The sequence below is a fragment of the Rhineura floridana genome, chromosome 10, assembly GCF_030035675.1.
Source record: "Rhineura floridana isolate rRhiFlo1 chromosome 10, rRhiFlo1.hap2, whole genome shotgun sequence".
NCBI lineage: Eukaryota > Metazoa > Chordata > Lepidosauria > Squamata > Rhineuridae > Rhineura > Rhineura floridana.
In genome coordinates, this window is record NC_084489.1 from 24069562 (window position 1) to 24196605 (window position 127044).

The 127044-nt window shown below is 42.0% G+C and overlaps 2 protein-coding genes across 5 annotated transcripts; one reads left to right on the plus strand and one right to left on the minus strand.

Moving 5' to 3' along the window:
* The first annotated feature begins 212 nt into the window (after nt 1-212).
* Nucleotides 213-38810, plus strand: CAPN7 (calpain 7). Of its 4 annotated transcripts, none has more exons than XM_061586399.1 (21): nt 213-289; nt 8669-8777; nt 10774-10925; nt 13178-13245; nt 14335-14529; nt 16308-16394; nt 19291-19417; nt 21047-21132; nt 24157-24250; nt 24652-24798; nt 25539-25645; nt 26696-26816; nt 27057-27201; nt 28559-28658; nt 30610-30745; nt 32096-32171; nt 32737-32882; nt 36064-36126; nt 37012-37142; nt 38068-38160; nt 38260-38810. In XM_061586399.1, exons 2-21 carry the CDS (start codon nt 8699-8701, stop codon nt 38402-38404), a joined length of 2298 nt encoding a protein of 765 aa, XP_061442383.1. In that variant the 5' UTR covers nt 213-289; nt 8669-8698; the 3' UTR covers nt 38405-38810. The 4 variants fall into 4 exon arrangements, with proteins under 4 accessions (XP_061442383.1, XP_061442381.1, XP_061442382.1 ...); XM_061586397.1 differs by lacking the exon at nt 213-289 and adding an exon at nt 327-633; XM_061586398.1 differs by lacking the exon at nt 213-289 and adding an exon at nt 7601-7684.
* Nucleotides 38811-42744: 3934 nt separating this feature from the next.
* SH3BP5 (SH3 domain binding protein 5) lies at nt 42745-112516 on the minus strand. The gene is made up of 10 exons (XM_061586401.1): nt 112479-112516; nt 103111-103530; nt 99363-99425; nt 78136-78264; nt 55612-55773; nt 54386-54516; nt 53019-53061; nt 48619-48838; nt 45843-46100; nt 42745-44414 (listed from the first exon to the last, which is right to left on the minus strand). Exons 2-10 carry the CDS (start codon nt 103201-103203, stop codon nt 44236-44238), a joined length of 1278 nt encoding a protein of 425 aa, XP_061442385.1. The 5' UTR covers nt 103204-103530; nt 112479-112516; the 3' UTR covers nt 42745-44235.
* Nucleotides 112517-127044: the final 14528 nt, after the last annotated feature.

Genomic DNA, 127044 nt, shown 5'->3' on the forward strand with positions numbered 1-127044 from the left:
ACGGTCACCATAGAGATAGAAAAGGTATAGAGCCAACACTGCACCCATAGTTTACCATTATTTGCAGTTCCGTTTTTTAAAAAAATCTGTCTTCTTCGTACCACCCTTTTGATTTTTTCACAACGCTCTTGGGGGCACGCCCCCAGGTTGGGAATCACTGCTCTACCCTAAGGTCATGGCCTTCAGGATTTTTTTCTCTCCCGCTGTCCCCATGGGCAACTTTCACTTCCCTTTCCAGATAACTCAATCTATCGCTCGATATGGAACATGTCTATGTCCCAGCCTGTAGGTAAGTGGTCCTCTAACGCGCAGGCGCAATACGTTGTAAACATTTCCAAGAGAAAACAGAGCAGGTGGTTCCAGGAAGTCCTTTTTCGAGGAGGAGGCGAGGCTATAGGGGGAGAGTCAGGGGTTGCCGTGACGTCAGGGAAAAGGAAGAGAATACCGAAAGTAATTGGCTTTTGGCGCTGCTGCAGAAGCGAGGTGTTATCTGGGCCCGGGGAGAGCGAAGTTGGGCGACTGTCTCTGGCCATGGACGCCGCAACGCTGGAGCAGGACGCGGTGAAGTTCGCACAGCTGGCGGTCCAGCGGGACCAGGGGGGTAGATATCGTGAAGCAGCATTCTATTACAAGGTATGGGACGGGGAGCTGCCCCAGCCATCGCGGGGCTGGGTAGCGGGAGAGCGATCTTTTCCGCCTTTTAGTATTCTTTCCCTCCCAGAGGGCTGCTCGTTCGAGTACGAATCAACTTTAAAGCGTGAACGTTAAAATTGGCAAAGACTTTGTGGACCCTTGAAAGACTGGGCAGTTTTCTTAGGGCAAACGCTTTCTTGGAATGCTGTCCACTTCATTAGATGCAAGTTGTCTAGTCCATGGAAGTTAATGCCATAATATAATTTGTTAGTCTCTATAGTGCCGCAAGACTCCGTTGATTTTGCTACCCCACTGGAAAATGTGTGATTTAGTGACAGAGGCATACTGACAGCAAGTGAGGGGAGGAGGGAGAAATGAATGGGCAACTTGTGTTTTTTATTATTTTATTTATTTATTGCACCTGTATACCGCCCCATAGCCGAAGCTCTCTGGGCGGTTTACAGCAATCAAAAACATTAAAACAAATATACAATTTAAAACACGTATTTTAAAAACAATTTAAAACACAATTTTAAAATTTAAAACAATATAAAAACAATTTAAAACACATGCTAAAATGCCTGGGCGAAGAGAAAAGTCTTGACCTGGAACCGAAAAGATAACAGTGTTGGCGCCAGGTGCACCTCATCAGGGAGATCATCCCATAATTTGGGGGCCACCACTGAGAAGGCCCTCTCCCTTGTTGCCACCCTCCGAGCTTCCCTTGGAGTAGGCACCCGGAGGAGGGCCTTTGATCTTGAACGTAGTGTACAGGTGGGTTCGTATTGGGAGAGGCGTTCCATCAGGTATTGTGGTCCCAAGCCGTGTAAGGCAAAACCAGCACCTTGAATTGAGCTCGGAAACATACAGGCAGCCAATGCAAGTGGGCCAGAATTGGTTTTATATGTTCAGACCGTCTGGTCCCTGTTACCAATCCGGCTGCTGCATTTTGCACAAGCTGCAGTTTCCGAACCGTCTTCAAAGGCAGCCCCAGGTTGAGTGCAAGAGACTCGCCAGAGTTGGAGCCTGTGACTCTTGACTGGAGCTGGCTTTTCGTGGCAAAGGATATTATAGCATCATTAACAGGATTTTTTTGTGTGGATATTGCAGTTTTAAGTGGATTTGATGCATCCCATGTGTTCATATCTTTTGTGTCGTCCACATCACATCCCAGTGACAGCCTGTACTTTCCTAGCCCACCCCCATTTAGTTTGGATTTTCCTGGTTGCGGATAATGAAGTAAGGAGGAAAAATCCAACATATAATTGCACGTTCCACAATTGTGGACGTACTGAAATTCATTGTTTGAGCAGAGTTTTTTTTAACATGTGATGTTTTGCTGGGTGCCATCTATCTCTGCACTCCCAGCTTACATTGCCGAGGCACTCCTCAGGCTGCTGGTGGGTTTGGGCATGAAATGTATTTTTTTTACTTACTGTTTTGGAGCACCAGTGGAATGATCAATAACTTGTTTTCTGTCTTCTCCCTCTCTCATATATATATACACACCCTACACTTATATCTTATGTCTCAAAATCTTATGTCTCAAAAAAAAAAAACCACCCAGACACATAGGTTATTAAACAAATGCCTCCATGCATGCCCACAACAGACTGCAGGTTTTAGAACTCAGGAAAGGTAGGGAAATACTAATTGAGGGAGAGGGACAGCAACAAACAGTGGGAATACATCCCATCAAGCACTGTGTGGATGGGAAACATTAAAGAGTTCAGTTGAAACTGCTTGTGTGTGGACAAATGTGCACAAAAGCTTATATGGGAAAATTGGATCTGTGCAGCCCACATGTGCATTAGCACTCTGGTGTCCACACAGCCGGTATCTTGCATTTTTTCAGCCTGTTCTCGGCATCAATGCCTGTTTACAACTCACCACTTTTTCTGGCATTTTCAAACTCTCTTCCTCATCTGCCTTTTCCGTCCCCTTTCCTTCCACGTATTTTCTTCTTAGCTTGACAGCCTGTGTGTAGGGGTTGTCTTTCTGTCTCTGTCTTTAAGATGCAATCTGCTTTGTGAAACATGTTTTGTCTGAAAAGAGAGATGCAATTATAATAAGTAATGTACAGTTTCTGTGCATAAGGTCTGATCAACATGTGGTATTGGGAGGGTTATTGCCACGATATGGATTCTCCTCTCGGCATGTTCATTATACCCATTTTAAAGATGTATGCCTAGAATGTGTGTGTGCATATATGAGAGAGGGAGAAGACAGAAAAACAAACTATTGATCACATTCCACAGGTGCTCCAAAATCTTTCCTGCCATACCTCAGGATGATGGTTTTGATCTTGAAGGCCCTGAATAGCCTTAGAGTAGAGAACACATCCTTCCTTACGTATGCCACTGATACCAAAGTCCAACCAAGAATGAATCCTAAAAAGTGCCATCTGTGTATTATGTGTGAATGGCAGGGGCATGGGTCTTTACTGACTGCTTCTTACTAAAGTGGGGGTGGGAATCTCAGGTCTGGGGGCCAAATGTAGCTCTCCAGGCCTCTCTACTAGCTCTTGAGACTCTCTTTAAGCCACATAACCTCCCCAGGGCACACCCTTCATTGGTTCTGCTCCACACCATCGTCATGTGCCTTTGCCTGGCGAGAATGTGCCCTTAAACTATAATAATGCTTCTTGCTTGGCTGGATGGAGGGATATGTGTGGTGGAAACCTATTTAGCCAGAATGTAGTCAACTGTACAAAGGTAAGAGGTACACCCACTGCAGTGTCCACTTTTGCCCCAGATCCACCCAGCACTACTATGTGGCTCCCTAAGAGCTTCTCGGCGTGTGAAGAAGATTCCCCACCTCTGAACTAAAGATATACTTTCCCATTGGAGCTCAGCATTGTAAAACCTACTTGCGTTGGATTACCCAAAGTTACATAGGCAGGGTCAGCACTACATGTCAGTCTATCCAACCGCACGTCTTTGTAGATGGTGGCCGTTTATTATCTACTTGCAAAAGAACACGGCTGCAATCCTTTGCATGTTTACCTGGAGTAAGCCTCATTGAAAGAGGAAGGAACTGAACTTGAGTGAACATGCATAGGTTGTGCTATAAATCAGATTAGCATATACACAGAAGTTGGAATTTATCATGAAATGCCCTGGAGAGCAGTTAGAACAACCATAAATTTGGGGAAATGAAAAGACTAAATGAAGTCTGTGTAATGAAAGAAGAGAGGAGAAGGAATGGGAGACAGCTTAGAATGTTTTATTTTCAAATAATGTGGTTAATCCAGAGTATAATAAAGAGAACCTCTGCTTACGTATAATGCTTTACAAAGGGTGTATTGTTTCTTTAAAAACACATGTAGTTTTCAAAATAAACTTTAGTCCTCCTGTCCATGCGTAACTATGTCACGGTGCAATCCTCTCTGCTTACTGTGAAGTAATTCCCACTCTCCTTATTGGGAATTATTCCCAGGAGAATTTGCATAAGATAGCAGGCTGTTGCCTAAATGGAAGTGTAGATCACTGGTTAGTGCCAGTATAGAGTGTCGGACTATTACGGAGAAGATCCAGGTTCAGATCTCCAGTCAGCCAAGTTGTTTATTGGCCTTGAAACCAAGAAATCTTGGTCAAAGATAAAAAGAACCAACATTTTTTAAACACCCTTGCTCTGTCATGTTTAACTTGCCATTAGCACATATCTATTTACAGGCCTGCAATAAAGATAAAACTATTGTAAACATTTTAGTATTTTTCCCTGTTACCTAGTTGATGTAGTAGTACACAAGCTGAGTTTAGAAAAGTGGACACATTTACATTCAGAGAGCTATTATGTTTCCCGTATAATATCTGGGGGATCTGCCTGAGTTTTGCTGAGAGACAGGCCAGAGCAACATCCTTAGACAATTTTGTCAAAAGTATGCTTTTTTAATCATGAGTTTAAAAATATAATTTGCTTTGATTATATTTAGGCTGCAGATATCAAATGCCGTGAGTATTTTGAAAATGTGGTTTGACTTACCATCAAGAAGATACAAATGGTGTGGTTGTAATTCTAAAAACTAACTTCAGGTCTGCATGACTGTACCTTTCTGGTAGTGTACAGTCATTTCATAACCAATGAACTTCCACCTTTTCCCATGTGCCTAGAACTTTCCTGATTCACTTCGATTATAAGTTAATTGCTTCCAGTCAATAAAAAAGACAGAAAAGCTTACCATTGTTTGCAAAGTGTGGATACTCTGGCTGGGTAGGAAGTGACGGTCTGTCTATTTTGGCTGCTCTCCAAGGTTTCAGATAGAGGGATTTCCCAGTCCTTCTGCTTGAGATGCTGGGGATTGAATCTGGGACCTTTGCTTCACCACTGAACTGTAGGCCCTTCTCCAGCTTCAAAAGATATATTCATTAACATTGGATCAGTGGTTCTCAAAAAAAATTCCCACGGACCAATTGAAAATTCATTAGGGTCTTGGACTACTTAATTATTTCTCTGCCTCTGTTAGCAGTTGTAATGTGTTGCGCTAGATGTTGTCCGATTTTTAATTGCATTTTTATTACTTCATTTATTTCTTATGTATTGTATTACAAATTTGAATTCCAAGGAATTCAAATTGTAATACAATATAAGAAAAAAGCAATAAAACAAATTAAAAATCAATATGAATATTTAATATGATGGATGGGCTGTCTCCTGTCTTCAACCACAAATTCACCAACTTACTGCGGACCATGTGAACGAAGCTTGTGACTGCTGGTGGTCCACAGACCACAGTTTGGGAACTCCTGCATTAAATGGTACTGGTCAAGATATTAGCATGAGTAACCCTGGTGACAAGGCCACAATATCATCTAGTGAAAGGGTCTCTTGTGTTAACTGAATGAAACTTGCATTGCTGTTAAATATACGTAGAAATGTTGTTTGTGTCCAGTGATTTCCATTTTTGGAGGGAATCTTGTAGGAAAGAACACTTATAGCAAGTCTGTGTGTATGTTTGGTAGCCTGTAAGTATGGAGTGATTCCATCACTTCTATGAAGTCACATATTGTGCTGGGGAAAACTTTGGAGGATCCTATGGTCATAAAGCGCCTGAAAGAATGCCTTCTCCTGTATATACTTGTCCCAGATTTACTGTGGAGGCACTCTTGACTGTACCATTTTTAGCTGAGGCCTAGTCCATGGCAACACGCAGCAGAGCCTTCTCAGTGGTGACATCCCAGTTTCAGAAACTCCCTTCCCTCTGTGACATAGCTGGTGCATGATCTTTTATAGTTTTAGATGCCCACAGAAGGCCTGTTTATTCACTCAGGCTTTTAGTGGGGTCTGATGCCAGTACTGATCATTTTTATTTGGTTGGTTGTGCCTTACCTGCCCTGTTCATAGTAATTATACAGCCACAAGAATGGCTGTATACTATAGCCAGTGTTGATTTTTCACATTCCACAATGTTAAATTGAAAATACCCCATACCATTCTGAAGCTTTCCATAAGCTCATTTTGAAACAAAAGCATACAAAACTTATAGTCCTGAACTCAGAAATGCTTGCATAACAACCCTCTAAATGTTCATGGTGACACACAAAATAGTCAGAGAGAATCAAGAGTTTAAAGTGTAAAAAGAGAGAAAAAACCCAGACCCCTTTTGGACATTTTTCTGTCAGAGTTCTCATAATTTGTTGAAATTAATAAAAAATCAGCTGTGTACACAGACTACCTGTAATCCTATTACTGACCTTGCCCCATATTCCGACCTTCATCTTCTGCAGTATAAACGTTTAAAAAATCTCTGGCTGGTTTTTAATTAATTTAAGACATTTTACATTGAACTCAATGATAACGTCCGGCATGCTCAGTAAGAACCAACTGTCAGAGTTCTAAAAGCCAGACTCACAGCTGCTGGACTTGCGTAATCAGGGGGCCACACCCACACCAGACCTTTATTTCACTTGAGACAGTTATGGCTTCCCCTAAAGAATCATGGGAAGTGTAGATTGTGAAGGGTGCTGAGAGGAGACTGCTATTCCCCTGACAGAGCTCCAGTGACCAGACTGGTTTAACAGTCAGCCGCTCTGATTGAAGCTCTGTGAGGGGAACAGGGCATCTCCTAGCAACTCTCAGCACCCTTCACTAACTACACTTCCCAGGATTCTTTGGAAGAAGCCATGATTGTCTAAAGTAAAATAAAGGTCTGGTGTGGATGCGGCCAGGGACAGCTTTGGTTTCAATTTGGTTGGGAGGCTACATGTGCCTGCTGGAGAATAAAAAGGTGGGGGAAACACTGAAAAGCAATGATACTGTTCACAATATTTTTCTTTTGGAAAGGAAAGGTTCTTCCCCTCTGCCCTGTACCCACCCAATCTCCTCCCTCTCCTCCTTCCTTCCCTGCCCCTCCCCCAGGTCAGTTTCATCTATCCTAAACATGATTGCGCAGAAATAAATCCCATTGAACTCAAAAACTATGCAAATTATCAAACCCACTCTCCTCTTTCCTATCCCATCCCTCTTACCCCTTCCCTCCCACTTCCTTTGCCCCTCCCTCCCCATCCCCTTCCAATCCCATCCTTCCCCCTCCCGCTTCTCCTCCTCCTCCCCATGGTCAGTTTTACCTATCTTAAGCATGATTGCACGGGAGTAAATCCCACTGAACTCAATAAACATGCAAGTTATCAAACCTGCCCTCCCCTCCTCCTTCCTCCAATCCCCTCCCTTTTGCCCCTTCCCTCTCCTTCCTAGAGATGTGAAGGCCTGGAAAAAACCCAGTTTTTCCCCATTTTTTTTGAAGCCTTTTTGTTTTTTTCCTGAAAATTGGAAAAATTGAAAAAAATGAAGAAAAAATGGATTATGGAATGTTTTATTTTAGCATGATGAATAAAATGTTTCATTGAACCTTGGTCCTCCCCTTTTTCTCAGTTCATTTTATGGGAACAGATGCTTTATGTCTTCTTGACATTGTGGAGGACTAGCAGAGACATAAATAATTTTCTTTGTTATTAATGTTGTTGGCGAGACGTTGGCTGTAGAAGTGCCTAGAAAGGTTCCTGCCTTTCTGCTGCTTAGTGAGGAAATGGCTTTTGCGATTTGGTAACTTAAGGTAAGTTTCTATTTGCCTGTCCTTGGTGATGTCGAAATGTGCATTATTGAAGAAATTGGTCAAAACTGCTAGATGCCATTTAAGTCTAAGCCAAAGGGTGGATATCGGCCATTATTGTTTCTATGTCACAGCAGCCCTTGGTACAAAATTAAATTTGGTTTTTGTTTAGCAAGGTCGGGTCTAATTAAAACTGCTTGATACCTTTAGCACTTCGTCATAAAACTGTTACAAACTCCAGGGTTTGGGTTGTCAACATGATGTCCAGCTATTTTTGCTCTCCCCACATCTTCAACCTTTAAAAAAAGAGAGAGAGAGAGAACATGGAAGTTTGCTCACTGTTTTGTGACATTTAGTTTGAACCATCTGCACCTATTCCCCAGAACTACACTTATTCTCCAGAGCAACAATTCCCAGAGTTCCCTGGGAAGAGGGATTGATTGTTAAACCATTCTGAGAACTGTAGCTCAGTGAGGGGAATAGGGGTCTCCAGACAACTCTTAACACCCTTAAACTACAGTTCCCAGGATTCTTTGGGGGAACCCATGACTGTTTAAAGTAGTATCTTGCTTTAAATGTATAGAGCAGATAATAAAGATGTTATCTTACTGCAGCTAATGGATATTGCGTTCTTCATAAGGATTGTACGTTGCTGTTTTTAGGAGCTAGCATTAGATTCACAAATGTGGATTTTTTTCTACAGGTTTTTGAGGTGAATGGACAGGAAAGCATCTCTGCAAATGAGGTTATGCTCGACCCTGGCATTTGAAACCTGAGAGAGAGATTTTTAGGATCCATCCTGTTCTCTTGATTGTAATTTGTTTTAACTGAAATTTAATATTGTATTTTTAAGTTGTTGTAACCTGCCCTGAGACCTTATGGTGAGGGGCAGCTAAGGAATCTAATAAATAATAATATATTCAAGGAAGATAAAAAAATTAAAGCAACCAGAAGGCTTAACACTTAGGTTACATTTTCCCTTCCCAGGAAGCTGCACAAGCTTTGATTTATGCTGCAATGGCAGGATCAACCTTGGAAAGTATTCCAGAGAAAATAAGTGAATATTTGGAAAGAGTTCAAGCCCTATACTCAGCAGGTTAGTAAGAAAAACAACACCCCCCACACTTTTCTATCTTCATTAGGGAATCAACCAGGTGCATTGTATAACACAGGTTATAGCTAATGTGATGTTGTGGTTAGGGTTTTGGACTATAACCTGAGGGGGTAGGGTTCAGATTCCCACTCGGCCATGAAGCTCACCTTGTGCCAGTCACCACATCTTATCCCAACCTACCTCATAGGCTTGTTGTGAGGATGATATGGAGACTGGGGGAGAGCCATGTATGCCTCCTGAGCTCCTTGGAGGAAAGGTGGGATATAAATGCAATAGTAAATAAACTGTGGTCCTCAAGAGATAGTCTGTGGAAAGGTTGTAGAATACTTAAGAATATCTGCCTTTGACCCTGCACTTGATTTCTTTTTTTTACTTTGGACAGCTTTGCTCACAAAAGCAGACCCCTTCCTCATTAGAAATGGTTATTAAAATACGAATTGTGTACATGTGTAGATTTGTAAAAACTAAGTGGTCTGCTGAGAGCCATTGCAATTTTCAGGTTTTATAGCATCTCTCCCACAGTCCCAAACTCATTTTCTTCATCAAAGGAATTAAAATGCTGCATGAAGCCTGCATACTGTGAAAAGCCCATGCACTCAATTGCCATCCTTGAAATCTACAATATTACATGTTGTCTGGAGGTATAGGACTTTTGTAATGTGTGAAGTGCCCTTTAAAGTAAAAATAAGCTGCTGGGGGGTGTTTTTTAAGAGGCAAAATTGTATTAGACACCCTTAAGCTAAACAGGTTACTCCTTTACAAGTTTCTTGCCTTGCATTTTCAATGGATGATTCTTGAACCAATCCCAGCTTCTCAGAGCCACTTACAACTTCCATTGAATTCGGTGCAAGTTGTTCGTCTTTGTACAGGGTTTTATTTTATTTTTATTTTATTTATTGTATGTATTAGCCACCCAATAACTAACATTCTCCAGGCAATGTACAGTATATAACAAGCACGATAAAACTACAAAGTCCAAGGGTAGAGACACACTTACTGCTGGGCTGGTTCCAGTGCATCTCCACCTCTGTCTTCTTAAAAGGGGCAGACAGCGCTAATCAAACTCTGCCTCTTTTTACTCTGAAACCTAGTCAGATCAGCTCCAGTGCATTTTTTAAAATTCTGCTTCAGACAGATTTCACAGCTGATTGGTAGATCAACCCATTGCCCCTCCAGGTGTGACTAATGGAAGCGCTTTGCTGCAGGCTCAGGCAAAGACAGTGATTGGCCCTACGTTTTGCTGTGGGCAGTCCTGAAGGATCTGAAGTAAGCAATGGGGAAGGGAGGTGTGTCCACCTGGGGACAGAGTCGCTTCAAAACACAGCCAAAAAACCCCATTCTTGCTGCTTTTGAAGCGACTAGTGTGCCCACAGCCTAAAATGCAGCATTAAAATAATCAATATAAAACAGAGAAAAGTTAACGCCATGCCAACAGCATGTAGCCACTGCCTAAAACGGGGATGGAGAACATGTGATTTTCCTGATGTTGTTGGATTTCTGTCCGCTCCAGCCAGCATGGTCAATGGTCAGGACATATAGAGGACCACAGGTTCTCCATCCCTGGCCTAAAAGCATTCCAAGGATAAAACAGGGCTAATCATTGTTTACATAAAAGTAATAGCAACTCATTTTCAGATCTAAGGCTAGGATTGTTGATCACTATCATTATTTTCAGAGTGGAGAATAGGGCTGCAGTTCACTGGTAGAGCCTCTGCTTTGCATGTAAAAAGCCCCAGGTTCAATCCCTGCAACTCCAGGTAGGACTGGGAACGTCCCCTGACTGAAATCCTGGAGAGCTGCTGCCAGTCGTTGTGGATAGCACTGAGCTAGGTGGACCAATCGTCTGACACAGGATAGGCAGCTTCCTATATTCAGATGGAAGTAACATGGTGCATGGCTATCTGCACATTAATAGCAATAATCAAGAGTCATGTCAGTAGCTCAACAGGGGAAGCTCATGATTTTCTTCCTAATCCAGTGCAAAAAGTTGACCCCTTGAAGTCAAAGCAGCAGTTGGACTTGGAGCGTGCCCGCTTCCTGGTTACCCAGGCTTTTGATGAAGATGAGAAAGGCAACAGGGAGGAAGCCATAGAGCTGTACACAGAAGCCGTGGAACTCTGTTTGAAAACAGTATGTTAAGCTACCAACTTAACTTGGTGGAATTATGTCATGGTAAGAAATTCTTCCATTTCTGCAAATGACTGGCATGCAAAGGGTGTGCGCACATCAGTTTTTAAGAATTATTGTTTTGGATCCTTGACGATGCCATTTTTGGTTAGATGTAACATGAAAAGAAGCCTGTGAAAGGGAATGTAAGAAAGCACTGGTCTTCTTTCTGAGTAACTATTTTGCATTTTGCTTCCAACCAGTGTGTTTCAGGTTGGTTTACGTTAAGGGTTGGAAACCGTTCCCCCACTGCTTTCAGTGGCAAATGTGATGTGGATGCACACCCTTTGACACTGACTTAAAAAGTGGTACCTGTATTTCTTTGGAGGGTTTTGGGATTTTTTTTTGCTTGCCTTTCTTTTGGAAAGCTGCATTGAATGGGCATATGCTATGTCCCTCCCTCAGGTTTGTTTGTATATGTATCGTACTGAATACTTTCTGGAGCATTTTCAATTACTGCATGAATTTTCACATGTGAACATATTTCTTGCAGTAAATCCTTCTGAAATAGAAACAGGTGGCAGAGGATTGTGGGGAATCTCTGCCAATGCTATTCCTGATTTATGGAAATAAGTACTACCGGTTGGATCAAAGTTACATTACTTGCACTTAAGTCCCATTGAAATCAGTGGGTTTTAAGCCATGATTAGCTTATTCCATTGATTTCAGTGGGACCCAAGCTCAACTAAGTTACAGTGCAATTCTGTACATGTCTATTCAAAAGTAAGCCCTATTGAATTCAGTGAGGCTTACTCCCGGGTATACAGGATTGCAGCCTCAGTCTGGATCCATCCCTCATTGATGAGCGTTGCTGGTACCACTTTTTTACACAAATAAGGCCAGTAGACAAAACTCATTTTAGGAAGATCTCACCATTATGATGTAACTCCACCAAGTATGATTACCACTTCTCTTTTCTAGAAATAAGAGTACAGGCATACCCCGCTTTAACATACGCAATGGGACCGGAGCGTGTATGTAAAGTGAAAATGTACTTAAAGTGAAGCAATTATCTATGCATGTACTGTACTGCAATCGCCACTAGATGGCACCGGCGTCATGCCATTAAGTGTCTGTTATTGCGAAGCACGCATACGTTAAGCGGGGTATGGTGGAGTATGGAGCATATATGTTATAGCGAGGCGACTTTAAGTGAAGTGACTATAAGCGGGGTATGCCTGTATTTTGGAAGGGTAACTTGGGAAATACCTTGATACACAAGAGTTGCATCTTTCATAAAGCTTTAGTTTATGTATTTCCTTGAATTGGCTGAAACTCTTCTCTCTTTGTAAGTCTGCTTTGTTTACTGGCTTGAAAAACTGTGATATATGTAGATTTGAACATTTTAGATTCCCCTGCATATGTGCAACAATATTATGATACATGGGGGGAAAAAATACACACACGCACCCCCTAATATGTACTAGGGATGGGTGAGAATTTCTATTCAGTTTGCATTTCAAGCAGAATTTATCAAATTTGCAGTTTCCGAAATAATATGAGAACTGAAACACAGCCATCCTTCAAAATTCGCATTTATCATAATTTTGGGATGCAGTTCACCAACTAAACAATATTTGTACAAATGCATATATTAAGGGAAAGTGTGCATAAAAATGAATATATGAGTGAAAAGACCACGCAAAAAGGCATGATGTGATGAGAAATGGCTTGCAAAAATGTGTACTTTTGTGAAAACTGCCTACAAAAATGTGTTTATTTGGAGAAATTTACACTAAAATGGTGGAGAACTTTCATGAGGATTTTTTAAGAAAAGATTTGCAGATTGCTGCAGAAATGTGATCTGAATTTAACATTAGAAAAGTGAGAAACTGAGAGGACTGAAATTGACAGATCTTTCCATCCCTAATATATACCAATCTGTGGTTTAGCCTTGATCTGCATAGGGCAGAGCTGGGGAAACTTTGGCCCTCCAGATGTTGCTGGACTCCAGTTCCCATTAGACCCAGCCAGCACGGCCAATGGTCAGGGATGGTGGGAGTTGTAGTCCAACAACATCTGGAGGGCCAAAGGCTCCCCAGCCCAGGTATAGGGGCTTTAAAACAGTTTTCTGCATGCTTATCTTAACCTGCATGAGGAATCACGCATGAAAATGGGCCCTGTAATTATCCTTTCCGTCCCAGTAGCTGTACACACACACACACACACACACACACACACACACACACACATTTGAACTTTTTTTAATATTCAAGGCCAATGAAACTTCGGACACAGCTCTCCAAGAAAAACTGAAGCAGCTGGCTCGGCAGGCACTGGACAGGTAAGTTTCTCAGTGTTTTGTACAAGCACATTGTAAAAAGGTTCCAATCTGTAATTATTTCCCTGTTGCATTTTTTAAAAAATGTTTTGTTGCCTGTCTGGCAGCTTTTGAAATAATGGGAAGCCCTGCCAGAGAAAAAGCTTGTAACTTTATCCAGACTGCCACTGCATTCTACCCCCTGAAATGCTCATTGCCCACAGATCCAGTTCCAAAGGGTGGGTGGTGCCACACTAAAGGCTCAGCTGTGACATCATGCAGAATGGTCCTCTGGATAGAATGGTATCCTCAGGATGCCTTCTCCTGCATAATGCAGTGATCGGTTGGGTACGTAGGGGATGAGGCTTGTAAATAGTTACTCACCTTGGTCGCCTGTGGTGAATCGGAACTGCTTCCAGGCAACTATGCAGTAAAATTTTACAAAAATTGATTCTTTTTTTTAGTTTAGACTGTACATGCCTTGCATAGATCATTGTGAATGTGGACTTACTTGCAAAGGTGACACAAGTCTGGAGGCATTGCACTAGCTGTGGTATAAGAGCTTGCGTATTTGAATAGCAAGGGTGACTGATTAAATGGGGGAAAGCCTGAAGCATATTCTAATTATCTCTGTATTTAGAATCTTGGAATAGCAGTTTGCAGTGGAATTTCTGGCTGCACAGGAATCTTTAGCAAGGCAATGCAACAAGAAGCTCGCTAAAGAAATTGTCATGTAACAGCTGCTAGTATCCACACAATCTTTAGATTTCATTCTTGCTGAAGAAACAGTCTCACACAGTTTATATACAAGATAACATGTACAGTTCTTGCTGTACAGAGAACTTTAGACCATATTCTGTTCTTGCAGAGGAAACTAAGGTTTTATGGACACTTCACATGTATGTTATACAGAGTAGCATAAGAGAGCAGCCACTCCTGCTGTGTTTTTTTATTAATAATATGTTTTGTATACACACAATGACATTTGCATTTTTATATAATAACCAATGACAAAAATAATGATATGTAATGCATGGTCAATATATAATTATGGCATACTGTATATCAATAGAACTAAAACTGGTTGCATGTAAAATGTAAACTCTGTTTCAGAGCTGAGGCACTGAAAGACTCAAAGCCATCTCAGAAAGACAAGCCTGTTCCAGTGAAACCAAATCAGCCTGTGAGGACTTTCTTTCCACTGGGACCGGATTTTTCCTTGAATGATAAGCCACAGACTGTCAGAGCTGTGCATGCCAGTGAACCTCAAGGCCAGCGATACACCGTAGAGGAGATTCAGGTCCTCAGGTAAGGAAATGCAATTCCAAGTGTCAGTACATGCTAGTTGAAAATGGCTTGCCTCTTTTTGGCTGTAGTCCAATAAGAGTATATTGTTAAGAGCTTGGAAAAGTTACTTTTTTGAACTACAACTCCCACCAACCCAATCCAGTGGCCATGCTGCCTGGGGCTGATGGGAGTTGTAGTTCAAAAAAGTAACTTTTCCAAGCTCTGCATCTTAACCCGGGAGTAAGCTCCATTGTTAACACAGTGGGGATTTCTTCTGAGTTAGCGTGCGTAGGATGATTAAAAGTACTGAATGATAGACTCGTGATTATTTGCCAGCCCCAGACCACAACAAATGTCACATGGCTCTTAAAAGCCAGCATGTGCTCTTAATGTTAATCGAGCATTTATCCCAACCATCAGGCAACACGTATCCTAATCGAATTTTCCCCTCATAATGCAAATGTAGAAAATAAGTAAATAAATAAATAAAAACTGCTAATAGTGTGATACGCAGTTGATAAATACAGCCATATCTGGAGACGGGAAAACGCTGGTGCTACAGGGGAAATAGTTTTACCACCCTTGGTTACCACCACCACCTGCCGCCTTTTTCAAACAAGCAAATGAAAGTTGGACTTGGTACAGCTTTGGCAGAAGATTGGGAAGACGCCAGTAGCAACTGCCTGCCTGGAAGGCTGGTTCCAAAGAGATGAAGCCACTGAGTGGTCTGGGGAAGCAGTGTCTGTTTAAAAATTCTGTATCACCAGACCAGGGGTGGGTCACATCTCTAGGCTTTTCTGTCTCATCCCTGCTACTCCCCTCAGGCTACAGCCTCAGCAGTCCTACTTCTTCTCCCCCTGGAATGTGTATAATTGAACTCTGATAATGCCTCTGGATTGCCTGGATGGAGGATAGAAAGTGGGGGGGGTTGTAGAAACTAGCCTAATGTACAAAGTTAAAATTTGCATTCATTGCTCCACCCACTTTTCCCTCTGGCTCTGACTGCCTCTGGAATGTGGCCCCCAGGAGGTTGCCTAGGGGCAATGCAGCCCTCAGTCTGAAAAAGTTTTCCCACTTTCGTGCTAGCCAATTCCACATTCAAATAAAAGCAACACGTAATTTCAAAATCTGATGGGAGTTTTGTTGCCTAATCATTAGATGCCATGGCAGCAATATATTGTGATAGGACATATAATACCGCAGCAGTGTTATCATGAGCCAAGTGATTCCCTCCAACGTAGGAGAGATGCACTTTGACTTTAGACAAGCAATGAGCAGTGCATTCTTAACTGTTCTGTCTTATTTCTCATTTTTTTCTGCACCAGAAAGAGTTTGCTAGGTACAGCAGAGCCGGGAGAGGGAGGGGGAGCAACATGGAGGTTGGCATGATGCCAGTGCACTGGTAGGAGTGCCAGATTGGCTCTCCCGGTCTGTTTGCACCGCACCAACCTTCCTGCTGCTCCCCCCCAATACACAACAGCAGCCCACTTGCCAGGAAGCTAGCATAGCAGTTCCCGCCTGCCTGCAGACTGCTTCTGTTGTGAACCCTTGATGGCTACGATGTTTAGGAAAAAGGTCCCGGGTTATGGTCTGAAGGCACATAAGGCCAGCTCCCTGCTGAAGCTAAGCAGGGTCAGGTCTGGATGGGAGACCGCGTGGGAACCATATGTAAGCCGCCTTGGGTTTCAGTCATGTCAAGCTGGTTTACTTCAACTGTACGTCTAGAAACTGACATGGTAGGAAACAAATGGATTTTGAATAGTGTTGTGCGTCTGACATCTTGGATCATGTTTTCACAGGAAGACATCAAAGATAAATGGCGTTGAATATGTCCCTTTCATGAGTGTTGACCTGAGAGAACGTTTTGCTTTTCCGGTACCTTTCTCGTAAGTGAATATAAGCTATCTAGCGATGTACTTTCTGAAATGCTTTCTCATTTCTTACTGTTCTTAAGAATTTTCTGTCAAGCAAATAATGATCATATGGTCCCTTTAATGCTAGAACGCTATGAAAGGTAAAATCCATTGATACCTGCTTATGGTAGTTGAATTCATTCAGATTTTAGAAGCACTGTAAAAATAGTCTGAAATCTGAAGTACCAACATTAAACTTGTGATCACTGCTACTATTGTAAAAAATGCTTACAGTGCCATGTATCAATGGCACCACTTCAGATGAAGCCAATCTGTAATGTTTGTGCCGGCAAATGTTGGAGGGGACCACAACATAGTGGACACCTATTTGTAAACTTTAGAAAATGGAAATCTTTAATAGTTTAAATAGACTAAATACAATGAATGAATGGGCCTCTTGATCCCTGGCTGATCAATGCAATGAAAGCTGGAAGGAAATTTCCTTTTTAACTTGTCATTCATTCATTGGCGATCACTCGTGGCCGAGTAAGATTGTCTTCCAAGATAAGGTATTTAACAGTGGGTCCATAAGTGACTGTGGAGGCCAGTTCTGGATCCACACAGCCTCCCACAGTGAGGACATACGTTTCCAGATGGAAGATGGTCGCGATGAGGATTTGTTTGACGTGCCTTCCGTTTAGCTTGTTTGTCCCATTCGCCCTGTATTCGTGCTTCTTCAAAGTCCACAGCACCTTTGATAATAGCCGACCTCCATTTGGGACGTTCATGGGCCAAGACTTCCCAGTTGTCAATGTTCAAGTTACATTTTTTTAGATTTGCTTTAAGAACATATTTAAACCTCTTTTGCTGTCTACCGATGTTCCATTTTCCATCCTTAAGTTGGGAGAAGTAGCTGCTTTGGAAGACGGTGATTAGGCACTCGAACAACATGGCCGGTCCAGTGAAGTTGATGTTGAAGGATCATTGTTTCAACACTGGTAGTCTTTGCTTCTTCCAAAACGCTAACATTAGTCCGTCTGTCTTCCCAAGTAATTTGCACAATTTTCCAGAGGCAGCGTTGGTGGAATTTTTCAAGAAGTTGGGAGTGACGTTTATAATGGTCCATGTTTCACAGGCATACAGTAAGGTCGGTAGTACAATGGCTTTGTAAATAAGCATTTTGGTCTCCCTGCGAATGTCCCAATCCTCGAACACTCTACACTTCATTTGGGAGAATGCGGCACTCGCAGAGCTCAGACAATGTTGAATTTCAGCATCGATGTCAGCTTTTAAAGAGAGATGGCTGCCAAGATAGGAGAAGTGATCAACGTTCTCCAGTGTTGCACCATTAAGCTGGATTGATGGTGCTACAGAGGGACTAGTTTGCACCTGTTGATGAAGCACTTTGGTTTTTTTAATATTAAGTGAGTGCCCAAGCTGTCCATATGCTTCTGCGAAGACATTTAGGATAGTTTGAAGTTCTTTCTCTGAATGTGCAGAGACTACATTGTCATCGGCATATTGAAGTTCCACGACAGAGGTTGACATTACCTTACTTTTTGCTTTCAGCCCACTGAGATTAAAAAGCTTTCCATCTGTTTGATATATGATTTCCACACCAGTAGGAAGTTTCCCCTCAATAAGGTGTAGAATCATAGCAATGAAGATAGCAAATAAGGTAGGAGCAATGACACATCCCTGTTTTACGCCTGATCCCACTCTGAATGGATCGCTCTGAAAGCCATTATTGTCCAAAATTGTTGCTGTCATGTTGTCATGAAGGAGTCGCAAAATATTCACTTCAGGGTTCTGCTCATTCCTACTATAAGTATCTCCCAAAGTGCCCTCTGTTTCACACTTGTTTTAGGACCATGGAATCATGAGCAAGTTAATTGGGCAACTTTTCCAGAGCCTTTTTTTCAAAGTGAATATAAGTTGTCTGACTTATGTGGTCTCTGAAATGCTTTCTGCATCTCTTGAGATTCCCTTATGCTGCTTGAAGTCACTCATGGGCCCTACTTCTAAGGGGGCCTGAGAGATGTTCAGATTTAAATAATGGGTGGGAAGGGAAATACATGCACATTTCAGTTTATAAGTCAACCTCAAAAAGTAATTGCTGAATAATATTTATTTCATTAATTATAGGGCCACCTTACAGAATTAACCCTCCCAAGGGAGCTCACAACATATTAAAAGATAAAATTTCATGATCACATAATATAACCCATACAACAGCAGTTAAATAATACTGGCAGGATACTTAAAGAAAAACAGCAAAGAATAAAAAAATTAAAAGCAGATAGTAAAGCCACTCTTGCCCTTAGGAGAGAGAGCTCCTTTGTATTGTGGCTTTCTGGACCCCAAGAAGGATAGATATAGAATGTGTGAGGAACCCAGGAGATAAACCCAAGTTATAGATCTATAGCCAGGATCTTTTTATCGTATGGACAATTGGTTTGGTTGTTGGTAAGGAGGTGTAAGTAGCCTGCAAGGGTCGATATTGGAGCAGTCAGGGTATAGTTTAGTGTAGGAGTTCAGACATGGCTGATCAAGAACTGGAGGCTGCAGTGCCAGGAACAAGGAAGCAAGATAAGATACCATCTTACCAGGAGGTCCATTTGGCACAACACAGAAAACAGACTTTTAGTGTGGCGGCACCTACCCTGTGGAACCCTTAAATATTAGACAGGCGCCATCTCTGTTCTCTTTTCGGTGCCTATTGAAGACCTTCCTCTTTCAACAAGTCTTTTAAGTTGAGACTTTATCCCAGTCTGCGTCTGTGTTGGAATTGCTTGTTAAGATGTTAAGATGTTTTTAAACCTTCTGCTTGCCCTGATTAAATGATGTGTGACAAAAAGATTTTACCAGTCCATGGATACTTTACAAAGAGTTCTTGTGTCTGCATGGGGGGACCTTGTTTTGATTTCAGAGATAAATGTGGCAAGCTGCCGTTGTCTCCCAAGCAAACGGCAATGTTTTCTCGATGGGTGCGGCCAGATGAGATAACTAACAATCCCACCATGATCTACACAGTGTCAAGCTTCAGCATAAAACAGGTAAGGAGGATCTTTCCAATCTGACCCTCCACCTTTCTTCTGTAGTAGAAAGTAGAAAGACACTAAATTAACATTCTCCTCAAAATCCATGAGTGCTGCTGCTTCCTTTGTGTGTATTGCCACCCTGGGCTCCTGTTGGGAGGAAGGGCGGGATATAAATAAATAAAAAGATTGTTTTCATTATTTTGAGGGCCTACAGTTTGGTTTGAAACCTCTTTGTTCAGAAGTAAGTCCTAGGGTGTTGCTTCCTGGTGCTTACAGTTTTGCATTAATACTAAATATTAACTGTGACCCAGTAGCTGTCCTCGGAAAAATGAAGGAAGGTAGCAGGTGCTGACATTTTCACTATCTGAAAAGAAGGCCGCTCTCACCTTTTCCTGCCCTTTCTTGCCCCTTCCCCATCCTTCTTTTAGGAGCAATAACAAGCTGATCCTGTTCTGAATCTGTCGCACCCAGAATATATTAATTATGTTTAAGAACATAAGAAGAGCCTGCTGGATCAGGCCAGTGGCCCATCTAGTCCAGCATCCTGTTCTCACAGTGGCCAACCAGGTGCCTGGGGGAAGCCCGCAAGCAGGACCCGAGTGCAAGAACACTCTCCCCTCCTGAGGCTTCCAGCAACTGGTTTTCAGAAGCATGCTGCCTCTGACTAGGGTGGCAGAGCACAGCCATCACGGCTAGTAGCCATTGATAGCCCTGTCCTCCATGAATTTGTCTAATCTTCTTTTAAAGCCATCCAAGCTGGTGGCCATTACTGCATCTTGTGGGAGCAAATTCCATAGTTTAACTATGCGCTGAGTAAAGAAGTACTTCCTTTTGTCTGTCCTGAATCTTCCAACATTCAGCTTCTTTGAATGTCCACGAGTTCTAGTATTATGAGAGAGGGAGAAGAACTTTTCTCTATCCACTTTCTCAATGCCATGCATAATTTTGTACACTTCTATCATGTCTCCTCTGACCCGCCTTTAAGAGCCCTAATTGAGGAATCAAAATTGCTATTTCATTTGCAGCCTCTAATGCAGGTTTATGAGACCTGTGGCCCTCCTAGTGTTATTGGACTGTAACTCCCATCAGCTTCAGCCAGCATAGCCAGTGGTCAGGAATGATGGGAACTGGAGTTCCAACAACATTTGGCAGCAAGTTATATTTAACAATACATGGGAATGATGGATGATTTAGAGGAAGATAAAATCTGTCTCATCCATTTAAGTGAATGGAGAATATTTTCATTAATGACTTTGGATCTAGCAGAGAATCTAGAAGTTTGCATACTTTGTGGCTAAGAACTGACATATCAGAGATGGCAAACCTGTGGCCCTACATTTGTTGCTGGTCCTCCAGTTCCCATCATCCCTGCCCATTGGCCATGTTGATAGGAGTTGGAGTCCACAACGTCTAGAGGGCCACAGCATCCCCATCCCTAGGTACCCTAGGGTACTTTTCAGATGTGGTTATCTGACTTTTGAGGAAACATTTACAATTTCAAGCATATTTGCCTTGAATTGGATCACAGTCCTTTTCACGTATTTCCTGTCAGTTGAGGGAACTAAGTTATTGTTTGCTTTTTCTGAATCCTCTCTACATTGACCTGCTTGTCAGTGATACTCCTTAGCTCTTTTTGTTCCCCAGACAATTGTGTCCGATTGCTCCTTCGTAGCTTCGCTAGCTATCAGTGCGGCATATGAAAGGCGATACAACAAGAAGCTGATTACTAGGTATGCTCTATTCTGTCAAATGATCTGCAAGTTTGTTTCCAATTTTTAAAAATTGTGTTGGAAAGAACTCACAGCTGCGGTGTTCTGTGATGGTTTTAACTTGCTCTAAAAACCTACAGCCAAAGTTCTGGCTAGGAACTTCAAATCAGTATGTGACATTCAACACCACATTTCCGGCCCGTGATCTCCAGCTTCCAAGCAGTCTTATCCATTCACTCACTTCCTGCCCTTCATGGAAGGCCTCTTCTCTCTCTATGGTGTATTTGAATTAATATGACTGATTTTGTCTGTTTCTCTATTACTGCATCCTCTGCCCCTGTTTTGCTCAGGCCTCTGTCATCTTTAATCAATAAACTTACAGAGTCACTCTGAATCACAAATCCTCATTTATCACATCACGAGATGCATCTCTATATATTTCCCCATTGTGTTCTTTCTCAAGGCTATTTATAACATGTAGTTCACGATTCTTTTTCTCCTAATGGGGACAGAGTTCCCAGTCCTTCTGGAATTAACAAATATCTGCCGGACAACCATTCCTCAGAGGTTTCTTTTTTAAAAAAGTTTCATCTGGAAATGGTATTTGTAAAATTATATGGGAGATGGGACCAGCACTTAGATGACTAAGAGGGACAGTTAATAGAGATTTACTGTAAGAACATAAGAACATAAGAAGAGCCTGCTGGATCAGGCCAGTGGCCCATCTAGTCCAGCATCCTGTTCTCACAGTGGCCAACCAGGTGCCTGGGGGAAGCCCGCAAGCAGGACCCGAGTGCAAGAACACTCTCCCCTCCTGAGGCTTCCGGCAACTGGTTTTCAGAAGCATGATGCCTCTGACTAGGGTGGCAGAGCACAGCCATCATGGCTAGTAGCCATTGATAGCCCTGTCCTCCATGAATTTGTCTAATCTTCTTTTAAAGCCATCCAAGCTGGTGGCCATTACTGCATCTTGTGGGAGCAAATTCCATAGTTTAACTATGCGCTGAGTAAAGAAGTACTTCCTTTTGTCTGTCCTGAATCTTCCAACATTCAGCTTCTTTGAATGTCCACGAGTTCTAGTATTATGAGAGAGGGAGAAGAACTTTTCTCTATCCACTTTCTCAATGCCATGCATCATTTTATACACTTCTATCATGTCTCCTCTGACCCGCCTTTTCTCTAAACTAAAAAGCCCCAAATGCTGCAACCTTTCCTCGTAAGGGAGTCACTCCATCCCCTTGATCATTCTGGTTGCCCTCTTCTGAACCTTTTCCAACTCTATAATATCCTTTTTGAGATGAGGCGACCAGAACTGTACACAGTATTCCAAATGCAGCCGCACCATAGATTTATACAACAGCATTATGATATCGGCTGTTTTATTTTCAATACCTTTCCTAATTATTGCTAGCATGGAATTTGCCTTTTTCATCGCACACTGGGTCGACATTTTCATCGTGCTGTCCACTATAACCCCGAGGTTTCTCTCCTGGTCGGTCACCGCCAGTTCAGACCCCATGAGCGTATATGTGAAATTAAGATTTTTTGCTCCAATATGCATAATTTTACACTTGTTTATATTGAATTGCATTTGCCATTTTTCCGCCCATTCACTCAGTTTGGAGAGGTCTTTTTGGAGCTCTTCGCAATCCCTTTTTGTTTTAACAACCCTGAACAATTTAGTGTCGTCAGCAAACTTGGCCACTTCACTGTATAGAAGAAAGTAGGCTATTTCATTAAGGATACCTGAATATGGAACTTTTACCTGTTGAACTGAGTCCACTACTCAGTCTTTGTCAGCTTGGTGCCCTTTGGTTATTCAGAACCACAACTCCCATCAGCTGTGCTGGCTAGAACTGACGGGAGTCATAGCCCAAAATATCTGAAGGGCACCAGATTGACGAAGGCTCTCCTACATCCTTGCCATCTTTTGTCATTGTTCTCTGGGGCTCCTGCTTTGCCATTAGAAAGTTTATGATTATTCAGTAACATACGAGCTGTTGACAAAATGGCTAGTGATAGCTCTCAGACAAGTGACAATTGGGTCTCTTTTCTATGTAATACATCTCATCTAAAAATGAGTCCTCATTGTAAAGCACTTAACTCGTATAAGCTGTAATCCTGTGTGCTCTTACCTGGGCTTAAGTATTATTGAACATATTGGGACTTAGTTCCAAGTAAACATGCATTGGAATGCACTTTTACATATGCAAGAGAGTGTATGTGTCAAAATGTACTGGGATGGATCTGACAGTGCACTAGCAGAAGATATTCTAGTAGTGATGCTCTTCTGTGGACTACTGTGTAAGACCTAGTGACAGACGTTGTGTGACCTTATGCAACAGACAGTGCAATGCCTTTTATTAAACAGAATCACATTTTTCAATTTCAGCTGTCTACTCACATAAGAGTTTTGCACTAACTTAGAAAAAAAAGCCTTTTGCTCATGGAAGGCCACCCTTGGATTCAACCCATTGTTTGGAGCTAGACTTTTCTCAAGCTCTAGTTGTATTCTTAAATCTGAATTGAGGTGTAAAGAAGTGCTCTGAGGACCTTTGTTTCCTCTCTTCTTTGATGGAATGGGAGGTATAAGGCTGTAATTTGAATTCTTTGCATTTCCATTATTTATTTAACCATATAAATTTCAGAATCTTGGTTATATTACCACAATAAGCTGTTGTCATTTTTAGTTCATGAGTTGTTTGGTGCTGCCATCATATAGCATGGAAAATGAAAATGAAATTGTCCCACAAAAAATTGAACTACAACAATAATTTGTGTTTGCCCTAGTTTTGTTGGCTTTTAAAATACTCATCTCCAATGTGGCTGCTGGTGTTCTTCACCCTCTGGCACTTTCAGTTCTCTGTGTAATCAGGAACGTTCCCCATCGCATGAGTTTATCCCCAAATAGCTACAATACCATTCTTTCCTATGCTCTGAGTTGACAACACTAGATTGAAATAGACTTGGTGTTGTCCACAACAGGCATGCAGAATATATTCTGATCTTTTTGTCCCTATCTCTTTTTTTTTCCTTTCGAAACAGCATCATTTATCCACAGAATAAGAAAGGACAGCCAGAATATAATCCATGTGGAAAATACATGGTTAAGTTGCACATCAATGGCGTCCCTCGGAAGGTAAGGTATTGATCGCTTATCAGCTGTGCTGAAAGGTGCGCCATCACATTGCATAGCTGTGTTAAATGTTACAATTTTGTGTAATCATCTTCTTACACTGGTGTTCACTAAACACACAAGGGGACCCCACAAGGGTGAGCATACTATCTCACTGACATTTTCTAAAACATGTGCAGCCTCCACAAATACAAAAATATTGAGAGGGGCTCCCACGCTTCTCACCCATGTGTTTAGTCAATACAGTGTAGGAACTCTTGAACAGAGCTGATGTGTTGTCTTGATTCCATGAGCCTGACTCTTCTTCATGGCCTACAGAGGGCCTTGATCCCATATGAAGCTGCTGTAGCTGTCTTGCTTGTACTCATGGTTTGATCTCTCTCTGTGTCCCTCTCTTTGTCCAGGTGATAATTGATGACCTGTTACCAGTAGATCACAGTGGAGAACTTCTCTGCTCTTACTCAAACAACAAAAATGAACTCTGGGTATCGTTGATAGAAAAAGCATACATGAAAGTTATGGGAGGTTATGATTTTCCAGGATCAAATTCTGTGAGTACCAATTTATTTCTTGGCAATGAGTAAATGTCTGTGCAAGCAGAGCTTCCATAAAACAGAACCCTTCAAACTACTAGAGTAGTCTGGAGTAATCTAAAATAGACATGCCATTGCAAACAAAATATGATCACTACTCTTTGTACCTTATGGAGCATGTGCTTTTTCCAGCATGGCAAATCTCTGGAGGAATACGTGTTTTTTTAATTGGCTTTGTTGTGAGAATGTTCTTGGCAAATACAAGATACCATGACAGTGGTCTAATATAAAGCTTTTAGGATGAAACTCTAGAAACATCATTCATTTCAGAACCCTAACTTGTTTTCTAGTTTCTGAGTCTTTTGCCCTTATTACTATCACATTTTCAACTTTAATCTCTGCAACAATGAAGGGAAGAAACCATTATATTGGTGAACAACGGTAAGAAGAAAAGAAACTGAGTCATACACTGCAGTTCTATCTCCTCTGAATATGAAAATTTCTAATAGCTGCTCCAAAATCCATGGCGCTTTCAACAAATCAGCTTGCAGGCCACTTTTTGGTGAATTAACCTTGTGTACCTCTAGAAAGTTTTTCATGTATGCCAGCACTGAGAAAAAATGACATCTGGAAGTTTCAGAACTGGAGCCATTATCATTCAACTTCTGGCTTGTCAAAAATAGGATTTTTTGTGTAGATGGCTTTAATACAAATCTGGATTATATTTTTGTTGCTGAGGAAATCTTCCTGTGTTTCAGAATATTGATCTCCATGCATTGACTGGCTGGATACCCGAAAGGATTGCTATGCACTCGGGCAATCAAGCATTTGACAAAGATAGCTCATTCAGAATGCTTCACCAGAGGTAACTTTTCGCTGATTTTTTCCAAAGAGGCTCCAGTGTTGTAAACAGAATAACTTGGTTATACTTTCTTGTTGGTGCCATTTTTAAATAGAGATTGATGAGTGGTTGATAAAGTTTTAGGCTATGTCGATATCTCTACTGAGAGAGACAGGTTTAGAAAATGGTGGTTTTGAATTACTTTGGCAGTAGCGGGTTTCAGTTCTGTCTCTGTTAAAGTTTAAAAAGAAATAATTCATTTGCCAAAAATATTAACAAAGCTTTTGCTGTGTACTACCTGTCTTTGGACTAAGGCAGAAGTACAAATATATTTCAAAAATACCAGGGTAGGTAGTTAAAACAATGGGGTTGTATTCAGTGTAGCACTAGGGTGAATATTCCATCAGCACAAAGATATCTTCTTGCACAATGGAACACTCTTCCCCTGTGTGGCCCCTATATCTGTTCTCAGGATTCCTGCAACACTCCAGAGCAGATTTGGGGATGGTGTGGGGCATGCGGGGGGGGGGAAATCCAATTGCTCTGGCACAAGTAAGTCATTGAATACCGCCCAGGGTATGTTTGACGTTCAAGCTGTTGGTGTTTCAGATGTCGTAGCTAAGCGTGGATGACTTCAAGAAAGGTTTAGAATCTGGCTTAATTGGAAATACTAGTAAATAAAGCCCTTATGTAGTTTTGTGGTACTAGCTCAGAGGTAGCCAATATGGTGCCCTCCAGATGTTGTTGGACTCCAACTTCAGCTCCAGCCATGGTGACAGATGATGGGAGTTGTTGCCCACCAACATCTGGAGGGCAGCAGGTTGGCTACCCCTGTTCTAGCCACAGCCCCAAGGCAGTTTTTGAGATTTCTGGTCTCTCTTCCACCCCTATCCTGCAACCTCTGAGAGGCACCAATTTATGCCACTGCTTTGCTAAGATTTCCAGAATGCCATCTGCCTTTATTTTTTCCATCAGAGCAGTAAATGGGTAAGTATAGATTAAGAAGCATCAATGGCTAGTTCCTCTGTCTGTAACCAAACTCTAAAGGTAAACTTCCTTGTTCTTGGTGGCCAGATTTCGCAAAGGGGATGTGCTTATTACAACAGCAACAGGAGTGATGACTGAAGAGGAAGGAGAAAGATGGGGTTTAGTACCAACCCATGCCTATGCTGTTTTGGATATTAGAGAATACAAGGTACCTGTGAAAATATATACTTGGGAGCTTTTTGAAATACTGTCTTTAAATTGACATTAAAAAAATAAAAAAGTTAAGTCCTTTTGGGTGCTGCTCAAAAGCCGGGGGAGAAGGACCTTTTTTTTCAAATCAGTTTTATCCAAATGTTAATGTCGTTTGGTTATGTTTATTCATTGTGGAGGGGAGGGAGAGAGACTATAATGGAAAAATCCAGATATTCTTTCTTTCCTGTTTCTTTAGGGGCTTCGATTCCTCCAGCTGAAAAATCCCTGGAGCCATCTACGTTGGAAAGGAAGATATAGTGAAAACGATGTGAAGAACTGGACCCCTGACCTTCAGAAATACTTAAATTTTGATCCCAAAACAGCCCAGAAAATAGACAACGGTAAAGAAGTAGTATAAATGAAGATTTGAACAAACAAAATTCCATGTGGCTCACTTACCCCTGAATCTCCTTTGTGGAATGGGACAGGAGCTTTGGTAATAGTGGGGAAATCCCATCTTCACAGTTCCGAAGCAGAATCAGATCCAAGCATCCTGGTCCTTCTGTCCATGATGGAGAATTAAAAAAGGAGTCACAGTCCCTGGCAGGCTCTTGTGCACTGGTGGTTATTTGCATGCTTTAAGTCCCAGCCCAAATATGGATAGGCCTTGGAATGTATAGATAGCTATCAATGAAATATGATTGGTTGATGTTGCAATCCTATACTGCTTTCCTGGGAATCAGCCCCACTGAACGCTGTGGAACATATGTCTGACTAAACACACACAGGATGGCATTACGGTGCTTTGCCTTAACCAAGTTGTGGATTAGGTGGGTAAGCTTAGTCCCTTCCGCTGATTCTATTCCACGTTAAGTTTCTGCAGAGCAGCAAGAGAGAACCTCTTTTTAAAATTAAGCTGAAACTTAGTCCCTAACTATGGGAACAAAGCTGCAAAAGCAGGTATAATGAAATTGTAAACATGGCTAGATGAAATTGTAAAGGAAGCCGCACTAATTTCTCTGTCAAACATTTTAAACACTCCGCAACAGGTAATAAGGTCACTTATTAGCAAGCAAAATGTTGTAGGCAAATTTCATTACATGTGAAGTCTGGCCAAAAATGAAAGTGTGGCTCAGGCTGCAATCTCATGCATGCTTTCCTGGAACTAAACTCTATTTAACTCAGTGGGGATTTATTTTTTGAGTAAATGTCAACATGGTCACAGTGACTTGGTTTGCACATAACACTAAGCTGTAGTTAAGGTTTGTTCTGTTGCTTGCCAGTTGTGGTTTGTCTGGAGGAGACAAGTAAGAAGCCTGGGTTTGGATGATACGCAAAGCCAAACCATAGCTTAGCTCACAGCGGCACAGCACCAGGAGGACCACAGGAGAAGCAAGCAGCTGTGATAGCTTCTCCAGGAGCTTGCATGTTCATGCTAACCCATGGTTTGGCTGAGCATTACATGCAAACTGGGTCCTCTGTCTTGATTCTCTTCTTCCTAATGTTAATTCATTATATTTGTGTGAAAACATTATTTTTTTTTTATGGAGGGTGTTTTTTCCACCTCTTCTCAATTAATCTTCCTAGTATATAATTTCACTGTACTGCTCACATACAAAAATGTCCAGGGGAATAAGATTTGGGACGTTTAGCTTTTATTATCATCGGCTCTGATCATTATAACATGCAAAAGAATGTTAAATAGCTTTTGAGCAAAAAATAACACATTTTTGACCTATATATTTTCTCCTCTTGTAGGGATTTTCTGGATTGCCTGGGAAGATCTGTGCAAATATTATGATGTTATTTATTTGAGCTGGAATCCGAGTCTTTTTAAAGAATCGACATGTATTCACAGGTTTGCCCCAACAGAAAAGAATGCCAAATGTTTATGCTCCCAACGTATCTAAACCGATGTTTCAGTAGTAACTCTTAAGACAGTTCCAGGGTTACTTTACACTTGTCTAGATCTTTTTCCCCCACTTATGGGAGTCTGTATGCATAAGCAATGCATTATCTGAAAAGAAAAGGTGCAGAAAAGAGCAACCAAAATGATCAAGTGGATGGAGCAACTCCCCTATGAGAAAAGCTTACAGCATTGGGGCTTCTTAGTTTTAAGAAAAGGCCAGCAGTGGCCAACCAAATGCCTATGGGAAGCCCACAAGCAGGATCTGAGCACAACAGTAGTCTCTCCACTTGCAGATCCCAGCAACTTGTGTTCAGTGGTATACTGCCTCTGACAATGGAGGCAGCACATAGCCATCATGGCTAGTGAGCCATTTATAGCCTATCCTCCAGGAAAAGGGCAATATTTATACTTTTCAAAAGTATGTTATTTCCATTTGAACACAGGAAGCTCTTTTATACAGAATAAGGCCATTGGTCTGTTTAGCCCAGTAGTCTAACCAGTCTGCGTCTGTGCTGGAATTGTATTTAATTGCTTTTAAAAGATGTTTTTAGTGTTTTTGTTTGCAGCCCTTAGCTTCTTCTGGGAGGAGGGGAATAAATAATAACAACAATAACAATAACAATAATAACAATAATAATATAAATAAATAAAACAACTGGCAGCTGCACTCTAGGGATCTATCCCACTGCAACTCCAGACGACCTTTTTGTTGAGCTTTCATCCTAATTTGCTTGCACAAAGCTTATATGGAAGTTAGATCATATCCAGTCTTTATTGAGTATTCCTTTTGATTTTTTTATGGGGCACTTAAACCACAAGGAGAATTTGTTTTGATTTCCTTGCATGGTGTTTATATGCCTTCCCGTTAATCATCTGTTCTTCCTACACATTTAAGCGCACATCCCTGTTACTTTTCAAATGGCAAAAAGTGCATTGCGGGTGTGCTGTTGGGCATTTTGTGCCAATGTTTCCTCAAAGATTTCACCATGTGAAATGGGAATGTTTTTGTCTCTGTAGTCTGTGCTTAACCTCTGAGGTCTGTAAGATCTAATCTGAATTTATGGTTGCTTTTTAACCCTCTGAAATGACGTGCATTTATGACATTCCATTCAAATCATTGGAGAGGGAACTGTCGCTCAGTGGCGGAGGGCTTGCTTGGCCTGCAGAACATCCCAAGTTCCATCCCTGGCATCTTCAGTTTAAAGGTTCTGGTAGAAGGATATGTAAAAGTCCCCTGCTGGAAACCCTGGAGAGCCCCTGCAAGTCAAACAATACTAGGCTAGGCAGACAAATTGTCCTGTTATGAAGCTTCCCTTCTACCTGAATGGCATACTTCCAAGGAAATGTCTGTGGAGTTAGAGAATACATTGGATTAATCTAATATGATGCATGATTTAAATTTTTTTAAAAGCACAAAGTTATTAGCGGAATTTGCGTAAATACAAAGTTGTCATTTCTCTCATCTGGCATTTAATATCTCCTTGCATCTTCTCCTTGTCCTTTGCCCCTTCATGCCACCCATGGCTTCTGCTCACATATCATCTAGCCCCACTGTGTAGGGCGCTTTTTCTGTAGAGGTACAAGAACTTGGGAATTATAGCTGAAATGTTTGGGAGCATTTCAGCATGTAGAATTTGATTACTGTGGCATGCTACACTGCACTTTTTCTTGAGCATTCACAAGTTTCAGGCTTGCATTTTTGCAGCCGTTTGCTTTGTTCCTTGGAAAGGGTAGCAGTTCTCCCCAAATAGTATTTCATCCTTACTGGTGAGATCACTGTCACTTAAAGGAGTGGTACCCTCAGTGGGAAAATTAGGTACTCTTAAAGCATAGTCATGTTTTGTATGCAGGACTTGCAATTTCTGTAATTAAAACAGTGGCATGTGTTTCTCTCTTTTAGTACCTGGGATGCAAAACAGGGTCCTGTGAAAGATGCTTACAGCCTAGCTAATAATCCGCAGTACAAACTGGAGGTTCAGTGCCCACAAGGTGGTGCTGCAGTGTGGGTTCTGCTTAGCAGACACATTACGGACAAGGTATTCTTGGAATGGATGTTTGACTGCACCCTGTAATGAATGAATGATCAGGCCCTGCAATACCATTTTTTTAATTGTTTGAGCTACCAAAAGGAGGGTAAAAATAATTCACATTATATGCAAGTCCAGATCTGTATATGGTTAATACCTTTATTAGGCCAACGAAAATGTTACAATGTGCAGGCTTTTGAGTTCCTCAGAATTATTTCATCAGACTGGATGTTAAAAATACAGGGGGGATGGAGGGACTCGAAAGCTTGCATGGTATTTTGTAAAATTTTGGTTGGCCTAATAAAAGTATTGCCCTAATACAGATTTGGATTTTTTTTTCCTTGCAGGTCCTTTTAAACCTTTGTTAAATGTATTTCATAGAACTACTTCCACTCCAAATAGAGCAGCTGATCTCTACACCTGCTCTTGCAACCAAACTGCTAGCACACTTCTGCTGCGTACAGGCACATCAGCAATTCCAGAACTGTGTACTGGAGTATATTGATGTGCTGTTGTAGAACTCCTAGCATGCTGCCCTATACAGCTTGGGACCAGGATACTTGAAAGACTGTCTTATCCCTTGTATATCCAGTCGATCACTGCGCTCAGCAGGTGAGGGCCTCCTGCAGATACCATCTTATCAGGAGGTCTGTTCCACACAACATAGGAAGCGGACCTTTAGTTTAGTGGTACCTACCCTTTGGAATTCCCTCCCTTTAAATATTAGACAAGTGCCATCTCTGTTATCTTTTTGGCGCCTACTGAAGACCTTCCTCTTTCAACAAGCCTTTTAAGTAGAGACCTTATCCCAGTCTCTTGTGTTGGAATTGCTTTTTAATATGTTTTTAAAACCTTTTTGTAAAAATAGATGTTTTTAACGTTTTTTAAAAATGTTTTTAAAGATGTTTTGATTTAATATGTTTTTAATGGTTGTTTTAATATATTCTAAAGTCTGTTTTATGATGTGTTAAAAGTGTTCTTAGTGCTTTTGTTTGCCTTCCTAGGCTCCTACTAGGAGAAAGGGTGGGATATAAATCTAATAAATAAATAACGATGCAGGAAGTCTCCAACCTGGAGACACCTCCATATTCAGGAGCAGGTTTCTTTTGAGAGTCAGTAATTCTTGCCTTTACATGCTTATAGAATCAAGCCTGTTATGTGCATGTATGAATTGTGCTTGTCAGAAATTTGGGGTATGCTGAGTCTTGTCAAAATGTAGGGTGTTTTGAATAACCAAGACTAACCAAATCAAATGCCCTGATGAATAATAATTAAAAAAATAGTGACCAACGGTCAATGTTGTTTTGGGAAATATTTATTATTCTTAGGGAAAACTTATTTTTGTGATTGCTTTTACAGGATGACTTTGCTCACAACCGGGAGTTCATCACAATGGTGGTATACAAGACAGACGGGAAAAAGGTTTACTATCCTGGTACGTGTGTTGACATCTCTCCTCTACACCCCCCAAAAAACAACCCCTCATAAATAAAAAGCTTCCAAAACTTTCTTATGAGCTTTCCTTTGTCATGAGGGACATATGATTGGAAAGCTCACTGCTGAAGAAGGTGGGCGGCTTGGATGTAACCCTTTTTTGTGATGCATATATTTACTGGCTGAATTCTATGGGTTTCTCATTTGGCAGCTTGAGAAAGCATACGGTGGTGGCCACAGATTCTCAGTCTGACCATTGAATAAGTACCATGGCCTACAGTTGTGTCTGCAATGCATTCAGTGTGGGATTACCAACAGGGGTTGCATCTGCTTTGGCGTTAGTGTCCTCTAGAAATATTAAATTCTAGCTAAAGAACTTCATCGGCTCCAAAAATGGGGAATCTGTGGTCTTCCACATGGACTACAACTCTCATCATAACTGCTCATTGACCATGTTGACTGAGAATGGTGGGAGTCTAGCAACATCTGGAGGGCCACAAGTTCCCCATCCATGACCTGCTTTTTTTAAAAGAAAAAATCCATCTATAAATCTCTTTCCTTTTCAGCTGATCCTCCACCATATATTGATGGGATTCGAATCAACAGTCCACACTATTTAACCAAGATAAAGCTGACTTCTCCAGGGACCCATACATTTACACTGGTGGTTTCTCAGTATGAAAAGCAGAATACAATCCACTATACACTCAGGGTATGTGCTTATAGACAGCCTTGCAAACTGAAAATTTAAGATGGTGATAATCAACACCGTCAGTTTTTTTTTTCAATTTAGGCAGAACAATGGGAGTTGGCTTTGAGGCAATTCTTTCTCCAGGTGGGCAGGCAAGTGTTACTTGCATTGCAGAGCTTTTTTAATTTCTTTTTTTTTTTTTGCAATTAATTTTTATTCCAATTTTCAAAACCAAAACAATACAAAAAGAAAACAACACAAATCAATAACTAGTACAATACAAAAAGAAATATATATATATATATATATATATATATATAAAAGAAAAGAAGAAATATTGACTTCCGATTTGTCATAGTTCAGCTATAAATCTATAATATATATCAAACCTATCTCTTAATAGATTATAAAATCACCTTCCTCCAGCGGTTATCTTAGTTGGTTTCAAATCTCATTAACATCATATCATTTTAATCTTCCACAAAAAGTCAAAGAGAAGTTTCCAATCCTTGAGATATATGTCAATCAATTTTTTTTTCTAAATAAACATGCCAGTTAATCCAACTCATCAAATCTACTAAGTCCAGTAATTTCAAATCGCTATAATTCAGCTATAAATCTATAATGTATAACAAACCTATCTCTTAATAGATTATAAAATCACCTTCCTCCAGCAGTTATCTTAGTTAGTTTCAAATCTCATTAACATCCTATCATTTTAATCTTCCACAAAAAGTCAAAGAGAAGTTTCCAATCCTTGAGATATATATCAATCAATTTTTTTTTACTAAATAAACATATCAATTAATCCAACTCATCAAATCTACTAAGTCCAGTAATTTTAAATCGCTCTTCTGTCATTATCCATATTGGGTCCATCTTCCATCTTTACGCACCCAAAAATCTTGCTGTCATAGTCATATAATAAAAGTCTGATAGGAATTTCCTCCATCACAGATATTTTCTTGCCATCAAATCCAAATGTATCACTGAAGTATTGTTGCAAAGCCGCATCTCTGTTCCTCTTTTCCACATGATACACTAGTACATCTCTTGAAGATTTTTCCATTGACACAAAACAGGGATTAATTCTGTTAACTTTCTCCATTTCAAGTTCCATCAAATCCTTCCAGTCCAGGAATTTTTTTGAATCGATAATATCTTTATCTCCAATCTCTTCAATTCCTTCAGGGACAGCGCTGAATTCCAAACTGTAATATTTGTCTCCAGGATCCATCACAGCCAGGAAATCCAAATCTTTTTTCATGTCCATAATTAAGCCAATCTCCATAGTTTGAACCTTGCCTTTAATTTCTCTTTCATCCTTTTTTTGTTTTCCAGATCTATCTTTATTCTCCTTTCTCATAGAATCCTGAGTTTCTTTCAGCTCCTGTCTCATTTCGTGAAATTCAATTCTCCACGCTTGTCTATTATTTCTCAGTTCTTGTTTTATTGAGTTAATCCCATTCATTATTTTCTGAAACATGTCTAGAGATAAAGTCCCTTCTTGTACATCCATGATCTTCTTAATTGTCATTCTTAAAGCCAAAGGAACAAAACTCCTTCAATTTTCAATGTCCCAAACAAAGAGCAGCTTATTTCTTTAACCAGTTACTAAGGAGTTAATCTTTCCAACCAACTAACGTCACACGCTAGACAGCCCTTATCTCTTATCTGCCCGGAAGTGTAAGAACGGCTTTAGTTCACAGCGTCCAAATAACTAGTAGCAGAGAGAATGAGCAGATTCGTCAAAAAAAAAAAAGTAGATCAGGAAAAATAGTCCCAGCCATATATTACACAAAAGTCTTATAAATCAAAAAGATTTCTTATCTCTTCCAATCAGAAATCTCCCGTCCGTTGTAATCTTTAAAATGCTATTTTCCATGTCAGCTTTTTGCAATAAAAAAAAAAGATAAGCTATTTATATTTTCTTCCCCCTTAGTTCCGTGAATAAAAAAAGGAAAGTCTTACCTCACCTAGGTTATCTCAATTGCTGTTACTTTGACAAATCTCTTTAGCTGTATAGATAAGAAAATGATGAATGTAGACAGGAGGATGTTTGCCTGTTAATCCGTAAAAAAAAAACGGGTCACTTATCCAGCTGAGCTAGCATAAAAATCCTCGCTCTGTCTGAGCTGCTGGAAGACAGACAATTCTGACGAATTCCAGACTCCAACAATCAAAACAAAGCTGTGTGGGAAATCTCACGTTTCTTCCTTATCCGGAAGAAATTATTCCCAGTCAGAAAAGAGCCTTCTGACTGAATTTAAACTGGATAAGTTTCATCCAAGACGGAGCTCGTCTCAGAGGCTGCACAGGCGTAGGGATCCTCCTGGAAGTCCAGAGCTTTTTTAATTTCATATATAGCTGTAGAACTGTGGGAAACCTGGTACAGAGATTGCCAATAGAAGCTTTTAATGAAAAGGTGTTGCATGCATTGTCTCATTCCTTTAATGATGAGCTGGGAGTGGCTGATCACTTGAAGAGGTATGGAGAACATCACGTCACGCTGACAGCCACCAGATATAGTCACTGTATGTCACCTTCATATGTGTGCTAGCCATCAGTTTGCCTTGGATCAGATTAGAGTTACCAGTGGAATTTCACCTTAACCAAAATCCAGAGTGAATTTACTGGTTCTCTCTTGGGTGCAACAACTAAAGCATTTGAGAGATGTCAAAAGTTTCACACTAGGGATAATATTCCAAGCAGTTATCTTACATCTGTAGACCAGACGCTTGAACACATTATGCGTTGCCCAGGGGAACTTGTGGCACACCGTTGAGGGCCCTGGACGTGGGTACTTCCTGTAACTTGAGACGCTGAACAGGGTTGTGGGCCAGACTATTGTTCTAACTGCTATTGATCAAACATAGCCTATGCTGTTCTGGAATATTCTTTCTCTGTGTTCTGGATCAACTGATTCCTCTTCTCGGAGAGGGGCCAAACCTTTCTTTTCTTTCCTTCCCCCCCCCCCCGACCCGGTCCTCCCTGAAACAACAACAAAGGTACATTCAGGTCTTCACATATTGTACAAGTTATATAGTTATATTTGTCTACAAAGGTTCGTATCTTCAGTAAGAGAAAACAAAACCACGTAGATTTGTTCTGTTTCAGCACTGAGTGTTTCTCTAGCAGTCTTTTTTTTTTGCACCATATGAATCATTCTGTGTTAAGTTTTAACATTTCTTTGTTACCTTAGGTTTATTCAGTGTGCAAGTTTAACTTCTGTAAGATCCCAACACCGTATACCATATCCAAACGGGTAAGAAATAATTGCTTCCTGTGGTCATGAGGATGTTGCCAGGGAGGGGGAGGCAGGCTCACAAAATAATACACAAGCTCCTCATTGTATTCTTTTATGGTTTTTCCTTATATAGCACTGAGGTTCACTCATAGCTGGGTTAACTGCCCGTCGCAGTGAATGGAAATGAAATTCTATCCTTAATCTACAGGTGAATTGGGATGATTCAGGATAGTCATTTGTAGCTGCAGAAGATTTGCATGATGCATGCAGGTTCTAACAGCACACCTCCTTGCAAAAGGCCACTCCAGTGTGTACCCTTATGGAAATGCTACTGCAGTCAGACTAGAACAAATGGCTCTAAGACAGCTTTCCCCAACCTGGTGCCCTTCAGCCACCTGAGGCTCTGCTGTCTGGAGCTGATGGGAGTTGTAATCCAAAACATCTGTAAAGCACTAGGTTAGGGGAAAGTGTTCTAAGATGTAAGTCTCCCCCTTTTAAAACATATTAAATATGCTTCCCCCACTCGGCTGCCAGAATCTAATGATCCCAGACAGCCCCTGTCTTAAGGAATACAAGCAGTTTAAGAGTTTATAAAAACTACAGGCCTCATTTGACCATTTAGTCTGAATCATGTGCTAAAGGAAGAAGCTAGTGTGCATCTGTGCATGAACTTTATTTTACATTATTTCATTGATTTCTCATTTTTCCACACAGTTAAATTGAGAAGCTGATCTAAACTCTGACTTGTTCTAGTGTAAGCTTGAGTGACTTTGGAATCGATATTGTAGGACAGCTTTGGGTGCTGGAAGGCAACCAGGAGGGAACTTAAACTGAAACTAGGATTCTTTTAAAAAGAACAATAAATATACTATTTAAGAACCTCTTAAACTTACTTTCCCTTAGGTGAATGGGCAGTGGAAAGGTCAAAGTGCTGGTGGGTGTGGAAATTTTAGAGAGACCTCCAAGAACAATCCTATTTACCAGTTCCAGTTGGACAAGGCCGGGCCACTCCTCACTGAGCTACGAGGACCAAGGTTTGTGCAGAATTGAAAGGAGCGGAGCAGTGTAGTTACTTCAGTGTCATGCAGACATTAAGGGCTGCATTCGATGAAGTCCTACTCACTTAGGGCATATACACACAGCATGATGATGTGCATTCTGTGCTTGATGCAAGCACCTTTTTGGAGTGCTGTACACGTCGTCATCCCCGTCCCACATTATTTGTCGATCTGAATCACATTCTACTGGAATGGTAATCTGTTTTGTGCCAAAAATGCACTTGCTTGCTGCATCTGTGCATACACAGAGTGCAGATCACCTATTGGGGCAGACCTACTGACCTTGCAGAGCTGGGCCACTCTCCTCACCATGTTTTAACTTTTCTATGAATGAAACAGGAAAAATAGGAAGCAGTACAGTAACTTAGCTGTCTCTGTATACCAATATATTTCAGTGTATTAACACACCAGTTTCCAACCCCTTTCAAGTAATAATAATAATAATATGGTGTACAATTGCAAACCTCTATGTACAAAAGCACACTGTTAAAACAATAACCTCTGTGCATTTCAAAGGCTATGTATGTACACAGCCTTGGTCATGTCCATTAACTTCAATGAGTGTTCTCTTGAGTAGGACTAGTATTGAATACCGCCGTAAGGTTTGTTAATCAGGTGTTCCAGTATTGTATCTGGCATTTGTTTTTGTTCATTTATGGGAATCTAACCAGCTATTATCTTTATTTCAGCCAATATTTATAGCAGAGCTAGAAAGATTTCTTCTTGTTTTAATTAATAGTTTTAAAGATGCTGAATTCTGTGCTTGGTACCAGATCTTGGGGTTGCATGGAATCACAACCCTGGACAGTGACTGCTAGTAATCGTGTAAGATTGGTGTCCATAAATACCCTTCCCATAAATTACTATGTCTAAAAGGCAATAAAACTTATGATTTTTGCAGGCAATACAGTGTTGGGTTTGAAGTCGTGACAGTCTCTACAGTAGGAGACCCAGGGCCATCAGGCTTTCAGAAGAAAAATAGTGGTGATTACAGGTATGACTCATCAGATGATATGATATACATTTCTTGATTTGTATTATGCTAGATCTTGTATTAAGCTTGCCCCTTTCTCTTTTCTCTCCCCACCCCCAGGTGTGGATTTTGCTACCTGGAACTTGACTGTGTCCCTGCTGGCGTTTACAATATTATTCCAAGCACTTTCCTCCCTCAGCAGGAAGGACCTTTTTTCTTGGACTTTAATAGTGTCACCCCTCTTAAGACATTACAGCTTCAATGAGATCACCTGCCAACAGTTTAGACTGTTTCACACTGGAGAGCAATCAAACGAACCTAATGCAGTGTTTACATGGAATGTGAAAGATGAATCTGAACGCTCTCAAGGGAATCGCACCCCAGTATTGGTCCTGACAGATACAACGTTGATAGTAACAATCTCTTAAGGCACAGCGAGAACCAGTTCTCTTTTTAGCCTATGCTAATTCTTGAAGTGGCCAACGTGAGGGCAAACCAAGGAAACTGCTTGAATTCAACCTTGTTTGTGTAAAACAGCATTGCTTTTTGCATGGTTTTGCTTGTAAGAACCTAGCAGTATATCTTTTTATCAGGTTTTGGTTTTGAAATATCTGCCTCCTACCAACTTCTCTAAACCTTGATTTTTCAAAATATATGGTGAAGTAGCTCTAGTCATCTGTCTTTAATCTGGGATGGCTGTTCATGTGGCAATACTTCATTTGCTATGTTGCAAGGGGGTAAGGAATCTTTGACCCTGCAGATGCTGCTAAACTACAACTCCCATCAGCCCCAACAAGCATGACCAAGGGCCAGGGATGGTAGGAGTTGTAGCGGTAAACCAAGTGACAGGCCAAGCTCTGTGTCTTCCAGACTGCTAAGTGGCCACCCACATCCTCACCGGCCAGTCAGAAGAACAAAATGCCCTCCCCAATTCTGCAGTTGCAAAGGTTGGAATAAGAGGAACCAACTGCTGTGGAAAACTGAAAGGGAATATATCTGAGCAGCAAGAGGGGTACACTAGGGAGAACATGAAGAACAAACTGACGGAGAATGAGTAGTTTAAGAGCACGGGAGAAGACATGGACCCCTAGGGGAAATAGGCACAAACAGTGAAAAAGGGAGAGAACCAGAAAACAGAATTTTAGGTGGAAAAATGGGCAACGGAAAGATTTGAACGAGAGAGAAAAGACCCAGACTCCTTCCTCTGGAGAGGAAACAAAAAGGTTTGAAGACCCTGACTGTCAAGACCAGGAATGTTCTCCAGCCCTATCTAGCAAACATTGCTTTTGCTGTGAACTCAAGTGGCAACTACCTTTTGAAAAGACAATCAAAATCAGGTGCCTTGTAATTGCTGTTCTGCGATGAGCCGGTCAGGCTAGGGGGAATTGAATCATGGTGTGTGCTTACCAGTAACTTTCAGCTTATCTGTTTTGCAAAGGCAGTTAGTGAGATGAAAGTTACAGCTGCAGCTTTGACTGCAAACAAGTCAGTAACAGAAGGCTGAAGGCAACAGATTTAATTTAGCCTTTAAAGGACTGCTTCATGCCAGATTAACTTTCTACTTACGTCACTCGGTATAATGTTTGTCATGTGCACATATAGCTTGATGTGTACACGTGGTGGAGATTCCTTTATCATGACATACATAAAATGCACGGTCAGGTACTAAACAGAGTTACTTAGTCTATGGCTATGCCTGACTTCTTGTACAATCCAACTCCTTGCCTGAGTGGCAGGGCTTGAGGGAGGGTTATAGCCACTGCTCATTCTGCCCAGGGCAAAAGGGGGTAGGTGGGAAAGGGCCCAGCTCCCAAGGTGATATGGTGAAGAGGCCTGGATTCATCCTGTGACAGAACCATGGCCATAATGCCTCACATTTCATGTATAGCCCCCTGACTAGTAGCCACTACAGCAGGGGGGGGGGCTTCCAGATGTTGCTGAACTACACCTTCTATCAACCCCAGCAAGCATGGCCAATGGTTAGGGATGATGGGAGCTGTAGTTCAGCAACATCTGCAGGGTCACAGGTTCCCCACACCTGCACCAAGACCAGCCCCATTCAAGAACGGTGATAATCTTCAAAACATGGCAAACACATGCATCTACATGCTGATGCAGGCTCTATTAAACAGGCTGGATGTGAATACATCTCCAGGAACTACTGCTTGATATTAGAGCTAGGTAAGGGTCAAATATAGGGAGGGTTTGCTTAGAATTTCAGGCCTCTAATGCCATCATGCTTTGCAGGAAGGGCATTACCTTCAAAAGATCTGCTCTTACAGGGTTGATTTTTCCAGTCCTATAGAGCAGGGGTTCCCAAACTGGTCTGTGGACCACCAGTGACCCACAGGCTTCATTCAGGTGGTCTGTAACATGTCCACACTAAATACTCATATTGACTTTTAATTTCTGCTTTTATTTCTTATTTTGTATTGCCACTTGAATATTAGGGAATGCAAACGGTAATCCACTAAAATACAGTATAAGAAATAAAAGCAATAAAAATAAAATACAGCATGTAGCACAACGCATTACAATTGCTACAACAGACAGAAAAATCATTAAGTGGTCCATGGGGAAAAAAGTTTGGGAACCGTTCCTGTAGAGTACATCTCCACTTTGGGTATTGTCACCAGATCACATAACATTAGAGTGGGATTGCTAACATGGCAGCAAAGGGTCAACTCCTGGGCAGGCCCCCCAACTCTGAGCTTTCATATTAAAAAAAAAAAGTCTAGCCCTCCTAGAAAGCAAGTTATGAAGCAAAATGTGCAGGTACCCTTTTTAAGCGATTTCTGTGAAGTGAGCCATCCTAGCTTCTCCTGTCGGTGTTTTAACCAATGATTGGAGTCAGAGCTGGTGTTTGTCCTCACCCTTAGTACACTTTTCCTGCTTCTATCTTATTTTCTGGTAGTCATTGCAAACGCCATAGTTTGCCCTTCCTTTTGGTAACCAGGATAAATCTTTCCTGTGGTGGGGTCGTCTAGATCATGTACTCCCTAAAAGATATTTTCTGCAAATACTACCCCACAGTAAGTGTGGGTAGATGTTAAAAGAATCCCCTTCCTAAAATAGCAGATGTGAACATTTTATAAAGAGGCTTAGTCATGGCTTTGCTGGGCAGGAGCTAAAGACCAGGCACTTATTCAGAATTTACTGTATAGGTAGCTTACAGTACAATGGTATACATGTCTACTCAGAAGTAAGTCTGTTTTTAATGGGGCTTACCCCCAGGTAAGTGGGTACAGGGTGGCAGCCTAGGCTTTGGTTTAGGATTGGCATGGGGGGAAACAGGGTTCTTGTGCCTTTAACAACTGTGTCTCCACATCCAGGACGTTGGTAAGCATGACAGTGTCCAGGGGCAGAGCCAAAACAGCAATGACGGCACTCCTTAATTTTGGGTTATGTCAAGTTCCCCAGTGGCCATTTTGTGACTGGTGCCCTCAAGTCTCTCAAAATTTTAAGTGTGCATACTAGTCCAAAAAGGTTGGCAACCTCTGCATCAGACAGTCAAATAATGTAAGTGAGCCTTGACAGTTAACTTGTGTGAAACAGCAGCCACCTAGTACCAGAAGTGTTTAGCTCAAGAAAGGCTGCTGTATTAACCTTCCTCCTCATCACAAGAGACCGACATTGCAATGAGAACCTTATAGGTCATGCTTGAGCTTAAAATCCTACACATTGATTAAATTTGCCCTCTTGTAGAGCAGAGACATATTACACAGCTGTAGGTATGGGACAGGGCTTTATTTTTGAATCCCATTTTCAGAGTATAACTACACAAGAACACCCTGCAAACTCTGTAGCACTTAATCTAAAATGGGAGGTGGGGGGAGAAGAGATCCTTCCAGTCATGCAGGCTGTGGTATTACTATCAGCACTCTTGGGCCCCCATCTACCTCCTTTACGCAGAGTAGATGCTCAGAGAATGTGCCTGAATTGCACCTCTAGCATACCCTCCAACTGGAGAAGATATAAATAGCTACAACACCCATGTGTTATGGTACAGAATGCCACCATTAAGCAACACTGTTTTTGGCAGCAGAGCTCAATAGTAAAGTTGCATTGTGGGCATACTGTCCATACCACCTCTCAAACATAGGCCCTCTAAACTGCCATCTAATTATTATTTAAGCAACCGTTCCATCAAACTATATAGGATGTGAAATAGCAGGGCCTTTCCCTTGGCTCTCCTAAAAGACCAGCAACTTTTTGCTCCTCCGATTTTTTCCATTCCTGCCTTTCGCTACAGGATCTGGATAGCTAAGAATTTGTGCCTGAGCTTGCTTTTCCTTTCCTCCCTCCCAGACCCATTTCCTTTTGTGTCGTATCTCTTACGATTGTGCACAAGAAATGTCTTTTCACTGATATTTGTAAGACACTCTGGGAGATTTTTTTCAGCTGAAAGAATTTTTTTAAATTAACGATTAGGTTCAAGCAAAAAAAAAAAAAAGCTATTTCCAGATGTGAAATTGTTTCTATTTATCACCACACTGCAAACAGGAAAAACCAATTGTACCAATTATAATTTCACTGAAACTTCCAAAACTTGAATTGTGCCCTGTGTTGATAATATCAGAAAAAAAGAAAAGCCACACTAAAAGCTGTTTAGTTTTCATTTTATTGTTTACCACTCCATCTGGCACTCGCAAAGTTCATTTCCTCAGCTGAAACACAAGCCAAACACACAAATGGAAGGCATATGTATATTCAGGGACACCAGTTTATAAAGGTCTTTTCTAAAAGAATTTTAAGCACTTTCGATATAACCATACTGCACATGGAAACAAAATTAAGGAGTGGAAGAAGTGCTCACTGTAGTGGGAAGGATTTTTTTTTTACACTGGTATTCAGAATAGATACACCAAACTGCAGTAGGGACAAAAACAACAAAACTAGGCCAAGAAACAGAAAACTTGAGGATGGTCAGAACTGCAAAACGCCAACGAAATAAGTAAGTTTAATTAGCAGTGGCATATGTCAGTTTCAGAAATGCTAACTACCAAAACAAAGGTCCTATGCTTTTAACTATCTCTTATTAGCATAACTACCAGACATCTCTACTGTGTAACAGCTGTTACTGAAGCATGCTCCAACTCCCTTCCCAGCCTTACTCGGTTTTTTTGCTTAAGGGATGCTAAGTTTATAAGTCCTTTAATTACTCTACAAACCCTATAACATGACATCCTAAGGAGATACTAAGAAGTACTCACCCCTTTAATGCTAACTGGCAAACAGACCATCTGTTCATGCACACCATGCACCCTTTAACTTGGTAGGCCAAGGTGTAAAAATAATATTTTCCTACTGTAACACTACCCATGCCTAGCAACTGATGCCAATGGTACAGTTGCAACACTTGAAAGTGTTGGAAAAAGTGTCATATGTAAGTGTTCCAATGTACATTTCATTTTGGTCACTGGATTCACAATAATTGAGTTGCACTCGCCACGTCCCCCAAAACATAGTACACCAGAAGGGCATGTGCATCATTATTGACGACATATTTATGTTACCCTTTTTATCACTTATGAGCTCTCGAGACAATGACGGTCTCTAGACTCAGTAACATGCAACAGTTTCCTTTTATAATCCAAAATATAAATATAGACATTTAAAGTACTAGGTATTTCAGAGGATATGCCACTGTTACCTTGGAATTCTATGTTTAAACAGCAGGCCAGCTCACAAAACGGGTGCCGCCTGCAAAACAGACACCGGCTGCTCCTCCCAAACATTTGGCTCAGCCTTCAGGTCCCGAATGACACAGAACTCCAGACACAGGACAATACTAGTTATTGCTTCTGCCAAAACTGCTGCAAAACGACTAACAAAGGCTGTGAAGTACGCCAAGCCCAGTGGATGCTTGTGACCAATTTCTGTCATGACAAAAGATTTCACTTTTATTTTTTTTAAAAACGCACACACTCCAGCCCTCAACACTGATGGAACTCTTAATGCAGCTCTTTCAAAAAACGCTTACAGATTTGGCATATATTAAATAGTTATTGGCACAAGGTTCTTCTGACCTTCAGAAGAACGTTTGTGTATAAATTAATGTATAGGTTCCTCATTAGCTCCAAGCGGACAGAGACCTCAGCCAATCTGTACCACTTTTCTGTCTGCGCAAATCCCATCTTTGACTTTCAGGCACTGAAGGGAGAGCTGCTTCATCCTATTATCCAACGTGGGACCACTGGAGGAGGAGTTGCTGCTGCTCCTGTTCTTGTTCACCTTGTCAAGTGCCTTGTTCTCTGCTCCTTCTGCTCTATCTCCTGTGAAGAGGAGATGGAAAAGTTAAATGTGGGACTGAAAGAACATAGGAAGCTGCCTCATACTGAGTCAGATCATTGGTTCAACCAGCGCAGACTGGCAGTAGCTCAGGGGTCTCTCCTAGCCTTACCTGGAGATGCCGGGACTGAGGGTTGCTTCCAAATAAATTCTACTCAAAACAGACCCATGCAAATTAATGGACCTAAATTAGTCATGTCCCTCAATTTAAATGGGTCTACTCCGAGTATAGATACAACCCTGAACTTGGGACCTTCTGCATGCAGAGCAGATGTTCTGCCACTGAATTATAGTCCCTTCCCCGACAACATCCTAACACACACATAGTGTGGACCCTCCCCATCATCATCCCTCATTAATCTAAAGAAATTTGGGATAAGATACATCACAAAAGGAGCTACTTTTAAAGGTATGACTGCACACAACTGCAATTTTTTAACATATTTTTGGGGACCATTCTACTATTTTCATCCCCTCTGAAGTATCTGATCCTAACACAAATTTGGTTTTCATTTCTAAGTTTCATATTTTTAACCCCTCTGCACAAAGTTTTGATTATGACATAAGCACAGACAGCATTAACCCTTCAGCTAGAAGTTTTTCAAAACAGACTATGGAGCCAATGCAACAGCATGTTCTCTTTGGCACACCTTTGTTTTAAAAAAAGCTATGCTACATAATATTTCCCACAGTAGTCTTCTATTCCATCCCAATATTCTCCCTCAGAGCTGGTACCATGCATGATGCTGGTGAAACCTTTGGTATTCCTTTCATTGCTTCAAACAAGAATTAACCTGTCAACCACATCCTTAGGGGCATTATTGCAACTGTTTGCTGCGACTTATTTTTAGATAGAATTTCTGTAGCACTACCATTAGAGCATATGCCAAAAAGAATCCTCTATTCTCAGAAACCTCTTGCTGTGTAAAACCAGTCACTTTTCACCTGAATTCTGGAACTTGGACCTCAGGGTTTTCCTTCAACCAGGCATTTCCTGTTTTTAAGCTCTACTACTTGCAGAAAGATTTCACACTTCCAAGAGAAGGAGAATGCAAGTTACAGATTAAACTTGTTACTACCTAGCTTGACAATTTGCAGCCTGACAACCAGAAAAATACAGGGCAAGAGCTTTTGGTATAGAGATTTTAGGGGCAGACGAAGACTAGGAAGCTCAACTCAGATGCAAAGGCTTCTGGTCCCATTCTGTTTATACAGGTTGCAAGACCATGAATATTTCTCATCACGGTATAGATGCACTTGCCACATGCAGGCAGATGCTCCGCTGGCAACAAAGAAAAGGAGAAAAAACTCCCCCACTTGTCCACGCTGCCTTGCTGGAGTTTGGCTTTTGATCCCTTTCCCAGTAATCCCTAGCATAAGATTCACCCTTTGGCTTTACCAATCCAACGTACCCCTTTCAACTTCACATTCAGGCGAGGAAGCCCCACTGCATTCACTGCGAGGTCCTAGTAGAGGAAATATGCCAAATTCAGACAGCGAGATGGGGCTGGACAGATCCAAACTTCTAGGCCGTGCCACTGGAAGAAACTGAGCTGGCATCTCAAAGGGGCTTGTTGGACCAGAACTGAAACTGGAAACCGACTGGGTTTCAGAGTCCTCTTCAGACACTAAGCTGCTGCCGTTGTCATCCTCAAATACTTCTGAAGCCACTGCGTGAAGATTCAGAGCGAGCTTTGGTTAGCAAAAGCATTCCTCTCCCCCCCCCCGAGCCCTCCGTTTGCCTACACCAGGGCTGGAGATCGTTTGGCTCTCCAGGTGTTGCTGGAGTCCAATTCCCATCAGACCATACCAGCATGGCTATCAGGCATGATGAGAGACGTCGTCCAGCAGCATGTGGAGATCCAAGGTTTCCCAGTTTATGAACACTGCTCCTCCCAAGAGCTACAGTTGCAAACAGTATGCTGGTTCTCTGAAGAATACCAAATGGTGAGTCCCATTATTTAAAAAAAGCAGTTTCCCCTGTTATCCAATGCTAGCTATTATCCAAGACAAAGATAGGAAACTGGTGGCCCTCCAGATATTCCCAGACTACAACTTTCATCATTCCTGAACATCAGCCATAGTGTTGGAGATAATGGAAGTTGTAATCCAGCCATATCTAGAGGGCCACAAGTTCCCCATACCTGCTATAAGTAACGTACAGGACTACCACACCAGGAATGTCTTATCAGTTACGTCTGCCACACAGAGAGATGCTTGCAGTAACAGTTTCTAAATGGCAGCTTCTTCATGCTGTAGCCTTACAAAAGTCAACAACACAGAAGGCAGAGGGCCCCAAAACAAGAAGCCACATCGTTCCTACTCTGGGACAAAATTCTAAGTGGTGCCAGCCATTTCCAGCTTGGGATGGATCAAGCCACATACTTCACAATAGGGGTTGAGGATGGGAACAATAATCCTTTTACCAAGACAAATCAGCAAATTCATCTAGCACAATTTCTCCATTGTCTTTGGGGAGCTTCAGAGCCCAATCCTTTCCGGTTGCCATTTCCATTCTTTTAAAAAGGCAAGCAGCTGGTTTCACAGCCTTGGGTCCTTCACAGGCAATGCCGCATAGCTTTCTGTACCGTGTTTAGTAGCTGATGCGACCTATAAACAACACTGCGATGCAGTAAGTATTCTGTCCTCCAGTAACTCTCCAAGACAAAATATAGCCTGATTCCTGCCACTTAGGTTAGGCGGTCCCGTCCTAACCACACCATTGGCCTAAACTCAAGATAAGTATGTAATGCTTATGCTACATTTCAGCCAAGGATTTCTAACTTCCTGAAGCAATCTTTCACACTGTTAAAGTAACAATGAAAATTCAGCATAAGCAAGAATCAGAGCCAACTTAGAGAAAAGATAACATACAAGCAAATACACTAAACAGGAGCCACTGAAATGACTATTTCAACGTTATTTGATCTATTTTTCTTACAAAAACCAGTGCTCAAAATTGAATCATTTATGAACATGAATTACACAATGCTGCAACCTTGCCATATAAATCTCTAATGGGTCCCAGGTACATAGAATGCTACAAAATGAAAGTTTCAAAAACCAGGCACAGAAACATATCTAAGCTTTTGCAAGAAGTCCAGAATTTCACAACTGATGTCAAGGCATGACCTTCCAAAGTAGTTCAATATTCAACATTGTTTCGATCTTTGTCTCAGATAATAACTTCTATTTTGTATCCTGGGATACAGTCTTCTCAGGTCCCACATCACAAAAGTTTATGAAGCAGAGAACATAATCAGAGTATGAATGTGACAAGATCTAGGCCATATATATTTTATTTATTACATTTTTATCCAACATCTTCTCCAAAATCCTACGAGATAGGGCGCAAGAGTGTGTGATAGGTTCAAGGTCACTCAGCAAGTATCACAGTTTGAACCCAGGTTTCCCTCATCCCAGTCTGACACTCTAATCACTACACCACACTAGCTCTCTGTGGCCACATTTGGATGCCATGCTAAATCATAATTTGGTGAAAATGAGCTGCAGTGAGCCTCAGGCTCATACTCCCTGCTACCACTATCCTCTGGTGTAACACCAGCGAAAGGTTTAGAAGCTTTTACTTCTAATTTCCATTAAACAGAGTTTAGTGTGTCATCAAAACCCTAGACTTTGTTAATGTTAACCAGGGTTGGTTTGAACAAGCCAGCTTCATAACCCATGGTTTGAATGTGACTTGTTTCAAACAAACCAGAGTTAGATTAACCACAATTTGTCAGGTTTCGACAACACAAGAAGCAGCATTTAATCTAAACTGGAAGCAAAAGTTTCCAAACTCCTTGCATGATGAAGAGGAGGGAGGGAGCATACTCGCCACAAGCTCACTGCAGCATCTTCTCATCACACTAAACTATGGTTTACCATAATATCCAAAGTGGGCCAATGAATATCACCAAATTCTCTGAAGCATTTTAAGTTACACTGATTTAATTTTAAAAATGTTTATTGTATTGGATTGTTGATTGTATTTTAGTATTATTTTGTTATTCATTGTATTTTTATGCTATTTTATGTTCACCGCCCAGAGAGCTATTGCTAGTCAGGCGGTATATAAATTTAATAAATAAATAAAAATAAATAAATAATTGCCTGAATTCACCCAGAGTCATTGTGGAATACTTTCCCTTGATAGATCTAAACTCTACACATTTTTCTTCTACTTACCGGAGATATTATCCGACTCCAATTTGCACACAGAAAGGTCTTCTGCTGAAGTGTTGTTGCCTTCAGCACCCACACCACATCCTCTGGGCCCCATTGATGAGGCTCGCCTCCTCTCATGGATCTCATCAGAGATCATCTCCAAGTTTTTCAAAGCTGTTTTGTATTCACCCTTTGCCAAAGAGAGCTTTGCTTGCAGATCATCCACTGTCTTCTTTAATTGCTAATGAAGTAATCAGAAGAGACTTCATTACTCAAAGAAATATTTAGGATATTAAAATATTACCTTTGTTTTGGGACCTGAAGACAAGAGTACGATCCAGGCAAAGTTAAACCTCAACTGATTTGAATTGGAGAAATATTTATGCAACGTTTCACTTTCTGCGACTAAAAGCAATGGAATTTAGCAGTGCATACTTCTGGCTTGCTTGGACCCATACAGATTTAAACTTTCAGCAAAAGCACATAGGGTAATAGATTCCCTGCCCCTGCCCGCAGAGCTACAATTTCCAGAGTGGTTTAACAGTCCATCCCTCTTCCCAGGGAACTCTGGGAACTGTAGCTGTGAGGGGAATAGGGGTCTCCTAACGATTCTCAGTACCGTTTACAAACTACAATTCCCAGGATTCTTTGGGGGAAGCCATGGCCGTTACAGTGGCGTAAGAGTACTTCAAATATATAGTGCAGATGTAGCCGTTGTCCATGTGCAATTCCATTTAAGTGGAGGCTACCCAATTCCAGGCAGAAGTACAGTTCCAAAGCTTCCTGCAACACCATTATCACCTGAAGGCAAACACATTGTCTGCACTGCCCTGTGGTGAAGAACAGGAGAGTGAGAAAGTCAGGTGAAGACAAGCAGAGACCCTGCTCCAGTTGGACTGTCTTCCTCCCTTCCCCCCTCAGGGCCAACTGATACCACCTGCCTTGTGAGATCCATCCTGACGACTTCTTGTGCCGCTGCCACGGGACACAGCAACAGGCGTCAACTTGGACAGCTTTAAAAGGGGACTGGTCAAATTCATGGAGGATAAGGCCATCAATGGCTACTAGTCATGATGAGTATCTTATACCGCCAGTATGTCTACAAATACCAGTTGCTGGAGAACACAAGCGAGGAGAGTGCTCTTGCATTCAGGTCCTGCTTGCAGGCTTCCTGTAGACATCTGGTTGGCCACTGTGAGGACAGGACACTGGACTAGATGGGCCTTTGGCCTAATCCAGCCTGCTCTTTATTTTATATTTTGATATTGTTTTACTGCTATGTTATTAACGCACGTTATTTTGCTTGTAAGTCGCCAAGGAATAATCTCTATCCTTAAAAGGCAGCATATCAACAATACCAAGAAGAAACAACAGCTTGTATCTAAGTTCTACTCAGGGTAGACCCATTGAAATACATGGGCCTACGTTAGTTATATCTATCTATTTCAGTGGATCTACTCTGAATATGACTAGCACTGACTTCCAGGAAGGGTTGCTTTGCCTGTGCTGCCTCTGAGTCGAGCTCTCGTCTCAGAAGAAGCTTTTTCAGCTTTAAAATCAGTCAGAACGCTCTTTTTGACTGATAAAGATTTTCTCCCGGGCAGGGAGAAACGTAGAGATTAACCACAAAGCCTGTTTTTGTGGGGAGGACTGGATTTCATTTATTTATGAGAGAAGGTTCAAACTGCAATGCCGGACGGACTTTCATCAAGCTCTAGCTGATTATAGCGACATGTTTATCTTTTCTTCAAAGAAAAACGGACTTTAACAGGCAGACAAGCATCCTTCTTTCTATTTTCTTTTTTCATTTAGTTTAAATTGGTGCAGCAAAAAAGAGATTTGTCAATGAATCAGCTGTGAAGAACTTCTAGGTGAGTTATGGCTTTTCTCTTTCACTAACGAAATTAAGGTGGAAAGAAATCGAAAAAGCTTATCTTTGTTTTTATCGCAAAAAGCTGTCCTGGAGGTGCATTCTAAAGATACCAACGGAAGAGGGATTTCTATTTCGAGGAGGGGGGAAAAAAATTTTTTTTTTGGTCTATTTCATTTTGACGAATCTGCTTGTTCACAACGCCACTAATTGTTTTGATGTTGGGAACTAAGTTTGTTTTGTATTCCTGAACACATAGAGATAAGGCAGGCTGTACTGTCTACACTGATATCAGCAAGCCTCGAATATTAACCCAATTGTGGCTGAAATAATTTTTGTTTCTGTGGTTTTAAGAATGACAACCAGGAAAGTGATTGAGACCATGGAAGAAATTATGTTTCAGAAAATAATGGGTGAGATTGAGATAACGAAACAAACCCTGAGACAGGGTAGACAGGAGATGAAAATTGAATTTAACAAAATGACGCAGGAGCTTAAAGAAATAGGGGATTCTGTGAGAGAGGAGTTTGATGGGATTAGAGATGAGAAAAGAAAAATTAAAGGGAAGCTACAAGCCCTGGAGATTGGAACAAATGTGAAATTGAAAAAAGATTTGGAGTTTATGGATGTTAGAAATAAAGTTTACTGTTTGGAATTCAACGTTGTCTCTGAAGAAATTAATGAAGATTTTGGTGGTAAAGTTATCAATGTCTTGGATAATTTTCTGGACTGGAATGATGTGATGGAGCTTGACATAGAAAAAATCTATGGAGTTGGCTACAGATATGTGACAGTGGAGAAACTCTTAAGAGATGAGCCAGTGCATTTTGTAAAAAAGAAGAACAGAGATATGACTTTGCAGCAATATTTCAGCAACATATTCAGAATTCTTGACTGGAATGATGTGATGGGGCTTGACATAGAAAAAACTTATGGAATTAACTACAAATGTGTGACAGAGCAGAGATGCACCCAGAGCAGAGATGTGACTTTACAACAATATTTCAGCAACATATTCAGAATTGATGGCAAGGACATATTTGTGATGGGGGAAATTCCCATCAGACTCTTGTTATATGACTATGGCTATGACAGCAAGATCATCATGGGATACTGATAATGGACAAATGGATACTGAAACCACTGGATTTAACAGGACTATTGAAGATGGAAGATGGAATTAATATTGATAATGGAAGAATGGTTATGGAAATTATTGGACCTAACAGATTTGATGAGATGGATTAATCGATATGTTTATTTGGACTATGGCTATGACAACAATATTATTATGGGATACTGATAATGGAAGAATGGCTACTGAAATTACTGGATTTAACAGGATTATTGAAGATGGAAGATGGAATTAATATAGATAATGGAAGAATGGCTATTGAAATTATTGGGCCTAACAGATTTGAATCAGATGGATTAAGCGACATGTCTATTTGGAGAAAAGTTGAAAGATATATCTCTCAAGGAATTGAAACCTCTCTTTGACTTTTTGTGGAAAGAATAAAGTAATGTTTATGAGATTTGATGATTAATTAAGATAACTACTGGAGGAAAGTGATTTTATAATATAATTTTAGAGATAGGATTGTTATATATTGTAGACCTATAACTGATCTGCGACAAATCGGAAGTCAACATTTTATTTTATTGTTTAATTGTTTTTGTTTTGTTTTGTTTTTTGTCTTTGAAAATTTGAATAAAAATTAATGATTAAAAAAAAATGAATATGACTAGCACTGAATACAACCCTAATCATAACCTTGAGAACTCATCCTCAAGAGTCTCTCAGGAGCAAAATCTATGTGATTTACAACACTCCTGAACCCTAACTCAGGTGTTATGCCTCCGGTGTGCAAGGGAAAGTGGGGGAGTATATGGGGGCGGAGGGGAGAGATCTGAAATGGGAAGCTTGCTCTTGTCCACACACACACCTTTGATAACTCTGCACCATCATGGTTCAAAATCTTGCAGGGAGTCTACATAGACAGAACAGGCTCCCCAATTCAAATCGTCTCCCTCTAAAGCACAGAAGGTGGCAGGGTCACGAAGGAGGGGGTGGCGCAAACATAGGTTCACAGGAAGCTGCCTTATACTATGTTCCTGAGTCAGACCACTGACTCATCTAGCTCAGTACTGTCAACACAGGCTGGCAGTGGCTCTCCAGGGTTTCAGACATGTGTCTCTCCTAGCCCTATCTGCAGATGCCAGGAATTGAACTAGGGACCTTCTGCATGCAAAGCTTTACCACAGAGCCGCAGCGCTTCCCCTCACACAATTTAACATTCTAAATTATGCAAGGTTTAAATGCCTGAACGCTTCCCAGCCATCATTGACAGGGTTAAGAACATAAGAACATAAGAAGAGCCTGCTGGATCAGGCCAGTGGCCCATCTAGTCCAGCATCCTGTTCTCACAGTGGCCAACCAGGTGCCACTCTCATGACAGGACAAGATTAGGCCATGCTTTTTTCATTGCAATGAAACCACTGTAGTCGTGATTTACAATATATCTGCTACAGATATATATTTGATACATACCTCTAACTGCACGTAATACTTCGCCTTGAGTTCAAAGTAAGGCCTGTGGGAAAGAGAGAACACGAGGGGGGGAGGGTTTCATTATTCTTGGTAGAACAACCCACAGAGAAGGATGGGAAAGGGACCTGCCCTGTGTCCACGCAGAGCTTCGTGCAGAACATTCTAGAACTGAGCAAAGCTTTGATGGGAAGCCCAGTGAACCTGCTTAGTGCACACACTCAAGGGGCACACCTCATGCCTTCCTGCTCAGTTCCACAGAACCTATGGGCGCCTCCAGACCGTTGCCGTTTTTGGGCGGGATTCAACTGCATACTGGCCAATACAGGTTGTGCAATTATAATTGATTAGAAGGCCTTGCATAACAAATCCACTTCAAGATCGGACTTCTGGGGATAACGAAAGGGAAAATGCACTGGCAAGTGTGGGATGGCACTTGTTTTGACACAATGTCATCCAACCTCCCCAAAAATAAATCAGAATGGATTGTCATTCAATAGCCAACGTCCACCTAATCTCTTTGCAAACAAATCAGGATGAATGCTCAATAAACGAGGCACGTGGAAGCACCCTACGTGTGATGGACAGAGACTATGAAAAACATGAGGTTTGATGGGGCTGGCTTGCTTACTTGGATAATGTAGAGCAAGTTACTCTGAAACCGCTCTTCCATAGTAGCACTTACTCTCTGTGCTTCGATACTGAAGAGCTTATTTGGCCGGCTGGGGACTGAACTTGGGATCCTCTGCAAGCAAGGCAGCTCTACTACGGCCTTTCCCCAATAAAAATTAGGGAATATGCACAGATGCAACTTTACACCCGGTTTCAAAGGGAAAGCCCCCCCTCCCCCCCATAAGCAAAGCAAAGCAAAAAAGGGGTTAAAGGGGGCATGAGACCTAAGGCCCAGTGCAGGTCTCAGGGCCTGTGAACCATCCCCTAACACCACTGCTGGAAAGAGTCATCTGAGGTTTAAAAACCTACATGTTTCATAGCATCTCTCACACACTCTATAGCAGAGATGGGGAGCCTTTTTCAGCCCGAGGGCCACATGGCAGTTGTGGGCAGTGCCAAAGGCAAAAGTGGGTGAAGCAACGAGTGTAAATGTAAACTAGTACACCAGACTAGTTTCTACACACACACACCCTTCTCTCTATCTGCCATCCAGGCAAGCAAGAAGCACTATCAGAGTTCAAAGACATATTGCGCAGAGAGTTCCAGGGGCCAGACAGATAGGCCTGGAGGGCCGGCATTTTGCCCTCGGACCCAAGGTTCCCCACCCCTGTCCTAGAGCACGTGCATGCAGCCACAGACCAAGCAAGCAGTCCCACCTGCACATGTGAATCGGATACAACGCAAACAGCTACACATACTTGGATTTATTTATGGCCCTTTTCAGCTTCTTCTCCAACTGTTTCATTCTGCCCATGGCAGCGTTGTATTTGGCGGCCGTCTCCTTGTGCACTAGCTCACTTTGGGTTTTCGTCCGTTCTGCCTCCATGACCTTTACAGAAGAAGAAGAAAGGGAGGGGGAGAAACAATTTTGAGCTGAAGCAGCTGCAGGCTGGTTATATGCTTAACTTGGGTATGCTTTCAATAGCACTCTTTCTGCAAGTTCACAATCGAGACAGCTGGCAGGACAGCAAAAAAAACATTGGGGGGCAGGGGACTGACAATTGTCACGAAAATCTATACATGGAAGCTGCATATACTTTAGCTAGAATTCATTAGTATGTGAATGTGTACATAGATATTTTATATATCTATACACACAGGTACACACAACAGAGAGAGAGAGGGTGTAAGCATTAGAAATGTGCTATTGACCATCTGACTAAAGCTCCTATAGTGACGGAATTTCCCAGCAATGGGTGACTTCTATGTAAAGAAACTACGGTCAAAAACAGTCAATAATCTTTCCTTTGAACACTAGTTTTGGAGCCTACAAGAGAAGAAGAAGCCGTTCTTGGCTTAATCCTAAATGCTGCCCAGGATCTGTTTCAATACAGCTTGAAAAACACTGACTATCAACATTTAACACACATGCAAGTGGAAAGTTTCCCATAAGATTTAACAGAGCCTCAGTTCATTTCAAAGGTTAATCTGTCTTGAAAATGAAAGTTAAAGAAGTTGTGTAGTATTTACTGATCCATCCAGCCTTGAACAGCTTAGCTTTCAACTCTAAGATTGCTCAGTGGAGCTCTTTTAATATAATTTATGTGACACATTCTAACAGAAAGGGAACTCAGACAGCAACCTTTTTGACTGCTCCACAATTATGGAATTCCATTCTGATGGAGCACTGCTGCAAACTCACAGCCCAAGAATCGGCAATTCATGTTTCTCCTTACACAAACCTGGGGCAGCTCACACCATTCTGCTGCAAGTCATTCTGATCCACACTCATAGCGAGATTCATCTCGCATTATAGCAGAAGTTAGAAAACACAACAGTGCAAATCATTTGTGCTGCTTCTTTGTGATGACTATCCCCATCTGCCTGCCCAAAGGATCCAAGGATTTGTAGCTTCCCGTTCTTCAGATGGGAAAAGCACAGGAAAGTAACCGCTTTTTCAAGACAAGCCAGCAACAGATCTTACCCTTTGAGTGGCATGGTTGAGCATCTCTTGCCAGGCCGAATCAAACTGCTTGTCATCTTCCAACAGCCTCTGCTCTGCAAGGGAAATGGTCTCCTTAGCAGCCCGTAGCACCTCAGTGGCTCTTTGGAAATCCTGGGTTGCCTTCTGAGCTTCCAATTGTGCCTAAATGTGAGAAAGGCAGCAATTTATCAAAAATAGATTTCAGTACATTTAAGAAAGGGGAGAGAAATGAATAATTGCTGGTTTTAAGTTCAGCCTAACAATTCCTTTTCTTGTTCTTGATTTTTGCCTGCCCATCTACAGTATGAACTGTATCCTTCAATGCCATCAATGGGCATCTTTTAATTTGACTAACTTAAAAAAAATTAATCACCATTCCTTGAGATTTCAAGATAATTGTTTTGAATTCTGCAAATTCAAAAGGGTGTCATCGTCATGAAATGGAAATGGACTGCCTTCAAGTCGATTCTGACTTATGGTGACCCTATGAATAGGGTTTTCATGTTAAGCGGTATTCAGAGGGGGTTCGCCATTGCCTTCCTCTGAGGCTGAGAGGCAGTGACTGGCCCAAGGTCACCCAGTGAGCTTCATGGCTGTGTGAGGATTCGAACCCTGGTCTCCCAGGTAATAGTCCGACACTCTAACCACTATGCCACACTCGCTCTCGTCATTGTTATAGCACTTCAAAACAGCATACTACTTTTGCTCATTCAGCCTCACAAGAATTTCAGTATGTAATATTAGGCCAAGACAGCAATTCTATCAGTGTTTACAAGCATTGAAAAAAAGGTGTCAACATATGAATGTGTTTCCAACCCCTTCCACATGACAGACATATCCTAAGAACTTTCCCTTGTGGTACCATTCACTACTGTGCAAACCTCGCGTTGCCTTCTGCAACATTATTATTCAAAGGTTTCCCTGAAGATTCAGATCAGTTAACAATCAGCCCTGCCCTACCTTTGGTTGGCTTTCAACTCTTTATCCTAAGATCACAAGAGCTGCCAGAAGTCTACAGCATCAGAACCATTTAGAAAAGCTGCACGTTATTTAGCAAATAAAATGCCATGCCAGTCCCCAGTGCAAATTCACTGCTAAAGAGCTCCAACTGAGCAGGCCAGCTTGCAACAGCTTAACGCAGCCTTGGCATTCATAAGTTTCTCTGCCAGCTGCTTGCTCATGATGAATAAATGAATGTTATGCCTCCCAAATGCCTTTGGCTAGATAACATATTTAAATAGCCCATCAGCCCAGTCTGGAATGACAATCATTGTATAATCCTTAAACAGCCATTGATTATGCTAAATAAGCGCTGGCTTGGCATAGGAGCTCAGGGGTTGCCAACTGACCCAGTCTGGAATTATAATCATCATATAATCCTTAGGTTATGCTACTTATCAGCTGGTTTGACATGGGAGTTAGGGGACAATCTAGCAATTTTAATTCATTTCCTTTCAGGCCAGTTTCCAGAAAAGCAAGGGGCAAACCTGTGAGGTTTGTTTCCTTCCCTGAAATACCACCTTTATTGTTATTATTATTATTATAGTAGGTATTTATAACCTGCCCTTCAAAAAAACTTCCCAGGGAAATAAAAAAACAACACTACATCAAAACTGCTAAAACCTAATACAATTCACTAATAGGCAAGAAACCTTGCAATTTAAGAACGTACCTATAGCCCACAGATATTTCCATCAAACTTTAAAAAGCAGGGAAATTGGGCACCTATAGTGAATACACCAGGGGAGAAGGAGAACTGACCTCCTCTCTGAGATATTGGACTGCCCTACAAAGTTGTCAAAATGCAAACACAATCTGGGTTGCCCTTTCACTGTCCAATCCACTTCCTGTGTAGCTTGGAAGAATTTGGTAACATGTGCCTCTGAGCATATGGGGAGTGGTGGCACCTCCAAAGATGGAGAATTACATTTTTGTATACAGTAGGACCCCACTCATACAGCGGGTTACGTTCCGGACCCCCATTGTAAAGCGAAAACTGCTGTAAAGCGGAACTCATTGAATAGAATGGCGCACGATACCTGAAAAGCGCCGTAAAAGCAGAACAAGTGCTGTATGAGTGGGGCTTTAGTCTAATTGCATCTAATTGAGACCACTGTATTAGTGAATCGCTGTAAAGCAGGGTCCTACTGTATTTGTTGTTCTTCTTACTTTGCTTCTTTTATGTGTTACTACTGTTTCTACAGAGAATCTAACCTAGAAAATTATATTTCTCTCATTCATCCTAAAAATCTGTGTCAAATTTATTTTTATTAATTTCAAAGCCTTTTTATTGGACAATGTCATATGATGGTGTTTCAAACTGGAGGTTATGCTCTATTTCTATTCTGGGCGCATTAACAGTTGAATCTGAAACTGCAGTTTGATGTAAAATCTGGCAGATTACAATATGTTGCTACTTAAGCAATGCCTCTGGCTGTTGGTAAAAAAAAACTTGGCCTGCCCAAGATGCATGTTTTCAGCCTGCTATGCTTAAACTACTCCACTTAAGGAAAGGTGGGCATAGTCAATTAAAAACATAGAGCACACCTAGAATTTTCTTAGAATATATTTCACCTCCCACTGTTTTATCTTGTGCAAACTGAGACACTCCTCATGTCCACTGGAAACTATCCTGCAGAACAGTCAGTGCCATCATTCCAAAATTGTTTTGGGAGCTTTTTTTTAGTGTTGCAAAGTGTTGCTGTATTTCACATATTCACAGAAGCACAAGAAAATGATTTACTATAGGAAACTTCACTAAAATTGCAAAGAAAATCAAACTTATTTAAAGTAACTACCTGAACTATATCAACTGCTTTAATATTGTTGCCTTTTCCCTCCTAAAACAAGATCAGCACAGCACATGTCTTGTTTCTGTTATTTGGGCTGATTGCAGGTGTTGTCACAACTCACCATATCCTCAGAGGCATATGTTACCAAATTCTTCCAAGCTACACAGAAAGAGGATTGGACTTTGAAAGACCAACCCAAATTGTGTTTGCATTTTGACAAATTTGTATGGCAGTACAATATCTCAGAGAGGTCAGTTCTCCTTCTCCCCTGGTGCATTCACTATAGCTGCCCAATTTCCCTGCTTTTTAAAAGTTTGATAGAAATATCTGTGCTATAGGTATGTTCTTAAACTACAAAAAAAAATGCCTATTAGTGAATTTCTCTGCTTTTTAATCCGGGAGGTAAGAAATGGGATCCTGTGCAAGTCTGCTGAGAATGGATTGATCATCTGCATGCTTATTGAGTTCAGTGGGATTTACTCCCCTGCAATCATGCTTAACATAGGTGAAACTGTCCGGAGGGGAGGAGAGCAGGGAGGAGGGGGAGGAGGAGGGCAGGTCTGATCGTTTGCATGCTTATGAAGTTCAGGGGGATTTACTCCCATGCAATAATGGCTAGGGTAGGTAAAACTGACCATGGGGGAGGAGAGAGAAGGGGGAGCATAGAGGGAAAGAGGAAGGGGGAGAGGGGAGTAGAAGGAGGGAGAGGGGAAAGGGCAAAAGGGAGGTGATGGGAGGGAGGAGGAGAGGAGGGCAGGTTTGATCATTTGCATGTTTACTGAGTTCAATGGGATTTACTCCTGTGCAATCATGCTTAGGATAGGTAAAACTGACCATAGTGGGGGGGGGCGGAGGAGGAGAGGAAGGGGGGATTGGGAGGGGATGGGGGAGGAGAAGAGAGGGGTGAAGGAAGGGAGAGGAAAGGGGCAAGAGGGAGGGGATAGGAGGGAGGAGGGCAGGTTGGATCATTTGCATGCTTTTTGACTTCAATGGGATTTACTCCTGTGCAATCATGCTTAGGATAGGTGAAACTGACCTGGGGGAGGGGAGGGAGGACAGGGGAGAAGATTGGATGGTGGGCACTGGGCAGAGAGGAAGGCTCTTTCCTTTCCAAAAGGAAAACATTGTAAACAATATCATTGTTTTTCAGGGTTTCCCCCACCTTTTTATTCTACAGCAGGCACATGTAGCCTCCAACCCAAATTTAAACCAAAGCTGTCCCTGGACACATCCACACCAGAACTTTATTTCACTTGAGACAGTCATGGCTTCTTCCAAAGAATCCTGGGAAGTGTAGTTAATGAAGGGTGCTGTGAGTTGCTAGGAGAGGCCCTGTTCCTGTCACAGAGCTTCAGAGCGGCTGACTGTTAAACCAGTCTGGCCACTGGAGCTCTGTCAGAGGAATAGGAGCCTCCCCTCAGCACCCTTCACAAACGACACTTCCCAGGATTCTTTGACGGAAGCCATGACTGTCTCAAATGAAATAAAGGTCTGGTATGGGAGTGGCGCCCTGATTAGGCAAGTCAAGCAGCTGTGAGTCTGGCCTTTAGAACACTGATAGTTGGTTCTTACTGAGCATGCCCAACCTGATCATTGATTAAATTAATTAATAATCAGCCAGGCATTTTTTTAAAAAACTTTTAAACTGCAGAAAATGAAGGTCAGAGTATGGGCAAGGTCAGTAATAGGATTACAGGTACTCTGTAAACATGGGTGATTTTTAATTAATTATGAGAACACTCAGAGAAAGAAGTCCGAAAGGAGTCTGGGTTTTTTCTCTCTCTTTTTACACTTTGAACTCTCGATTCTCTCTGACTGTTTTGTGTACCCACATGAAAATTTAGAGGGTTGTTAAGCAAGCGTTTCTGAGTTCAGGACTATAAGTTTTGTAAGGCTTTGTTTTGAAATGAGCTTATGGGAAACATCAGAATGGCATGGGGGTATTTTCAATTTAACATTGCAGAATGCAAAAAATCCATGCTGAGTATAGTATACAGCCACTCTTGTGGCTGTACAATCAAACAGCAGCAATAGCAAGCTAGAGACTGCAGGTAGCAGAACAGCATCAAACCATTCATTGCAGAGAAAAATCATAATTAAAATGCCTGAGCAAATGAAACAGTTCGCCTGCCACTGAAGTCAGAGTAGGAGCCTGGCCAGCCTGCCTGGGGAGAGTCGTCCATAATAGGGATAATTCTCTCAGTGCACAGGTAGGCTCACATGAAAACAGGTGATCCCTCAACTACCCTGGTCTCATGCTTTAAAAATGTATACTTTCAGTGAGCAGACATATAAAGCAGTGGTGCATTCATATCATGGCCACAATCCCTGCCAGGTCAGCTCTCCATGGACAACAGAATCCCTGCATCTGCAAGAACTTGCTCGATTGAGGCGACAATGTGCAATAATATCTAGGTTATGAACAAAATGGCACATGTTTGTCATAGTCTGAAATCACAATTTGTTTATCAGCCAGCTGACTACACATGTAATATCCTTGCTCAATTTCTCCCTTGAATGCCTTATTACAAATCTGAAAGTAGAAAGGCTCCTTCCGGGATTTTCTGCTCTGTACTAAGGGCTCTGTGCTGCAAACAAAAATACAAAGTAGTTGTTGCCTCTAGCTAGAAATATTGACTCAGAGTTTTCTTTCGCCATTCCAGACATGAGTAGTAGATTCCAGCGAAGGGTGGCAGTTGTGAAAGCAGATATGATAAAGATAAAAATCAAAATCAATGAGCTAGGCCTTAACAATTTGAAATATATATACTGAAGTTGAATTCACAGCTGACTTGGGACCTATACCTTGTAAACAGCAACATCCACATGTACATCAAGTTTGGATTTTCTTTGCAGTAGCAATATACATTTTATGCCGCAAAGCATTTTTTCTGTCCCAGATACTGATTCTATTCTTAGATGATACTGTCATTCTCATATCATTCTGAAGGTTACATTTCCCTATTGCTTCCTTCTCTGCCCAATGCAAATAATTCCTGCTTTCACCTAAATAACATGGCCTATCTTCTACGCTATTTAGCATATTAGTAGACGTTGGCTAGTAGATGTAAGTTTAAGCCCATATAAATATCAGTTATTCTTTTGTTAGAGGTGTGGTGTCACTTTTTTCCATCAATCTTATGACACCCACTTGTTGCATAACATCTGTGCAAAGGAAAAGAAATATTAAAATAAGCCAATATTAAAAAAGCATGCCACTTTCTCTTTTTACATCCCAAGTAAGAAAACGCATCATGTCATAATGCAATACAAGCTTCCTTCAGGCAACCTGACTATTAATAATAGACTGAGCCAGCTTCTCAGCAAGCATTAGATCTCCAGTTCTGTGTCAGTTGACCAAATGGAATGCTTAAGCTCAGGGCACTGCCAGACGTCCTTTTTATGGTGCATTCTTTATGCTCGTGGTGGTATCGGGAGGTTATATGCAATCGCACTTTCCATACTATTTGCACCTGTAAGTTTCAGGGCAGACATACTGCTTTATTTCCAATCAGCGCATGTCCCATAACTTCCTGCTGAAATTGTGTAACATTTCATAACTACAAACGTTCCAAGTTGTTGGGGGGGGGTGTTCTGCTTTTGCCACGCTACAGTGCAAATGTGCTCCTCTAGGTGGCAATAATATTCAGCGATGCATCACAGAGAACTAATAAAGCAGAATGATGCATGAATGGTCCAGTATAAATCCATCATTAATGCACTATTTTTGTATCACTGATAAGTTGCAGAATACATTTGGCAAAAAAACCCATCAGTCGGGGAGGGCCCTCAGCTTTTTAAACTGTACCACATTTCATTGCAATGGCCACATTTATTGACTACGAGCCTCATAATTTTACCCACTGCCAGCATGTCATTAAACAGATTAATGTGAACAAATGTTTGCTTGAACAAGACCCAAATGTTGCAACTGCTGGGTTATCCACAATGACATGTCATGTTTATAAAAGCCAAGGTATCCAACATTTTGGTCACACTTTACCATAGTCCAAAAGGGAGGATTAGTAGCTTTTTAATATATATTTTAAACCACTTTTAAAAAAATGTTTTTAAAGCTTTTTTAAAAATGTTTTTAAAGATGTTTTGTTTTAGTATGTTTTCAATGGTTGTTGTGTTTTAATACTGAAGTCTGTTTTTATGAAGTTTTAAAATGTTTTTAGTGCTTTTGTTTGTCGCCCTCGGCTCCAACTGGGGGAATGGGTAGGATATAAATCAAATAAATAAATAAATAGAGGGATAGACCACACAGATGCCACAGGGTAGGGCAGGGCTGGGCTAGTTGCTACTCACATTTTGTGATAGTGACAGAAGTGTGGATGTAAGAACCTGTTAGGCCATCTCTGGAGCCCCAACTTAATTGCTCCAATCTGCTTCATTAACCATAAAAATAATAAAAAGACTTCCCTTTTTACTCATTTTAAGTGACTTTTAAACAAACTATAAATACTAGCTAGGAAATTAACACCTCCCAGCTAGACTGGCAGAAGAAATTATGTTTGATTCTGTCAAGGTCAGGTGCTCACTTACATTGTCAAGCCCTTTTGCTGTGGAACCAAGCACAGTACAAGGGACCTTTATTTTAAAACATGGATCCTTGTCAGTTACTAGTGATTTGGAGCTGCTTATTTCCCCTATTATAGTATCTTCCACTCTTACCAATACACATTATAATTTATTTGTAGAGATGCAAGAATCCACAATATATCTGAGCTCTGCTATAATTACATCAACTGGTTTGGTCATTGGGTTTTTTTTGGGGGGGAGCCCTAGATCTTTTCTGCTTGGCCCCAGATCTCCAGCCCCTTCCTCTCCCCTGTTTAACTTTTTTTCCTTTTTGCTTATAGGGCAGTTGGGCACACTGCAAAGTGCCACCATCTTAATTTGCCCAGAAGCATCTATACATACAAATTACCATATGCAAATTTGTGCCACGGTCCTGCGTCCTGAATTCTTTAAGTAATAAGCCATGCCCCAGCCAACTCCCCAGATTACATAATATCCATGATTGCTAACCGTTATTTCCTTAAGTTTAAATGACTATTGATCTTTTATTGCTTGGCTTGTATTTGCATTTTCACAGTAACCCTTCAAGTGAGTTGAAAGACTCTACATGGAATCATAGTAGAATCATAGAGGCCCCTCATCGTTCACCTGACAGTACATCCCACTGAACTCAATAGGACTTATTTCCAAGTAAACATGTATAGGATATCACTAAAAGAAGGGCTACAGGAAGGAAGAAGGGCAGAGGTTTGCTTTTAATAATACAGATCACCATCCAACTACATGTGATATTTGCGGGGGGGGGGGAGAGAGAAAGTTCCTGTCTGTGTTCATGGGCAGTGGGAAAAGTCCCCCAGGCCAATTTCAAAGTCTGTGAGATCAATCTACATAAGAGAAACCCATTAAAACACATTGCTTACATGTTAATGTGCTTACCCTCTTACAGTGCGATGTGAGCATTTCCCAGGCATTCTGAACAGGGGTAGAACCACTGTGGAATAAACTGGTTCACATCTGGTGCTCCAGGCCCCTACGTCCATATGTTGACTGACTCTCTGTACCCAGAGCCAGCTCATGTACAAGTTGTAGGCTCCATACATGCGATTGGAGACCCAATCATGCAGAGAGCACCTAGGCATAGACAAGTTGTATTTATGCTGGCTCTGGGCACAAACAGACATTCATATATGGAGACCACATTTGAAGAACTTGTGCTTGAGCTTGCCCTCTTCTCCCCCCCCCATTTCTTTTTCCTCAGGTGTCATGTCTTTTTAGATTGCAAGTCTGAGGTCAGGGACCATCTTAGAACTGATTTTTTTAGCTGCTCTGAAAGACTTTTTGACCCAATGAATACATAAGTCAGGCGCAGGAGCAACAGAACCAATCTCTATCTCTTGGTCATGATCTCATCAGCATACATCAAGGCAGCCAATATGGAACCTTCCAAATATGTTTGGACTATACCTCCATCAGCCCTAGCCAGCATAGTCAATTGTCAGGGATAATGGAAGTTGCAGTCCACCAATGTCTGGAGGGCATCACATTGGTTATTCCTGGTGTGTAAGATTGTGCAAAGAGTAGTGCTCCAGTTATAATTCATACCTAGAGTGCCTTTGGAACACAAACCCAAATAAATGAATATAATGTTTTGTGCCATGGTGGGTCTCCTACTGATAACAAAAGAACAAGAGTCCCTCTACAGTCATGCAATCCTTCTACAGTCAGCGTCTGCTATCCAGCTACTGAAAAAGCCTGTTTTTGCCTCTGAAAGTTATCTCTTGAAGCGATATTACATGACACAACCATTTAAAGTTGCCTTTCCTCAGTGCTTTTTTATGCTGTCATTTGAGATTGTCTGGTGGGACTTCCAGCAGTCTCAGCATGAACTATTTATTCCCTGCAGCATAAATATTACATACACACAGTACTGCCCTACTTTATGAGACCCGTTTGCTTCTTTTGATGAAATCCCTTGAGAATGTTACTGTTTAGGGAGCTAAGAGTGCCACAGTCAATGCGGTGTAGTGGCTAGGGTGTGGGACTAGGACCTGGGAGGAATTGAACCCCACTCAGCTATTAGCTCCCTGAATTAACTTGGGCCAATCAATGTCTCTCAACCTAATGTACCTCACAGGGTTATTGTGAGGATAAAATGGGGAGGGGGAGAACCAAGAATGCCATCCTTGAACTCCTTGGAGAAAGGATGGAATATAAATATAATCATTAATTAATTAATATTAAAATATAAGACCTTTACCAAGTATAGGACATAGCAATAAAACAGACTTTTGAACTTGGATAAATCTGACTGGTACACACAAAAGGATTTAGGAATTCTACTGGATCACAAACTGAAAACAATTTCTGAAAACAGCCTGAGTTTTGGCACCGATCAATCAATGCCATTTTCAAGCCTATTAACAGCAGCATTATATTGAAGACTTGGAAGCCAACACCGTTTTCCTCGAGGTAAGCCTCATGGATCTGACCATGGTTTCCCCTTCTCCTGCCACCTTTTCCCCAAACAACAAAAACTAAAAATGTCACCCTAAAACAGTTTCCTGAAACAATTCACTTCAGATTACAAAGAAAACCTCCATGATTCGCACACAGAAAGACCACAAGGAACAAACCAACAAAGGATGACTTTCTAAAAAGCCCCTCTCTCTCTCTCTTTCTTACAGTTCTAGCAGACACACTTATTTCATTGTACCGGAATGCAAAACATAAGTCACACACCCCAAAGGGTTATAAACCCCTTCACCATACTCACTCTGCTCTACTTCACTCTGGTCCCTTTATCTCCCTAAAGCCAGCATAAACAGCAGTTACTGTCAAACCCTCATCTTCCTTGCCTCCAAATAAATGATGCTCATTGCTGGTGGAATTGTATATGGTCTTTATGGCATTTCTACTGAAGCTACATCAACAGCTAAGTGTCAAAAGGAGGCAAGAGCAAGAACCACCCAAGGCAGTAAACTGGGATTCGGAAAGCCCTTACTATATATGGTACAAAATGTGCCATAGAACACTTATTAAAAACAGTGCAGAAAGTCACCTTTATCTAGCACACACCATCTGCTAGTGGCATATTCTTGCAGAGCCAAAGCGCAGTAATTCCTGCCATCTCTTCCCTCCTGCCACTGAACAGTCAAACTGCAATAGTTGGTAAGGAATCAGATCGAGATCCTAAATCAGAATAATACAGTCCTGAATATGAATCTGAGCGTTACACAGCAAGCATGAATTTTTTTTGCAATCACAATTATGGGAGCAAGACCGTGATATACAACTCACAGCACTCCTGCTGAAGTTTTTTAAAAAAGCACACAGCAATAGCCCAAGTTTGAACCATGCAGATAGCTTGATGTAAGCGGTCTAGACCAGCCCACCAATGAGAAAAGGACTCAGTGAATCAGATCCTTATTTTACCCTCAAAACAGCTCCTTGTGTGCGTTCGTCTCAGGACCACTTCACACGTGGTGAGGGGAAGGGATTTTTTTATATCTATGCAAAATTGGCCCAGTTCACACGCCCAATTAAACCAGGGTTATTAACATGGCACCCACAGCACACATGTGCCCACAGAGGCCTTCCCATCCCCCCACTGAAATTACCCAGCCAAATAAGGGGACTTCCAGATGACCTATGTATTGCGCATTCATCCTGATTTGTTTGCAGGGATATTGGATGACAATGACTATTTAATGAGCATTCACTCCAATTTATTTGCAGGGAAGTTAGATGATGTTGGGTCAAAGCAAGTGTTACCCCAGGGCATTTTCTTTCACTGTCCTCATCGCAAACAGTCCAATCTTTTGGGCAAGCAGGTTTCTTACACAAGACCTCTCACTCGATTGTAACTGCACAACTTGAATTTGCTGACAAATTGAACTAGCAGCAGTCTAGAAGTGCCTTACATTGTAGGTGGGGGGTGCACTGTTCATGACAGTTTCACCAGTTGGCAAATAGGCCCAAAGTCCCCAAAACGTTGGCAAGCCCCGCATTAAATCATAGGGTGGTATTCAATTAAGTTTTACTCAGAGTAGACCCACTGAAATGTATAAACTTAAGTCAGTTATGTCCATTAACTTCAATGGGTCTACTCTGAGTAGGGCTGAAAAAGTTCCTCGCCTCAATACATACCTTGCCAAACCAAGAAATATTGCGCTGAGCCTGCCTAATTCAACAAAGGTCACTCAGGGTTCCGACTAGTTCCATAATACATGAAAAGTATCATGGGATTGCCCCAGGAGCAAATGATTTTTCTGAAAACATCCGTTTTAGCATGTGTTTTTATATAGTTTTAAATGTTTAATTTGTGTTTAAATTGTTTTTAAAAGATGTGTTTTAAATTTGTATATGTGTTTTTAGGTACTGTAAACCGCCCAGAGAGCTTCGGCTATGGGGCGGTATAGAAATACAATAAATAAATAAATACATACATACATAAAGAATGTTATTTATCTCAAGCCATTAAAAAAACAGTACTGCAACTCTATTGCAACAGAAGAGCGGAAGCCCAACTCATCTAAACAAAGTAACAATACCAGAACAGCATGCACATTGAAATTGCCCAAGACAACCTTTCCCACAAACAAGAGTTCATAGGTTACTTATGCAAGCCTTATCACAACTGACAGCAGGCAGAGGCTATCCATTTTAAAGCTACAAGCAGGGAAAAAATTTTTTGAGTGCCAGCAGCCAATACAATGCACGTTTATCATTTCTATGACAAAAACTCTACCTTATCAATGCAATTCCTTCTGCAATAACAGGCTTGAGGACACACAGAGAGAGAAAGGAATGTTTGTGTTAAATAATCTTTACAATGGTCCTTACACACTACACAAAGCAGGAATACAATATGTGCTTAGTAACATTGAGAGGATTCCACTAAGACTGCTGTCTGACTTAAAAGCTTAGGCATCCTGCCTATGAAGGTTATTCATATCTGAGAATCCCTTGTTGTTGTTATATGCCTTCCAGTTGATTACGACTTATTGTGACCCTATGAATCTTTTCGTATATATATTTATAGGGTTTTTCATGGTAAGAGGTATTCAGAGGTGGTTTACTATTGCCTTCCAAGCATGAAAAAGAAAAAAACAGATCTACCTAACTCAAGGATAACTCACAGTTTATTTATTATTTACTGATTTATTATTTGATTTATATCCCGCCCTTCTTCCCAGCAGGAGCCCAGGGCAGCACAGTTCCAACCAGTCCCATCATATTTTATTTTTTAAAATATCTATAAGCCGTACATTTCCTGAAATTTTACCAAGGCAGCATTTCAACATACAAATACATGATATAATTGAAAACCATGGAGTTACCTTCATAGACAAGAGCCGTAGCTCAGTGGTAGATTATCTGCTTTGCATGAAGAAGGTCCCAGCTTCAGGGCCTGGCATCTCCAAGTAGGGGTGGGAGAGATCCCTGCCTGAAACCCTGGACAGCCAGGGAGATTTTATTTATAGATAGATAGGAGAGGGGAAAGGAGAGAAGGGAGAAACACACACACACATTCTCACACACACACACACACACACACACACACACACACATTCTTATATACAAATTGTGCCACACGCCCATTTCCATTACACGCAATCCCAGGTTACAGAAATGGATGAAGGAGTCCCAGACCTATCTTCAGTATTAACAATGGGTGGGCAGGCAGCCTTACAGCTGTAGAGTTAGATGTATGTTTTGTGGTAATTTGAAAACTATTCTGAAGGAGTCTGTTCATTTCCAGTTCCCTTGGTTGCTGTATTTCTAAGCACGAGTTTTATATAAACAAAGGTGGATATTGGCAGATTAACAAAAAGTGTTTTTTAAAAGACCCTTTTTAAAAGAAACCAACTGCTGCTGTTTCTATTGGGATCTATAATTTTGCTTGGCTGAACAGTTGTAGAAAGAGAAACCAGATGCTCAGAATTGATAGATGCCAGATCAAATAATCAAAACCTTCCTTGGCCATCCAGGCCAACCTGCTACTCATTATTTAATGTCTATTTGCCAGATGTTCTCTATCTTCAATGGACTGACCACTTTTTCTCCAACAAAGCATTCCAGTTCTGAAACATTACTTTTCTGATACCCCAATATGACTAAACTTCAGCTCACTAAGTACACATTCCATTTCAAATGTGATGATACATTTGGATTTCATCATTAGTTAGCTTTTCAAAAATCCTTATTACTATTATGTATTGCCATACTTAGCATTAATACAGCATTTCAGAGCACTTCACCAACATACATCCTCTCAGCTACAACAACTCTGTATAATAGGCTAGTATTGTTACCACCATATAGCAGAGGGAGAAAACTAAGGCAAAGATGAGAGACTTGCCATCGAATGAGTTCAAAGAAGCAGTGAAATTGGAGCCAAGGATTTCCTCTTCACAGCTAAGTAGCTCACCTCAACAATCCTAAATGCATTTTCTTGAAAATAAATTCCACTGAAAGCCACAGGATTCAAGTAAATTTGTATAGATAGGAAGAATCAACTTATATATAGATGAGCCAATTTCATCATAACATTTGGCACCCAAGAGTAGTCTTGTAGCACAACCCATAAACATGCACACAACATTTCCTCCAAATGCAGCATCAATGCAATTCATCAATGGATAATCCAAAGACTAGACTCAACAATAATCAATGATCCATGCTATTAGTTGCATTTGTTACTCCCTTATTCCTTCCAATAACTGACAGGGTGGTTCGGTGACAGAAGAGGCCTGTTAAAAAGGAAAGCCAGTTTGAAGCCCAAAGCCACCGCTTCAAGAAAATGTTTTCACATTTTTACATCTAAAGGAATAATTCTAAGGGTTGTTTAGCAGATGCAAAAATGTCACTTCAGAACTCAAATTTCGGCTTTGCTCACTAGCCAAACTTTATTTGCGAGGGCTCTCAGTCTTCTTCCCTATCAGGCAAGCTCAAGGAGTTAAGGGAGAGACAGAACATAAGACCAGCCATGCTGGATCAAACCAAAGGCCCATCTAGTCCACTAGTTCCCACAGTAGCCAACCAGATCCCTATTTATTTAAGATATTTATATGCTGCCTGTCATGCAAAACATACCCAGGTGGTATACAAAAAACAATGCATTATAGCAAAAAAAAGGAAGAACATAACACAGTAGCCCAAAAGCTTCCAATCATAACAGCTGGTGTCACGGGCCATTTAACGGCAAGGTAAATAAAAGGTTTTTCAGTGTGCACCTAAAACAGCAACAGAGTGGAGGCATACTTTTATTTCCACGGAGAGGTTTCAGAGTGCGGGCGCTACCACAAAGAAGGCCCTCCTCCTGTTGCAACCAGTAGAAGAATGTCAGCAGGTTGTGGTACAACCAGGAAGGCCTCCAATGTTTACCACAGTGGTCAGGCAGGCAGGCCTGGGCCTGGGATATCTACACTGGGATATGGAGAGGTAAAAAACCACGTTTGTTGCACCACAAACTACCTTCTCCAAACCTCAGTGCAAATGAGGAGAGCCTATACTTCCACCTCAAGTAGGATCATAGGAAGGAAGCTGCATTATACTGAGTTGGTCTATCCAGCTCAATATTGTCTACACTGATTGACATCAACTCTTTAAACAGGCTTCTCTCCCAACCCTGCCTGGAGACGCTGGGGACTGAACCAGGGACTGTCTGCATACAAAGCAGATGCTCTGCCACTGAGCTATGGCACTTCCCCAAGGAAGCTGCCTTACCCAGAGTCAGACCACTGGTCCACCTACTTCAGTTTTGTCTACACTCACTGGCAGCAGCTCTCCGGGTTTTCAAACAGGAATCTCTCTCCCAGCCTTCCCCAGAGATTGCAGGGATTGAACAGATGCTCTGCCACTGAGCTATGGCCCTCGTACCCCATTACAAGTTCAAAGAGCAAAGCATAGCTCAGTGGCCACACACGACTTACGTTGCTGTTCCAAACCCTATGGATCTGTAGACCGCATGAACAGCTGCTTCTGAAACTCACTGTTCAGCCGGTTCCAGTGCGTCTTAGATTTCACAACTGATCAGCAGATCAACCTGTTCCCCCTCCAAGTGTGGCCAATGGAGACCCTTTATTGCAGGCAACTAGTGTGCTCAGAGCCTCATTCTGTGGTGCCTCAAGGGGCAGTGTTGTTCAAACTCTCATGCACAGGACAATTCCCATACAGTGCAATCCTAAGCAGGCTTGTCAGGAAATCTCACTGAGCTCAATGGGGCTTACTTCGGAATAAACCTGTTTAGGGTTGGGCTAGGGAAATCCATACGGACTGCTAGGCACATGAAAGCCTTTGGACATATCTAAAGAAGCCCCATGAGCGTGTTCAAAAAAATGTAATAGTCAGAGTGCAACAGTATGATAATTCTGATTTACGATAGCAAACAGATTATATAGAAAACTCATAGCCTATGATAGTGATCCTGTTGAGGCTGAAATAAGAAAAATCATATTCATCAGCTTTGAAAGGAAAATATCCTGAGTGAAATTGCCCTTTGGCAATTCTACAAATCACTCCAGTGGCTGGTGTGAAAGATTTCCTTCTCCAAACCAAGTGAACATCCTGCCGTAGAAAATCAACACCACTTCTCCAGTTACTAAATGCCACAGTTCTGGGACAGGAAGCCATTTCACGTCCCTCAGCAGCTTTTTATAATCAGGACATGCTTCCATTCTTCCTAGAATTCAACACCATGCATAAATCCAGTTCAAGCTTAGTCACCCAAACAGGCTCCCCAAGTGGACACGGTTTCAAAAACAAGGAGAAATGCCTTGTTTGGTTAGGCCTCTTGTGCCTTTATCTGTTCTGGCCTCCAGACACGTTAGGCTGCGTGTCTCTCTTCCAGCCCACTCTTTCATGTAAACCAATCTACAACTTTATTAACTGTGGCTCAGTGGGACAGCATCTGCTTTGCATGCAGAAGATCTCAGGTTCAATCCCTGGCCTCTTCCAATAGGGCTAGGAAAGCCTCCCTATCTGACTTGTGGGGAGTTCTGACTTGAACACAATGTGAACAACAAACAACTTTTAAAATTTAGATGATCAAATACTTAGCTATAGAAAAAGGATTAATGAAAGGTTGAATCTAACCGAGATTTAAAAAGGTGGTATGGATAAGGTAGAAAGACAATGTAAAGCCAGGCGTACATAGGAATAACCACAAAATTCATGAGAAGGAGTTCTAAGGATTAAATTCAACTAAGGGTGCAATCTAACTTGATTTTGTGCTGGCCTGGGGGGAATGGAATGAGGGGGACCCCCACCTGAGTTAGATTGCACTGCAAGTCCTACTCACTGAAATGAGTTAATCTACATTACTCATGTTTATTAACTCCAATGGGTTTACTCTGAGAAAGCCTAGAAGTAAATACCACTCATAAGCTGCTAACAAATCAGCCACAGGAAAGTGAAAGCAGTTTCTAACTACAGAGACTAGGGGACAATACCTGTACAGGCTTCTATATGAAGTTCCAAATATGAATTTACAACAGGTATTTTATTAATAAGCAAGCACACATATAGGTACATGAGTCAAATGAAATTGACCATATTCACACCAGACATTTTTTCCACTATTATTCCACTTTAAAAAGTGTGGTTTGTGAAGAGTTCTGAGAGCTGTTAAGAGACCCGTAAATCCCTCATAGAGCTACAATTCTCAGAATTCCCTGGGAAGAGGGACTGACTGTTAAACCACTCTGACAATTGTAGGGGAATAGGGGTCTCCCAACAACTCTAAGCACCTTTTACAAATTTCATTTCCCAGGATTCTTTGGGGAAAGTCATGACTGTTTAAAGTGGAATAAACGTATGGTGCAAATGCAACCCTTCTCTAACCAACAATCCTGAAGATCCTATGCATCTTAAACATACAGTTTACTCAAGAAGGTGGAAGCAAGAGAGCCCCCTAGATTTAATTATGTTTCTTGACGAACAAGAAGTAACCTCCGAGGAAAAAGGTTGCAATGAGGCGCAGGTCCAGAGGGAATAATAAATCAGGCAGGGTCATGGGAACAAAGGAGTCAAGATGGAGGCTCTGAAAGCATACAGGGTACTCTACATCACAACCTACGCTAGCAGCAGCAGGGGATTTACGAAACAAACCCAGTTCTCTCACACATTGGAGAGACACACCCCAAGCTTTTTAAAAAAATTACATAGCAATGTGAAAAGCTATGATTACAGAAAGGAAGATTTTCAACAATTATATGTGCTTCACAGCAAAACAGTAGAAAAAAGGAAGGACTCTTCTGGAATGCTATCTGACCCTAATGCATTAAAAAGTGACCTATAAGCTCCAAACTTTGCATGGGCTCCTCCAGACCGGTATTTTATTGAGGGTGTATTCTCAACATGTCCTTGACACAATAATTGTGCATTAGTGGTGGATTTATTCTGCTTTAGTTCATACAGTCTACGATGCTTTCCCAACGTTATCCCGACAAGAAAAGCAGGACAAAAACAAACCAGAACATTGGTGATAAAAGAAGCTATGGGATTTCAGCAGAAAGTTATAGGATACACACCGACTGCTTCATTTCCAATGTGACCACCCCAAAAGCTCTGCAGGAATAAAAAGTCTTGAAAATGGATTCCGTGTGCTTGCCCAATAGCATCATGAGCACAAATCATAATGAATGGGCAACAAAAAGGCATTTGGAGGGGCCCTATGATATTTACATCCCTTGCTTTTGGTAATACTGCTATTTTGAGGCAAGATTGGCTGCTGATAGAAAAAGGGCACTTGCGATGGTGCACTCATTTATGCAGCTTTCTCCCAAGGAAAAATGAGCCAACTCTGCTCTGTTTTAAAGTGACTAGAAGTTTTAAATGGGAGTTCATTTAAGATGTTTAATAGCGCACTGCAAGCTGCTTTGAGGGCCACATAACGGGAAAAGAGGATACACAGCCATCCAAACATTATTTTTACTTTTATATATATATATATATATATACACACACATATATATATATATATATATATATATATATATATATATATATATATATATATATATATATATATATATATATATATATATATATATATATATATATATATATATACACACACATATATATATATATATATACACACACACATATATATATATATATACACACACACACTTACACACACTTTTCTCTTCCTCAAGATCTGCTTTTGCAGGGCTCTCATACCTGCTTCACTTCAACCACACTAGCGCATTGAACATTCCCATCATTCCCAGGCAGCTTTTCCCTTATGACATGATCAATCATTTTGTATCTATTGCCTCAGTTGCAGGGATATTTAAATAACTGAGAAGACAGCAATGGCATCCACACCATGCATTTAAAGCACTCTTATACAACTTTAAACAAACTACACTTCCCAGGATTCTTTGAGGGAAGCCATGACTGTTAGTTGTATTTGTTGTTGTTATGTGCCTTCAAGTCAACTACGACTTATGGCGGGTGTGGACATGACAATCACAAGGAATAAGATATACAATATACACAAATGAAGAACCAACAGTTTAATATATGCGGGATATCTTTATCTCACATTATTCCTCCTGGGGAGGGAGGGAGGGATCTCTCTCTCTCTCCCCTCTCCCCTCTCTCACACATACACACACACAGTCTGACTTGCTTGGTTATCCGTATTCTATAGGCTGTGTTGCACAGAGAAGAGTGTGGCTTAACTAAGATCACCTAGGAAATTCACAGCAGAGGCAAGATTAGAACTCGGGACTTCCTGATCCATAGCTAAGGCTCCTAAGTAACTTTGCTACAACACCTCCTAATGCCAGATACAGTCTGGACACATTGCACGCTCTCTCTCTCTTGCACGCGGGGGTGGAAAAAACACCCAGTAGCTCACTTCTTGGGTCCCAAATAGTTAAATCAAGCACAGATGCACCAGAGGAGGTCAGCCAGTTATTTGGCTGGAACTGGGCCAGTTCTTGGGCTTGTAACCAATTCCATGGCAGTATGCCAAATATAAATCCAACTCTGCCCCATTTTCACTGCCATAGGATTTGTTCCTTAAACTCATCTTCCTTCCAGCTTTTGCCAAGAAGCATTTTGCAAGACAGTACAAATCAGTCTCATTGCTTGGCTTGCTGCAGATTCCCCCCCAAACGTGAAACTATAATGCATCTTAAGATTGCACTGGTGATTTAAATGATCTATTAATTTAGGTCACATCCACACCATACATTTAAAGCATCTGGCTTCACCCAGAGAATTCTGGAACTGCAGTTTATCCCTGACAGAGCTACAATTCCCAGCACCCTTAACCAACTACAGTTTCCGGGATTCTTTGGAAGAAGCCAGGTGCTTTAAATGTATGGTATGGATGTGGCGTACAGATCTGCTTTTAAAATGTGGATTTTAAAATTTATTTTTTAAAGAGGAGTTTTAAAATCAGAGCTGCAATCTCTTCTGAATGTGATCAAAGCTTTGGTTTTTCAGGGCTCCCAACACACATGCTTCTGCTGTGTTCAGCTGTACATGTGGGGGGGGGGCTCACTGAATGCCTTATTATGAAGGCTGGATACATGCAATTCTGCTTGCCTCCCTTCTCCATGCATTCATATAATGTGTGAAAAGTGCAAAGAAATCACAGAACAGCTCTGGATTTAGCAAGCGGATAAGACAACAAAGGATGGGTTTTTATCTCAGGGGAGAAATTCAAACGCTTATTATTTTAGCCTCAGCCACGCAGGCTTCCCTCCCCCTTTTTTTTTCTTTTGCAAGCTGCATAGTCTGCAAAAATATTACACCAGAATAAGTTACAAACATGATCAGGGCAAATGAATTACTTACAAGTATGTTTTGGTTGGCAGCAAGCCTAATTAATTTCTAGACTGTGATCTTTTAAACTAGGACTACAAACAAGCATCAACAGTGATTTATAAGCAGTAGCGGCTGGAGACACCATGACACTGGAGCACCTTGGACAGCTTCTTTAAAGTTCAGACTAAACCCTGGAGCAGATTCCACTGCCCCACTGACATGGAGCCACAAGCAGACACTGCTTATAAGCCAGTAACAAGAGGGCTCCCATCCAATTTAGTTTTATCAACCTAAATGTACTTCTTTCAGACTGTCCATCATTACAAGCCCAGATCCTGACTCATCTTCCCATTACTAATAATCAAGGCTTAGATTGTCAAGTGGCCACCCAACTGCTTCATTACTCACAGCTTCCATGAGAAGTGAGCACGAGTTGCAAACAAGTCCAAAATGCGGTCATAAGAACTGTCCCCAAGTCTCATGAAGCTGAAAGGCCAGGGGATGGAGCTGTTTTCCCTAATCTCTATAGTAGAAGGAACCAATGGCATTAACTGCAACTGCACCACTGAATATTATCGTTCCAATCCACTTTGAGGCCAGCCATATTATCTGCAGGTCATAAAACTGAACTGGATCAACTGAAAATGGGGATATGGTAAGAAAAGAAAGCCATCTCAATCACTATTGGGATGTTAAAAGCTGCAAGCACACAACAAAATGATGATCACAAAGTGGTCAAGTGGCTTAGGCCAGTCACAACTGCGTCACAATCAAACATAAGAACAGCTGCTTTTAGCAATGCCACCATTCTTTTCTTTTCTCCTCTTCGGTTCAAGACTGTAGAAAGAGGTGTGAGAGAGAAACTTTTCTCTGTTTCAGCTGTCCATCAGTGGTAATACCTCAGTTAACAAATCCTCCGGGAAGGAAGCTCCTTTGCTTTTTTCCCCAGTAAAACTGATCAGCATTGCTTTGCTATGGATAAACTTTCAAGCCTATACCTTTGCTTTGCTAGGGTGAAACTGACAAGCCAGTGTGATTGCTTTGCATTAATGAGAACTCTTGCTTTCTCCCAGGGCTGGGGAGGGAATGATCCAATACATTCAGAGGAGGAGGAAGGGAGGGGGAGCGGGTGGGTCCCTGGTAAAGGTAAAGGTGTCCCTGCACTTATAGTGCAAGTCGTTTCTGACTCTTAGGGTGACGTCTTGCGACGTTTACTAGGCAGACCGTATATATGGGGTGGGATTGCCAGTTCCTTCCCCGGCCTTTCTTTACCCCCCAGCGTATGCCGGGTACTCATTTTACCGACCACAGATGGATGGAAGGCTGAGTGGACCTTGACCCCTTTTACTGGAGATTCGACTTCCTCCTTCCGTTGGAATCGAACTCCGGCCGTGAGCAGAGCTTCGGCTGCATTACCACTGCTTACCACTCTGCGCCACGGAGGGTCAGTGGGTCCCTGGTAGGCACCCTTTAAAGGCCCTGTTGAAGCTACCCCCATCATCTATGAGCGGGTGTAAGAACCTATCCCTATTTTTTCCATGTTATTCCTACCTCTGGTAGGAAAGTTTCTGCTCAAGTAGTAATGTCCAGGAATGCATCTACTTTGTTAATTGAGGTATTACTGTACCATAACAACTCTGCTATCCCATGACTAAGCAAGTCCCAAACATCTTCATGACACCCCCTTATGCTTTTTATCTAGTTAAGATTTTAGCTTCTGAATATCCAGTGTTTTTCGTATATCTAAATAAAGATTGGGACATCCCAAGATCAAGAATTAGTTCTGTTCTGACACAATTACAACTTCTAGGAAGGGGAAACGCAAGTAGGTTGTTGGATCTATCTGAAAAATTACTATTAGCAGGGACTTGGAAAGAGGACATTCCAAGCCCTTTGAAAGCTTCCTTCTGTGTGGGTGGTATCTGCAAGCAGTTGGGGAGGGAGGGGGGAAGAAAAATTGTGTCATGAGTTCTGCAACAATCACACAGTTGAAAATGTCCACCCTGCCGTTAGTCAAATGCCTACACGTCAGGCAATACAAATAGCATCTTTGTGCTTTCACTGGCAAGATTTGGATGATCACTGAAAGCTTCAACTATGGCTTATGAAGCCATGAATGAGTGATGGGGCCAAGCCCTCTCACCTCCCCATTCAGCTTTGGCACAAAGATCCTGGCTTGTATTAAATCAGAGTTCTTCTTTCTGCTCAAAACCAAGGAATTCCGGCTTAATGTTGGTTAACAAACCAGGAAAATAAGCCAAGATCACATCCTTAACACAAGTCACGCTCTTCACACCCACCAAAGCCAGTGCACAACTATATTCGTTCATGAAGCCAGCAATGATCATTCATACCACGCCAAAGTGTACAGCTGTCCCCTACCCAATTAACAGCACAGGCTCCTCCACAATATTCTTACCTGCCTGGCAACCCTCCGTGCTTCCCAGTAAGGTTTCGAGTCTTCTACAGCTTTCCCAATCTTCTTCACTAGTTCATCTAGTTTTATTGTTGCTTCAACCAGAACAGAACGGAATTTCTGCCGTGCATCCTACAAAGGAAAGGGAAGCAAAAAAGTGTTACTACATGGTTCTCGGAGATCGATCATAATGAACTAAGCCTGCCAAGGCACAATAACGTGGAGGAACCTTGTGCAACACAGCTGTTGGAATAAGTATCAGAAAGTGCATGCTCAACCTTGTTGAGTTAGTAAAAGACGACTCTGACAGCAAAAACCTTCAATCAACCAAAGTTCAACTCTTTCTAGCAATGACACCCAGATTTGAACAGAGGTCAAATCCTTTCAAGTTTAAAAAAATCTGACTATGAAAAAATATATTCATTGCAACTTGATCAAGTCACTTTCACTGTACTGCACTCTAGGTGAAAAGTTTGTTGCATTAGTGCACTATTTCCCAATCTAAGGACAACAACCAGCTGATCCTTGTTTAGTGGTATTTTACACCTTTACCAGTTAATACACAATTGCTGGTCTTGCCTAAAACTTCACTTGTTGTCTCTACTGACTCAACAGTGAGAAACAATATTGTTTGTAGATTTGCCACCACTACAACAAAATAATATCCTTCTCTCCTTATGAAAGGTATTTCCATATTAGGTATTTTAGTAAGAATTCCCACTCCTTGCACTGTAAAAAATGAATGAAAATTGGACTGATGGAAGATACACGGATATACCTGTTGAAGAATGGAAAATGATGTTTTGAATGTGTTGGACTACTTAGAACAACGAAATGATAAACAAGCAGCTTTGATCTTTTTAGATGCTGAGAAAGCATTTGACAATTTGAATTGGAAATTTTTGTTTAAGGTCTTGGAACAAATGGATTTTGGAGATAATTTTATAAAATGGATTAGATCTATTTATACATCTCAGAAGGCACAGATAATTGTTAATGGGGGGTTAACGGACTCATGTGAAATACAAAAGGGTACAAGACAGGGATGTCCATTATCTCCTCTTTTATTTATCTTGGTCTTGGAAGTGCTGCTTAGAGATATAAGGCAAGATAAAAGGATCTCGGGAATAAAGATAAAAAAAGAGGAATACAAATTGAGAGCATTTGCTGATGATTTGATAATCGTATTAGAAAACCCTTTGGAAGGAATTAATGTATTGATGGACAAATTAAAAGAATTTGGACCGTTAGCAGGATTTAAGATCAACAATCAAAAAACAAAGATGTTGGTGAAAAATTTATCTTCAAGGGAACAAAAAGAGTTGATGGACAAGACAGATTTTAAAATAGAGGAAAAGTTGAAATATTTAGGTATTATTATGACAAATAAAAATTCAAAGTTGTTTCATAACAATTATGAAAAACTATGGACAGAGATTAAGAAACACTTGTTAAGATGGGATAAATTACAATTGTCATTAATGGGCAGAATATCCGTGATAAAAATGAATGTATTGCCGAGAATGATGTTTTTGTTTCAAACAATACCTGTAATATCCTCTGATTTACCTTTTAAACAATGGCAAAAAGATATTTCTAAATTTGTTTGGCAGGGAAAAAAACCAAGAGTTAAATTTAAATTATAACAAGATGCCAAAGAAAGAGGAGGACTGGGATTACCAAATTTGAGACTTTATTATGCTGCCTGTTGTTTAGTCTGGATAAAGGAATGGTTATTATTGAGGAATAAAAGACTATTGGATTTGGAGGGCCATAATCTGAAGTGGGGATGGCATAGATATCTATGGTATGATAAAGTAAAAGTTAATGTGGATTTTAATAATCATTTTATAAGACGTCCTCTGTTGAAAATATGGAATAGATATAAACCAAGGTTTTACTCAAAAATACCATTATGTGTCTCAAGTCAAGAAGCATTTTATAGAAGAGAAATGGCTGGAAAAGAGAAATGGTTAACTTATCAAGAACTTTTAGAAAATGTACATGGAGAATATATAATGAAAGAGAGAGAACAACTGATAAAGGAAGGATATAGTTCTCAATGGTTTGCCTATTTACAATTGTTAGAGAGATATAAAATGGATAAGAAAATGTATGGGTTTGAAATAAGTAAATCTGATTTTGAAATAGGTTTGTGTACAAATGATGAAAATATAATTGCGAAAATGTATAAACTCTTGCTGAAAATGGATATGGAAGAAGAACAAGTAAAAGAGTGTATGGTAAAGTGGGCAAAAAACTTTGGTTATAATATACAAATGGATCAATGGGAAAATATGTGGAAAAAAGGCTTGAGATTTACATTATGCTATAATCTTAAAGAAAATTTCTATAAAATGATGTATCGTTGGTACATGACTCCAGAAAAGTTGTCAAAAATGTATAGTAATGTTTCTAATGTTTGTTGGAAATGTAAACAACAAGAAGGATCCTTTTATCATATGTGGTGGTTGTGTAAACAGGCAAAATTATTTTGGGCACAGATAGGTAGGATGATGCAAAAAATTCTAAAGATAAATATACAGTCAAAACCAGATTTTTTTTAATTGGGTTTTATGGATAAACAAATAGAAAAGAAATATGGAAGAATAATATTATATATGATTACGGCAGCAAGATTATTATATGCACAAAAGTGGAAAATGGAATCAACACCAACAACGGAAGAATGGCTATTGAAATTAATGGACTTAGTAGAGATGGATAAATTGACATGTTTACTTAGAGAAAAATCGACAGATACATTTCTTAAGGAATGGAAGCCTCTCTTAGACTTTTTGTTGAAAGATAAAAATGAAATGATGATAATGGGATTTGACGATTAATTAAGATAGACTATGGAGAAAAGTGATTTTGTATGTATTAAGGGACAGGTTTGATATATATTATATATTTATAGCTGATCTGTGACAAGTCGGAAGTCAATTTTTTTTATTTTTATTTTTATTTTTATTGTGTTATGTTTTTGATTTTGTTTTGTTTGTTTTATGAAAATTTGAATAAAAAAATTATTAAAAAAAAAGAAAATGATGTCGCTTACAATGGGAGAATAATGAGAGGGCAGTGCAAAAAATCACTGCTTTTAAAATGGGGCTGGGGAACCTGTAGCCTTCCAGATGTTGTTGTACTTATTTCCCATCATCCCTGACCACAGGCCATGCTGGCTGGGACTGATGGTAGCTGGAGTCTAACACTGTCTGGAAGGCCACAGATTCCCTCTCCTTTTAAAAGAGACTTTTGGTAGAGTGGGCTGGCCTTAGGCATAGCGTTTTCAAATTGGCTCTCTCCACATAGGTTTCTGAAATAAATAACCAAACATTTACTGGACGACAATACCGTAAACATTTCCAATTGTTGACAATGAAGAAAAATACATTATTTTCATCAGATCTTCTTTATACATGCCAAAATTATCAAGCTATTGCAGCCAACAAGTACATAAAAATAAAACAGCAGATAAATCACACCTACTTTCCCTGACTGTTTAATCTGGTTCTAATTATTCCCAACGGTACTACCTACAGATGTGATAACCCACCATACTTCATTGATGGAACTCAGAACAGCATACGTGAGGTTCCAAGATGGTCTCATGGTGGTACTGACAAGATCTGCTTAAAACAAGGTTAATATATGCACGTGTCTTTAGATCACATCATGAATTGCCCAGTGATGCCTACAACTGAGTTTCCTCCTTCCCAGTGAATCATGCAGTCATACAGTCAGCAGCATCTTCCTGTGTGAGAGAGTACTTTGGGTGGAGCACAGCTGGAGAACTTGCAGCTTGATGTAGTCATGCACTGATTTCCCTAGATACTAGTAGGGATATACACACAAAACACAGGGCTCCTGTTTCTAGTGGCAACCTCACATTTGTTGTCATCAGGTCCAGCCCAACCTACCTCATAAGAATGCCATGACATCAGTGGTGCCCTCAGGGCCAGATTTTGGAGTGGGCACCAAGGACCCCACTCAGCAGCATGAGCAGTAATTTGCCCAAATGTGTGTCCAAATGGACTCCCAGTCCCAGCTAATTGATACCCAGTAAATATGGTTTGGACACATATTATTTGTGTGACAAAACAAAAAAAAATAAGACAATATGAATATGAAATAAACAGTAAAATAGTTAAACATATCATTTTCAATAACATGTTTTTTAAAAAAAACATTTAAAATGAAATGAATCCCAAATCTTGAACCAAAGTGGGACAGTTCTGAGGGATTCTGGGCTTCTCTAAGCTACCCCAAACCAAAGAGGGGATATCCAAAGTGCTCAATGGCTACCTTGTAGGTAGACAGTGGACATCCTGTTAAAATTGCTTTTTCAATGGCCTGGGAGCAGGGCAGGCTTACCCACATTTTGAAGTGAAACAAATACACAGTACCATCTAAAGCAAGGGCTCCCATATGACCATTAAACCCAGAATCCAAGATTAACTAACTGTACCACTGCCTGGCATAAATGAAGGAGTAATATAACAATAGTTACATACTTTGAACTATTTATTAACATCTTTCCAGAGTCTGTGCTGGAAATTCCAGAAAAGTGATTAACACAGGGTTGGGGGATGGTGATGGAACTCCACCAAAACCTCTCCCCATTCATTCCCAAGAGATGGCATTGCCCATTAACTGGCATGGAGCTGTGCTCTCACTAATTCCAATTTTGAGAAACAATTTTTCATTGCAAGGATCAACACACACACAGTGACATCCTAAGAGCAAGCCAGAAAAGGGAGATAATTAGCAACACAATGCTTCACTTACTAGTGAAGCAAATGTTTTAATTATAGCCAACATCTCTAAAAGCTTATTTCTGACTCACTTCAAAAACTATTTGCATAGATGACATCAGTTGTTGTAATTTAGCACCTGCAAAAATAGAACAGGACAACAAAACAGAGCTATAATATGCACTTTCTTGAGGGCTAGTGGGTGGGCATGATGCTATTGTAAACAGTTTAATCCTGTTAAATAAGATAAAGCACTCTGTGAAATTAAATACTGGGATGTATTATAAATGCTTTAGTTTTTCAATGATTTCAAGTAATGTTCTGCATTTAACATTCATCAATAAGACAAAGACAAATAAAACTTGCTGTTAAAAAAAACTGGATTTCTGAATAGTGCAAACTAGCACATAATTACATCCCCAAACACACACACTGCATATAAATCAGTATGAGCAAAGGAAAAAGGATTCAGCTTCCCCTTATGATGGATGTGTGTCATTCTGTCTCAAGGAACAGAACCCGTCCAGCTTTCAAGGCCCTTTTAAACCATACAATATTTTAAAGACCAGAACAAACCATGCATACGCACACTCCCTGATATCATCAAGCAAATTTTGGATTTAGTCCTGAAAGTCAAAGCTGATCCTCCTGCCCTTCAGGGATGACAGGTTTTCAGATATACCAGTTACAGGCTACGAAACAGTACACGCTGCAGGCAAGCATGGGAATGAAATTTATTCTCTTCAAGCATCATATAGCAGAGAGGTTGCATTATCCTTCTGACAGCCCACTGTGCAGGGATTGGTATTCTACTGACAGCCCATTACCTCAATAGAAAGGAATAAATTATTGACTCTAAAAAAAGCTGGCTTTGACACAACGTACACTTTAACTTGCAATCCGCTTTATTAATCCAGCATTAAACATTTACATATTCAGAGTACAGACAATATCCCCGTTTCAAAACATCAGATTTTTTTAAAAAACGCTATCCCCCAGCACATATTGCTTAGGATTCATTCATGCAACCTCTTTTCTAAGGCAGAATGTGAGCTTCTTGCACAGAGTAAACAAACACATATATCATACCATAAGCTGCCATGGGTTCAAGTCTGCCCAGATGCATGAAGTGGTAACCTCAATATATAGGCGTATATGCGCATGTGTGCACACACAGAAGGAAGAGGAGTACTTTTTTCCCTCCCACACAATGAGGTCCAAAGGCCAAGCAAGGCAAGAAATCACTATACAGCGCACAAATGCAAACAAGATCCATAATAAATAGTAATAGTTCAATGAAAATGAGGGTAACTCATTCCCAATGTATGATGAATTGGCAAGCTGTGCTGGATGGAGCTGATGGTGGTTGTAGTCCAAAGCATCTGGAAGGCAACAGGTTAGTAGTGTACATGAACCCCTGAATGAGGTAGAATAACTTTCAGTCATGAGCTACCCACTCGCAGTCTCTGTTGAGCCTAGGGCTGATCACACCAAATCTGCAAATAAATGCTGGCTCAGCAGCTTCCCAACGGAGACCCGTTCAAACTTTTGACCATTTTCATGGCTGTTAGAGAATGTTCAGGGAGGCAGAAAATGCTTTCTCACTGGGTTTCTCAGTGAGAACATAAAGCTTCAAATATGAAGCGCCAGTTTCATATACACTTTATCATCTTGATTCAAGGCCACCCAGACCAGAAAGAAGAGATGGCCCTTAGCTCAGTGTTAGAACATCTGCTTTGTATGCAGAAAGTCCCAGGTTCATTCCTTAGCATCTCCAGGTAGGGATGGGAAAGACTGCCCAAAACCATGAAAAGCTGCTTCCAGACAATACTAGGCTAGATGGACTCTGACTCAGTATAAGGCAGCTTCCCATGTTGCCAACTTTTGCTACTCACTCACTTAATTTCTCCAATGACTTTTCAATAACTTTCCCAGTCACAATGACACCTTCCTAATCTGCACAAGGAAAGTCTACAGATTACATCTCGAAGTCTGCTTTGTGTTGCACTGCCAAGAACAGGAACCACTGTGGATGGTTGTTAGGCCACATCCCTGTCAAAACTGGAAAAACCTTGGCACATTCTGCGCAAAGCACCTCATTAATCAGCTCAATGCTCTAGAGTCATTTTGCGGTTGCTCACAGCTGCTCTGCAGCAGGTCCCCCCTCTCCACTTGACCAGCTGTCCTACATCAATGGACCATTCAATATTTCCTTTTTTTATTCTTCATCATTGTTTACAACATTCTGTTTAATTAAAAGCATAACAAATCATCAAATTCTGTCCCCATTTTGTTCCCAGGCTGGCAAATTCCGGTTCAAAATACAAGGCCATGAATCACAGAAGTCGGTAGATCACCCTGATCAAAAGACCAATTAAATGGAAATATGTGGCCATAAGTCGCTTTAATTTACCAAAATCAATTTTAGCAGCACTCCAGTTGAAGTGATTTGCTGGTATCTTCGAGTGCTAAATGGGCATTTCTTCTGCTTCAGCCCTTCAGAAACAATCCAAATGTTTGGGGGAAATTCCCAGAAGAAAATAGGACTGATGTGGCAAACATCTTGCAACATCTTGCTGTGTGTCACACCAACATTGTAATCTATGCTGGCCCTACTACAGTCTGCTTCAGCAGTGCTGATTGACTGAGGATAGAGGTGGGAATCTTTTTCAGCCCAAGGGCCACATTCTCCACAGTAGGTGACCTTCCAGGGGCCATATGACAGGAATGGGTGGGGCAACAGTGGACTACAGTCCAGCCACGCAAAAGTCAAGAGTCTTCTGCATACACATCTCTTCATGCAGGCAAGCAAGAGGAGTGATTACAGTTCAAGGACACTTTCCAATCAGGAAAAAATTATTTATTATTTATTATTATTTATTAATTAAACTTATATACCGCCCGACTAGCAATAGCTCTCTGGGCGGTGAACATAAAAAAATACAATAAAAACTACACAATCTAATAGAAAAGTATATAAAAACGATACAATCTAAAATCAGATACAACAGTTTAAAATTAAGTCGACTTAAATTAAAATGCCTCAGAGAAGAGGAAGGTTTTAACTTGGCGCCGAAAAGATGATAATGTCGGCGCCAAGCGCACCTCCTTGGGGAGACTATTCCATAGTTCGGGGGCCACCACTGAGAAGGCCCTAGATCTTGTCACCACTCTCCGTGCCTCCCTATGGGTCGGGACCTGGAGGAGGACCTTCGTAGTAGACCGTAGTGTACGGGCCGGTGCATATCGGGAGAGGCGTTCCGACAGGTATCGTGGTCCCGCGCCATATAAGACTTTATAGGTTAGTACCAACAGTTTGAATCTGGCCCGGAAGCATATTGGAAGCCAGTGCAGGCAAGCCAGAACAGGCGTTATATGCTCCGACCGCTTGGTTCTTGTTAGCAGTCTGGCCGCCGCATTTTGCACTAGCTGTAGCTTCCGAACCTTCTTCAAAGGTAGCCCTACGTAAAGTGCGTTGCAGTAGTCCAGGCGCGAGGTTACCAGAGCATGTACCACTCATGTGAGGTCCTCCTTACTCAGATAGGGACGTAGCTGGGCTACCAACCGAAGTTGGTAGAACGCATTCCGGGCCACCGAGGCTACATGAGCCTCAAGTGAGAGGGAAGAGTCTAAAATGACTCCCAGACTACGAACCTGCTCCTTTAGGGGGAGTGTAACCCCATCCAGGACCGGGTATATATCCACCATCCGATCAGAGAAACCATCCACCAACAGCATCTCAGTCTTATCAGGATTGAGTCTCAGTTTGTTAGTTCTCATCCAGTCCATTGTCGCGGCCAGGCAACAGTTCAGCACATCGACGGCCTCACCTGAAGGAGAAGAAAAGGAGAAGTAGAGCTGCGTGTCATCAGCGTACTGATGACAACGCACTCCAAAGCTCCTGATGACCGTGCCCAACGGCTTCATATAGATGTTAAAAAGCATGGGAGACAAAACCGAACCCTGCGGGACCCCACATTGGAGAGCCCACGGTGTCGAGCAGTGTTCCCCAAGCACTATCTTCTGGAGACGGCCCGCTAAGTAGGAGCGGAACCACTGCCAAGCAGTGCCTCCAACTCCCAACTCAACAAGCCTCTCCAGAAGGATACCATGGTCGATGGTATCGAAAGCCGCTGAGAGGTCAAGGAGAATCAACAGAGTTACACTCCCTCTGTCTCTCTCCCAACATAGGTCATCAAACAGGGCAACCAAGGCCGTCTCAGTGCCAAAACCGGGCCTGAAACCCGATTGAAATGGATCTAGATAATCGGTCTCATCCAATAGCTCCTGGAGCTGGTCAGCAACCACTCGGTCCAAGATCTTGCCCAGGAATGGAACATTCGCCACTGGAGAACTGGAGAAGGCTGGAGAGCAGGGCCAGTGACAGATGTAGTCTGGGGAAAGTCCCGAGGGCCAAACAGAGAAAGAAGCCTAGTGTGCCACATTTGGCACCAGGGCCTGAGGTTCCCCACCCGCAGCCTAGGGTAAGAACAGCCCGAGTTCACCAACTCTTTTTCTCTCCATCTCGCAAGGACCAAACAAACTGAAGGGGCGCTTCATCAAGGGAAGCCCTCTTGCTATTAGCGCTGAGATCCATTGGTTGGTGCCAGTTTGAAAGCATTCAACCAAATAAACTGGTATTGATTCAGGTTCGTTCTTTGTTCACTAGTCTCTGCTTTTACCAATCCATTTTCCCCTCACAAAAAATATTGATACTGATATTTTTAAAGGAAATATTGATAAAATTATCATTCTTAATATCAATATTTTAGAGGCAGCTTTTTAAAAATCCATTTTTGAAAATCGCCACAAAAAAATCACCACATAAAAATCCAATATGTAACAATAGAGAATAAGTGAATTAATGGAAAATTCTAGCACATCCCCACGTGATCAGGGCTGTGGAGTCAGTCAGTATGTCAAACCTTCGACTCCGACTCCTCTATTTTTCTACTGTCTGACTCCGACTCCTTCATAAATGTCAAATGTATATTAATGTATTAATATTAATGTTAATATTAAAATATTAATTTTATTTTGAAGTCGGAGTCAATACATTTCTACCGACTCTGACTCCACCCAAAATTGCTTCCAACTCCGACTCCACGACTCCAACTCCACAGCCCTGCTTGTGATACAGCCCTAAGAGGAGACGGTACTTTTCCAGAAGCAGGCAATGTGTATCATGGCTCTTAGTGGCAGTGGTTCAAGCACACCAGAACCACCAGCAGGCATGGACCACACAGCGGCAAAAGAAAGTGTAACGCTAAACACAGTTTACACACACCCCAATCTTGACTGTTTCCTGGTCATCACAAGCCAACAGGATCACAGCATATGAAATCGAGCTTCATTCATGCATTACAGGAACAGTGGGTTGTCTGCCTCTTTCGATTAACTTTCACCAAAGTTATAGAAGCATCAAATGTCTGTGAATCAGATGAAAAAAGTCCCCTCCGCATCATTAGGAAATCTCAAGCACTTATTAAGAGCTGAATCAGACTCTCCATCTAGTCCAGGACCCTACATCCTACAGTTGCCAAAAAGACACCTCCGGGAAGCCCACAAGCATGGCATAAAGTCCCTCTCTTCCTGTCACCTTGCCCTGCTCGAGCAGCTGGTATTCAGCACCATACTGCCTCAAAACATGTAGAGTCATATATATCAGCATTGTGACTTGCAGCCATTAATAATCCTGCATGAATTTGTCCAATTCGCAGTAAAAGCCATCCAAGCTAGTGACAACCAATGCATCACGGAGCTAATTCCATAAAAAGTATTAATTTATTTATACTTATTTCTTATTTATATTTGTCACTTTTTACCCAAAGCGACTTACAAACAAGTACAGGCATACCCCGCTTAACATCGCTTCACTTAACGTCGCCTCGCTATAACATACATGCTCCATACGTCCCCATACCCCGCTTAACATTCGCGCACTTCGCAATAACGTACAGTAAGGCCCCGCTTTACGGCGTTCCGCTTTACGGCACTTCGTTCATGCGGCAGTTTTCAGTTAGGGAAAGGCCCCGCTCTTACAGCGCTTGTTCCGCTAATACGGCAGGTTTTTTCCATCGCGTGCCATTTGACATCATTTTCGCATGACACGGCCCATTATAGTCTGTGGGGCTCAGCTTTACGGCGATTTCCGCTTTACGGCAGAGGCCTGGTCCCTAACCCCCATATTAGCGGGGCCCTACTGTACACTTTACTGGCATGACGCCGCTGCCATCTAGTGATGATTGCGTGCAATACAAGTGAAGACAATTGCTTCACTTAAAGTTTATTTTCACTTAAAGTATACCCTCCAGTCCCATTGCGAACGTTAAAGCTGGGTATGCCTGTACTTTTTTTATCTGTCTAAATCTACCGCCTATCCATTTTGTTGCATGACCTTCCTGTTCTGGTATTACAAGAAAGGACAAAATTCTCTCTATCCACTTTCTCTGCAACATTCATAAGTGTATAAACATCTATCATGTCTCCCTTAATCATTTTTTGTCCTGAACCTAAAAGCCCCAGACTATTTAGCCTTTCCTCATAGGGAGGCAGCTTCAACCACCTGATTGTTTTGGTTGTCCTTTTATGCACCTTTCCTCAACAGTTACCATTTTTGAGATAGGGCTAACAGATTCATACTTAGCACTTAGAAAGCCAGTATGATGAAGTGGTTAGAGTGTTAGACTGTGACCAGGGAGACCAGGGTTCAAATCAGTTAGTATTTGTAATATTTTAATTTGTACTATTTTAACCTCCCAAGTATAATTTCCATTCATCTAGATATCAATGGATGCTGTGGCATGTATGTAATAGCATCCAGGCATTAAGTCCAAGGCCTACAGTTGCCATGAACCCTTTCCTTTGGGAAAGGAGTCAGTGGGAAGAACTCACAGAATAAGTGCAAAACAGGCCCACTTTGAAACAAAGGGATTCCAACCCTATTTAGGAAAGGGTTGGCAGGGGCACAAATGAAATTCAGTCCACAAAACCCTCCCTAGTCTTAACATCAGTGGATTCACAATTTGATGTCTTTGGCTGTCAGTCTCAATTCTGGACTGAGAACGTGATGGAGCTATGGGTTGTGAACACAAGGACTTCCAACCCTGGAAAAACTTACAGAGATGAAGTGATTGTAAAAACATTCTGCTGAAATGCAACATTATATTATTTAACACGAATAACACGCCTAAAATTTTCTACATGCTGTACAGATAAGACAGTCCACAGGCTCAAATCCAAAGGATGCAATACAAAAAAAGGGGAATGAGGAGAGAAGAGGAAAGCAAGCGTTGGAACAGCTGTCCCTTTCACTGGCCAATGGATAGGGCCAGGTTGGTTTCCCCTTTGCCATGAGGTTCGACCTTGGAGTCAGGGGGTCCAGCCTCCCAGTAGCCTTAGGTCTCCTGACTGGTAGCAGAGCAAACCACCCTTCAGTTCCCCAGCCCCAGAGTAACATGAATCAGACACAGGATACATACAAACAGGCCAATGGCAACCCTGAAGAGTTTAAAAAGAACTGGGAGGTCAAACATTTGATTTGATTTGTTTTATGTTCACTGCCCAGAGAGCTATTGCTAGTCGGGCGGTATATAAATTTAATAAATAAATAATAATAATAATAATAATAATAATAATAATAATACACAGCATCAACTGAATTTCAAATTACAAGAGGATACAGCCACCCTCCCTATTCTCACCGATTCTGTGTGCATGTATGCATGAGTTGGAACCATTTTACACACACACACACACACACACACACACACACACACACACAGCTTCGTTACTAGGTATGGGTTCTCAGAGATCAGTATTTACAAGCAATGCCCATGAACCTCATGCTCCCAAGTAGAGCAAAGGGATACATAAATAAGGGTCACAACTCATACTCAAGTCATCATTAAATGCTTGCAACGAATGTTGGCAAGAACACCACATTCTGTCTGAAAAGAGGACCAGACTTCTCATACCCCTGCATGCTCTCACAGGCTAGCCACTGTTCCTCAAGGATTTTCAAGACAACTCAAAGTAATTTTGAGGCCTTTCGCTAGATGTAGCAACGGTCACCAACTTGGATGGCTTCAAAAGAGGATGCGTCAAATTCATGGAGGATAAGGCTATCAATAGTTAGGTGCCACAACAGCCATGTTCACTGTTGGAGGCAATATGTCTCTGAATATCAGTTGCTACAAAGCCCAAGTGGGGAAAATGCTCTTGCATTCAAGTCCTGCTTCCAAAATTCTCATAGGCATCTGGATGGCCATTGTGAGAACAGGATGATGGGCTAGATGGGCCTTTGGCCTGATCCAGCAGGACTCTTCAAATTGTCTCATGTACTTATGTACTTCCTCCCAGTTCTCCTACTCCTTTCTACCCCCGGCCCCACATCAGAGACTCTGGATTCACCATAAAGTCTTTATCACTGTATCTTGGCCCAGCAAACTCAGTAAGGCTTCAGATAGCCCTGTAATTTTAATGCAAGAGTGAGTAACATAAAAGCCAAGCGCCCATCCCCTCTACTCAACATAGGGAGGCAGGGAGTGTAACAGGCATCTATAGGTCCATGCCATCACTGGTGGTGTATGTCACCAGTTCTTTTCCATCATGTGGGAGGTCTCTGTCAATTCTTTGGCATTTCCCTCCCCCTCCCCCCAAGGCTATGCACTCATGCTGTCTTGCACCTGACTCCATATCCTCTGGAACTAAGGAAAGAAACCTAGCAACAGTGGTGGCCCCATGTCAGTGAGACAGTGAAATCCGCTCCAGTATTTAGACTGAACTTTAGCACCTTGGACAGCTTCTTGAAAGTTTGAACTAAACCCCAGAGCTGATTCCACAGCCCCACTGACATGGAGCCACCAGCTGCCGCTGCCTGGCAATCTCTCAGGGCAAGGGTATCCCTTCTACTGTCTATTATGCAGAGTCAGAGGATTTAAATTGCATGTGACAAGACAGTTCTCGTCCATCTCCAGCAAGCCTTCCCCAACCTAGTGCCCTCCAGATGCTGTTGGGACTCCAACACCCATCAGCCCCACCCAGCATGGCCAATGGGCAAGGGTGTTGGGAGTTGGAGACCAACACCTGGAGGGCGCCAGTTGGGGAAGGGTGCCCTAGGAAAAGGAAAGCATCCAAAAAGACCTTCCAGCAGTTGTCTGAGAGCCACAGGTGATAAGGAATCCCATGCAAGCAAGTGTCCCGGCTGTCTTATTGGCAGGGTGGCATGCTCTGGCCCCTTCTCTGTACTTAGCAGGGAAGCCAAGTGGACTGCCAGAGGAAGGAAGCCCACCTTCATACGCATCACAGAAATATGGAGGGATGCTGGAGAAGGGGTAGAGCTCTCCATCCCTCCCCTAGCAGACCCCAAGAGGCAGAAAAAAATTGCAGGCTAGTAATTTGTGGGCTTATTTACAAGGCTGAAATTGAAGGCAAAACTTCACTTGATATTAATTGCACATTAACAATTAATATTCACAATTCAAACTTTAAATTGCTTGTGGAGGGGAACAGGATTGGGACTTCACCCCCACCCTTTTCCCAGAAGTGGCTGTTAGCCCTGGGAGATCATGCTTCCAATGGCACCAACAGGAGCTTTCTTCCAAGAATTTACTAAGGGGTCATCAGGACCATGAAGGGGGAAAGGGTTAAAACCTGCCTGTGTGCCATTGTTCTGATGCTACCCCCCCAGTAGGAAGTTACATTTTGAAAAAACATGCACACCGATTCCTTATATGCAACGTCACATCTAGTTTGAGATGGCCCCTGAACAGGAAATGCAGCTATGTACAGAGGCATATGTACACCCAAGTCTTACTAGATCCAGTCTGGGCCAAAACTAGCACTATTAATGCCAGGACAGGTAGCATGGTAACAGAAACACTGTGGAGGGAGGAGGGAGCTTGTAATTTGAAGCAGGACTGAATTTCATGGGGTAGCTCACTCATATTAAAGGCATTATGTCCATACACACACAAACGCCTGAACATTGCTGTTGCAGTAAAGCAACACTCGCTGGTCTTAAACAGGATCATCAAGAGTTCACTTCACCAATGCTTCAGTCGTGAGCAGGAACATTAGGCAAAGCCAGGCATTAAAAATCCCTCCGAGAACCTCCATAATCCTTTGCTGGAACATTAATGCTCAGCTCTGCACTTTGTACCAATGGAATTATAGATTTTAACCAAGCCTAATCAAAGGCTCATTAAGAAGCAATAGATTTAATTTATATGAAACCATCCATAGGCCAGTGCCTTTCACAATCCATTTTCTCTCTGCCTTGCTGAAACCACCATCGCAATTCACAAAGCACTTCCAAGCCATCAGTGGAGCAACAAATACTCCAGGGTGCAACATACACATGGACGGAGAGGGTACAGGATGTTATTTATCATCTTCCAGAACTGAGGATGATAAAGATATTGACTTTGCAGCCTGCCAAACCTTTAAAAAAAAACCACCACTAATATCATTTTGGCTCTTTGACTGTCATGGAAATCATTCTCACCAAGTAAAACTGCTTTTTGTTTGACCACATTACATGGCTACAACTGCCAGGCCTGTGCATCCATCAACATGAACTCAATTTGACGCAGGAACTCACCCTAAATGCGCCAAAGATTTGCCACAGCATACCAAAAGCTAAATTCACCATACAGTGGCAGATGCCCACAACCACTCAGAATGCACTGGGAGCGGCTGAATGTTGGCACAAAGTAGTCTATCACAGGCATTAATGGTTGTGAGAATAAGCGAGGCCTGCAGAACTCATGACTCAGCAAGCCTTACAAAGGCTATCAGCCTTGTACTGTGTCAGATCCCCAATTTATTGATGACATTTACATTCCACTTTTCCTCCAAAGAGCTCACAGCAGCACTCATGCTTCTCCTATACCAGCAGCCGGTTTTCCTCACAACAACCCTGAGAGGTAGGTTAGGTTGAGAGAGTGTGTGTGTGAGAGAGAGAGAGTGAGAGTGAATTGGTCCAAAATTCACATTATAAGCTTCACAGCTGAGCTGGGATTTGAACCCGAATCTCCCTAGCCCAGCACTCTAACCACTATGCTGCACTGGCTGCTTGATCACCCTGCACTGTTGCCGATATATGCAGAGAACAAAACCAGGTTTATCAAGCATTCACCTTTGTGCAAGCCTAGAATAGGCCCATAAAGAAAGGCCTCCAAAGATCAGGATGTGGAATGATCAGTCCACCACTTCAGTGCCTCTTGCGCCATAGAAAAAATGCAAGAGAATGCCTAATTGAACAGGGGTCATCAAAATGGTGCCTGTGGGAGCAACAGCACTCTCAGGATCATCCTCTGGCATCCACAAAGCCTCTGAGCCCCACCTCCCTGCTACCCGCTTGGCCATGCAGTGGCAAAGGTAACTACCTTTTCCTTCTTTGGACAGTACATAGAGCTGAAGGAGGAAGCTGGAAAAGTGACACTCTTTCTCACTTCCTCTTCCAGCTGATTGTGTTTTTAAAGCTCATATTATTTCTACTGTGCCCAGCTTTTACCTTGGAAATTGGGTGTATGCACAACTGTTCTTTCTCTTTCTGTCTCTCTGGCACAGACTGATCCAGAGAAGGGAGAAGTGACCAGAGGGGGTGGTGCCCATGCTGGCCTGTAGATGGGAGGGCAAATGGGGGCACGCCCCCCCCAGAGCTGTGCTTCACCACCACCCCCAGGATTTGGGGGGGAAATTATCTTTTAATTTATGACATGAGAGACAATGACAGCCTCCATTTAAAGAATGATTGCTTGTTTTAAGAACAGAAGCAATGTAAGAATAAGACACTCTGAAAAAAACAGTGAATAAGGCAGGGCGAGTGCACTGTAAAAGCCTCATCTGCCCCCTCCCAAAGTCTACTCACTCAAAACTTTCCTTGACTGAGGGTGGATTTTTCATGATCGCAATCACCCTATAATTACTTAAGTGATCCTGGGGGGAAAAGCCTGTATAGTCACAGGATCCTTGAAGAGTTAAACATTAGAACTTTGTATTATGGGCTAGAGTTAGACTCCATGCCTTGGACTTCCCTTTGCTCTGCTTTTCATTTTCAGTTGCGCAGTCTACCCAGTCAGCATTAAGGAAGCATGTTTGTTTGCCTAAAGTAAGAAGTAAGAGTTTGTTTATTCTGCAGTTATTATAATGAATAGAGCAGGATTGGGCGCTTATTGCTCAAGGGTGAAATAAAGAGATAACTTAAAATGATCTGAAAAATTGCTACCCTAAGTTATCATTCACTCTTTTAAAGCACTCACTGTACTCACAGTCGCAGTGGCTATGTTTCTTCTTCTTTTTCTTGATTACTTGATGGTAAAGGATGAAAACAACTCTAGTAGAATAGAAACATTGCTGTGTATACTACAGTTTGCTACCTGGCTGGCTGGACACCTAAGCTGTAACTCAGGCGTAATTTCTGGTTTTCACAGTATGTGCTACTCAGCATGAGGCCTTTCCAGGGTTTCTCTGAAGAAACATCAGCCCATCAACCAGAAAAAAAAAATCCAATTGTTTTCCACAATTAGTTTCCAATTGCTTGGTTCGTCTTTTATAAAGCAGCCAGTTAAAAAGTTTCCCCTTGATTGTCCAACAGGAAAGAAAATCTAAAGGCAAGGAACAAGGAGGGACTCTAAAGGAGGAGTTCACAATCACACCCTATGGTATTTATTTAATACCATGTCTGCTCTTCCCTAAACTTGTAGTATGGACAAGTTTGTTTTTTATGTGGAATCTAAAACTGAGATACCTAATGCAGCATCAAAACCAAGCACACTGTCTTTACCAAAGCAGTTCAGTTCATGAAGAATCAGAATACAAGGACAGACCACAGGTGAAAGGGGACTGCAGCTTTAGGCAAAGTCAAGCTGAGACTGGTATTCCTGGGAATCTCTCAAAAAAGGCTGAGACAATTCAACAGATTAAACTTCATTCATTAAATTAACACACTTTCTGGATTGAGAAGGAGAGACAGGGAAGGTCACTACCTTTCCCTTCCCCCAGCCTGGCCCTCACATCCTCTCCACCAATGGGGGGGATTTGCTGGCACTACGCACCTTTCTTCCCCAAATGCCCCACCCAGAAATGCAGTTGCCCCATCTAGCAAGGAAGGCTGGCTACAAGGCTGCGCCCATGGCACCCACTTGACAATTCCAAATGTGCTCAGGAGCTTTAAAAATTGGCAACTCCTGGGCCACATTCACGCCAGACATTTAATCCACTATTATTCCACTTTAAACAGGTATGGCTTTTCCCAAAGAATCCTGGGAAGTGTTGTGAGGGGTGCTGAAAGTTGTTAGGAGACTCCTGCCCCCCTCACAGAGCTACGATTCCCAGAGTTCTCTGGGAAGAGGGACTGACTGTTAAGCCACTCTGACAACTGTAGCTCTTTGAACAGGATAGTTGTCTCCTAACAACTCTCAGCACCCTTGACAAACTACCCTTCCCAGGATTCTTTGGGGGAAGCCATGACTTTTTAAAGTGGAACAATAGTGGAATAAATGTTGTATAGTGTGAATGTGGCCCCGGTCTAAAAAGAAGCAAAGCAGTAGAATGTACATCACCTCTGACTATTTTATCTTCCAATAAAAGTGCTACTGACCAAGTTATTGGCATACATCAGGGGCAGGTAGATGCAACTCTCCTGTGCCGCCTGCCACCAGCCCCCACCCCTAAATTACAGACTGGCATGTCCTCAATTGACCTTTGTTTGTGAAGATCAGTGTCCAGAGGACTTACTAGAGACCTCTTATCTGAAATTGCTGCATCTGCCCAGAATAGCCTTTTCCAAGTCCCTAACTGACAACCTTGGTTACTGTCAGCTGGAGGTACAGAACAAAAGTTTAAAATGTCAAGCAACAGGAATTCAGCATTAAAGCAAACCTCATTATCACTACTTCTTTCAAAATGGCCTAGGAAACAACAAAATACAAAATTTCAGAAAAACAGGAGCAGAGACCTATGTACATAAGGTCACAAAGTGGGCTCAGTTTATGAAAATTTACATAACATGTAGTCAAAAAGAAAAAATACAACTGATGCCTTTTACCCCAACAAAAAATGGTATTATGTGCCTTCCTATGCTAACAGCAGGAAACTGGACATCTAGTCAAAAAGACTATATTTCTAAACAGCAACAGGAGAGAGAAAACCCTTTTAAGACACAGGATGGGGAACTGGTATGTGCCTTTCCTCCTCCCCAAATGTCCCACCTAGAAATGCCCCTCCAGATGTTGTTGGATGATATCTCCTATCAGCCCCATGACTGGGGATGATAGGAATTGGGAGTCCAAGAACATCTGTGAGCCAAGAAGTTCCCCATCTCTGCCTTAAGATTCATTTCATACCATCAGTTCCAGCAAATACATGCATAGATTAACTTCTGCAGAACAGAAAACATCGCTGCAAGCTAGGAGATAACTAGACTCATGCAGGTGTCAGGGCCCAGCCAGGGGAGTCCTTGTCAGAGGAAGAACAGGAGGCTCCAGTTTTGGACCCAGCCCTGGTTCAGGCTCCATCTGAGTGTGAGAAGCCAGGGTCTGATGATGAGGCCCAAGATGGGCCAATGGCACCCAGGGCATGTTTGGCCTCTGACATCGAGGCTGAATGGCCCCAAGCCTGAGGGAGAGTGGTCACCTCAGTCACCAGCTGGAGACCGGCCCATGTAGAAGAATGCCCGACTACAGGCCCAGACTCTTCAATTATAAAGGACTCCTCAGGAGTAAAAGTCTGGCTGCAGGTGATCAATGGGAGTCAGCTGAGGTTCGGGGTGTGGTTCAGCAGCTCCAGGATAAAAAACCCAATACTAGGCTGGAAGGGATACTGGAACAACGTCCATACTCCTGCCCAGTCTAAAAATTACCTGTGGACCCCAGACCTGTCTCGTCTTGCCCCTTACCTGCACTGCTTACTGTCTGCTTAGCTTCTGACCCTGATTCTTGCCTGATTTCCCTGGTTTTGAGATAGACTCTGACTTCAGATCCACCCTCCATACTGCCCTTGTGCTGCCCTCACTTGTGTTTCTGCTGGGGAGTCTCTCGCCTCCTTAGGGAGCCCAGTGAGAACAGGACAGTAGGTTAACACTTCAATTCCTAGAGCTGGTCCAAGGTATTTTGTTGAAGCAAAAGGGTCCTTTCCCCCTCCCAAGTCAAGGTACAGAGTTTCCAAGGCCAAACAAGTTATTTGGGCACCTGGGGCAAAAAAATCTAAATGCTTCCCCCTTCCCTGACAATAAAAATGCAATAAATAATATGTTCAGTCATTAACAACTTGCTGCCCTTTCATGACACCTACTTTGCCTATCAGTAGGGCCAGCCCTGTCCATTCAATGTGCACAGCTATACAAGGATTATTAACAGGCATTAAGGGCAATGTCCCATACCCCTTCATTTCTGTCAAATGTGTGGTTCAACTTTCCCCAATCTGGAAAAGAGGGAAGGGAGAAAAAGTCCCACAGCTCAGTATTTTGGAACATTCTATGACTTGCTTGCTCTGTACTGGAATATTTTGCCACTGATATGAGAAAAAACACCCCATTTTCAGACCTTTCTTGGAGTATTGAAGTAAGCATGCACTAACTTTCCAGCTTTCTATCTGCTGTGCTGACATTTCCTCATTTTGAAAGTCAATGAGCAAGTTGCGAGGCCCAAATATAAGTTTTGAGAATATGTGCCCACTCAGCCACTTTAGTCTACAAAACTGGCACTTTTACAAGTGCCATATAATATTCATTCCACACTTGCAAGAAACCCATCTTTTAAGAGTGGAAACAGCTATTCTCCGGAACTCCCTGCATATTAATATTAGGCAAGCACCTCCGTACTATTTCTGACACCTATTTAGGCAAGTCTACCCAGATGTGTACTTTTATTGTGTGCATTTGTTTTTAAAACTGTATCTTGATAATTTTATTATGCCTAGATATCTTCAAAGACTACTGACCTTACTGGTATTTTCTTGTGAATATTTTCTATTGGTTTATGTAAGTCACTTAGAGGTTTTCTTAATTGAGCGGTATATAAATCTTGTAGAATAGAACGACTTTCATTTTGAAGCAGTGTTTTGTGATCCTGAAAATGTTGACAGAAGCACTGCAGCAGGAGAGAGAAAGCCCTACCAAACTCAAAAGCACTGTTTGCGTACCTATATGTAGGATTAATTATCACTTTGATTAATAGGTATTATCCTTTGGAACAGGATACCAGAGGATTAATGGAATTCAAAGCAGGTTACATAGTATTGCCATTCAATTCCAGTCCCTGAGCAGGAGATGTGACCTACTTTTGCTTCGTCTACTGGCTTAGTCCATGCAGACATATTTTTATTATTATATAGTTTTTCTTTGGGTGGGGGAGGTAAAGTGGCCGTGACAACAACCCAAATACCACTCTCAGCACACATACATATGTACATACACATGATCTCTCAGAAGAGCAAGTTTATATAAAGTTGGGAAATACAAAACAGTACCTCAAGCTCAGTTTCTCTCCGATTGATAACATCTGTGGATTGATTCAACTTTTCTAGTTCCCCCTGGAAGAAAGCCAAAAAAACACATATTGAGAAATAAGACACTGACAGAGCTGGGAAGGAGTCGGGTTATTAAGTGTCATCTGGCATTTCATAGAGGGGCCTCAGCTGGAATGTTAAATGGAAACAGAAGGGTGGAAGGCATTCCATAGCGAGCCTGAACTTTACTGCATCAAGGTCTCTGTGGTAAGGCGGACGGGGAGATATGAAGAGGGAGAGACTGTGGACACCTTTCGAAGGGTGCATTGAAGATTGTGTTTTAAAACGTTATCCTAGTTTAACTTCTAGGTTGTTCCTCTTTAGGACTGAGTGCAAATTGAGAATGAAGCCTTTGCCAGAGTAGCGAATAAGCAAATCCGATTACCAAAAACAGGTTTAAAATGAGAGCCCAAACCATTACTCAGTTATAGGCAGATCCAAGCTCAAGAAAATGCAACTCATTTTTTTCTCTACCCCCAACATTTAAGATTCCAAGTCCAATCAGGATGCCCTTTTCTCTCCCCCATCCCTTTTCCTTTCTTCTAACGGTGCTAAAATTAATTACTATAGAAATTATTTAATTATATTCATATCCCACTCCTCCTCCAGAGCTCAGGATGGCATACATGGTTCTCTCCTCCACCTCATTTTATCCACACAACCATCCTGTGAGGTTGTTTAGAGTGTATGCCTGATCCAAGATCACCCAGTGAGCTTAATGGTTGAGTGGGGATTTGAACCAGAAGGTCCAGTATTCTAATCACTAATATTTAGCATTTATCCAACCTCTTACAGGACCTATATGTTTCACATACAACAGTGATTCTTACAAGAGAGCTATAAAATAAGCCATTAATCTCATCCCCCATATTGGGTTACAACAATTTTAAAATACAGCATTAAACACAACCTGAAATTACAAAATAGGCTGAGTCCTAAATGTATACGTCTCAGGTGTCGGTGCTTCTTCAGCATTCGCCTAAAACTATACAATCAAGTTGCCAGATGCACCTTAGTGGGGAGGGAGTTCTGCAGCTTAGTCTCCTCTCGCTACCCTGTGAAAACAACTGATATGTGAAGCAACTGTCCTTGTCACTAGCATGTTGTTCTTCTCCAAATGGACGTGCATGTACACCAGAATAGCACAGATAGTAGTCTCTTAGGGTTTTTTTAAAAAAAACCCTAAACAATGAAATTGGCAGGATTTTTACATATTTACAGTTAATTCATGGGCCGCTTTCCCCCCCTGAAGCCCTTCAAAGCAGCTTACAGATTAAAAACAAAAACATCAACAAAAGCATGGAGCAGCAAGCTATCAGAAAAATCCAACCTAAGAATAAAAGCAATGATAAAGAACCATACAATAAATAAATAAAATCCTGTTGAAATAAAACCCATCTTTACATCTAGGTTAAAGGTCTGTGACTGGAGGGGGAGTTGCATAGTCAAGGAGGTGCTGCTATTTAACCCTATCCTAAGTCACAGCCAAGCCATACCTCTGATGGAGATGTGACCCAAAGCAAGGCCTCACAGGATGGCCTCAACTGACAAGCAAGGTTCATACTAGAGAAAACTATTCTCTCCACCAAACCTGAGAGTTTCACCAATGAGCAAAGATGTGGAAAATGGAGATGGGATGGGCAGAAGATGTTGAAAGGCGTGTTAAACACATGGTACCAGGCCACCACAAACCACTACTCAGAAATATTTATTAGACAATTTATATACCACCTTTCACTGGCCAATTCACAATAAAAACAAGTAAATAAGAACCTATTAAAAACACAATCCATTAAAAAAACACAAGAGCACATCAGCAAATGACAGCTACTAATAACAGCAGGATCAATCAGGTGTCCTCCAAAAAAAGATGTGCCTTGATGAACGGCTTGAAGCTATAAAGAGATGAGGCCAAACAGACCTTAGTAAGAGACAGTGCCATATCCAAGGCCCTGCTACTGAAAAAGCCCTTTCCTGGGCCCTCATACCATGTAGGGACCACCAGGAGGGCCTCATCAGCTGATCTGAAAGCAGGGGCAGGTCAGTGTGAGAGAAGTTCTTGCAGAGAGATTTCATTTATGAATCACTTCCCATAAAACACCCCAACACAATAAAAACAGATATATAAAAACAATTTAAAGTCCAAGACAGATACAGGCAGAGATAAAAAAATATCCACTTAAAAGGCTTGCTGGAAAAAAAAGGTCTTCAACAGGTCCCAAAAAGACATGAGGGTTCCAAAGTTTAGGTGCCACCACACTAAAGGCCAGATTCTTACATCATACAGAATGGAACCTCCTGAAGAGACATTATCTGCAGGAGGCCCTCCCCTGCAGAGCACAGTGAACAACTGGGTATATAAGGGGCGAGTTTATCTTTTTAGGTATCTTGATCCAAAGTGGTATAGGGCTTTCTGCTTCAGCACAAACACCTTGAACTTTGCCTGGTTGCTAATTGGCAGCCAGGAAATGACTATTTTAGCCCTCCAGGTACTGGTGGACTATAACTCCCATTACCTTTGATCATTGGCCACGTGCGCTGAGCCTGATATGCTTTCTCTGCAAATCAGTGGTGCAGCAATGCACATTGTTTATGTATTTAAAATATTTCTATCTGCCCTTCTACCCTACAACAGGGCACTCACATTAACCAAAACAGAGAGCAGTATTCTCCCATGATCAATAAAAGCACTTGCTAAGCTAGCTTTACCAGTATCCCAGCATTTAAGATAAGGAAGGGCCGGAGCTCAGTGGTACAGCAGCACCTTTGCACACAGAAGGTCCCAGGTTCAATCTCCTGGCATCTCCAAGTGGGGCCAAGAATATCCCCTGACTTAAACCCTGGAGAGCCATTACCAGTCAGTGGAGGTAATACTGAGCTAGACAGGCCGCTAGTGTGACTCGGTAAAAGACAACTTGCTATGTTCCTACGAGTCAGCAACACTGTCTAAAGCGGCCTCACTCTGCCTGTCTCTTTCTTCATTGCACACATCAGCACCTTCTAGCACTCTCCTCCGCCTGGCATCACTCGCTGAGGGTCCCTCTCCTTCCCCAGCCCTCGCCTCCAGGCAAGCTGGCTGCATTTGGTACGCCATCCTAAGAACCGGGCGCGGGAGGGAATCTGATCCGCTAACCACGACTGAAGGCAGAGACTGCAACGTGGAGTATAAGGGAAGCGGATTCAAGCTTGCGCGACGCCGCCGTTTTGAAAAAAGGAGAAGAGAAAGGAGAGGCGGAGAGGCGGGGTTGTCTATTTGCAAAGTAGCCTTGGAAAAGGAGGTCGGCGCCGGCCCCTTTGGTTTGTAGCGGGTCTCAGGCTAGCTGCAGAAGGACCTTGGCAAAAATCTAATGAAGCACACGCACCCCAAACAAAAAAACAAGGTAGACACCCACACACACTGTGGAATCCCACGAGGTGGCGGAGGGAGGGAAGCATCTGCAGAGGGATCTACAAGAGGACGCCGCGCATGCACGCACGCTTTCTAATAAAAGGCACCCTGCACTGCAATCTTTCCACATGCACACAAACATTTTGCTTTTTTCGTGCTGAAACCGCGCCGATGGGCCCCCCGTGCGCGATCCTCTCTGAAGGGCGGAGGGCTAAAACGGATCCCCGCGAAGGACTGGCCCGCCCGATCCCGACCTTGGCGACAGCAGCACCCCCGCCTCTTCCTTCTCCCACCCCACGCACCCCACCCCCTTTCCCTCACCTGAATCCTGGGGTCCACTTCTTCTTCCTCTTCTTCCGGCGGCTGCGGGAGCTCGGCGTCCTCCGCCTTGGTCCTCCTCATTCCAGGATCCATGTTGGCTTACGCGGAGGGTCTTTTCTGGACAAGGAAGGCGGGATCTGGCACAAGGTCGCCTCTCCTTCAGAACTGCACCGCCTCCTCTGCCCTGCAGGCAGTTCCCCGGATTCCTCAGGAAACAGCAGCGGCTTGCGGCAGCCGCCCTTCCCGGCTTGCGGTTTGCGCCTTTCTCTCCTCACCGCTACTCCGACAAGCAAAGAGCGAAGAAATTGCGCCTCGCCCCCTGGCTGTAGCATCCGCGACTGTCGCCGCTATCACTGAACGGCTCTCGCAGACGCCCGGGCGTGTTCCGCCTCCTGCCGACGCTGCCAAATCAGAGGCCCGCTTTGTTTAAAAAAAAAAAAACACCCTTTATAGTGTATCTATATATTGTATGATTAAAACCATCGCCCTCCCTTGCAACCGCTCTCTCTTTCCCGGCTCTGAATTTGGTGCTTCTTCTGTGGCGCTCTCTCGGCCTCTTTCGAGTTTGTCGCTTCTGTCCAAAAACCTCACCGCATAATATTAAATAATAATAAAAAAGGTGGAGGTAAAAAGATCAAGCTTCATGCAAACGTATTTGCTGCTGCGGCTGTAGGGACTGTGTGATGTAATTTACAGCCGTTCCAGACAGGTTAACTATGAAGCTAAGGACGTGCATTTAGCGTGCATTTTTCCTGTGAATGTCACATTCTTTGGCTGCACAGTGACAAGTGTCACCGGGAATTCGCACGAGCGTCATGCTGCGATCCCCATCCTATTCAAAATGAACATCCTGCTATAAGAACATAAGAGCCCTGCTGGATCAGGCCAAAGGGCCATCTAGTCCTACACGCATGCCTGTGGGATGCCCGCAAGCAGGACCTGACCACAACAGCCACACTCTTCCCCCGCCTTGAGAACCCCAACTGGTATTCACAGGCTTATTGCCTTCGACTAAGAACACAGCCATACATTTAAAGCACATGGCTTCCCACAAAGAATCCTAAGGACTGTAGTTTACCCCTCACAGAGCTACAATTCCTACCCTGAATCAAAACTGCAGTTCCCAGGATTCCTTTGAGAAAAATCTTGTGATTTAAATATATGGTGTGTATGCAGCCTCTGATAGCCTTATCCTCCATGAATTTGTCTAATCCTCTTCCAAAGCCATAAAAGTTCGTGGATCCAAGTTATTAGGCAGTTATCTCATTTATTTTCACAATAGAGAATAAGGAGTCTTGTAGCACCTTAAAGGTTAATGATTTTATTCTGTCATCCGGGCTTTCATGGAGTTTGTCCATGAAGGGTTACCCTCAGCTGGCCAGGGTGGCCTGCAGTCATAACAACAGGTTGTAAAGAGCCACATGGTCCCCATCCTTGTGTTACAGAGAAGAAATAAGCTGTGGATTTGAGCCATGGAACTATGTTACTTCTTAAATGCAAGCAATGATTAAGAGAGAGTGGCAAGCTATAAAACGCTAGCATTTGGATTCATCCTTAAAGGTGTTACTGTATTCAAAAGTTTTAAATTAAAATACTCATGACAGATTCAGAGGGTGTTGAATCAGCCATGTAACGGTTTGAGGACACACCCGAGTCACCCAATTATCCCCCACCCACAACTCAGCACACATTTTATTGTGCCTTTCTGTAGGACAACTGGTACACATACACTTCCGTACTAAGCAGTGGCAAACTGGTAGCATGGAAGCCAGTCATCAAAATGTATCCTTGATGTCAAGCCAATGTGCTACCAAACCACCCATTTTACTTACTCAGACACACAAATGTCTTTCAGATCTTAGACATACCCAGCCTGAGTTCATGCTGCCTGGCTAGGCAGGGTGCATTGCAAAGAATTACACACTGTTTCCATCCATCAGGTGCAACAGCTCACAGGATACCTCCTGAACAATCAGGTTGTTCCTTGTAAAATCCTAGGTGAAATCAGGGTTACTAAGTAGGATTGCCAAGTGTTGGTTTCTGTCATTGTCCCATTAACAGCACTTTGGTCTACAGCAATTAGCAGAAGATCTTGTTTAACGCCATGCCCTGAAAAGCTACCACTGACAATGGTACTATAAGGATGGACTTTGGGACAGAGGTCTGGGGTCCCACACAGCAAAATGAGCAAGAAGGGCTCCAAACAGAGCAGGGCCGGCTTGCCACATTCTGAAGTGGGCAAAGTAATACCACATTTTATCATCTCCAGGGGATGGGTTAAAACTAAAGTCCAAAGTCTGAAATGACTTAACTGTCCCCTGCTGACTTCTGCCTATCAAACCTCTGTTAAGAAAATAGAAGCAAACAAGGGAAGGGTTCTTTTTTTTCTTACCAGTTGGAAATAATCTTGTGGTTTATTATCTTCCCCTTTTTTGTTCATCCTAACCCTGAGATTAAAGACAGACCCACAACAGATCTCCATTTGAAAGACACAGCTGATTATGAAGTCACAAGCTTCACCAGGATGATGAAGCTTCAGGTGCTGAGAAATAGCTGGATGGTTTCAGTGTGGCAGAAGCACATGTGCCAAAAGCACCTTCAGTAACCTTGACAATATAATCAAGGACAGGCATTGCAGCTCAAGGAGCAGCTGCATCTGGTTTGTGCAATTTAGTCGCACTAGCTCAATCGGAAGGCCCCTGGCAGTGGCGTTTTTTAAAGGTCCCTCAAATACACTCAGTGTGTAAGAATAAACCCGTTAGCCAATGTGCCATTAATAGACAGCAATGCAGCGAGCTAACCTTGATATATCACCACCAGCCCCTCCTTAATCAGCATTTCAATGCCAGAGAGAAAGCCAACAGTTATGTCTGGCCAACACTAGTTCTGAAATGAGTGGGTAGGCTTGTTCTTGTTCTTTTTATTGATGATGACATATTAATGCATGATTATTATTATTCATTTATTGATGATCTAATCTAAGGTTATGTACAATTATTTGTTGGTAAAAAAAAAATGAGGTGTTAGGACTTATACCTTGATATGCTGTGGATACCAGCGCACAATGGTTGCCATTAGCAGCAAAAAAAAAGAGGTACACACCCTACATTTAAAGTACATCCCCCCACCTACCCACCCAAAGAATCCTGGGAGCTGTCATTTACCCATCACAGTCCCATCCAATTCCCAGCACACTTAAACTACAGAGTTCCCAGGACTCTGGGGGGGAGGAGGAATGTTATGTATGGTGTGTACATAGCTAATACAGCTGAACTACAACTCTCATCAGACCCAGCAAGGATAGCCAATGGCCAGGGATTATGGGAGTTCTAGTTCAGCAACATGGGGGGAGGAAAGATTCCTCACATGTGAAATAAGACCACAACTGAAAAGCTGCAATCCCAAATCGGGAGAGAGGCTATTTATTCTGATGTATTCTGAGATATTGGCAGATGCTGGTGAATCTACATGGAAGTGATGACTCTGCTTTTTAAGTCCTAGTATCTAGAGGGTAGGCATTCTGCCCATGTTCAGTGGCACTCTCTTCACTATTATTACTGTGTATGTTCCAGGCAGGGTGGCCATATGCTTTAGCAGGGACAGCATTCTTGCTAAAGAAGAGGGAATTTCATCAGATGTAGTTTGCACAACAAGCTACAGTTGCTGTAAATTCCTCTTCTACATGGCTGTTAAAGGTACAGGAGCCATGTCCCTCTATATCCCTGGGCCACCTTAGGTTCAAGGCTAAGAGGCATCCCAGAAAACAAATTATGAGGATCAAGCTTAGTAAACCAGGGCTCACATTATACTTTGGACATGACTTGTATTTAAGCTGACTTGCTCCCATTACCTTCAATAGGTCTGAAGTAGAAGAAAGGACTCTTAATTCAGTCTGGTCTGTGGATCAGGCTGCATGGCTTTAAAATGCTAGTTTGTCTGAATAAAGTTTTTGAGGGTTGCTTAAGCACAAATGGAATATTTATAGTATTTTTACTCTGGCCTACTTTGTGAGTCCCATGCAGGTTCAATGATTTCTTTAGTATCAATCTCTGTCCCCAAATGGCTCATAAGCTACTATTACTGATCCTCTGTTTCAGATACTTGTTAGGAACAAACGAGGCCTGCAACAAAATGTTACAGTATGGAACACTCCTGTTCAGGGTACCAGACAGCCAGACATCCTTCTTTCGGAATACTACATTCCATTCTTTCCTCCCCTAGTTTTCCATTCCCCCCCCCCGAAATACAGTTCACTACTGAATGAACTCAGTCCTCTTCAGGCTGTTTTTGGGTTTCCCCTTTAGAGTCCAACCCCTAACATTTTTTGTACTTCTGCAAATCTTGTGTTTCCCCCAATACCTCCATCTTGGGCCTGTTTTGACTACATAGAGACATGGCTGTGGAAGTCCATAGGTCTGGGTGGAGGGTCTAAATGACAGTGCTAGAAAAGCCAGCAGTCATTTTTTCTTTTTTTTCTTAAAAAAAAAAAAACTTTTTAGAGAATGGGTGCACTACTGCATAGGAGCAAAACTCCAGACAGTAGCCATGTATAATTCCCCAAAGTGTCTCTGCATCCCACATGGCTCCATCAGCACTCTGAGAAAGGAAGATAACTATGGCAGCAGCAAATCCACTCTTAAAAGTATATTTTAAAAGAAAATGAGCAATGGGCACTGCTGCTATTATCATTGCTACTTCCACCTGGTAAAGGCAGAGGGTGGACAGACAGAGGGAGATACTGGGGAAACTGACAAGGGAGGCAATGGGAGGAAAGACTTTTATGGAAGTTGCTGTTGTGCTGGAGTTAGCACACCATCAGCCTCTCTAAGGGGGGCAGGGGGAAAAGGTTAGAGAAAGGGACCTTTTCTTTTCCTTTCCCACTGCCTGATGGAGAGAGGTGATGGGTCCCCTATTCTTTCTCCTCCTCCATACCAGAAAGGTACGTGGGGGGAGAGAGGTCTGGTTTTGTTTCTCTCATCAGAAAAAAGGGTCTTGTTCTTCCTCTGCCCACCCCCTTATCAGGATGGCAATTATAGAGGAGTGGAGTGAAAGTGGTGTGTTGCAAGCAATGGAGTGGGGGGGGGGAACTGAGCATCTTGCCCAGGTGTGCATGAAATTGTGGCAACACCGCTGCTTGAGGATCCACACTTGGGGGATTAGTTTGCTATTCATATATAGGATTGTTTGAACTGAGAATTCCAGTCACCTGCATAGAAAGAAGGCCCCAGGAAGAGTATAATGAAATGTTCATGAGCAATGTGTAGGCAGGCTTAAGGTTTTGTTTAATACAGCCAGGTACTAGAAATGTAGTGAAGATTACAGCATCCATTGTTTAACATCTAAACACATTCCAAAACAGCCTTTGCCCAATATGCCATTAGCCTGCAATCCTTGGAAAGAAACCTCACTGAACTATGTCAGACTTACTGTATTTCCAAATACGTACTTCAAGCAGAGGTTGTCAGCATGTTGTTGGACTCCAACTTCCATCTTCCCTGAGCATTGGCTGTACTGATTGGTGTTGATGGAAATTGTAGCCCAACAATGTTTGGAGGACATCACATCAGCTACCCGTTGTAGAGGATTGGGGTACATGTAATGTTCTCTTCATCTGTAGTCTACTGGCTATCTACAAAATAGTTGTTCCAGTTGACTTTGGGCAATAATCAGAAATAAGGAATTAGAGTAATAGAAACAGATTTGCCTGTCAAGCTAAAATGAGGACATGTGGCTGCATTCAACTCTTGTCCTAATTTCACGTGGCCTTCCATGCCATTTTTTCTCTAGACCACCCCTTTGGAATTGGCTTCCTCTTTCACTGTGTGTAACTAGCATGCTCACACATGCATGTCTGAGAGAAGAGATGGGAAGGGGCACATAAAGAGTTATATAATGCTGCAAACTCTGTCCACCATCATTTGTGGGGCTCCCCATGACTTTTCCATTGTGTTAATGGTCCTTCTGTAGACCAGGTCCTTCTAGGTCTCCAGATATTGCAGGACTACAACTCCCATCAGCCCCTGCCTTCATGGCCAATGGTCAGGAATGATGGGAACGATAGTCCAGCGACAGCTGGGGACCCAAAGGTTGTGTAGATGGTACAACACTTACAGATCCATTTTCAACAATATAACTACAAACCATTAATTGAAGAATAATTCCTTCCATGCCTCTGTCCCATCAAGGACCACAGATTATATCAAATGCTAGTCATGCTCAGAATGGAAATAAACAGACATGACTAACTTAGGTTCTTTAATTCCAGTGGGTCTACTCTGAATAGAATTTAGTTCAGGGGTGGGCAACCTTTGGCCTTCCAGATATTGCCAAAGTTAGTATAAATTCCATAATCCCAGGTCATTGGCCATGCTTGCTGACACTGATGGAAGTTGCAGTTCAGCAAAGGTTCCCTATCCCTGACTTAATTGGATACATACAATCCTGCCTAATACTGTTCACATAAAACCCCTGAAAATTTACTTTAATTTGCAGGAAATTGGGTTACTATGTCTTTCTCTCTCTTTAAGTGGTTTTTGGACCTGTCCTATTTCTTGTTAATCACATAAATTTAGCAGGTAACTCTTTTTCCATCATTTGTGTCCATACAGAGATATAATTCTCTGTGTGTTTAATAGCAGTTATAGGAATGGGTGTAATCCTACTCACAACATTTCTCTAAAAATTACCCCACTGGCCTCTGTAGGGAAGATATGTGGGAAAGTATTTGCAGAATGGGGATCATTGTTAATGGTCTTTAATAGTGATTCATGATCTTTATTACATATTAATATTGCTACCTTTTTTAATGGTCCTGCTCCTGTGCCTTTAACAGAAACCTGACACATAGAACTTAAGCAGATGAAGCCGTTGAAGCATGAAAATAAATGGTAGGGAAAGTTTTACTCAATTTCTGTATGTCATATTTCTGTTGAAGCCATTGCATCCGGACCATAAAATAGCAGAAAGCAAAGGATACTTGCTAGGCTGATTGGAACAGATGAAATGGATGAGCTTATCCATTTCAAGTTTCTGAGCAGGATGGGAATTTCTTCAGAGTCAAGGACTAGAGCCCCATGAAGCCCAAGAAAACCATCCTGGATGGAGGGGAAAAAAGGTGTCGGTCTATTTAGCAGCTTCTTTCATGTTTTTCCTACACAGCATTTTCTGTATCAGAAAATTGTAATGTGTAAAGCAGCTCTGATTCCAAAGCTTGTTTCCCTCTGACATTCCACTGCCAGTAACCATTCAGTTGTTTGTTAAAGATAAGGGGCGGGGGAATACTTCCCTTGTTTGTTTTTGTTTAAACAGTAATCGTTTGATTAAAACCCTGTATAACAGAGTGAAACACTGCCTTTCACCAACCCCCCTTTTTTCTAATTATACCTTACCTCACTTCCTCTAACAGCAAACTCAAGTACTGCTTGCTTAGAAGCCAAAAGAAAGGCACAAAGGAACAAGAGAAGTATAAAACAAATGGAGGGGGGGATATAAGAGGGCAACCTCCCCCACCCCAAAAACACTGCCCAATGAGGAATGAGCATGCTCAGTACCTGCTGAATGTTAAGTATCTGTAGGGGGGAAGGGAAAGTGGAATGGAGTAAAGTATCTTGGAGGAGGGCATAGTAGGGACCTCCAGGAGCACTCCACTGCAACATTTTGTTGCAGGTCCCATTGGTATTTTGTTTCCTGTACAGTTAGTTGCACTCAAATGCAGTTGCTAAAGTAACTAATGAAGTGATCCTGTGGTATTCATTCAGAACTAAATCCAACTAAGGTCACTGGTGCTTATTCCTGAGGAATGTGCATAGGATTTCAGCTTCAGATGGTTGAATGTCTTTGAGAATCAGATATCACTGGACCCTTTACTACTTAAGAGGATATGGTTCCAGGCCTGTTCTAAGGCAGTTATATCCTCATAAAGCTGGGGGAAAGAGAGAGATGAAAAAGATAAATCCAATTATTTAAGAAAATAATCTGCCAATGTTATTTCAAAAGATCAACTATCTAAAAGTTATACAGCAATGGATGTTTTCACAAATGAGGGTTGAACAGGTTTGTGCTTAAACAGATCTAAAATTCAACTTATATTGGCCAATTGGTCAGAACATAATTTCCTTTCTCTTCCACATGCTGTCTTGCACTCACTCTGTACGCTCTTGTAAATATCTGAGATTCCTTAGCCGCTGGTGGCCAGGGAGGTGACCACAGGGAGCAGGGCTCTTTTTGTAGTAGCACCCCTCCTGGGGAATGTCCTTCCAAGGGAGATCATCACACTCTGACATTGTATTCCTTCAGGCATTTGATGCCTTTGGCTGAATGTTTCTCATCTGATAGGTGTTTAATGCTATTCCATTACATCAGGGCTGAGGACCATTCGGCACATCACATGTTGTTGGACCACAACTCCCATCATCCTTGACTTCTGGTGTTGCTGGGTGGGGTTGGTCGAAGTTGGAGTCCAACATCAGAATGGCCAAAGGTTCCTTAGTGCTGTCTTAACTTCATTTTATTACAATGCTTCTTTGATATACTGGTTTCATTTGTTTATTTTAATTCCCCATTGCCCCCACCCCACTGTTGGTGTGCTTTTTAAGATGTTTACTTTGCTATCGTATCTGGGACAGCATGAGACGGGTTCATATGTGCTACTGAGCATCATGTGGGAAAAGCACCTTTGAGTAAACTACTACTACAAAAGGCACTTTGGGGAAGGGCTGTAGCTCAGTGGTAGAGCACCTGCCTTGCATGCAGAAAGGCCCAGGTTCAATTCCCTGCATCTCCAGGTAGCGCTGAGAGAGAACCCAGTCTGGAACCTTGGAGAGCCACTGCCAGTCAGTGTAGACAATACTGAGCTAGATGGACCAAAGGTCTGCCTCAGAACAAGGCAGCGTTCAGTGCAGTTCCCTTAGAACAGTTGTCGTCATTTATGCACCCCAGGGTGTATCGCTTAACAATCCAACAACATCTAGAGGGCCACAGAGTCCCCATCCCTGAATTACAGGGTCAGGCATTTGAGGAGTTTCTGAAGTAGGGGCTATTGTTCATATTTCCTTTACATTTCAAGAGTCAAACATTTGGGTAAATGACATATTGCCTGAATTCTAGGCAAATCACAAAGAAAACAAACAATTCATTATGTGTATTGTCAGTGCCATGACATGAGCTTTATAAGCCAGGTACTTTTTGCTTCTCCCTTCCTGGGAAAGAACAGGTTATTATCAGGAGCTTCTCGCTACACGGTCAGATAAACGAGGTGAGACAGCTAAAGCTGAATGAGACTTTGTGGAGGCCTTGTTTCTTTTGCCTGAGCGCAGTCGCTGCCAGTAGACCTGCTCAGCCCATCCTCCTCCTTCCCCCTCCCCACTTACCAGATGCTTCCTCATTCACTGCCAGCCTAGCCTGGGCCTTCAGCAACACTTGGTTCCGGTACACCTGCCAATTTGCATTAAAAAAAAAAACATTTCTGGGCCTGGTTCTGCAAATTCTTTCTTTACTATCTGTTGACTCAGACAGCACTCATCATAATGCCACTACACTCTTTTATATCTCCCTATAATTCAGGGGCAGAGAACCTTTTACACGCCAAGGGCCACATTCCCTTCTGGGCAAGCTTCCAAGGGACACATGCAAGTGGTAGGTGAGGCCAGAGGCAAAAGCAGGCAGAGCAACTAATGTCAATTTTACTTTTGGACAGTAGACTAGTTTTTACACACACTCCTCCATACAGGCGAGCGAGTGGCATTATCAGAGTTCTAGGACAGTTCCTAGAGAGTTCTGAGGGCCAGACAGAGGACATACAGGGCTGAATTTGGCCCCTGGGTGTGTCATTTCCCACCCCACTATACTTATTTATTTACAACATTTATATCTATTTATTGAAGTCATTTCTATGCCACTTTATCGGGAGGGGGGATTTCAAAGCAGATTACAATCTAGGTTAAAGCATCAAACAAAAACATCATGAAATATTAAAAGAAGACATTACAGATATAGGTCAAATATAAAAGACATTCAAAACAGCATAATTAACAGAGAAATAAAGTATAATCTGAAACATAAACCTTATGAATAAAAATCAAGTAAACAAATACCACAAAACAGCATTGTTAGTATTTAAAAAATAACTAAAATAGGAGCTGCACTGTTTACAACATATATAAACACAGAAGAAAACCATATAAAAATTTCAAATCATAAATCATTATACCGCTTAGTGAATCCTAACTTGGCGTTTTTTTCTTCTTTCTCTTCACACTCCGAGGTCATTCCTCTATATCTCTTCTTTGGCCTTGAGATCTTTGGAAAAATAACCAGCCTGCAGATTATCACTGCAATTTATTAGTTCAAACCAGAATACTCCAGCATGAGTAGCTGTTTCAGGCAGCATCAAACCGCTGGTGGCCCATATTAAGTAGCCAACTAGCAGGGGCTTGTGGCGTGGCTGGACAGGAACTGAAGGGATTGGTATGGCACATAATGAGGTACGCCCTCCTGCCTACTTCCCAGCTTAATAGATGAGAGGCAAAACTGCTCCAAGGCACAGAGGGCCTATATATCTACTGCAGAGTGCATTAGAGTAGCACTGTGCTATAGGCTTGATGTGTGGCACACTTGCCAAAACGTTAGCCACCAATACTCTGCATTATGATATGCTGCCCCAAACAGTTCACATTTCCTCAGCCCACATTTCATCCCACAATAAGAGCTGCTTGAAGTGGCTCTGCATGTATTGTACCTCCTGTAACCTGTGCAACAGCTTAAAGGGACACAATGTAGGTATATTACTAAAGCTAAACAGCTCTAGGTCTGGTCAGTGCCTTGGATGGGAGACTGCTTGCAACCTTCATGTGCCTTGAGTTCTACCATGGAAAAATGGTGGGGTACAAATATACCAAATAATCAGTTGTTAAATGACAGCCTATGATTTGTAAGCTGCCCTGAGTGGTGCATGAGCACCAGAAAGGCTGGATAGAAATGCATATATAAATAACTTTTGTGAACAACTGATCTTCAGGTCTCTATCACATCATATCCAACACACACATATAAAGTGATCTTTACTTAGGATTGCTATTTAAGAGCTCTATGTTGGTTCTTCAGGATTTACAGCCACAACAGGATTTTCTTGTTTTTAACTGTGAAAGCAGAAGTTAGAATAGCAATAATGTTTTTAGTCACTTCAGTCACTTATTTTAAAAATGGAGGGAATGTCACAAAGGCAGAGATGGCACTGTGTGACCTACATACTGCTCATGTTCAAAACTGTTCAGAGAGAGGATGGAGTCCATTTTAAAATTTATGAACATAAGCAGGGTGTAACTAGAGTTCAGACTAGCATTCATATTATGGGATAGGTACCACATTTTGCCCTTTATATCCAGGAGGGCAAGAGTTCCTGGAGGCACCCAAGAGTCAAGAATAAAACTGACATAGATATAGATCTATGTCTGGTATGGGGTACCTTGAGCTGAATGTGGCCCTCCAGACCTCTCTATCTGACCCGTAGGATTCTCCCCAGACTGACCCTGCTCCACACCTTTCTCAAGTGCTTTTTCTAAGCACTCTGATAAGTTAACTCTGATAATGCCTCTTGATTGCAGGGATGGAGGGATGTGTGTGTTGACCTCTCAGAATGCGATCCGCTGGAATGTGTTCTGATGGACAAAGATAAGAGTCACAACTGTTGCCCCACCCACTTTTTGCCTCTGGCTCCACCCACTGGCATGCGCTCCCTGAAAGATGACCCATGAGGGAATGTGGCCTTTGGACTGAAAAAAGTTCACTACACGTAGCCAAAGCACCCCTTTCTCATTTAAGTTGACCTCTGTGTAGACAACCTGGTATCCAGATATGATCAACATTTGGATGGGGGGAGCTTCCGACCTCCCTATGCTGATCAGTTCTTCTATACATATAGGTTTTTTCCATGCAATCTCTCCCCTGAATGTTTGCATGATAGATTTTGTGTACAAAGCCTAGATGCACACAGCTTGTATGTTTGTAGTAACTACACAGAACACCTGACCAACAGGCACCATGAGGAATGCTTACATATGCCCTATGGGAAAAAAACAGCTGGCATAAACCAGGGTAGAGAACCTGTGGCTCTCCATCTGTTACAGTATTGAACTGTAACTCCCATCACTCCTGCCGGCTGGGGCAGATGGGAGTTGGAGACCAACAACATCTGGAGGATCAGAGGTCCCCCACCTCTCACCTGAACAACAGATGATGAACTCATGGGGGAGAATTCAGGAGATGGAAGGGAAACCAAGGAGGAAACCTCAAAGCCAATGGGAGTCCTTGTGAAAAGTCTGCAGAAGGAGGGAGAGGTACAAGGAAAGGAATTAACCCTTTCCCTCTGTTGTAAAAACATAAGACTGCTTGGATGGTCTATATAAGCAGTGGCAGATGAATTGCAACCAGCTGTGAGGCACACCTCAACACTTACAGGAAGGGTAGCCAATGTGGTGCCCTTTATATTTTCTTGGACTCCACAGTTTATCAGTTCCAGCTAAGGATGGACAGATCACTGCATTTCTGTGCTGAGCTAATTTTATGATGATGATGCTTTTTGCAAAACTGGCTCAGTTTTGTGGGCAGAATTTTTTAAAAAGGATAAATCCTTTAAAACTCCACCCACTTTTTACCAAAAAGGGGGAGTAGTAGTTATGAGGTGGTCTGAGATGAGGGCTGCCTCTTTCTTCTTTTTAACATGCTTAAAATTTTAAGCTGCTCAGAGCAGATAGATGGGGCAGCCATCTTTTCCCCCCATATAGTTCCCCAGGAAGGGACTGCACGTTATGATGAACAGTCACTTTCTGGGAGCATTTTTAAAGACATATCTTACCACGTGGCCACAGAACTGCTCTGAGCAGCTTAAAATGTTAAACATATTAAAAAGAAAGAGGACCACCTCTTAAGTCCAGTATGAACCCATGCATGGTTTGGTGAAGTGATCATATGGCTTAATCCACAGCTCAACGTGCTGATCTGCGTGTGGGTCTGAGGGGAAGAAATGGGAAGGTTTGCTCCAAAATGCGGAACAACAGCATCTTCCCTATCCCTAATCCCACATGGCTATCGGTCAGGGATGGTGGAATCTCTAGTTCAATAACTTCTGGAGGTCCCCACACTAATTAGGCCTGGGAGATGAACAAACTCTCCATATGGAACAGAACATACAGCTTCCCAGTTGGAGATGACCCAGAAGCATGAAGAGAGGAAACACGAGTCATTCCAATGCCCTCTCTTGCCAATTCTGGTAAATCCAAAGTGGATCTCGTATAACACTTGTCAGGCAGGCAGATTAGAGATAGGAAGGACTTAAACCCAGAGTGGTTTAACAGTCAGTACCTCTTCCCAGAGAACTCTGGGAATTGTAGCTTTTTGAGGGGAACAGGAGTATCCTAACAACTCTCAGCACCTTTCACAAACTACACATCCCAGGATTCTTTGGGGAAGCGATGATTGTTTAAAGTGAAATAATAGTTGAATCAATATCTGGTGTGAATGTGGCTTTAGTTCATGGTCATTTAACTAATTCACACTTTCTATCCACACATACCGAGGTGTATCTTTACATTCCAAATGGCTAGATAGAATAGGGTATTTCTTACCTCTCAACCATTTGAGGGAGAAAAATGCAAATGCAGAGGGGAAACCCATGCCTAAAATAACACAGTGTGTTTCCCTTCCCCTGCTAGCTTTTATCCTTTCTCAGTTTCTGCTGATCTCCTAAATTTGGTTTCACTTCTTACTGCTTTTAGAGGCTTTGTCTTTAAAGCTGTTCTCCCTCTTGACTGTGGACAACTGACAAAGGGACACTTCCACTACAATTCTGATCTGTTTCTGAAGTTGGCACATCATTAATGCACAACTGAGGCGCGTTACCACCTTGGTAGCACAAGGGCTCACCTGAATGGAGATTTCTCCCACTCAGCACCAAACCAGGAGATGTTCTTCAACAACATTGGCATGATGTGGTGGGGAGATCACTGGCAACTAGGTAGCACAGAAAACACTTGCGCTGCAAGCATCAGGAAAATCATTGTGGGTTGGAGTCAGCTAAAAGCAGTTTTGTCCTGTGGGAAACACCCACTCACTGGGTGCACACAGCTCCCTCCCAGCCTTGTGTGTATAGCTTATGCCAGGGATGAGGAACCTGTGGCCTTCCAGATGTTGCTGGATTACAACTCCAATCATCCCTGCTGTCTGGGGGCTGGGGCTGATGGGAGTTGGTCTAACAACATCTGGAGGAATGCCATAATTTAGCCACCCAGGCTTAAAAGGTAATCTCCAAAACAAACTTAACACTTCCCATGGATGTCTTAAGAGACCTTGTGACAGTCATTCACTGTAATAAAATAGTTATGTGTAATCATTTTAACTCATCCCTAATTCCCTTATAGTTTTGACTACTAACATCCTCACCACAGGGTTCCTAAATAACTAGTTCTTTTCAACCCTTCAGTCCCCCTCTCTGGAAGTGATATACAATTGTGAATTTGCAGTAAGACCTTAAAATGAGCCGGAGATCAATAGGGCTGAGCATAGGTAGAGGGCATTTCCCTTACCACTAAGCACCCCTCTGGGATTCAAGGGTAGGTTTCAGTCTCAGCATGCCTCTTGATAGAAATAAACCACTGACTCTGTGAGTCAAGAAATCATCCTTATCCTTACATTGGGGGAAAAGGGCTGCCCAGCCACTTGCTTATTTTCAGAGAGAACTGTAATGATACATAATCCTTTTTCAGAGGAAAGAGACCATTTCATCTGCATCAAGGATAAGGGAATGGTTAGAGGCATCAGTTCCCAAGGGGAAAACCCTAAAGCTTTATGAAGCATCGGCTCAGGGCCAACTGATAATAAGAGCGTTGTGTAAGCATCCGTTTCTAATCATGGAAAACAGAATATAGCAGCGATAGGCAACCCCTTGGAGAAATAAGTATCTCTGTTTCTGACACTTCCTGGCTCTTCTGAATAGTGAATCACACCCGTTATAGTTTTATTAAGAGACAACTAAACAGCACGAATGGGAGTTGCTGTGTAATTATCTGTCTCTTTACTTTAGTTGCCATGTTATTTTTGCAGCCACTCTGCAATTAAGTCACAATTCAGAATGGGAAGGTTGTGAGCCAAGGTTATGGTCACAGGAAGGAAGGGCAGGCAATGGATAGCTTTTGACTTGAACTACAAAATAAGCCAGCTGCATGGAATTGAACTGTAGGCACTCCTAGCAACATCAGAAATGAAATCGGAGCCACAACAGTGGAAATGAATGGAAGACAACATAGGGTTATGTTGCAATAGAAGTTACACTGTGCTGCTTCCATCTAAACACCCAATTATTGTGAATTTTCCTGTGAATATCACATTCATTTCTGAATACTCTTGGGTTGCACATTGAAAAGTGTCACCAGGAATTCACACGAACATCATGCTGTGAAGGTACATCCCCATCCTATTAATATTAACACCCTGCCAGGCTGTCTGGCTCCCTGCTTTGGTGCTAGGAAGCTATAGCAGTGCAAAATCAGCTGTGGGAAAAATTTACCATCTGGACGTGGCTCTTCATTTAAGCAGATACTAATCTTTCCATGATGCAGCTTCAGGCCAAACTAGGGCAGGAGTAGCCAACATGGTGCCCTCCAGATGTGGCGGACACCCGACTCCCATCAGCCCCAACCAGCATAGTCAATGGTCAGAAATTATGGGAACTGAAATTTCAAACATCTTAAGAGCACCATGTTGGCTGTCCCTGGACTAGGGAGAGTCATGAGTGAGGCACAAGCTGCTAGACTGCCTGCTTGCTCAAGTTTGGACCAACTAGCGATCCGCCCATTGGAGAATAGCTATAGCTCAGTTGTACAGCATCTGCTCTGAATGCAGAAGGTTCGAGGTTCAATCCCCGGCACCTCCAGGTAGGGCTGGGAAAGATTTCCTGATTGAAACCCTGGAGAGTTGCTGTCAGTCAGCGCTGACAATGCTGAGCTAGGTAGGCTAATGGTTGGATTCAGTATAAGGCAGTTTTAGGGATGGGGTTCGCTATCTGATTCCATTCCATTTTTCAGTTTGTCAAATGGGCTGCCAGTTCCTATTCGCTATAAAGTGTGTTCCTTTAGTTATTGTGATTCCTGATTCTCCCTTTTTTTCTCTTATTTTTTCTGGAAAATTATATAATTTTCTCTGTTATTCCTCATTGCTGCTGTATATTTATATAATGTATACAGCAGCAGCAAATTACAAAAATGATTACGTAAATAACAATTCTCGCAGCGGATTTTTTTTTTTTAAAAAAATAGTGTTGCTAACAGCCATGAACGCATGCAAAGAGTGGGAGCCTGTTCGACGATGAGACAAACTTGTGCATTATCCAGAATTTGATACCAAATTCGCTTTTGAGAATACTCTACACCATCCCTAGGCAGTTCCCTGTTCCAAGCTGCAGGTGGGTAAGGGTGGGAGTACTGATGAGAGGCCGCAAACTTCCAGACTCCTCTTGGTGGCTTATAAGCCTCAGAGAGAGTTACAGAAAGGGGAAAGAAGGCAGAAAGGAAGCATAAAGGATAAAAGAACTGGTGGGCAGCGGCAGGTGGCGTTATCAACTCCTCCCTTGATAAGGAGAGCTTCTCTGACCTAAAGGGAAGACAAAGAAGGAAGTGTAGTCTGTACTCTTGAAGGAAGCCGAGAGGTAGGGGGACCCTGGAAACGATGGCATCATGCCTTGGCCTTCTGAAGTCTTTTTCTTTGTCTCAGAACAGCTGGGAGGCCAAATTGGATCAGGCATCCTGTGCTGTTTCTCTGGTGGAAATCCTCCCCAAGCTGCTACCAGCCAAGGGGAGGGGGGGGAGAGAATCTTATTGTGTCTGTCTTTCTCTCCATACTCCCATGACTAATAATATCTTGGAGGGGGGAGCATTAGGGAAATGATGTAAGGCAGGGGAGGGAAAGCTGCAACCCTCCGGATGATGCTGGACTACAACTTCAATCATCCCTTACCGCTGGGCATTCTGGGTGGGGCTGATGGAAGCTGGAGTGCAACAGCATCTGGAGGTCCCCAGCTTCCTCACCCTTGATGTAAAGCAGGGGGGTAACTTCCCTCCCTCATCACTGTAGCTCTAATCCAAGCTAGGTTGCCCCCCCACCCCCCGCAGCTCTAAGGCAAAGGAATAAACACCAGGAGCATCAAACACAGATCTCCCACACCACATCTAGTCTGACCCTTGTGCTTCTTTGCATAGACAAGCCTTTATTATTTCTTATACTAGCTATTCCCTGCCACCAGTACTACTATCTCCGTCCCCAATTCAGGGTAGACCTTATCATGAAGCAACCTGAAATAATTGCTTTGGAGAGCAGATTCCAGAGGGTGGTACTATTTTCCTTCATCCATTCCCTGCTGCAGCCCAGGGCAGAGGGGCATCATTTGGCTCTTTGCATCAGATGCAAGAACACAGAAGGCCAACACCAATAATGCTAACTAGGTGCATTTCCCACTTTTTACCCAACGGATAACTCTTTTCTTTAGTTATTTTGTCTTTCTCCTAACAAGGCCAATAACTTTTATACCCTACAGCAGGGGCGGGAAACCTCAAAACAGGGGCCAAATGTGGCCCTCCAAGCCTGGCTGGCTCTTGGGGCTGTCCCCAGCCACGCCCCCTCTCCCTTCGCCACACACCCCACTATCCCTGCTTCACACCCCTCCTTTCCTGGGCTGGAATGTCTCCTCGAACTCTGAAATGCCTTTAGTTTGTCTGAATTGAGAAAAGAGGTGTGCGTGTGTGTAGAAATAAGCCTGCGGTAGAAATGAAAAATTAACATTTGTTGCTCTGCCCACTTTTGCTTCTGGCCCAGCCCACCACTTGCATGTGGCCCCTAGAAGGTTGCATAGCAGGGAATGTGGCTCTCAGGCTGAAAAAGGTTTCCCACTCCTGCCCGAGAGAGACCTTCCCTTTTCCCATTGCTTTCTTTTGGGTGACATAGCCTAAGACACCAGTTGTGTGAAACAATATTTTAGGTTCTTCTCTCTCTCTCTCTTTTTTTTTTTTTACAGATGATCTCACCTTCTCACTCATTTGCCATCTTTTTTTTCCTGCTTTCACATGGAAGACTCATACCTAATTGGTGCCCAGGTGTGCACAGCTAACTCAATTGTTCAGTGCAGTTTTCTGTCCTGGTGAGATTAGACACGGCAGAGTTCAGTGGGAAAGAATTTAATTTTCCAAATGACTATAATTATGCTTTGTTCTAATTGCTGAGAGTCAGGATGAGCGTTGTCTTATACTCTTTTAGGAATAACACAATGATTGTGGCATTTTAAAGAAATAAATGAACCTTCATGGCTTGAATATCGGCCACAGACTAACAATTATAACATTTTACATAGTTCAGTTGTGCTAATTACAAAGAATCTGCCGTTTTAACACCCTCTGGTGGTAGTTTTCAAAACCCTGGGAATTATTTTATGGCTAGGGCAGGGAAGAAAGGAAGTGGAGAACATATGGGTGGCATCTGCTAAAGGCTCAAAAGAGGATTAATTGATCGCTCCTTGAAATTATGATGGACACCTACATTCCCCAGAGCTCCCCCCCGAGTGTGCTTGCCCACTTCAGTTTGTATTGCCCCCTTAAATTTAGCACCTAAGTTTTTTTTAAAATCAAATTACACCCTCTACCATAAAATGTAACAGTAAATTTAAAAAATTGGCCCTTTGCTGCCCTTTAGTGATGTTCCAATCCTGGCACTATATGTAACTACCTCACTTGGCCTGCTGGCAAGGCCAGCCATGTCTCAAGTCTTTGCCCAAATGCCAGACTTGCCAGGTCCTTACCCAGAGACAGCGCCCTATGTCGCTATGCACTCCCCATCACACCTATACACCAATCCTCTTTGCCTGCCACCCACCCTACCAGACGTAGGGCAAAATAAATTCTGCCCCACAAACACACCCACCCTCCCCACTAGCAGTCTGGTTTCAGCTTTAAACTAACACTGTTATTGGAAGTGAGGAAGAAGTCTCAAATAAAGCACTCGGATTTGGATGCAAATGTATCATTGATCCCAGTTACAGACTATGGGACCTTTTGATGACAGAAATACAGACCTAGTCTAGTGCATAGGAACCAGTCCCATTGAAGCCCAGATGCACAGGCTCAGTGTAGAATTACAGGGAAGGCAGTTATCTTTGCCTCATTTTGCTTACCAAAGGCTTTCTGTAGAGCATCTGCTTTGTGTACAGAAGGTCCCAGGCCTCCCAAGGTAGGATGATTATTATTATTACCATCACCATGCTCATTTATTACCCACCCTTCACGCAAAGGTCCCAGGGCAGGTTACAACAATTTTAAAATACGACATTCAAAACAATTTCAAAACAACCTACCTGTCTAAAACCCCAGAGAGCCACTGCCAGTCAGTGTAGAGCACCTTTGGTCCCCAGCTGTTGCTGGACTACAACTCCCATCAACCCCAGCCAGCTTAACCAATGGCCAAGGATGATGGGAGTTGTAATGCAGCAACATCTGGGGACCTACGGTCAATGAACAGTGGTGTCGAGAATACTGAGCTAGATGGACCAATAGTCTAAGTCAGTATAAGGCCATTTCCTATGTTCCATAGTCCATGCTATTATACTTTTTTAAAGGCTTAATGTGGTTATAAAGCTTTTGTCTATGGGCAGAGTCAGGGCTATTCGGTCTTGCCAGTTTGGGCTTTTATAGTCTGTTTGCGCTATTAAAAACACACAGACCCTTTAAAGGTCATAAGAAAGGCAGAATTACAAGAAATGTCAGTAGTTTGTCGTTTCTATGCTGTCCACTCGTAGGATAGCTGGGTTTCTTCAAGCCCTTCATGCCAGCATCCCCTATACAGTCTATCTCCATGTAAGAGATAGGAAGGTTGTTTCATGTGCCAGTGCCAGTGTGACGGTAAGCCCTGCCAGCTCATCTTGCATGCCACCTGCCTCTCTGGACCAGAGGTAAGAAAACAGATCTGGCTTTCCAGAAGTCCTCCATCCCTTACCCCCCTTTGCCCACATTGGTGATAAGAAAATGGTTTGTCATGTGCTTTCTTAGCATAGACACAGAGTGATGGGAACTGTTGCAAATGCTCTCGACTTACGAGAGTGTTGCTAAAAGAAAAGGGGGGGGGAATAAGCAGCAACCTTGTTGAAATTATTCAGCTTTCCAAGCAGTGGTTTTAAGATGACTGGAAGATCCAATACAGAATCAGTGGCTTCTTGGGGTAAGCTCTTGTTAAATTTGTGATCAACCACGGCCCAGCTTTATTTATTTATTTATTTAGTAAGTTAGTTTAGTTAGTTATTATTTGATTTATATCCCGCTCTTCCTCCCAGCAGGAGCTATTAGAGAAATGAAGCTTCCTTCACTGGTTTAGGCAAGGCATGCATTGGAGCCTTATACAGAATCTTTATGAAGCTGTTGCAGATGTTGCCAAATATTAATGGGGAAGGGATGTACCTCAGTGGTAAAGCACCTGCTTTGCATGCAGGAAGTCCCAGGTTCAGTCCCTGGCATCTCCAGGTAGGGCTGGGAGAGATTCTCTGTCTGCAGAGCTGCTGCCAGTCAGTGTCAGTAATACTGAGCTAGATGGACCAACAGTTTGATTCCATGTGAGGCAGCTTCCTATGTTCTCTTGGCCAGTGACATTATCCAAGCCATATAAGAGACCTCTCAAGTGAATCATAGGTTGTAACTATGTAACAACAGTGAAATAAAAAGGGATTTGAAACTGTAGCTTATAAATGCCCACAGCAATAAGGAAACCTGGATGAAATCATGTGCCAGTCCTGAATAAATTGTCAGCGATCCAGAAAAATCAAGACCAGGTGTGAAAGTGATGGAGAAGCACAGGTTATTTTTGTTAGTTTTTGCTAAAGGGACCCTCCTTGCAAAAGTGGGAAGAAGGCAACAGCTAAAGAAAAATGCCAGATGTATAACCAGATCAGGGGTCTGCACCCGAATGGAAGTATATTCCAATTATTTCAGTAAACAATGCGTATTCCACAGGATGCAGATGGAGCTGTGTTTATCATTCACAGAAGTGTAAAAAAAAGGAAAAGGAAAAGAATAAATAGTAAAAGAGTGAAAGAAAACGATGCAAAATAGCAAACACTGTAGAACAAAATATACAAAATAAATAGAAATTATGGACATTCGCTCGATTTATACAAGGCATACAATGCAGTGCCTTTGTGCAGGGTTTTTTTTTAACCATAAAATATACATAGCCAAAGACATAAGTTGTTTCTCATGGCCCCATTTCAGTGATGCTGCACACAACTGGGAACAAGACAATTTCTACTTTTTCAAAAAGGCAGGAATCCTTTCCCCTGGGACATTCTTGTGCTGAAAGTAAACAAGCTGTATAGACTTTGTTGATAATACCTCAATTAGCCTAAGTCAGAGTGAAGGGGGGGATCAGTCTGTCCAATCTTTCAAACAAGAACTGACCTGCACTTTCCCCAAAAGCACCTGACACAGTCTTTCTGGGACATAAAGCTCTTGGGACATATAAAACTAGCAGATCGGGGAAGTTAGACTTCTCCCACATACACTTGCTTTCCATGGGAAGTAGCATTCCATCATGGCACTTGTGCTATTTCACACAAACTTTACAGTAACAATTTCCCATAAGCTAACATCACAAAATTAAACTTCATGTTTCCCTTCTGAAAACTGTGCTTCTTCACTAAATCGCTTCGGGACTTTTTAGCAGGAAGTGATATACACATTTAATAAACCTAAACAACTGCAGTGAACGATCAGGAGCAGAAATACTATTTGAGGGAGTTTTGACTTATTCTTTTGTGGATCATACTAAGGAATATTACCCTAAATTAACATGCCTCTTATTCCCCCGTATGCCCCTAATTTTTAACCTCTTTTTGAATGACACAATTTACAGAAAAAAAGGCAGTTGTAATTGTTCAATAAAATGCATTGACGGATGTTACAGAAACCAGGTGTAGGGCGCCATCTAATGAAGAAAATGTCAAAAATTTAAAACTATTTGCTTTACAAGAGGGATGGGGAACCTGTGGTCCTCCAGATAGCCAATGGTCAGAGATTATTGTACTTCAACAGCAGCTGAAGGGCCACACATCCCCCCCCCATCCCTGCTTCACAAAATACTCATTTTAAACATTTTCTCTCACAGTTCATACAGTACTGTTTTCACTCATCTGGGCGTTTATCTCAAAAATTATGGAGATTAAAGACATATTTTATGATAGATTAATCTGAAATCAACACGATAGCTCCATACTTAGTCCTCAAGACACATTAGACGTTCACCCATCTGCTACATATTTTAGCAAGCTATTTGTCTGTTTCCCATGCATTTGGGCACCTCTTAGACGTCATAGCCACATTTTGCATGATGCATCCTGAGATCAAGGAGCAGATTTTTGTCTAGCTTTGGATACAATTGGGACACCATTTTGAATCAAGTTGGCAGACTGCACCTTTCAAAAGTACACTGATTTTAACCACTGATTACAAAACAATACTGAGTTTTTGGTTTCTTAAAACTCCCGAGCAATGCTGGGTATGAGGCTGCTAATATTTCATATACTTGCGCTGTAAATAACCAACCCCTTTACACTACCTATCATGATCACAAAAGTGCATGACCTTTTAGTATTAGTATGACTGTGTCATACTAATGTGCCACAATTATTCTTTTACTTAGGACTATCTTTATGGTCATACAGAATAAGCACAATGGCACAAGTCAACCTTCCTATGTGAGTTCTTCTCCAATGCCAATTATTTTCCTCCTCTGTATCCCTGTTCAAAGGGTTGCCATAAGTCGGAATCGACTTGAAGGCAGTCCATTTACATTTTTTTTCTGTATCCCTGTAGTTCCATCTTCCTAAGGAGGAGTTAAGCACTTGCACTTACATTCATGCAGTTTGTACGCTACACTTCCACTGGGCTGACGATTGTGTACGTGGAGTTTCTTTTCTTTTAATCCTTACAACAAGACACTCTGGCACTGATTCTCACTGCATCATAAATGTACCTGTGTTTCAGAAGAAGAAGAAGTATTTCCATTTTCAGCCATAAGAGACTGGGGACTGTTCCTGCACATTCAAGTTTGTATTTTTCCTGTTTGCTCTTCTTCATAACTGGTTAGTAGAAGGTCAGGTTGCACCTCCCAACAGAGCCCCAGCACCCTGGCCATCTCTAGACAAGTTGTAATTTAATTCAAACTACAGGGAAATTCTTTAACTGAAAGATGTTAAATGAGGAAGACTTAACCCAGGGAGAAATCTATCTTAAGTAACAACATGGGTATTTATTGTTCATACATATCCATTACAATAGAATAGGGGCTATCAGCACAATGCCCACAGGCACCAGTGCGCCCACCAGTACTGCCTGTGGCACCAACAAATGGTCACAATAAATATCCCCTCAAAAATCCACACTGCACAGGAGACTTTGCTCTTCCTGCTCAGTGCCTGTCTGCCCTGGGTCAGCCTCTCCTACTGTGACCGTGCCTCTTAAACATGCCAGCGTTTCATTGGATGTTAGAACTTGATACTTCCTTTCCAACAGAGTGCAACAGTGGCAGGTGTAGGTACCTTTTTCCTGCTGATGGGGACATGGCTACATCATTTTGTGGTCCTATCTCTTTCTGCTCTATTGGATATGACAGCCATCTTGTGTTATGCCACTCACCCTGCGACCACCATTTTGTGACTAGAATTCATGGCACTTTCTCAAAATTCCAAAATGTGTACACTAGCCCAAAATGTTGATGACTCCTGCAATAGAAATGACATTTATTTTAAAAAAAATTGTAATCTTACATCATTTTATAATCTTACATAATATATAGTCAACATTCTCCCTCCGATTTCTAAAGAAGTTGATTTAAACATGGAACATACTTCATTTGAAAAAC

Coding starts and splice junctions, on each gene's coding strand:
- SH3BP5 (XM_061586401.1), bottom strand. CDS start 103,203: ATGGATCCTGGAATGAGGAGGACCAAGGCGGAGGACGCCGAGCTCCCG. Junction 55,774..78,135: donor CACGGAGGGTTGCCAGGCAG/GTAAGAATATTG, acceptor TCTCACATTTAG/GCACAATTGGAAGCTCAGAA. Junction 44,415..45,842: donor TGAATGTGAAGTTGAAAGGG/GTACGTTGGATT, acceptor TCCTCTTCACAG/GAGATAGAGCAGAAGGAGCA.
- CAPN7 (XM_061586397.1), top strand. CDS start 532: ATGGACGCCGCAACGCTGGAGCAGGACGCGGTGAAGTTCGCACAGCTG. Junction 21,133..24,156: donor AACAAGAAGCTGATTACTAG/GTATGCTCTATT, acceptor CTTTCGAAACAG/CATCATTTATCCACAGAATA. Junction 26,817..27,056: donor TGGATATTAGAGAATACAAG/GTACCTGTGAAA, acceptor CTGTTTCTTTAG/GGGCTTCGATTCCTCCAGCT.